This window comes from Narcine bancroftii, chromosome 8 (genome assembly GCF_036971445.1).
Source record: "Narcine bancroftii isolate sNarBan1 chromosome 8, sNarBan1.hap1, whole genome shotgun sequence".
NCBI lineage: Eukaryota > Metazoa > Chordata > Chondrichthyes > Torpediniformes > Narcinidae > Narcine > Narcine bancroftii.
This window is the reverse complement of record NC_091476.1, coordinates 3,060,847-3,200,455: the sequence shown is the minus strand read 5'-3', so window position 1 is coordinate 3,200,455 and position 139,609 is coordinate 3,060,847. Positions and strand designations below refer to the sequence as shown.

Genomic DNA, 139,609 nt, shown 5'->3' with positions numbered 1-139,609 from the left:
CTCATTTTTGATTGATTTTTTGTACTGATTCCCACATATCAGGCTGGTGTTTTAATAACATGTCTATTTCACAGTTATTTGGCACATTTTTACAGAGGATCTTTCATATCCCTTTACAGTTTTGGTAGGCATTTCATTCAATTAGTAATAGGCTATTGTTATTATTCCATGTATGCAATTCCATTTTATACCACAAATGTCACTATTTATTATTGTCTAACTGTTTCCATCACAGTCATTTTCCTGGTATTATGCTTGCTCTTTTGAGACATTTCAATGCTGGTTCTTTGCTTGTTGAGAAATTCTGCACTCCTTGAAATGAAAAGTTGTACACTTTCCTTTTGGTATCGACTTATAACCATCAAGCATCAGGAAAAAAATGTTTTATTTTGCAATTGACTATTTTATTCCTTTCCTACCCCTTTACTTCATTGCCCCTTGTGTCTAGGAGGTCCTAGACACGGACAGCCCAGTAAGCAGACTTCTTGTGTGAGTGAAACACAAAAGTCTGCAGACATATGATTGTAGTTGTTCTATAGCTAGGATAATGTGAACTATTTTGTAACTGCTCAAGAATACACCCTTCTCACTGTAGTGCACTACTGTGGGGGCGTTTGTATATCGATGTGTGTGCGTGTGAACAGTTTCCTGAGATGGTAGAAGGCATCAGTCAGTAAAGTCTCTTCTGTTATTTGAATCTTGTATCTCTAAGTTATTTAAGAAGCCTCCCAAGTAACACAGAGACATAACAGTAGTCAAAGCACAGAATTCTGGAGGAACTCAGTTGGTTTTGCTGTGTCCATAGGAGGTAAAGATACCTTGAAAAAGGACTCAGGCCGAAATGTTGGTAATATATCTTTATCTCCTATGGAGAATGGCTGAGCTCCTCCAGCATTTCTGTGTTCTTGTGTGAGTATGAACAGAGAATGTTGGTAGACTGCATTGACCTTACCCACAGATCACTGCATTGGATTAAAATAACCCACAATTAATTCTAAAATATGTCACAATTTATATTACACTGTTACATGTGCCCCAGTGCTCACTTATTTCATTTGATGTGAGACAACTTTAAAACATGATGAATGATGTGAATGTCACTTGACATTATTTTCAGCAAATAAATGTAGACAAGACTCTTGGTCTTTCTAAGGTATTTAAACTTTCTGGCATTCTGATTGAGCAAACTATTATTTAGCAGCCAAAAGTTTGTTTGTTTCCCTGGTGTCCAGCAGCCTTGACTTTCCATTTGTTCTTTAATGAAGACATAAATTCACTTTTATGTGATGGAGCCAATTTTGTTCTGTATACCTTGACTGCCAATACCCTTGGTATTGTGCTGTTATAAAGAGTCGGTATGTTTCATTTGGAATAGGGCAGGAAATGGTGGGTGGATGGGTGATAAACACCCTTGTATTGTTAAATAAAAACAGAAAATGATGGAAAATTGCAGCAGGTCAGGCAGTATCTGTGAATGAAAGAAAAAGACTTAAAATGTCAGGTCAATGACCTTCCAATGAAATTGTTGACTTATGCATGACCAAACAGGGATGTCATCTTACTGGAGGAGTACAGCATTTATTGTGTACAGAGCATTCTGCATAAGTGTAATTAAACTGCCTTCCTGTCTGTGTCAGTGAAGTTTGGTGGCATACAGACCCATTATTTCAAAGTACACAGTTATATTGAATTTTAATGCATGGTGTTGAAACCAAAAATGAAGGATTAATTGGTTATGAGTTTTAGCCACATGGAGGACATGACAAGTGGTTATTCTGAAAGGTAAGTCAATCACACAATATTTCAAAGACAAACAAGTGAACAAATAAATGTAAAAAGACCAAAAAAACTTAGGCTTACAGTAGATAAGGTTCCTGCTGACACAAGTACAAAAATGTTTATTATTTGTAAATATCTCATCAGAATGCAGCTGCAAACATATGTTAAGGTGACATTATGCTTCACCTTCTGGACTTGAGATGTGTGTTCAAATCTCACCTAAACAGATGTCAAATTGAAGCGATTAATTAAATGGTGACTTCAAAATCCATCTGATTCATTGATGTCTTTCAGGAAAGGGCAAAATCCAGTCTCTGCTTTGTGGAGTGGAGTTCCATGCATGCAACTCCACAGTCCCCATCTTTTGTGATCAAGAACGGCACTCATTTTAGAAATTAATCAGGGATGGACAATAAATGTGGGATTTGACAGCAATCCCCATATTTCTTGAATTATTTAAAGGACAATCGCTCAATTGGTTCTCAGGCCTGTTGTTTATCGCCAGAATTGGGAACAGCCACATGAGCATTTTCCTTTGGGACACAAAATAAGATGTTCAGTATGAGTAGGCTTTTGTTATGCCCACGATTTTCAAGCATAATTATTTTACATATATGCCAAATAGAACATTGTTGTAGTGCACAGGTCTACTAGAGCAATGATAGCTACTTCAAATGACACAACAAGATCAGGGTATAGGAAGATGCGTTAAATCTACCAGGCTGATCAAGAACACTGAATCATATACCAGAGCAGTGAAGATCAAGATGTCTCCGCAAGCCTCACAAATGTTTAATATTAAATCATATACAATTATGGAAGATGATCATTTAAAAAATTTTTCAATTCAATGGTGACTGCAAAAATCCATCTGGTTCATTGATGCCAGAGCATCAAAGGTTATGGGGAGAAGGCTGGGCAATGGGGCTGAGTGGGAAAATGGATCAGCTCATGGTTGATTGGCAGGGTAGACTCGATGGGCTGAATAACCTATTCCCGCTCATGGTCTTCCATTGTCCTTTTACCAAGTTAATTTCAGGTCATTTAATGTACCCTGGTGAAAGGAATATTCACACCTGCCCTTTGCTTCTATTTGCCAGTGATCTTGAATCCACACCCTCTTGTTCGAGACCGAATTGCCAATGCAAACACCTTTTCCTGAACTACTCCAGATGTCTCCACAGAAGGAATTAAATTTATCAAGGCACTTCTGGACCCCTCCTGCTGATCCCCTTCCCTCCCTTTATTGTCCTCTAGGTTTTGGAAGGAATTCCGATGTTGGTTCAGTTAACTTCGGGTCTGCACAAGAAGTCAGATTTAGGGGAACACATATCTTGGAGAGCAAGAGAGATCTCACAATGTAGCACATTGGATCTTGCTGTCCAGATGATGGTTATTGTGTTTCTAATGTTGCCTGACTTGTAAACATGATCAAAACCCTTTTTAAAGTGTGACATGTTTTTATCCTGGGTTCACTGAACTCCTTGACTATGGAACACATTATGCAAAAGCATTCAAGTTTTCCCTTTTTATGATTTGTCCATTCACTTTCAGATGTGATGACTTTTTATACAGAATATGGTAAAATATAGGGAGGCAATAAAGAGTACATCAGTGAACTGGTATCTGGAAGAAAATTAAGAGTTACCATTGTGCAGGTAGACCTTGACTTACGATGGGATTTGGTTCCAGGACTTGCACCATAAGTCGAAAATATCATGTTGGGTACAGATCAAAAATAAACACACTGTGCCAGTCTTATGCATTCCTGGAATAAGCCACAAAAAATAATTGAAAAGAGAGTTAATATTCTCCAGGCAAAAGAAAATAAGTAGTGGAAATAACAAGAGCTACTCAAAAAGACTCGACTTGACATTTTCTACATGCTGGGCAATGAACTGGAATGGAATTTTATGGCTCTCTAAATTGCTGCATAGTTTCGGTGCCACATATTTCATTTGACTTTTCTCAGATACTGTATGTGATATGGTATTAGCTTCTCTCCAGCTTTATTTCCAGTTTCATTTTTCCTGTTCATACTTTATTCTACTGTATTTTGCTCAGCTTGTGGAATAGGATGGGAAGTTTTTAATAACATTATCTTCCATTCACCACCATATCAGATTTCAGATTTATTGTCAGAGTACATACAACCCTGAGATTCCTTTTTCCTGCGGGAGCGGCAGAATTACCACTATTTGGTAGTGCAAAAAAAAGAACTGTACACAGTGTAAATGTAAATATGCAAACAAATAAAAAAACTATAAACAGATAACAAATGTAAACAAACTGTCTGTGCAATACAGAGAGAACAAAGTAAATCAATAAAGTGTATGAGTGCTTAAATGAATCTCTAATTGAGTTTGTCATTGAGGAGTCTGATGGTGGAGGGGTAGCAGCTGTTACTGAAACTGGTGGTGCGAGTCTTGTGGCCCCTATACTTCTTTTCTGATGGCAGCAGTGAGAACAGAGTGTGTGCTGGGTGGTGTGGGTCTTTGATGATTGCTGCTGCTCTCTGACGGCAGCATTCCATAGTGGGGAAGGTTTTAACCTGTGATGTCCTGGGCTCTGTCCACTACCTTTTGCAGGGCTTTACACTCAGTGGTATTGGGGTCCCCAAACCAGACTGTGATGCAGCCGGTCAGAACACTTTCCACCACACATCTGTAGAAATTTGTCAGGGTTTCTGGTGTCATACCAAGCCTCCACAAACCCTTCAGGACGTAGAGGTGCTGATGTGCTCTCTTCACGATGCCATTAGTGTGTTGGGACCAGGAAAGATCCTCCGAGATAGTGACTCCAAAGAACCTAAATTTGCTCACCCTCTCCACCTCTGATCCCCCAATGATCACTGGATTGTACACCTCTGGCTTTCCCTTCCTGAAGTCAACCATCAGATCCTTAGTTTTGGTGACATTGAGTGTGAGGTTGTTGTTGCTGCATCATTCGGCCAAGGTTTCAATCTCCCTCCTGTACGCTGACTCATCCCCTTCCTTTATACAACCCATTACCATCGTATTGTCGGCACATTTGTAGATGATGTTATTGTCGTACTGAGCTACAGGGTTGTAGGTGTAAAGTGAGTACTGCCCCTGTGGGGCCCCGGTACTGATGGAGATTATGGAGGAGATTTCTTACCAATCCTCACTGATTATGGTCTGGAGGTGAGGAAATCCAGGATCCAATTACACAGGGGGATGTTGGTTCCAGGTCTTGGAGTTTTCTGATCAGTTTTGAGGGGATGACAGTTTAAATACCAAACTGTAGTCGATAAAGAGCATCCTGATGAATGCATCTTTGGTGTTCTGGTGTTCCAGGGCTTTGTGTAGAGCCAGTGAGATGGCATCTGCTATAGACCTGTTGCTGCAATGGGCAAACTGGAGTGTATCCATGTCACCGCTCAGACAGGAGCTAATTTGCTTCAACACCAGCCTTTCAAAGCACTTCCTCACTGTTGATGTAAGTGCTACTGGTCGATATCATCAGGGGTATATCATCAGGGGTCACTACACTCTTCTTGGGCACCGGTATGATTGAAGCTTATTTGAAACAGGTGGGGACCACACCCTGCTGGAGTGAGATATTGAAGATATCTGTGAATACTTTGATAACTTGATCAGTGCAGATCTTAAATACTTGACCAGGTTCTCCATCTGGGCCGGATGCTTTCCTCGGATTCATTCCCCTGAAGACAGCACACACACCATCCTCAGATGCAGACAGGATGGGATTGTCAGGGGATATGGGGATGTGGAGGGGTGGTTCTTCCCTGTACTGTTGTCAAATCGGGCGTAGAAGGCACTGAGTTCTCTGGGAGAGGAACCACATCAACTGCGACCCTCTTCTCCTAATAGCACCATGTGCCCAGAAATATAATTTACTTTGTTAAAGATCCTCACTTTCCCTTTAATTACATTTTCCTTTCTCCTTGTTTAATTTTGTGTAATCCCTTCCTTTTACTTTGTCAGTGTGGAATAAGCTTATTTATGTTCCTCTTGTTCCACTAGTTTCTGTCTGAATGGAATTTCATCTGGGGTTTACTGATCCCTTTAATTAGGCATTTTTTTTATTGGAAACAAATTCTTTATTCTTCAATAATTTCTGCAAATACAATCAAGTTTGTCTCTTTTCTATTATCAGGCAGCCTTGTATTGATTTGAATCACCTGCTTTCATGTCACCTCCCTTATCAAATTGACATTGTGTGAGGCCATATGATGCGGAGAACATTAATACTGTAATTGTTTGGAGCCCGTGAAAACCTAATCTCAGGAAACAGTTGCCATGAGATTGGAGGACGACTGATTTTACTATTTTAATTCTGTTTTTTGGCGAGTCGAAATCCAATACGATGCACACGTTTAGGTGGACATATGACAAAGCTGTGGCACTGACTTTAATTTCCATGACTCTTATCACAACTTTACTCTCTTTAGAGTCAGAATTGTAGACCAATAGAACAGAAAGCCTGTTTTCTGAGCCATCCAGTTAATCTCCCTGTTCTTTTTTCCTGAATCCTGTTAAGTTTAATTTCATATAATTGACTTTTTAAAAGGCCAATTGAATCTGCTTCCACCACCTTGTTGAGCAGAGAATTCTACATACTGATCATTTATTTGAACTTGGTTCTTTTGTCATTCATTTTAAGTTTGCAACCTTTGGTTTTGCCCATCAGATACAGTAATTTATTTGACCAACTAAACATATTTGGATTTTAAACAACTGTCTTAACAAACTTCTGTGTTCTTAAAAGAAACTTAAATGCAATCTGTTAGAGGAACTCAGTGGGTTAAGTAGCATCAGTGGGAGAGATGAATGGACCACGTTTTAGGCCAAAAGCATTGATCAAATCTGGGATGTGGAGAAAAGAAGCTAATGCAGAAGACAGCATGCGACAGCGGCCTGACGTGGGAGAGGAGAAACATGACGGGTAAAGGCAATAGATTGGCAGATGTCAGTCAAAGAGAGAGAGGCAAGAGAAACAAAGGGGTCATGTGGACAAGTTGAGTGGAATGGGTGAATACATACCGGTGGCTGCATCTGGACACTGGACTTGGAAAATCTGACAATAAACTGTCAGTCAGTCACCAACTCAAATAAACTGGCAGTGAGAAATAAAACCCGCATCCATGTTCAATCACAAATGACCTACCCCCTCCACCACACCATTAGCTATTCATTGCAAGCATTAAAGGCCATAGCAAGCTCCATCTCAATGCCTGATGAAAAGGCCTGGAACATTGACTGCCATGGATACTTGATAATCTGCTGAGTTCCTCCAGTAAACTTGTATATTGTTCTAGTTTTCCAGCATTTGCAAACTCACTTGTTTATAGCTTACTTTTATAATGAAAAAAAAATTAATAGTGTCCCACCTCTTTGTGAAAATTTAATGTGGATTTCCTTTCAAGGTGCATGGGTTTCCTTAATTTAAGATTCCCAACAGTGGCATTTGAAAGAGGTTGAATGTTATAAATTGCTTGCTAAAGTTTCAGGATGATCCCTGATCAAAGCGTCCTGTGTCATCTTCTCACTGCTAATTTCCATGTTCATTAGGCACCATCTAAAAGTGGATCACTGTGATTGTAATAAATACACAGAGAAACCCAGCAGGACCCGCAGCGTCCAACATTTCAGCCCCTCCTCCCTCTGCCCTTGTTATTCAGGCACCTGCCTGTTTTTTGCTCGTACTTGATGAAGGGCTCAGGCCCGAAACATCCTTGCCTCCTATGGACACTGCAGGACCTGCTGAGTTTCTCCAGCACTTTAAGGCAATTCAAAAGTTCTCTCAATTCAAGAATATATTAACACAATTTTTCTAAAAAAAAATTGTTGATGAATTAATTTGCTCTTTATTTAAGCAAGGCAAGGGATTATATATTCCCGAACACCACCAATTCCACGATGAAGCGTTCTTTACTGTGTTAGTTTTAAAGGAGTCTCCTTATGACATTATCTTCCTGGAATCTGGTTTTGTTCCATTAGAATAGATCATAGCCACGTCAAAATCCATTTAACTTTTCTCTGAAATTGATCAGGAACTATAAATGTCATTATATGGTGAAACGGCACATGAAGAACATTTGAGACATAAATTTGTTTATTTTAAACAAAACTTTTTATTTGCTAGGTTCTGTAATTACTTTACATGTGAATAACAAAGACCAACACAAAAGAAAATCAGTTAAATTTATCAAATAAAAACATATTTAGGGCATTCGAGCCCAGAGCTTTGATATGTTCTTCCTCTGTTCCCAGTTCAGTGCCACTCTCTGCCAGTGGTAATTATGGGATTAATTCATCAGGGATATCCACCACCCAAACATCTTTGTGTCCTCTGGCAGGGATTGGTTCATGCAGCCACCTTGGATTGGTAAAGGTGGTGAGGTATTTCTGTTCCAGGCCATGTAGAATAGCTTTTTTCTCCAACTCCTTCATATCCTCTGGGTCCAAATCATTTGGACACTGCCAGGTGTCTCCAACATCGACTAATCCTGTAGCACACACAGAGGAGTCATGCTATACAGAACAGTTAAGATCATCTGATGTGTTCCTCATTATAGAGAACCTGCAGTGAGCTTATGTGAGGGAGGAGGCATCGTGTACAAGGAGAGGTACCTCAGCTGGGGAACACATGAGAGACTGCAGATGCTGGAACAAAAAAAGACCATCTGCTGGAGGACTCAGCAGGTCAAGAACCACCAGTGGAAGAGAACGAATAGTCAATGGTTCAGGTGGAACCCTTTGTCAAGTCTTGATGAAGGGTTTGGGCCCAAAACCATGACCGTTCTTTTTCTCCTCCAGATGCTGCCCTGACCTGCTTAGTTTCTCCGCAGATTGTATTTTTTTTTGCTCCAGGCCTCTAAGCAATATCTTTTCAACCCTATCAAATACCAAGCAATTGTGTGATCGATTCTTTGAATTGGAGCTCAGCTAAGCTCCAATGAAATAATTCAGCTCACCTGCCCTGACATCTGATATAGTTCCCAATTCTTTACTGCCTCCTTTAGCCATGTGACCTTACTCTGCTCATAGCAGCCTTCTAGCAGAGTTGACGAGAAGACTTACCCTAGCACTAAAGACAGACAGAAAGTGCAGGCATGTGGCCCACCTCCACACAATCCTTGCCTATCTTGCACTATTAATAGCTTCACAGTCCAACACAGGGTGGCATGGTCACAATAATGGAGCGATTAGTGCAATGCTACTAATGCAATTTGCTGTCCGTAGGGGTTTGTATGCTCTCCCTGTGACCTGTGTGGTTTTCCTCTGGGTGCTCCGGTTTCTTCCCACATTCCAAAGATGTATGGGGTCAGGAGATGAATTGGTCACGTGGGTGTATTTGGGCAGGATGGGCAGGAAGGGCCTGTTATTGTGCAATATCTCTAAATTAATTTTTTGGTAACTTTATTTATTGCACGATGAACCATATCAACAACAATACATACAAATGTTCTTCATTAAATATACACAGTGACATTTTTTAAATCTCTGCATCAGCCACTATTAGGTGACAAACTTTGTGGATCTGCTGGAAGATTTTGTACTCCTCTAAATATCAGTACCAGACCAAACAGTTCATTATGTTCTTTTCAACAACCAATTCAAAAGCCCTTAATGTACGTACATTAATGTCACTTTACAATGACACTAAAGTGTGGCCCAGACCTACTGAGATCAGAATCATCTCACCGCTTCTTTATTTCTCTGTTCACCTTCATTTCATCGAGCCTTGACTCTTACATATACTCAAAGCTTCACTCAGCAGAAATTTGGACTACAGGGAAATTAATGCTTATAGGGGTCTAGGAGGAAAATCTTTTGAAGACTGAAGCAGACTCAGGGCCCAGCTGACTTCCTCCTGATCTCATGTTCTTAAAATTTGTGTCTAAGTATTTGATCATTTGTTCTAACACCTGCTTCTGTAGTTCAATGTCTGAATTTAATTTGATAATACTCTGTGAGGTCCCTTGTAAAATTGCTTTGTAGATGTTGTTGGCTAATTGCAGGGAGAATGAAAGTAGTTCCAGAAAGACGCAGGGGCAGAGCCACGAAATACAAGGATAGGAATTTTACACTGGGAGATGGAAGACAATTTAGAACCATTAAAGGTAGGAATGGGGGAGCAGCTCTTGCCATGGTAAGCAGCACTTTAGACCTCTAGCCAAAACCTACAATTGCAATACACAAAAGTCAGCAGGCCTCAAAGCATTCATAGTACCCTTTACTTCCAATGGATGCTGCGTTATCCAGCACATTTGTGTATCACACTTGACCCCAACAATTACAGGTTTTCTTGTTTAACTCCAAGGCCTGCAAATAGTGGGTTGCCAGGTGTACTGGGGTGGGGGGAGGCAAGGAGGATACCACAAGTTCGAAATAACATGGAAAATAGTAAATTGGAATACAACTGCCAGCAGCGCCTCTGAACAAGAAGATGAAATTACTTGGCATAAGTTGCAACCTGTTTGAGGTGGACACTGCAAATGGCTGCCAGCAGCTACAAAAGTAGGGTTCTAATATCTCGTATTCAGGAATGGGGCAAATACTGTGACCCCAGCCCTTCTTGGTTCATTGGTTCACATGCAGAACTGGATGAGACAGCTGTGTGTTGACCTCCTGCAAAATATAGGCTGATACTCTGGTACTGCTCTTGGAGATGTTATCTTTCCAAAGAAATGCCAGCACCAGGTCCTATCACTTCCTCTTGGGTTATTATATAAGCAGTGTCTCAGTGATTCCACAACTTTCCCAATGGCCAGGTTCATTGATTTCCTTGCTGTGATTTGGGTTTTTAAAATGTTTGTAGCATCTTGACTTGGTACAGGAACATTGTAACAGGCTATTAGTACAATGCATTTAAAGTTATGGCTTTATTTCTCATCTAGAGCACTATTATGAAGAGAATTAGGATCTCCTCAATGCGCTGGTTAACACTTTCTATCAAAGTATATTGAGTAAAAAAAACCAGACTTCTTGGTCATTATTTCCATTGCTGTGTTTTGGAGTTGGACGGACAACTGGAGCATCAAATATCTTACAATTAATAATAATTATAAGATGTTTGGAGAGGATCTGAGACCACAAAATGTGACTGTGATAGTACAGACCTATCGCCAATGTATATAGTTCCAGTATCTAGAGTGTAATGACTGTGCTTACAGCGATTGGCTGAGAGCTTAGCCACGCCTACTGTCTGGGCCTTAAAGGGTTGTGTCCCTAGCCAGGTCGGATCATTCCGGACTGGTCGGCCACCTGTGAAGAGCTCCTGTCTTTTGCTAATAAAAGCCTTGGTTTGGATCAACAAGTCTTTGGTTCTTTCGACGAGCTCTACAGTAATTAAAAAATAAAATGTTGGAAATACTCAGAAGGAAAAGTTCCATCCGTGGAGAGGGAAACAAGATTGTTGTTTCAGGTTGATGAGCTTTCATCAGGACTGGGGTAAGTTAGAAATAAAACGTTTAATTTGCAGAGAAAAGGAGGAGGGTCAAGGGGAACCACATGGATGGGCTGCAATAGAGTGGAGACCAAGAGAAATATGTGGGTGTTGTGATGGCTAAAAGATGCTGGTTCAGGCATGTCAATAACAAAAGGTAAGTCTGAGGAAGGTGCAAGTAGGAGGGATGAATTAAATCTGAAGCAGCAGATAAAGGAAGATGAATGAGGTTGGTTGATTAATTTGTCTCATGGGTGTATTTGGGCAGCGCTGGCTCGTGGGCTGGAAGGGCTGTTACCCTGCTGCATCTCTAAATTAAAAAAATAATAAAACTGGAAAGTGAGATAAAAAAAGCTGGAACAGCTGATTATCTGAAACTTTTGAATTCACGATTGAGTTCCATAAGGCTGTATCATGCCTAGTTAGAAGTTAAGGTGCTCTTCCTTGCACTTAATTTAAAAAAAATAATTTATCGATAATCTCAGTTACAGGCCCTTCTGGCCCATGAGCCCACACCACCCAAATACACTCATGTGACCAATTAACCTAACAACTCTGTACGTTAGTTTATCTTGGGAGGGAACTGGAGCACCTGAAGGAAACAAACTCCTTACAGAGATTGCCAGATTTGAATCTGGGTCGCTGGTGCTGTAATAGCATTCTGCTAAACCACTACACTAACCGTGTCACCCTTTGCAAATGTTTCTGCAAATAAGTGAAAAATCTTCCTTTTCCACTGGTGTCAAGTCGTATGTAAATGAAACCTTTTCAATATATGATGTAAAAATAGTTGACCACATGAAAAATCAGTAAATAGTAAAGAAAATGAGAGCTGTTGTGAAATTGGATTGAAACATTGATGATTAATCAACTGAAACCAATGTTGAGCGTGAAAACTAAAGTCTGAAGTCGCAGTGATTGAGGTAAAAAATGCTGGAGAAACTCCACAGATCAACCAGGGTACTTTAGAAAGCAAAGATAAAGATACACACTAATATTTTTTAGTTTAATTGATGAGAAGGTTGGTGTTTTGGTGGAGTGATACTTAAAGTGCAGTCAGAGGCCAAGTGGGAAATCTTACTGGGTACGCTTTGCAGCCCATTTAATACAGCTCCATATCCCCCAGGTTTGCATGCATGTTATCTTAATTTTAAAGCCATCTTACCTACAATCACTCCTCTGCCAAACTTCTCCCCCTCAAGCAGCAACCTCTGTATCTGATGCTGGCTCATTCCCACTGTGTGTGTAAGGATGTCTTTCCAATCCGAGCCTTCCCAGTCCTTGTGGGCAACATGAATGGCCAGGGTGCAGTCCCGCAGCTCAGCCAGCAGAGGTCTCCAACGTGTCTCCAGTGTCTTAACACTGTTCAATATCAGACCTGCATAAGGTTGGCGGAAGGAGAGACAGTCCACTCTCATTGGAGGTCTCGTTAACCCCTTCCAAACCAAGGGAGCAGCTATAGCAAGCCTACTTCCAGTCTCAATCTGCAAACAAAAAAAGAGTAAGATGAAGAAGAGAAGCAGGAAAGTTACTAAACCTTTATAAAACATTATAAAACCAGACAGTTATAGTCACCACATTATAGGAAGGATGTCAAGTGATAGGGCAGAAGGCAATGAGAACACCTGACAGAAGTGCACTCCAGACAGCCCACCATATCTCATGAGGCTTGGCACAGCTAACGCAAGGGGGTTGTGGGGAAGGACCACAGTCTAGAGTCCTCTGTCACTGGGCATTGTGGGGCTGAGACCTATGGAAGCCTCTCAAACTAGAGGTGGGGGGAAGTAATGTCAAGGTGCCAAGTGGAGGCAATGGTGTAAATAGGGAGAGTGATTAGACTGTATGGATGTGGCACTAAGGATGTGAAGAGAGTTTGGACTATATTCTTTTTGAAAGTAATTTATTTGGAATAAAATCTAATTTGGGGGGAAAAAAAATCTCATTCTTTCACTTTTCATCCAAGTTGTCAGAGCAACCTCATCACTCCATTTCCTGCCTAATGTTAATTTGGAGATACAGCAAGGCAACAGGCCCTTCAGGCCCACAAGCCCATGTACAACCACATGACCAATTAACCTACTAACTCTGTATGTCTTTGCAATGTAGGAGGGAACAGAGCACCTGGAATTCCTTTTAATCTGTTCTCTCTCTCCATCCTGATTCTTCTTTCACCCTCCCAGGCCAGTAAAGCAACTCATCTCCCAACATGTCCCCGGAATGTAGGAGGAAACTGGCTCAGACCTCAGGTTAACATATCCTTGGAAAAACAGCACCTTCCAACACTGCAGCACCCATCAGTGCTTGAGGGGGAGAAATTTTTAATGTAATCAGAAGTACGGAAGAACTTCTCTGTACTTGACTGCTTCACAGGGAAGGGGCTCATAAACTCTGAGCTGAGTCCTGGGGTGGACAGCCATAAAAAATGTTGAGACTAGCTGGCCTTGACTTCTGGAATTGAGGATTGAAGCTACAGACTCTGAGGTGAGAGTGTGACTGATTGGGCTCTGTGTGACCGATTGGGCTCACACAGGCAGGGCACCTTGAACCAAGAGCTGGAGCAAAGAGCAAAGCAAAGGTATGGTCTGTAGATAGGTGCTTTTAAACTGCAGCCCTCCTGGGACCCAGGTGTGATTAGTGGGGCAAAGCACCTTTTAAGCTGAGGGAGGATCAACTCAGTAAATCACCAACCCAGACATTTAAGGAGGATCTCGCCCCCACGATGATGCATCATGCAAACTAGTCTTCTCGCCCCCCCTGCCAGCTGTCAGTCTTCCCCCCCACCGCCAGCTGCGTCTTCCCCAGCCGCCTGTCAGTCTCCTCCCACTGTCAATCGCGCTCCCCCAACCTGCGACAGCCGACCCCTCTCCTTTCTCCCCCGCGGCAACGACCCCTCTGCCCCCCCGCGACATCGACCTCTTCCCCCCATGGCAGTGTCCTCTCAACCCCCCTGATCACTGCAAACACTTCAGCTGGGGTTTCTCTGTGATGCCAGTACATAAAGCACTGTCATCACAGGAGTAACCGGGTCGGCCATTTTGCTGTTCAAGCCACCGGTGGATGCCTCCTGGGTAAGTTTAACTGGGTTCCCGGACAACCTCCAAGGTTGGGCAGGGACCTGGTTGACTTTGGATGACGCTGATCGGGTCAGACCCTTTTAAGCTGCCTTGTGAGTGGGGCGCTAACTGGGCAAATTGCCTGGTTAACCCCATTTTCCAAGGCAGTTTGAAAGTACCTGGTGACTGAGCTGCTGCCATCTGATCTCTTGATTGTGAGGAGAAATGTTGCTTCGTACAACATCACCACCAGTGTGTGCATTTACATAGCATCTTCTTGCATAGTAAAACATGATAACAAGCCTTATCAGGTAAGATTTAGCACAGAGGCTCCATTCAAGTGAAAAGTTTATTTACAATTTCTCATTTTGTCTGAACCCCGTAGGCCAACATTGGATTAGGTGGTTGAAAGGTTCGTTAAAGGAGATGTTCAAGAATGAACTCAGGGATGTTTTCTAAAGCACGGTACCCAAAAAAACTGTGCACTGGAATGACTAAATGTGGCCAGGAGGTTGCGAGATAGAGGAGCACAGTGGTCAGAGTTCTGTATGACTGCAGGAGATGACAGAGATTTGGAGGTTGGTGCCACTGGGGGATTTGGAGGCAGGAGAACAGCTCTAATTTCAAGGTACTGCCAGATCAGGAGTGAGTGTCAGTGAACACAGGCTGGATTTGGCATGTGGTAATAATTGGGCAGATGACTTTCGGAAAAAGAGCCAAGAAAGAAGAGGAATAACCCAGACGAGTGGTCTGCACACTTCATATCCTTGAAGCTGAACAGCTTCTGGTAGTGTTACCCAAAAAATAGAATTGAGGTGAAATTCTAATCATGATACGATATGAAAAAGGTTTAAAGAAAGTATTAGTTGAATACACAAAAGTGATGGGGAAACTCAGCAGGTCACTAGACATTCTTTATGGAGCAAAGATACATAACCGACGTTTCAGGCCTGAGCCATTTGTCAAGCAAAAGGTTAGCAGGCCCTTGAAAAAATGGGGTAGCGGCAGGTAAAGGCCAACACGTTATGGGTGGATATGGGTGGGAGGGCAGAAGAAAACTGAGAAGTGATAGGGGGAGGGGATAGCTGTGAATGGAGAGGGAAAGGGCTGGAGGAAAGGAGACGGGGATGGGGGGGGGGGGGGGAGTTGAAACCAGGAATCTGGAGCAATTGATGTTAATACCATCTGGTTGGAGAACCCCAGACGGATGATGAGGTGGTGGTGGCCTTGGTTTGGCCGTTGACAGGCATGTGGGAATAGTGCACAGAACTGACATGGTTAGGGGAGCTTTGCAGCTTAGTCTAATTCTCACTCACGACACAGGACGCCCGAGTTCAACTCTTGGTCGATGCGGAGCGCGGGCTAAGTTTATCCTTCGGATTATTTGCAACAGCAACGCCCCTTCGGGGTAACGGCGGGCACGGGCTTGGGTGCAGTCCGACCCTCTTCAGTCACCCCACACGGGCTTGGGTGCAGTCCGACCCTCTTCAGTCACCCCACACGGGCTTGGGTGCAGTCCGACCCTCTTCAGTCACCCCACACGGGCTTGGGTGCAGTCCGACCCTCTTCAGTCACCCCACACGGGCTTGGGTGCAGTCCGACCCTCTTCAGTCACCCCACACGGGCTTGGGTGCAGTCCGACCCTCTTCAGTCACCCCACACGGGCTTGGGTGCAGTCCGACCCTCTTCAGTCACCCCACACGGGCTTGGGTGCAGTCCGACCCTCTTCAGTCACCCCACACGGGCTTGGGTGCAGTCCGACCCTCTTCAGTCACCCCACACGGGCTTGGGTGCAGTCCGACCCTCTTCAGTCACCCCACACGGGCTTGGGTGCAGTCCGACCCTCTTCAGTCACCCCACACGGGCTTGGGTGCAGTCCGACCCCCTTCAGTCACCCCACACGGGCTTGGGCGCAGTCCGACCCCCTTCAGTCAGGCTTGGGCGCAGTCCCATCCTCTCCGCACAGGCTGCATCGCAAGGCAGCCCCAGCCTGACGCTGCCCTGAAAGTTACGCGGAATCTTCTCTCTCACGCAGGGAAGAAGCCTCTTCAGCAGGAAGTGCCAGCCCAAACCAATCCATCACGCTGGCTTCAATGATTTGACCTTCACAGGCTGAACCAATCAAAAACTGGACTCGACGAATGGCCGCCTTGTGATCCCTGTGGGATCTGGATCAAGGCATTTTAATCCAGGTGTCACTCGGAAATACCCGTGGTTGGTTACTCCACCTTGGATCTCCAAGGCAGCGCCTTGGAAAAGGAATGGAATTGTTTCTTGTTTCGGGCACTGAGATACAGTGAAACTTTCTCTTTTGCGTGCAATCCAGGCAAGTCATCCCATGCTTTAGAACAGCAAACCGTTCCAAAAAATCCCAGAGGAAAAGAACAATAAAAATGGAAAGGGCTCCATTGTGGTCGGGTTTTGTCAGATCACGAGACGTCTCCTAAAAGAATGAAAGAAACTTGTCGTCAAACTTGTAAAACTCGTGTAATTGGAACAGTCACCAGGACACCAAGGTTGGAGGGTGAGTGATGGCAGTTTGGCCAGAAGAAACGGTTCCCAAATCACCGCCGAACAATCGGGGACACGGAATAGAAAGTTGCTCGGTGGTCAATCTTTGTGTAAGGTCGCGGACGGAACTCGGTGGGCTTTGGTTTTATTTTTAGGCCCTTTGGCGGGATCTGCGCCAAAGCCAGAAAGAGCAGTGGTCAATACCTTTAAACCAAGTGATCGATCCCATTTTCGTGATCTTTCTCATGTCCACACAGCAACTCCGCTTTGCCTGCTGCTATTTTACTGCTTTAAAAATGCAGATGGGTCTCACTGCAGCGGAATCAATTCCAACGAGCTCACGTGCCACTCCTGACCAGGACCCCACCCCCCCAGTCTAAGAGAAGAGATCCTGAGAACTGCTCCTCCCAGATAGTAGTGAATCTGCTCATTAAATGTGTTAAGTGTTCGTGTGGTGGAAGCTGGAACACGATGGACATTTAAACAACTTAGAGTGCCCTATGGATGGATGAAAAATAGAGGGTTATGAGGTAAGAAGGTTTAAATATTTAAGTAGTTTATATAGGTCAGAATAACATCATGGTCTGCAGGGAAATTAAGGGTTCTGGGAACAAATGGGTAAGTGGAACTGAGTCCATGGCCAGGTGAACCACAAATTTATTGAATGCTAGAACAGGCTTGACAGGCTAGAGACCAACTCCTGCTCCGATTTCCTATGTTCTAAATTCACAAGATCACAAGACAAAGGAACAGAACCAGGCCACTAGGACCATCGAGTTTGTTCTGTAAATCTACACTAAGTTACTCTACACTAGTTCCAATTTCCGGCCTTTTTCCCATATCCTTTCATGCCCTCATTAATGAGATACTTGTCTATTTCTTGTTTAAATACTCCCAGCGATCTGGCTTCCACTGCAGTATGTGGCAGTGAGTTCCACAGATCCATGGCCCTCTGGCTAAAGAAGTTCTTCCTAATCTCTGTTTTATATGGATAACCTCTAATTTTCAGGCTATGACCCCATGTCCTTGATTCACCCACCAAGGGAAACATCTTACCCACATCCACCCTCTCTAAAACTTTCAAAATACAAAATGTTTCTTTGAGATCTCCTCTCATTCTCCTATACTCTAATGAATACAACCCAAGAGCTGCCAAATGCTCCTCGTACGTAAGCCTCTGCATTCCGGGAACCATCCTCGTAAATCTCCTCTGCACCCTCTCCAACAACATCACATCCTTTCTAAGACAGGGGGCCCAAAACTGCACACAATACTCCAATTGAGGTCTCACCAGTGCCTCCTAGAGCCTCATCAACACCTCTTTACTCTTATACACTATTCCTCTTGAAATAAATGTTTCATTTAGAGATATAACATGGTAACAGGCCCTTTCAATCCTTGAGTCCATGTCCCCAAAATATAATAGGGTGAGAGGAAACCAATGCAGGTCATGGACAAACTCCTTACAGAGAGTGGTGCATTTGAATCTAGGTCACTGGTGCTGTAAGAGCATTGACTAACTGCTACACTAACCCTGCTACCCATATCCTTATGTGAATCCTGTTCTCTATGTGATTGTGCTGGATCTCTGTCGCTGAACTTGCATTACCCCATTCTGAACGATCATGTAGTTGTCTGTTGGAGTTCAGCATTGCTCGTAATTAATAGTAGCTGAGCTATCATCCTTCATCAAACACAATACACTTGCAATTAACCCTGGCAGTTAGTAATGTAACAAGTCAGAGTCACACGCGGTACACTGAGTTCTTAAAGGTGTTCTTACACTCAGAAGCAGTTCCACCATGAGGAGAGGAAGACGAAGGATGAATTTGAAAGAAAAGGAAATTGTTCGATTGTCTACTCAGTCCTTTACTCATATCTGGGCATTGCCTGGAATTCCAGGCAGTGACAGCTTTACTGAACTTCACTGTTTATCTTGGTACAATTGAGTACCAAGACATGATTTTTCGGTTGAAATGGAATTCAGTAAATTGAGGGGACTGGCATCAGCAGTCTCTGACATGTGAAGGAGGAAAGTTGAACATGGAGAATGTAGGTACAATTCAATCCGTTGGCAGGGAAAAGATGGACAAGGATTCCAGTCCAGGAGAAGCAAGGAGGCTGGAGTACTCATCATGCCCCCTGGTTGGAACATGATGGCAACACCGCAGCCTCATCAATAGAGATGTACTTGACATCAGCTAAGATTGATGGCCTCTTCCTGTTGCCTCAACGGAATTCAGGGGAGTGCTTGTTGCTGTTAATTGTCATTCATTTCTTTTTAAACAGTATTTTGGCATTTCATCAGGTTCTCCCTCATCACTGTCCTGGTATGGAGGTGCCAATGTACAGAACAGGAAAAGACTCCAGAAAACCGTGAATTCAGCCAGCACCATCATGGGTATCAGATTTCACTCCATTGAAGGCTTCTCTAGGAGGTAGTGTCTGAAGAAAGCTGCACACCACCAGGCCATGCTACCATTGGGAAGGAGGTAAGGAGCCTGAAGAGGAACACCCAGTAGCTTCTTCCCCTCCGCCATCAGATTTCTGAACGGACAATGAACCCCAGACACCACCTCCCCTTCTCTTTTGCACCAATTTATTTATATTTTAAATATAAATTTATAGCAATATTTGGACCTGTGAAGCTGCCACAAAACCACAAATTTTGTGACATGTTCGTGACGATAAATTCTGATTCCTATTATGAGAACCTGAAAAAAATCAGACATTCAGCTAAAACCAGTCAATAAAAACCAACCACCCACCAACCACCTACCAACAATGAGCTCATCTTCCACAACTCCCTGAACCGGAGAAGTTCTCCACCTCGCCCCAGTTTTAATGATGCCCTCCCCACTTAGCACTTGCAAACCCTAGAAAGTGAGTGCAGGAGGAGACCACTCAGTGCTTCCAGCCTGCTCCCCCATTCAACAGATCATGGCTGACCATGTGACAGTCCTCTATTCCTGCTTTCTCTCCACACCCCTTGACCTCTTTAGCCTTAAGGGCCACCTCCGAGTCCTTTTCAAATGTATCTAATGAACTGGGCTTGACAACTTTCTGTGGTAGGGAGTCTTAAATGGCTTCCCTCTTATCCTAAGAACCTTGTTCTGCACCTCCCCTCCATCAGAACTATTCTTCCTGCACTATTGGGCACAGTTCTGGTTCCCACTTGGACTATCCTTCACACTGATCATCAACACGGGCCTGCCAAGGCTGTGTGCTTAGACCCCTGCTCATTCCTTTCAGTCATGACTAAGTTCAGCTCTAACTTCATCCACAAATTTGCTGATGACACCACTGATGTTGGGAGAATAACTGCACTATTTTTGCACCAGTATGACTGAATTTTTATTATTTATCAATCTGCCGTATTTATTGTCTCTTTTAATCCAATCACGTAAACTATTTTCTTTTACAAAGTAACTGTGTTTCTGCAGCATTGGAATTTTAATGCATCACTACATTGTACAATGTATATAACATAGTACGACAGGAAGAATGTGGTAACCATTGAGAAAGAGCATAGAAAAGATGTTGCCTGGACTGGAGGACTGCATTTATAAAGTGAGATTGGACAGGCTGGAACGCAGGATGCTGAACCTTGAAGAGGTTTATAAAATTACAGAGGGTGGGATTTCAGGATTCCTGATGAAGGACTTTTGCCCCAAAATAGTGATCGTCAGTTGAGTTCTGTGGATGGTAACTGGCCTGCTGAATTCCTCCAGCATTCTCTTGGTGTGTTCCTCAGCTTTCCAGCAACTGCAAACTTCTTGTTCCCCTCTGTGACCAAGGTTGGTGTTTTACAGCTCTCTTCATCAAGAGTTGTGGCTCAGTGCCTCACATTTGCCATTGAATCAAGTTATGGATTTGTTCCCCTCAAGAGATGTAGGAGGGGAGAAAAAAACGAAGCTGCTAAAACACTCAGCAGGTCAGGCAGCACCTGTGGAGAGAGAAAAGGAGTGAATATTTCAGCTTCTGTTTTCATCAGCTGCTTCACTGAAGAGCTAGTGAGGTTGTGAAAAAAATGATATAAATGCAGGTTTTTAAAAAATAATCCAGACCTTATGTTTGAAGTTCCATCTTTAGAGTTATAGTCATGGGTATTGTATGGAAATAGGCCTCAGCCCACTGAGTCCACGTTGGCCATTACTTGCTCATTTAAAGTAATTCTACAGCAATCCCATTTTTAAATTCTCACAGTATTGCCCCATTCACTTCCCAAATTCTATCCCATTCTATACGTGAGCGGTAATTTATATTGCAATTAACCTGCCAACCAGTATGTCTTTAGAAGCATGTCATTTGACAGCGGAGATTACATTATAATGTCAGCCCAGAGAATGGAACAGATCTCACAGCATTTTTATAATTCCACATTTACCAGTTGAAGTAGAGGAAATTTAATATAATGGAAAGTAAAATATTGATTTTTAAATTTTTTTCCCTATAAATATATAAAGTAAGCTCTCCAATTCCAAAGTGTGTGTGTGTGTGTATATATATATATATATATATATAATATAACCATTTACGAGCGGAAACAGGCCATGTTGGCCTTTCGAGTCCGCACCGGTTCACTGATTTTGTGCGCCCTCTTCAGGCAATGGTCCCGGTAGATCACTTCGATGGGGGAGGGGGCGAAAGGATGATCCTCTCTGCCACTCTTTTTGCAAACAAAGTGTTAGCCTTCTCCCCAGAAACTTTGATGCTGTTACTAATCAAGAATCTATCAACCTCTGCTTTAATTATATCCAGTGATTTGGACTCAACAGCCATCAGTGCAAACAAATTCCACAGATTCATCATCCTCTGGCTGAAGAAATATCATCTCATCTCTGTTCTGAAGGGATATCGTTTTATTCTGAAGCTGTGCCCTTTGGTTCTAGACTTCCCACAGCCCTTTCAATATTCAGTAGATTGTAATAAGATACCTCCAGCAGGTACAACCCAGAGCCATCAAATGCTTTCATCTATGGGATCATTCTTGTAAACCTCCTCTGGACCCTTCCCAATGCCAGCACATCCTTCATTAAATATGGAGCCCAAAACTGCTGAAAATACATATATAAACTTTTCCCTTCAAAAAACTAATCAGCCCTCCCCTCCTTTACACTGTATAGATCCACACATCGTCGGGGTTCACATCTATGTTGATCATAAAAATTCTATATGGGGAAGTCACTTGCATTTATACTACAGCAGAAGTTATTATTATCCTTTTTACTGTAGTAGTTAGAATTATAATTTTGCCCCTATATGATCCAAATATGGCTGCCATATCTTGATAAATGTGCCATATTTATTCTTTAAGTTGTATGTAATTTTTTTTCATAGGTATGCAACTATTCATCTCAGCAGTCCATCGTGCTGTATGTAGAGGGGAGTCGGATTTCCAAGTAATCACAATACATTTCTTAGCCGCTGCTAAGGCTATTTTAACAAATTAAACTTGGAATTTAGTTGGTTTGTTGCTTATTTCAATGAAGTTGCCCAAAAGATAAAGCTCCAGGTCGCCCATGAAGGGCACCCCTGTTATTTTTGTTAATATTTCAGTAATATCCTGCCAGAAAGGTCTCACCTTCACATACAACCACGAAGCATGGAAGAATGTTCCTATTTTGGTCCCACACCTAAAACACATCTCGATATTTCAGATTTTGATTTATGTAACTTTTGTGGTGTAGGAAATTATATTGCACTAATCTATATCTTGCATTTATAACCGATGCCATGCTATCTAAACACCAATCAGGCCAACATCTTTCCATTATTGCACATCTAGATCTGACTCCCTGCTCTCTCTTGATCTCTGTAAACCTGGTTTCACGCTTTCATTCTGGAGAGCATAGTACGTCTTAGTTATAAATTTAGATGTATTCCCAGCCAAATTGTTCGTTCCATTTCACTAATTTCAGGTGGGGAAAACTTGGCCCCGTCTTTCTCTTAGGAATGATCTTAGCTGGAGAAAACAAAAGAAAGTCCCATTAGCTACTCTTTTTATTTCTTGATTGATGAAAGGACACGAGATCCCTCCACATAACAATCATCAATATATCGTATTCCTTTATCATACCATGAATTCAATATTTTGTTACCCAGATTCATAGGAAGCAATACATTTTTACACAATCGTGTTCTTAACGAAATACCTGCTTTTTTCCCCATACACTCATTTATTTCTTGCCATATTCTAATCATATGTATTAATATAAGGTTATCACCTTTTTTGTTATTAACAGCATTCCACTTGTAAATAAAGTCCTTTGCTGTCTCCCCTTTTATTCAATACAATCCTATTTGGGTCCAAGAAGGGAGATTGTCCTCTTCAAAAAAGCATGATAAAAATCTTCCTTGTGCTGATAAATAATACTTCTTAAAATCTGGAAGCCCAAATCTTCCCAGTTTATCATCCCAGGTTAGCTTTTCCAATGACATTCCTGACACTTTGTTATTCTATAGGAATTGCCTTATGTAATTATTCAATAATTTAAATCCATTTTTAGGTCATGCAATAGGCAACGATTGAAAAAGGTACTGTAATCTCAGCATCACCTTCATTTTAATACAATTTACTCTTCCCACGAGAGTAATCAGCAGGTCTTTCCATTTCTGTAAATCCTTCTCTATTTTTTCTAAAAGAGAAGTATAATTAAATTTATACAAGTTCTGTAAATTATTATGTCATTATTCCTAAATATTTGATTCCATCTATCTTCCGTTTAAATCTACTACCTTTTTGATATCTTTCATTAACAAATTTTGTCAATGGCTTATCTCACTCTTGTCCATATTTATTTTATAACCTGATACTCTTCCATACTTTTCTAATATTGATTGTAATTTGATCAAGGATTCAGCTGGGTCAGACATATATAATAGCACATCAGCAGCAAATAAACTAATTTTATGTTCTTCCTGTCCACCTTTAAAGCCCTTAATGTCCAGATCTCTCCTTATAATCTCTGCCAGTAGCTCAATAGCTCAGATAAAAAGCACTGGGGACAGAGGACACTACTGTCTACTCAACCTACTCAAAAGAAAAACCGCTGACACCTGATATTAGTTTTGGCTTATGGTTTATGATAAAGAGTTCTTATCTAGTTTATACATTTTCTGCCTATACCAAATTTTTCCAGTGTCAAATAGAAAAGACCATTCTAAATGGTTGAATACCTTTTCTGCATCTCGGGAGATGCTTATACTCGGATTCAACTTTGATTTTTCCATATGTATTCTATTAAATAGCCTACTTAGACTATTTGATGAATGTCTTCCTTTGTCAAATCCCACCTGGTCTGTAGGTATTATTTTTGGTAGATATTGTATCAATCTATTAGCTTGTCTTTGCCAATATTTTATAATCAGGATTAAGGAGTGATATAGGTCTATATGAAGTTTTTAATGGGTCTCTACTTTTCTTCAGTAGCACTGTAATTATAGCACTTGGGAAAAATTCCAGGAGGGTCTGGGTCCACACTGCCCAGTCCAATACATCCACCATAAGAGCCATCAGCAAGGTTTTAAATTGTCTAGAACTTGGGAGGAAACCCATCCTCTCCTGGAGATTTGTTAGCTTGTAAAGACCCAAAGCTTTCTCAATTTCTTCGTTTGTGAAAGGGGCATCTAAATAAACTTGCTCTCTATCTTCTAATTTTGGAAATTCAACATTTGTTAAAAATATGTCCATCTCATTTTCATCTCCTAATAATTCTGATTTATATAATTTTTTATAGTATTATCTAAAATATTATTTCTTTTTGATTATATGTTATAATCCACTGTTTTTATCACATTTATCATTCTAGATGATTTTTCTACCAAGATAAAACTTAATGGTCCGTTCTCCTAATTCATCATATTTTTGTTTACTTTTTATAGTTTTTCTGTTCTATATGTTTGTAATGTGTTATATTTTCAGTTTTTTATTCTCTAATAATCTATATTTTTCTTATCACCCTGTTCTCTGATATTCTTTTTTCAGTTTTGTTATATCTTTCTCCATACCATCCAACTCTGTAGCATATTCTCTCTTAAGATTTTTTGTATAAGAAATAATTTGTCCTTTTAGATAAGCTTAAAGTATATCCCACTTTAAAAAGCTATTATCAGTAGAAGAAAGATTAGTATCTAAAAATAATTCCATCTGTCTCCTAATAAACTCACAAAAGTCCTTCCTTTTCAAGTGTGGCATTGAGACACCATCTATACACACTTTCATTTGTCCGTTATTGTAATAGTTAAAGTTAATGGTGAATGATCTGATAGAAGTCTCGCCAGATAATTTGTTTTTACCACTCTACTTTTTAACCGGGCAGACATTAAAAACAAATCAGTCCTTGTATGTGAAACATGTAACCTTGAGTAGAATGAATAGTTTCTTTCTATGAGGTTAAGTTGTCTCCATATATCAATCAAATATAAATCTTTCATAAATGATAGTGTGGTCACTGTTCCAGCTGATTTATCCAATATTAGATTTCAATAGAATATTTGTCTTCCTTCAGCTGTTTTAAAAAAGATATCCTTCATAAAGGCTTCATCGTCATAATTTGGGGCATAGATATTCATAAAAGTCCATGATTCTGCATAAATTTTACAATGTCCCATTATAAATCTTCTGGTTTTTGTCGGTCAGTGTCTCTTCTATTATTATTGGTATATTTTTATTCATTAAAATCGCTACTCTTCTTGCTTTTGAACTAAATGAAGATGATATTATTTGTCCCACCCATCCTCTTTTTAGTTTAGCATGTTCTGATTTAGTAAGATGTGTTTCTTGTAGAAAGACTATGTCTGCCTTTAATTTTTTTAGGTGTGCCCAGACCCGCTTCCTTTTCATTGTTCAGTTTATCACATTAACATTAATAAATTTTAGTGTTCTATCCATATCAAATTTTAAACAAATATTGTTCAACAATAAAACATGTTTGATTGTTTAAATAATACAATGATTTTTCCCCTTTAAAAAAAACACACACACAATGTCTCTGCCCTGTCAGTGACATAAGCAGGAAACCCCAAAAGCCCATGAGAGAAGCCCATGTGGAATTCTTTGAGGAAGAAGAACCCCTCCCTTTTGCACCATCTTTTATAGATACTCCTCTCTGGGGGCCATTCTCCCCCTTAGACCGGAGTCTCCACCCTTCTACTACTTTTCTCAGGTGTTTACTCTTTTCTGAGCTTTCCGTTAAACATTTCAATAAAATTTACTTTACACCAATAAATACAAGATGGTTTTAAAAAAAATACAAATTTTACTTAGTCCCATTGTAAACATTATTCACAGTCTTCTTCTTTGGTAACTTTAGACTTTTCATAATCTGCTCAAGAAATCATCCACCTCGTTCTTTTTCTTGAAAATTTGCTGATTACCTTCTGCTATTTCGATCCTTAGAATCGCGGGATATATCACCAAGTATTTCAAGTTTTTGGAACGCATTTGTCTTTTTACATCATCAAACTCCTTTCTTTGTTTAATCAAAGTTGGACTAAAATTTTAGAAAAATAGCACTTTTTCAAGGTCAATATCAGATGGGCTTTTATATCCTGCTCCCAGAATTGTTTCCTGTTCCCAGAAACTCAAAAGTCTTACCAGGACCGGTCGTAGTTGCTGATCCAAGGGTCTGGTGAGCCCTTTTCATAGTAACTTTTCTCTGAATTTCTCTTCCCCCAGCACGAATGAGATCCATATTTCAAAGAAGTTCACCGGATCTCTCCCCTTCATTCTTTCTTTCAGTCCAATAATTCGGAAATCGTTTAATCTGTTAAAATTCTCCATGTGGTTGATCTTGTCCAACAGACCTTGTCTGTCCGCCTCCCACTTCTTTGCATCTTTTTACCAAGTCCATTTCTACTTCAGTCATTCTTTGCATTGTCTTCAACAATTTCTTTAATTTCATTCATCCTCTCAGACATGTCTCTCATTACAGTTTTGACGCCTGCAAATCAATTACTCAAATTATCCATTTTCTCCAGGATAATGTTTAGTTCTTGTCCTGACCAGGTTCTGCCGGTCCTGAGGCCACTTTTACGCCACTCCCTTTTGGGCTTTCACTCGATGTTCCTGGCTGAATAGAAACTTCTTCAGCTTTTGTTTTTTGCTGCCTTGGTCTCTTGGATTTGTTTTATCCATTTTTGATTGAAAAAAATTCTTGATTTTTAGATTTTAACCATCTTTTTAAAACTTTTCATGGAGTGTTCAACCAAAGCACATCTGTCTAAGTCCTTCGCTTGTCCAAGCCCCTCTAAAATATTGATGATTTATGAGAATCAACAGCACTGTGCTTAACTGCTGGTCTTGTTATTGGGTAGGTAGTTAGAGCAATGCTATTACAGCACTAGTCACTCAAGTTCAAATACCGCGCTGTCTGTAAGGACCTTGTACCCTGTATCTGTGTGAGTTTCTTTGGCTGCTCTGCTTTTCTCCTACCCTTCAAAATATAAGAGGTTGCTGGTAAATTTTGGTGTAATTGTGCAGGTCAGGTGTAAATGGTCGGAATCTGCTTCAACTGTGCTGTAATTTTTTTTTAAATTTGCAATTCCTTCTGGTTTAGAAGCTCCTACCCTTTCTAAGGGCAGCCTTCTGCTTCTGGAATTGTGTGTTGAAGTGGAGCTGGATAGGTCCATGCAAAGCTAGCGAGAGTGTTCTTCTATCGTGTGCCCATCCAAAATGTCACAGGTTTTAGAACTGTGAATGTCTAGTCTTTTACACACACAGAAACAGTCCTGCAGCCCAAATTATCTCCAAACCAAGGGCTGTTTGCTTGCTTTTGACCAATTTCCCTTTAAACCTTCAAAGGACTCTTGGATGGGCATGATTGAACAAAAGGATTAAGAGGTAGGAAGGGTTTTTTTTTCTGGTAGATGGGTCAGCACAACATCAAGGGCCAAAGGGCCTGTACTGTGCTGTAGTGTTCTATGAAACAACAAGCTGCTTGACCTAGACAGGATGAATTGAATTGTTTATTGTCGTAAATGCTGCAATACGGTGAAAAATGTTGTTTTATGTGCTCTCTAGGCAAATGATTCAATAGTTCTGCAGGTAGTGTAAGAATAAGCCCAGATGTGCAGGAGTTAAACAAGGAAGTCTGCAGATGCTGTGCTTTTAATTTAATACACAAAAGTGCTGGAGAAACTTAGCAGGTCACTCAACATTCTTTATGTATCAAAGATACCAAACCAACATTTCGGGCCTGAGCCCTTCATCAAGGTTTGAGCAAAAAGTGCAGGGGATAATGCAGCAATAAAACCAAAGTGCAGCTAAATAGAGCAAAGCCTCGTATTTCACTCATGACAAATCCGTCCAAGAGTCAGATAACAGTGGGAAAGAAACTGTCCTTGAAGCTGGAAGTTTGTGTTTTCAAACACATATCTTTTCCTGGCTGCAGGCGGGTGAAGAGGGTGTGACTGTGGTAAACGACTGGTCAGGTACACCTATTGGCCAGTTGTACCTGTGGCCCCCCTCCACAGGCTCCTGTATAAAGGTGACTCTTCCACAGATCCCCTGCAACTCAGTGCAGGACAGCCAAACAGTTGGGATATACTATGTTCTCAAGTTAACTAAAGCCTATTGGTTTCTTCCTAATAGTCTCCTGAGTGATTGATGGTGCATCAGACTGCAGTGGAATGGTTCTTTTAACAGGTTGGCTGCCTTTCCGAGACATCGACACCGAGTTGAAGGAGGGGAATTTGGCTTGTGCGATGGCCAGAGCTGCGTTCACAACTCTTCACGTTTCTTATGATATGGGACCCTGCAGTCCCATTCTGTAACTGTGAAGCATCTGGACAGGATACTTTACGGGCCCTTTCATCGTATCCTGATCGGACTGCGTCCTTCACCGAGTGAATTTTCATGCAACTTCAGTTGACATTGCACAGTGCTGATGTCACTCTATAAACACTCAGTAGACTCTGTTAGTTAATTTGTCCCATGTTTGGAGGATTGTAAAAGCATTCCTTCAAGTCCATTGCACCTGCTGAAAATTAATCTCACTCTTGATGAAGGGTTCCAGCCCGAAAAGTTGACAATTCTTTTTCTCTCACTGATGTTGCTCGACCCTGAGCTGCTCCAGCAGATTGCTTTATTTTGCTCCAAACTGGTGGAAATAGTTCCTCGATATCTATCCAATAAATCCCTTCTGTATCCTGAAAACTTTGAGTGAAATATGTCTTAATTATATGAATTCAAATCAGAAATTTGAATCCCCATTCTAAGATTGCCTCTAAGAAATCATAATGATTTCTTTATTCAGAGTTTGCAGAACTGTCGAAAGTGATGAAGGAAACAGTAAAGGTGGATTTAGGTGGATGTTGGATAGTGAAGGAAGGAGAGAATAGGAAAATCTTCAAATGAATAGGGGAGCAGCTGCTCCCCCTCCACCATCACATTCCTCAACAATAAACTCAACCAGGCATGCATTTAAGGACTCATACTTGTACACTTTGTTTCTTTTTTCACTCTGTATTGCATAGTCAGTTTGTTTACATTTCTTTATTAGTTTACATGTACAGTATATATATATCTATCTATCGTGCTATATGGCGAGCTCTCCACTGGCCACCGAGACAGAGGTGCACCAAAGAAGAGGTACAAGCACTGCCTAAAGAAAGCTCTTGGTGCCTGCCACATTGACCATCACCAGTGGGCTGATCTTGCCTCAAACTGTGCATCTTGGTGCCTCACAGTTTGGCGGGCAGCAACCACCTTTGAAGAAGACCGCAGAGCCCACCTCACTGTCAAAAGGCAAAGGAGGAAAATCCCAACACCCAACCCCAACCCACCAATTTTCCCTTGCAACCGCTGCAACCGTGTCTGCCTGTCCCGCATCGGACTGGTCAGCCACAAACGAGCCTGCAGCTGACGTGGACATTATCCCTCCATAAATCTTTGTCCGTGAAGCCAAGCCAAAGATGTATATATCTTCTTGAGTCCAGTTTTTTTGCACCACCATTAAGCAGTAATTCTGTCTCCCCCGCAGGGAAAAATAATCTCAAGTTTGTATGTGATGTCCATGTATGTTTACTCTGACAATAAATCACATTTAAGGAAAGACTGGATAATTACATGGAGGGGAGAGGATTGGAGGGGTATGGACCAGGTGCTGCTCAGTGGGACAAGGAGGGTGGGAATTTGTTCCGGCATGGACTAGTGGGGCCAAACTGGCTGTTCTGTGCTGTATATGGTGATATGGAGTGTTGTCAGGGTCTTAAACACCAGCCATGACAAGTTTGGATCAAGCAGACTGTTTTGTATGATAAATTCTACAAGATCTCTCTATTGTGTATTCATTATTTTGCACAATGTATGTAAAAACCTAATAGAGGCAAAAATGCTGTTCAGAGTAATGGGCGAGTCAAGATGGGCCTTCAATTAACTGTGGCCTTCCCTTTCCTGCTTATCCAACTTGTAATACCGATTGCAACCAGCTGGCGGTGGCACGGAGAGCAATAACCTCTTTAAGCCCCGGAGTCCAACCAAGAGGCAGCTCCTGGCACTGAACCTGTTTGCAATGCAGAATTCGGAGAATGTTATGTGTTAACGTATTCAGAGGGCTGCATCTTTATCATCGGGGAGTTTACTGTTATGCTTCATTCCTGAACCAGTCATCTGCTGCAGAGGCCTATGATATCTGGTTGCCATGGCAAGGTCATTTTGGGAGCATCTACTAAACGTGCTGAGGTGTAAACATTCATATCGCTGACCCAGTAACGTCTTGTGTCACTAATTACCCATTGTGGACTTTGCACTTATGCCTGTGAGAATGCCCCTTTAAATATCGTCCTCTCTCGTTACGGCAGCTCTCAGAAGAATACACAGAATATTCTACACAATAGAACAGTGCCATGCAAAGGCTTAAGGCGAGCTCCAGCACACTGCCAACAGAAATAGCAAAAGAGGTCAGGTCATTCTAAAAACATGAGATGATGTGTGGCACATTCATGATAAAAAGATAGGACAATAGGAACAGTGAAAGGCTATTCATTTCTGTAACTTGTTCTGTTATTTGGCTTCATAGATAGAAGCCACCAGGAACAGAACATTATGGCCTCTCTCCTGCTGTTGTACTTGGCCCTTCCCTTTGAATCAGGACTCTGCCATCTTTTAATGTTCCAACTTTGAGTTAACATTCACTGCACTAGGTGGCAGTCTATTCCATGATCCACCACACACTGGAGGTGTGCTACCTTTTTAGCCATTGTTTAATCCAGCAGATTCATTTCAGGAATCTGGTTGCTGTGCCGGGGATTGTTAGGAAACCCTGCACATCAATCCCAGGACTCTGTCCTCTCTGCATTCTTTCTATCCACGCCTGGCCGTGGTTCATGTACCTGGTCCCTCTCCTAAGTGTTACTGACCTTGGGTCGAACAATAGAGGAGAGAAAGAAGCCTTCAGCCCATTGGCCAATGGTTTGTAAAATTAACCAGTCAATCTATAGGACAGTCAAAGCTGCTCTACAGGTTGAGAAGGTAAACAGTGTGTTGGCCTTCATTAACTGTGGGATCGGGTTCAAGAGCCTTGTCGTGATGATGCAGCTATATAACACCCGGTTTAGACCCCACTCATTGAGTTCTGGTCACCTCATTTCAGGGAAGATATGAATGCTATAGAGAGAATGCCTGGGTTGGAGGGTGCACCTTGTGAGGAGAGGTGGAGTGAACTTAATCTTGGAGTGACAGAGAATGAGGGCTGACCTGATAGATGATGAGAGGCATTGATCGTGTGGATGGCCAGAGGCTTTTCCCCAGGGCTGAAATGGCCAACATGAGGCAACATATTAAGATGTTTGGGAGCAAGAGAGGGGGATGTAAGGGTAAGATTTTCACACCGAGAGTGGTGGGTGCATGGAACACACTGCTGGCAATAGTGGTGGAAGCAGGTGCAATAGGATCTTTCAAGAGACCATTAGCTAGGTCCGTGGAACTGAGAAAAATGGAGGGAAATTCGAGGCAATTGTTAGAGTAAGTTATTAAGTCAGCAAAACAGTGAGGGGCTGTGGGGCTGAGGGGCTGTAAACTTCTATCTTCTAATCCTATTTCCTTTTCCTGTATTGCCTTGCACTTTATCTTTGCTAAGTGAAGTTCCAGTTCCCTCTGGGAAAACGATCTGAAATTTCTTAGTTTACTTCCCCAGTTCTATTAATTACTTCATAAATCCCAGCCAGAGTCTCTCTTTCGACCAGCGGTCACTTTATCAACTTTTGGTGGGTGTCCGATTTCTGGCATCTTGAAGAAGGGCCCAAGCCCGAAACATCGACTGTCTTCTGCTTTCCATGGATGCTGCGTGACCTGTGACACTGTGTGTGTTGCACTTGACCACAGAGTCTGCAGATTTCTTTGTTTAAGGTCGCTTTATTTGATTGCTATTTCAGCTGATGTCAGTCTTGAATATAAAATGTTCTATGTTCCTAGCAGCGACACACTATTCCTTTCTATGGAAAATTGCTCAAACACCATTTTGCAAAATCCATGTCATTGGCTATACCAACAAAAAGAAAATGACCCATAGGAATGAGAGTAACCAGCTGCTGTAACATTTAATGCAGCCCATCCTCAAAGCAGGGTTCCTCAAAAGATAACATCTGCATTTCACTTTGATTTGTGGCTCCTGGTTTAGAACCTGCAACATTATCTAAATGGTCTCCAAGTAGCAAGAATAGCAACAGTAACAGCTTATTTTATTGTAGCTGAAGCCAACATAAGAAGTTGCTTCATTGGAGTGTTACGAGTTAAAGAAAAAAGTGGACACTGAACGAAAGAGAAATTAGGACCATTAATCAAAGAGGTGGATGGCTAAGGAGAATCTTTAAGGAAGGGACATAAGACATAGGATCAGAATTAGGCCATTCAGCCCATCAAGTTAACTCTGCTATTTGAATCATGGCTGACGTATTTTTCATCTCAACCCCATTCTCCTGCCTTCTCCCCATAAACTTTGCCACCATTACTAATCAAGAACCTATCAACCTTCACTTTAAATCTGCCTAATGACTTGGTCTCCACAGCCATCTGTGGCAGAGAATCCCACAGATTCATCACCCCCTTGCTGAAGAAATTTCTCCTCATCTCTGCTCTAAAGCTGTGCCTAGACTCTCCCACTACTGGAAACATCCTCTCCCCATCCACCCTTTCCAGCCCTTTCAATATTCGGTAGGTGTTAATGAGATCCACCCTCATCTTTCTCAATTCCAGTGAGCAACAGATGCAGTGCCATCAAACATTCCTCATACGTTAACCCTCGTCCCTGGGATCATTCTCATAAGCCTCCTCTGGACTTTCTCCAATGCTAGCACATCCATTCTTAGATACGGGACAGGCATGGAGGTTTTGCAGAGGGATTCCTGACTGAGGGTGGAGGAGCTGCAAGAGGTGAGACAATAAATGTGAGTGGATGCTCAGAATGCTAGCCATGCCTGTGGGATAACTGGTCATCAAGAAGTGGGCATTGGACCTCAAGGTGTAAAGGTATAAGCTGCTCCTGTCACATCAGGATGTGTGAAGTTCATCCAATGGAGTAGTGTTGGCTGACTGCAGGAATCTCTGTCCCTCCTTCCTTGGTGGTGGACATCCTCTGTGGGTACCAGTGGGGAATGTGACATGAAGTATTTGTTCTCCTGAAACAAGTGTCACATCAGTGCTTGGCTGGATTCAGAATGGGCTGGTTAATTCCAGCTTGTGTCTTATCGAATTGACCATCTACGATGTACCTAATTTTCCTTTTAGTTTCTTATGGATTTTATCAGAATGTGCCCAGACTAGTGATTCAGATCGAAGAAATACTTCAACCCCGCACCACAGCAGCTAAGGAATTTAAACTTAATTCAGTAAATATAGAATAAAATTAATACTGACCATGGTGATCCTCAAACAATAGCTGTAAAAACAACTTAATCTACTGCATTCAGCATATTTGGCCTCTTCTGTATCGGTGAGAGTAAATGTGGGATGGGTGATCACTTCAGTGAGTACCTGTGCTTCATCTGTAGGTTTGAGCTGGAACTCCCCTCACCATTCCCACACAGACATGTATGTCTTTGTTCTCGCCAAAGACCGGATGAGCCCAGACGTAAATTTGAAGAGCAACGCATCATCTTCCTCTTGGAATTAATGAACGTTGGATTCTCCATGAAGGCTTTAAGGAATGGTACAGATTAGGGATTCATCTCTCCTTTGCCCACTTCCGTATTTCTTTTTTCCCTTACATGTTCTTCATCTCTCTCTTATTCATTTGTCCATATCCTACCCCCTACTGGCTCCACCCTAGCTCCACTGCCTTTTAATTCTTGCTGTCTCTCTTTCTACTTTTGTCTTGTAAAAGGACCCCAACCTGAAATGTTGACTGATCATTTCCCTTCATGGATGCTGCCTGATCTCCTGAGTCTCTCCAGCTTCCCTTTGTTCATTTTTCAACTGTAAAATTTGGTTCAGGCTTTCAGCAATGAGAATCTTAAAAGTCTGACATCCATGCGATTATAGACCCACAGACAAATGGAGCTGAGAGTAAGAGACAACAGCAGACCAGTGCAGGGCTCAGTGGCTGTGGGCTCTGGCGACCTGCTTCTAGGGACCAGGTATCTGGTCCAGGATCTGTGAAGGGCTAATGACGAGTAGAGCTCCCAAAGGGGCCTCAGTCAGTGACAGCTCCCTGATCATTTTAGTTGTTCGGAAAAAGGCTGAGATGGGAGACTTGAAAGTCTGGAGCCTGGGTTCATCGTTGGTCCAGACAGGAAGCTCTGGAGGTTACGGGAGTGCAGGAAATGGTTGCACTGGAGGAAGTAGCGGATCCATGGACACTCACTGTCTCTAGAGGGACTCTCTTTTGCTTCTCTTTCTCATCTTGATAGTATTGCTGGACTAGATGTTCCCTTTTGTGTGCCTATACAGGGCCAAGAGAGGAAAACAAATTGTGTCCCTTTTGTGTACCATGACAATAAAGGAACCTTGAACGTGAACTATTGTTCATTGACTGTGGAGCTTGGGATATCCTGAGATTGAAGGAACCTATATAAATAGCATCTTACTTTCTTCCTCCTAAACCCATGACTTCTTCCCTAGAAGGTCAAGGATAGATGGAAATGCCACCAACTGCAGTTTCCTTTCAATTGGCATCCCATCCTCCTCCATCACTGGTTCAAAATCCTACCTAGTTACATAGCGGGAGAACCATTCCAGGAGGGCAGCAGAACTCACCAGCATTTCTCAAGGATATTGAAGGGCTAGCATTCAATGCCAGCCCTCGAATAGTGAACACAGTCATTTTGTTCCACTGGCTTTCCTTGCACCAGTACACTTTCATATGTGAACTGGCCCATAGCCTTTCTTCCTCAGCTGGCATGGGTGTTCAAATCTGCAGGGTTCTTATATCATCGTAAGGTGTATAGTATCAGGCTCTGTCATTGGTTAACCCTTTTATGAAAGCTAGAAGGCAATAGGCTGGCTTTTGTAAAGACCATCTACATATGCACAGTAGTGATTCCAGGCATGCACCCCGATAAGCCCCTGACCTTTACCAACTCGCACCTTGCAAATGACTCTCCAGCATCGCCCACAGTTCACAACCTGGAGTGGAGCTTGGGTTCAATCCCAGGAGAACTCCACATGGTGGGCTTTACTCTGTAGTCAGCTTGGGGGGGGGGGGGGAACTGCTCAGGTATGCCCAAATGGGGTTTATCGAGGTGCGTGTGTTGCGATTATCGCTGTAAATACTTTTCCTCACTAATTGAGGTGCAGTGACTGTACAATTATTGAGGGAGTTCAGTGCAGAAACCAGATATATATATAGATTTAAGACAAGGATGGATAGAGTTTTATATAGTGTGGGAATTAAGAGATATGGAGAAAAGGCAGGTGGGTGGAGATGAGACTACCGTCAGATCAACCACGATTACATTGAATGGCAGAACAGGCTTGATGAGCTGAATGGCCGACTCTTGCTCCTAAACATCTGGTTCTTCCTGTCTATGGTTCCACTGCTAAACAAAATTCTTTTTTCTGGGCTTGGTTGGATCCTTAACCAGAAACCAAATGCTCAAGGCACACCGAACTATAACACCTAATGAGGGTGTTATATTACCTATTCTTCAATGGTTGTACCCAGGACACTCATCCCTCAAGCCTGTTCTGGCATTCAACCCAACAGGTACAAGTTGAAGTTCAAGTTTATTGTCAGATGTATCAAGATGCAGAGATAGAAATTGTTTTATGAGCAGTCTAGTTAGAATCTCATACATAGCATGGCTATTTAAAGCACAAATGCAGGTGATGGGAGAGAAAGAGAGAGAGCAAATCTCATCTCTGACCTGACTTTGTACATTTCTTATTGTATCTTAAAGCATGAAACATCAATATTCTCTTCTGTTCTATTTCAATAATACCTTGGAGTGGATACAACGTGTAGAGAAGTTGCCAAAGCATGCGTTTCAACTTGCTGCCAGTTTGTTTACATGAGCAGAAGGAAAAGCTTCTCCTTGCGCCAAGGAGTTGATTGGAATAAACTCATGCATTAGCTACCTCGGCAGCAGTTAAACATTGCAGTCATCTCCGCACAAGGTTCTATTTAACCCAATGCATCAACAATCAAATTTCTTTCCATTCCTTCTAGTGTTGCCCTGATCATCTTTCGTACTTTGATCCTGGTAAATGCGAAAGCTCCAGATGCTGAGGTCCAATGCAGTCCACAAAAGTGTTGGAGAAACTCAGCAGGTCATGCAGCGCCTGTGGAAAGACAATCGACCTTTTGGGCTTTTTGCTTCCAGTGAATGCTACCTGACCTGCTGACTTTCTCTAGCACTTTTGGTATTGCTTTGATCTTGATTGTTTTTTCTGGACAATAGAAACCCCTATGACAAATTTATGACTGATACTAATCAAGGCATTTGATGCCTGGCTGCAGAGATGGGAGGGGAGAGATTCCAGCAATATTATACAAGAATTAATCCCTTCAAAATAAAACTACAGCACTGCGCCATGTCAGCAGAAGAGCTAAGTTCAGAGCTCAGTCAAAAGAAGCCAACAAGAGCCTGGTAATGCTGATTGAAGCTCAATTTTGCTCCATATTTTTCTTTGTTCCATTTGCAACTATTGTCAGTGAAATTTTGATTCTTTAAACCCTAATACTCTTGGTATTAGGGTAAAATACAGTGTGCTGGAAAGCTTTCAGTCCATTCCTGCTTTGACAAGTTGAAAGACTTGTGTCTCTAGTCTGTTCAAGTTTATTGTCATGTGTACTGAAATATAGTGAGAAAATTCATTTTGGAAGCAGTCCAGCTTGCCAACCCATTTGCAGTACAGCAATAAAAACAGGATGCAGTGCCGAGTCAGAGTGTTACAAAGAGTGATCAGATAGAAAAGAGTGAAGGCTGGATAATTTTATTGATGTGAGATTGTTCAGGGGTCTTATAATGGCAGGAAGGAAACTGTCCTTGAACCTATAATGCATTTTATGACCTCTTCACATCCCCAAAAGCCTAGCAAGTGAATGAACTATTTTGAAGTTGCTGTGGTGTTGTAATGGTGTCTGCCAATTTGCACAAGGCAAAGTGTCCCCCGATAGTAAAGAGATAATGACCTGATGAACAGCTCCATGTGACATCGGTCGAAGATGTGATGTGGAATAGGACATCAGGGAAGCTGCCCTTAGATCTTTTACTTCCGACCCAGAGGCCAGAGGGGGCCTCCAACACTGCAATACTTCCTGGAGTACTGGAAGGACATGTCTACATTTTATGGTTTCTCAAGGGTAAGACAGCGAATCCATCCACATCTCTTGTGAAAATGACACTGAATAATCCATAACTCAGATCGAGATCATGAGAGAAACTTGGTTTGGAATGGGTAATTCTTGAATATTGGGACAAAAGATATTCCCTATAGTCACAGAGTCTTAGCGTGATACAGTTTGAAAACAGGCTCTTCATTTTGGAATGCCCATGTTGGAATGCCCATTGCCTACCTATCCATTACTAATCCCATTTACCAGCACCTGGTCTTGCCTTCTATCCCTTGTCATCCAGACACTTTTTAAATGTAGTGAGGTTTCCTGCCTTCTCCACCCACCCAGACACTGCGTTCCAGATTCCAATCATCCTCTGGGAGAAAAAGTTCAGAAAACTTCCAAACATCTCACCCAATGTCCTCCAGTTTTAGGTACCTCCACCATGGGGAGGTATCTACCCCATCTATGCCTCTCATAAATATGCATTTAGATAATATTTGGATAACCTGAATGATAAGCACCTTCAATGTAAGAGGATTGGACCATCAAGAACATCAGACACATTGACTGACTTAGATTTGGAATAAATTATTAAATTTTGAAAATGTGTTAAGAGAGACAGTGACGCGACTTATCCAGTGGCCTTTACAGAGACAAACTGGGTTAAATTAGATGGGGCAGATTTACAAATTGAATTTGCATTTCATAGCAACTACAAGGAATTGTCAACTATGTGGTCACAGAATTCTCAGGAATTGTAAATTACTGCAAATGGACCCTTTAATCTCCCACCCCCCCCCCCCCCCCCCATAACAGGTAAATAATTGACCTATTAGTAAAATTGACTCAAACAACCCAAGTGTTTCTATTTATTTATGGGCCACATGTTCATGGTCTGTTTTTTTTAGCGACTGATTTCCTCTCAGGAACTGTGGGTACCTATTTTTCTGTCAAACTAGGCACCTTGTGGTTTGCACTGTTCACATTACATTATTACAAGAAGTGTGGAAGAAAACTGAAGGGACCCGTTCTGAATAACTACTGAATCCAACAGCATTAACCTTGAAGGAAATGGAGATTTGGATTGAACATTCTAACTCCCAGTGTGTGACAAACAATGGAGGGTGTCATGTATGGGCCAGGATGTAAAAGTCTGTGCTGTCAGAATCAGAATTTATTGCCATGAACAACATGAAATTTGTTGTTTTGCGGCAGTGTTGCAGCTGCAAACATAGCTATAAATTACACTTTTAAAAATAAATAAATTAGTGCAAAAGAAGAGTAAGTGAGACCGTGTCTGGGGTTCATTGTCTGTTCAGAAATCTGATGGCGGAGGGGAAGAAGCTGCTTTTGTAATGTTGAATGTTCATCTTCACCTTCCTGATGGTAGCAGAGTGAAGAGGTCATGGCTTGGGTGGTGAGGGTCCTTGATGATACAGGCTGCTTTCTTGAGACATCACCTCTTGTTGATGTCCTTAATAGAGTGAAGACTAATGGCTATGATGGCCCTGGGCGAGTTCACAACTCTCTGTAGTATTTTTTCCTGTCTTGTGCATTGGCACCTCCACACCAGACAGTGATGTAACCAGTTAGAATGCTGGTGGTTGGCTTTGTAAATTACCCCTCATGCAGATGAATGGCAGAAAAATCAAGGAAACAAAAAACATGTGAGAAGCAGTTAATAGGATTGCCTTTAAGTGTTGGCATGGATGCAATAGACTGAATAGCCTTGACCAGCGTGAGAAGTATCAGAAGTGACTGTTGTGAACTAAAAGTTTGTAGATGCTGTGATTGTAGTAAATACACAAAAGTGCTGGAGAAACTCCGCAAGTCCCACAGCACCCAGAGAAGGTAAAGATATAACCAGCATTGTCAAAGTCTCAGGCCTGAAATATTGGTTATCTATCTTTGCCTCCTCTGGGTGCTGTGGGACCCGCTGAGTTTCAAAAGTCCTTTGGTGTATTTGCTCAGAAATGCCTGTATCAGGTCTGTCCTGTCACTGGAGGTGAACTGTATTTCCATTGTAGCTTCAATGGCAGAAGGGACTCCTGCATGCTGATGCTTCTGTTCTGGTGTGAGATGAAATTATGGGGGTGGGGGGGGGGGCGGGGGATCAGGGTGTCCTCATCTTGAACTAGGTGACTATATTTCCTGATCTGTGTTGCTGTGCATGTAGTACAAGTGCAATGAAATACAAAAGTCTGCAAATGCTGTGACTATAGTCAAAGCACAGAAGATGCTGGAGGAACTAAGCCAGTCTCACACATCCATAGGAGGTAAAGATATATCACTAATGTTTCAGGCCTGAGCCTTTCCTTAAAGTATAAGTGAAAAAAGACAGATACGAGTGCATAGAGTGTAAATCCTGGGCATTCTTAAACCTTCTCCCTGCATGATGGTTCCCAAGTGAGGGCTTTCAATCATTAACTTTGCAAGAAATGTTTAACTGCGTTAGCCTGATTGCTTCTGAGTTTCTGATGTGGGGGTCTGAGTGGACCAGCCTGTGACAAATTACCACTGAGATTAGAGAGTTTGACTTCAAAGACCCGGGCTGGGAGATCCATTGAGCAGGGGGCCTGGACATTTCAGAATTCAGGAAGGTGGCAAGGTCATTTCTATAAAAATGACAACTTTGTGAAGTTAAAGTGTTGCACAGGATCTTTAAGGTGACTCAATTGTTCAAGTTTAAAGGAAAGTCCTGCTTTTCAAATTCAACAATAGTAAAACTACAATCATCCACTATCTTGTTCAGAAATCCTGATGGTTCACCTCTGTCTCATCAGGGGATGTTTCCTGTACTACCTGCTAATACTGGGCTCTCGTCCCCATGCCCCCCCTCCCACTCACTGGGGTCTGGTTCCCATGCCTCCCCACTCACTGGGGACTGGTTCCCATTCCCTCAAGGGTCTGGACCCCCATGCTCCCCCCACTCACTGGGGTCTGGTCCCCATAATCCTTCCCCAATTCTCAGTCTCCTTTCTGTCTCACTCGGGCTCTGGTTCTCATGCTCACTTCCAATTCACTGGAGCCTTGCTTCCTGCATGCTCTTTAACCTTACAAGGTTAAATGGAAAGTTTATTATAATTTTCTAATATCTTAAAGAATGTATTACGAGCACACTCAAGTATTAGAAGCAATAACATACAATGGTCCAGAAAATTTGCTAGTCAAACATTTTAAAATTCAAGTTTTCCTCGAAATAAACTTTACTTTATCACTGGAGTACACAGGCCACACAGAACTGAAGTTGTTCTAATAGAGATATAGCACACCTCAAGTACTTACCCAAGGCTGACATTGAGGTATTATTAAGTTATATCATGGAAAAGAGAATAAATACAGGGGCTCCTAGATTATAAAAGACCTGACTGATGGAAATCTGTCCCGACAAAAATGCCCTCATACATTTTTAAAGCATTTTTCAAGACAGGAAAGATAGTTACAGAAATGCAAACATCTCCAGGAGTTATGGAATATGAGCAGGAGCTAGTTAATTCAAAAGACAAAACTTTATGTGTAACCTCCCCATGGTGATCATGGTGCTACATGAATGCAGCTGCTAGGTCACAGCTGGAAACCTCTGAGAGATTTGCGTTCAGAATCAAAATCGTCCAGGTGTAGCAACATCGACAAGATGGTTATAAATGAGGCCTTCAAAGCCCACAATTATCATCAAACAAAATCAAAACTTCAGTTGAGCTCACCAAATATTCTCCATGTAGCATTTTGACTAATGTTAGTCGTGTTAAGGATAACTGAATATTAAGCACAAATTACATTTAATGAATTTAAACTTTCAGCAATATTTTGAAATATTTAAAAAACATTACACTAGAAGCCAGTACTCCCCACAAATTGGACTATGCTCCCAGCAGGAATTAATCAGTACAGGTAGTGTCCGCTAATTCGTGAGCCTTTGAGGAGGATCCGCATATTAAACTAGATCTTCTGAGTTAAATATGAATATTTTCAAAGATTTTAAAGGAATATTTTTAAAAAGAGATTACTCAGGAAATGATGAATGTCCCACCCCCAACTCTTAAGTATAGTTTTATTATTTTTAATGTGATTATTGGTAATTTAAAATTGGGAAATTTCAGCCACTCACAATTGGTGGAATGACATGCTTTTAACATGCTTTTTTTCCGGGGATATTTACAGTAGGTATTAATCAAACTGCAACAAATTAGCATTCTTAGGTTTTTCAATTTTTTTTAAAGCAACGTTTAAAAATAAATTAGATTTTAAAATGATGTCTGATTGCAATGATTCAATTGTGAAATGCAAATAAGATTGTACAGAAGCTTGGAGACAGAAACAGTTTTCAAAAGTGGAGAAATTTTCTTCAAAATCACTGACTGAGGAAACTGCAGACTTCTGTCAGCTCCTGAGTTGGTTACTTCTTGTTGAATGACCTAGGAGTTTACAGGACCAAACACCGGCCATTTGACCTTATGGATCTCTGCTGGTGCTTTTGCTCCCCCAAGCAATTCTAGATTCGTGTCTGTGCAAAAGAGAAAAAAATTAAGCTGACATCAAATTCAACTGTAGAGTCACATTATATGTTGGATGGCTCAGTTGGCATAGCAATTAGCACAATGTTGTTCAAGGCCAGTGACTGGGGTTTGAATCCAGCGCTGTCTATAAGGAGTTTGTACATTTTCCCTGTGTCTGTGTGGGTGTCCTCTGGGTGCTCCGGAGGAACCCTTCAAAATGTACCCGGGGTTGTGGGTCAATTGGGGGAATTGGACTGCATGGGGTTGGGGGCCACAAGGTCCTATTACCATGCTGTATATCTAAAAATTTAAACAAATACCTGGTACAGTGAGAAGGGTTCTTCCGCAAGCTGATTGGCAAATCACCTCTAACATGCAGACGGCTGTACAAAGTAACTGGGCAAGAGTACAATTGCAAAGGATAAAATTACAAAGAAAAACTCATTTTGTACACAGGAAGTGAAACATCAGACAACTGTTATGGGATTCATCCAGGAATCTGATGGCTGTGGGAAGAAACTTTGAGTCTGTTAGTGTGCAATTTCCCTGAGGCGAGGAGGGAGAAGAGAGTGGGATGGGTCTTTCAGTGTGCTTGCTGCCTTCGAAAAGCAATGGGAGGTATCGATGGAGTCAGAATAGAGGAGGAGGTTTGAGTGATGTTCTGAGCAGCACCACCACCCTCTACGGCTCCTTTTGGTCTTGAAACTCACTGCTAGGATTACCTCAATGGTGCATGTGCAGAAGTTATTGAGGGGCATGCGAGACATGATGAACTCAGTGGATTAAGGCCCTTGGGCCTTAAGCTGAGTTTTAGTAAGGTCTCTCCGTCCCCTGAAAGATTCCCCTCTATCCCTTCTCTCGCATGAGCCACCCTGATGCGACTTCAGACGTACCAGTCGGCTTCTTCCAACCGGTCCCAGCTCAAAATCTCGTGCCCAATTCCGTTCTTCACCCCCTCCCCCACCCTTTTCTCCCAAAGGATTGACAATGCTGGAAAAGACTATCTCCCAGCAGTTGCGGGTGAAGGTGTAAGTGAGCATGAGTTGCCATTTGTGTGGGAGCTACAGACACACTAGTGTTATTACTATGAAATGCACCAAAAATGCATTTCTAAAAATCTTAAACACTCAATGCAAGCAGACAAAGACAAGCCATTGACAGTGTTGCCACTAGCTCAGGTGCAGTTTGGGGGGTGGGGTGGGGTCTCTCACAATCTGGCAGGTTTAACAAATAAATATTGGAGAAATCCTGGTGGAGCCCCTGGGGAAATCTCATGCAGACACGGGGAGAGGAGAACGTACAAACTCCATACAGACAGTGCGGGAATCAAACCCCGGACCCGATCGCTGGCGCTGTAGTCTGCCTGGGCTTAATGGACATTCTTTTAATAAAATGGCACAATTACAAGAAGTGGATTAGGCTGAGTAATGAACCTCATTATTTTTGTTAAGTCAGTTTAATCAGACTATAATGCGCTGGGCCCCTTTACCTTCCAACACCCAAGGCTTCAACCTACTGAGCCTAATGGTTAATCCGCCACTGGCTGAACTTCCTTAATCTTCTAATAAAGAAAGCAGAGGTGCAGGAGCTCACATTGTTCAAAGTACTTAAATGTTTCTTTTATTAAATTTAAATTCAGGCCTCTTTGGACCACAAGCCCATGCTACCCAAATGCACCAATTAACCTCTAACCCCCATATGTTTTGAAGTACAGTAAAACCCCTGGTATCCAGCACCTACGGGAATTGTTAGATGCCAGATAAGTGAGTTTTCCAGTTGCTTGAGATGGCATGTTGCATGAATGGAGAACTAAAGTTGAGGTGGGCCAATTTTAAACCCGTATTTTTTTACCCATTTATTTTCTGCAATTTTTTTGCTGGTTGCTTAAATTCTGGATAACAGGGATTTCACTGTACTTATATTTAATAAATTTATTTATTACCTCTCGTGGATGTAAGACATCTCGGAACAGTTTCAAAGAGCAAAGGGGTTTCTGATGTGCTGGGACATCTTTATCCCCAAATATTATCGTGAAAAGATAGTCCATTCATTATTGTATCTGGGATCTTGCTGTGCACATCCTCTCCAAATCTACAACAGTGACCGTGTTTCCAACATTCACTGTCGGTGTTTGGGAGTTTCTGGTTGCAAAGTCAAAGTTGCTACTGAAATGAAAAAAATATTTTTTCTTCCATTTCACTTCCTATTCACATAATCTACTTTTTCCATTTCCCTGTGATTGTTTGTCTCATCGCCTCCTTGTGCATCCTTTGTCATCCAGTGAAGAGGTAACACTGTCAACTTTCTTTCTCGTCATCCTTCAAGTGAAGAGCCCTTCAGGAACCCCAGACTTAACTGTTGAAAGTCTGCTTTCTGTTGAGGGAGAGCTGCGCTATTGCAAAGCCTTGCTTTATATTTCGTGCTCTCCTGATCTCAGAGCACCTCAGAGCAGTCTTTTAAAGTCTAGACATGTTACAGTGCTAGAAACACAGTCATCATTAGATGCATGGTTAGAACTTAACAGGTTGAGTAGCAAAAGAATGGTCAACATTTTGGGCTAGAAGCCTGAGTCCTGATGTCAACCATTCCTTTTCTCCTTCTGATGCAGCTTGACCTGCTGAGTTCTTCCAGCAGATTTAGATTGTTTTCTGCTCCAGATTCCAATCTCTTGTGTGTCCCCTTATGCATAGTGAGACTCTGCAGGTAGTAATGTCATTATCTCCGTTAGTTTATTTTTTAATTAATGATGCAGTACAGTAGAAAGTCCATGAAATCCGTGCTTCTCAATTACAATCAATTAACCTACAAACCACATAAGTTTTGGAGGGTGGGAGGAAATGGAGAACCTGAAAGAAACCCACGCAGACATGGTGAATGCACAAACTCCTTTAAGACAACGCCGGATTCGAACCCGGATCGCTGGTGCTGTCATAGTGTTGCACTAACCCCACACTAACCAATAGGTTTTGGCTAATAGGCAAATAGTTATCTCTTCATGAGTTTGATTTTCCTTGCTTTGGAATAGTGTTGTGGGATCTTTCACATCCGTGTCAGAGGGCAGTGACTACGCTGAAGTACTGGCCAGGATTACACGCTTGAAGCTTTGTGGAGCAGCACATAAATGACCCCATGTCTTTGTGTCTTACCAGTTAAGTCAGATCTTTCCATTGATGGGGACAAACCAAAGATCATGAGTTTTCTTTGGCCAGGGTTTTCAGTCCAAAATGTTGACTGTCTATTTATTTATTTAGACATACAGTATGGTAACAGGCTCTTTCAGCCCACAAGCCCATGCCGCTCAATTATACCCGATTGATCTACAACCCCCGGTACGTATTGAAGGGTGGGTGGAAACTGGAACACCCAGGGGAAGCCCACGGAGGCACGGGGAGAACATACAAATTCCTTCCATGGATGTTACTGGACCTGCTTAAATTTAATTTCTTTAAAATTGGAGATACAACATGGTAATGGGCTCTTTCAACCCATGAGCACCCAAATATACCTGTGCGACCAATGAACCCCATATGTCTTTGAAACATTGGGGGAAACTGGAAAGAACCCGCACAGTCACCTGGAGAACGCAGAAACTCTTTACAGATAGCGCTGGATTTGAACCTGAGTTGCTGATGCAACTTACACCACCAATCGTTCCTCCAGTATTTTGTGTGTTGCTCCAGTTTTCCAGCATCTGCAGTCTCTCTTGATAACCGAACAAGCCATTATTGAACTGTAAGCAGGTCAAAAAGGTGTTGGATGTAGTCAAAGGTATCAGGTTGCACAACACAGCGGCATTTCATTGTTTCAGCTGTTTGGTGGTGTTATGTGTAGAGGAAACATGGCCTGTCTGTCTGTCTGTCTGGAATGTGTGTATTTCAGGTGGTCACATGTCCTCCCCATCTGAAACTTATTCAGAAGTCAGATCACCTGTTAATGAAGGTTGGACTCTGGCTACCCATTAGTGCACACCTTGCCATGGGCTAATTTAAATCACCTGGGGTCATTATTGGCAAGAAACACAGATTAGCACTGTATATAACACTAATGCACAGCACATTCTTTTTCTCTGCCTCATGGTGCAAGACCTAGATATCACTCCATGCCAGGTTGCTACTGTGGACATCACTGGAAGTATTGCGGATAAGGCATGCACTCTGCTGAAGCTGAGCTGTAATATTGTGATAAATCAATATTACAGTCCCTAATTTATGACTGTAATTGGGACTGATGGATCAGTTATATCTCGGAATGGATTTAAATCAGAATTTTGCCTGCGCCATGGAGTACCCGAGTCTTAAAGCAAACTTTTTAATCAAATGTTGTATTTGTCGAACTATAACAGGGATACAGGGCATATAAGAGCCAGAATGTGTATGCTTACTTGGTTAGTCGGCGCCCTGGGGTCTGTAGGCTGGGCACGGCCAACTTGATTCTTGTGCATATGTGCGAGTCTTCACAGTGGGTTAGTGTATTGGAGTTTGGTTGGCACGTGCACAAGTTAAGCACCCTGACGATATTGAATTTGCACCCTTAACTCGTGCATTTGTGCCTTCTGAACTCTAATACATGAATCCACCACGCATGCTCTAATTGAAGACTCGTGCATGCGCACAGGAATCAAGATGGCTCTTCATGTTTGCAGAACCTTTTACAGTCTCATGTATTTTCTCTTTCTCCTTTAAAATTGTTGAAACGGTGGAATGAGCCAATCTATCGCCAAAGGATAGATTTTTCCTCTTGCTGCATGCCAGTCACTGTATTGCACATGGACATACATGTAGTTAAAAAAAAAATTTGGTTGTATGTGCAGATGGATGTAAGCCCAGTAGATCGTAAGTCAGGGAGTTCCTGTAATTGTAGAGTCAGGGAATTGGGTGTGTGTAAGAGTCACTGTTTGTAATGTGTGTACTCAAGTGTGTTAGTGTGTTATTGTTGTTGGAGTCCAACCTAGTCTACATCGTTGTTTAAGTCAGATAGTGATCGAGTACTGTTTAACGTTCTCTCGTTTGTCTCCTGTGTGTTAATTAAAGTTGTGTGTGTGATTATAACGCTTGTGTCCTGACTTGCCTCTCTATAAACCCACCGAACCTGATACTTTTCCCAACGCAACTAGTGTATGGAGGAAATTGTGAGCTTTCGCCTCCTCCCTTGCCAAAAGTTGCCCAGTCACCCTTATACCCACAATAACACCACTGTCTTAACCTGCAACTCAGAGAACACTGTAGCACAGAAACAGGACTTTCAGCCCTTCTAATCCATTCCAAACTATTATTCTGCCTGGTCCCACTGACTTGCAACCAGAGCATATACCTTCATACCCTCCCATCCATGTACCTGTCCAAATTTTTCTTAAATGTAAACATTGAGCCCACATTTATCACTTCAGCTGGCAGCTTGTTCCACACCCACCACTCTCTGTGTGAAGAAGTTCCCGCTAATGTTCCCTTTCAACTTTTCCCCTTTCACCCTTAACCCATGCCCCCTAGTTCTTCTAACCCTTTTTGCCAGTGTTTACCAGTGCATTCACTGGATCCTTGCTGATGGCACCATCAGCTGAGTACAAGCCGAGGTTGGTGCTGTATGAGTTGGTCACCAACAACAGGCCATTTCGTGCGGATTATGCACATCTGAATTTGTTTCATTTCTCATGTGAAGCAAACCTAGTGAACTGTGGCGCCAGATCTCAGCGGTAATGGATTTCTATTCCAGCGACTGGATGTTCAAGTCATCTTAGTCATTTCCAGTAATCTGTTAAGTCTTACCGGAGTTTATGCTCTGTGATCACAGTGTAAGTAATTGATAGAATTAATAATGCTGGGAGCAAATTATGGTAAAACTATTTAATGTTGTGGTTCCCCAGTTTCATTAATATTAATTTTCATCCCTTTTAAAGTTTGAATTTCCTTGATTGCCGAGGAATATCACATCAAAGCATGAAAACCTTACATTAATTTTATGCATCTTAATTGCAAATAGAGGCAAGATGCCAAAAGTGAAAACAAGGAGCGTTATTATCTTTTCACAGCTATTTTTCTTCAGCTGGTATATCTCATTTTCCAGGAGGGGTATGAAAGGGAAAGGATCAGATAAAGGAACCCAGTTTTACCAGACTGGAGTAAAATACAAAACCAACGTTTTGTGCTTCAGCCCTTCATCACGATATGAGCAAAATGTAGGCTGGCCCCCTAGCTGAAATAATGCTGATAGCTTCTTTATTGGCTGCAGTGATCTTAGCACCATGGTCCAATTTCAGGAACCAGTCTACATTTTGCTCATTCCTTGATGAAGGACTCAACGTTAGTTATGTAACTTTATCTTTGCTATACAAAGTGCACTGTTTGACCTGCTGAGTTCGTCCAGCACTGTGCCATGTACCAGACTGGATTAGCTAATCCAGTCGCATTGCAAAGCATTATACTGCTTAAACCCAGGAAAACAAACGCCTTGGCTTAGTGCAAAAAGGGGATCAGCTACTCTTAAAACAGCCAAAAAGCCATACCTTCATGTTGAATGATAATTATGTATGTTGTCGACATTTACTGGACCAGAATGATTCCTAATGTGAACATCTCTCCTCTGTATTACCCTTGTAAAATTTCACTAATCAATAGCCTGAGTTGCCACCAGACTGAGTTACTTGGTTGAAATACAAAGAGTTACTGCTGGAAATTCACAGCAGGTTAGGTAGTGTTCATGGAAGAGTTTTTAAAAAAATCAGCTTGAGATGTTTTCTCTGTTTCTCTCTCCTACGGATGTTGCATGGTCGATTTTTATTGAAATCTCAAGGCGCTCAATCCAATTCAGAAATACCAATGCTTTACGTTAAACAGGAATGTCTGCAGATGGTGTGATTGTATTAGAATACATAAAAGTGCTGGAGAAACTCAGTAGGTCATGCAGCATCAAAAGGAAGTTAAGGGTACACAATGTTTCGGGCTTGAGCCTTCATTAAGGTAATTTACGTTAACATATTGTGCTGTTAAAAACATAGTACAGAGGAACAGAGAGAGATCAGTTAGAACAGAGGAAAAGCACCATAATTTTACTCATATGAGGTTTGTTCAGGATTCTGATTACAGTGGGAAGGAAACTGTCCTTGAATCTGATGTCATGATCTTGCACTCATGAATTTGCTTCCAAGCGGAAGGAGGAAGGGAGTGTGGCCAGGATGGGATGAGTCTTTGAGTCTGCTTTTCTGAAGCAGTTGGAAGAGTAGATGGAGTGGAGGGGATATTGTGTGCAACTTTTAAGGGCTCGTTTGAAAGGTAAATAGCCCTCTTCCAACCTATTAGTGCAATTTAAGAATTTAAATGTTTTAAAATATCTGTGCTTTCTTAGTTGCTGATTAGTTTTTAAATACTCAGTGGCTGAGAATTTTGGATAATTCTATTTGTTGGAACTGGATCAAGAATTGTTGATTGGTTTGGATCAAGTCACCTCAATGCAGGTCTCTCATTTAACTGCAATATCATGTCAGTCTTTTTGGGAGTTTCCACTTGTGAGACTGATGTCTTACAAAATAAATGCGTGAGACTGCAAGTTTATTGCCACAGATATGAATTCAATATACAGATGCACTGAGGTTCTGACTTGCTACAGCCACACAGATACATTGGAGTTGGAGAAAGTTCAGGAGAAAAGATGGAAAATTGCCACAAAGTTATCGTGAAGCCAGGCTTCTGATCCAAGTGACTTTTTTTTGAATCAGCTGAGGGATGTTTACAGCATTTTGATCTGTCATTGTAGTTTCTTGTGATCGTTGAGTGTTATGGCTGAAGTTGGACGTCCTCTGTGATTTATTCATTTTAACTGTCCTTAAAATCTATGACTTTGACAGCATTTTAGCTGGTCATGGTGTATCTTAAAAAAAAAGGTATCCAACTCTGATAATGTGCCTCTGAGGTGCCATGGAGTTGGTAGTTGTCATTTAAGGATTTGGAATTTAAAAATGAAGTCAGTGAAACATTAATCCACATATTTTCTGTGGCAATTTCTTGGTTCCATAATCTAACTTGGCAATTTCTTGGTTCCATAATCTAACTTGGCAGGATAATGCCAAAGATAGAAGCAGCAAGTAAAATGTTTTCTTCACCATTTCTCACAGGCTATCCACCCAGAGTTTGATGTGACAGAATATAGATATATTTTTGGGAGATAAATTGGGGCAGGGTTTGTTAGAGTAGGTCACATACAAACATTTAAAAACAGATCTTATTTGAAATACTGGAGCTCTGCTAATGCTAGACATATCGGCCCCACAGCCTTTGCAAGAGCTTTGGAGAGTGCCCAAAATATTTCACTAATGGATTGTTGTTTACAAAATGGCAACAGATGAAAGAGCTTGTCGGAGCCACATTCTGTCTGGAAGGGAACTTGCTGTTCTTGGAGGGTCATGTGGTTTTGCAAGCAGAGAGAGTCAAGCAGGCTTTCTCTCTCTCACACACACACACACACACACACACACACACACATATATCAGTTCTACAGTTTTACAGTCAGCAGCAACAACTGGGACTGGAACAGAACAAGCTGGCAAGCTTGTGGAAAACCCCATTTAGTAGACGGGTTGTGAGTGCTTAGTTCAGCCTGGTCAAAGCCCTTGTGATTCATGCAAGAGGAAAGGACTGGTTGTCTAATGTTTCACTTGGAATAAGAGAAACAAAAATGCACTCTGTGGTGACCTGAAAGAAAGAGGTTATCGTCTGGAGAACCCTGAGGGGGAAAGTTTTGTCAGCAAGACACTGAAATGGCTGATGGAAGTAAATCAGTTGTGGTTGTCCTGGAACAACCAATCTCTCTCTGGAAATTGACAAGAACCTTCCTGAGCGGTAACCATTTACCTTTCAAGCACCAAAGCCTGGTGAACTTTATAAATGTTAAATTCTATGCACAGTATAAGAATTATCTGCAACCAGTGAACTTGGAGGAGTGAGATTGGACTGTGAATCAAAGAACTTTTCTGAACTTACACAGACATACACATGCGCTTAGAATTAGAAGGGGGTTAAGTTAGGTTAGTTAAGTTAATAGTGATAAGTTAGAGTGTGATTCTGTTTTCATGTTTAAAGATAATTATAAAGCAACTTTTGTTTAAGTAACCATTTGTCTTGGTGAATATCTATGGCCGCTGGATTTATGGGTCCTCTGGGCTCATAACATTTGAAACACATGCCCATTCATCCTTTCACTGGAAGTGTTCCCTTGGTCTTGCTGGAATTCATCCTACTATACATTGAAAGAAATGGCAGATGTTATAACAGATGCATTTGTGGTAATTTAGCATGTGATAAAACAACTAGGGGATGTTGCTTCAAACCCAGGGGTGGGGGAATGGGGGTTTTTATAGATTTAAGATGATGTGGAGGAATTGCTTCTCCAAGAGAGTAAATCTGTGGAATTTTCTGCCCAAAGAAGCGACAGACTGTAATTATGACTGAGATTTTTGCATAGTAGAGGAATGGACAGCAACTGGAGCTGAGTCTATGGCTAGATCAGCTGTGAAATGACTGAGCACGCTTGATGGGTCTTGGGCTCCTGCTCCTATTTCTTACATTCTTATATTGAACTCCCCCTGTTGAATGTGGGTGTTTTATTTATATTTATTCAAGACTATGAATGCCTGATATCATTTGACAGGAGAGCTATATATGTTTGCCTTTTGACTTTCCCCTTGCAAAGAGTGGTGGATCAGCTGTAAGCTGCGGAGAGCTTCCTCCACCAATAGCTTTTATTTATATTCCTGTGGGGTTCTGTTTTGTTGTTCAATTCTGCGTTGAAAGAAAAGCCTTCCAATAAATCCTCACGAGCACTAATGTACACAGAGGTTGGCTCCAATCAGACTTGCAAGACCAAAGGTTTCTGAAGGCTCCACAAATACTTTGAAGAATCTTCTTTTGCTCCAAAATAAAATAGTGAGTGTGTCTGTATGTTAATTATGATTTATATGTAAACAGAAAAATATAAGAATATGCAAATATTTGATTGGCAAACAGAGCCAAATAAATCTTGGTGAACTGATAATGAAGTGGTGCCCAGGACGATGGGAAGTGCCCAGCACATAATTGCCAGTAACTCAATTATAGCTCAAGTGGATCTGATCCACATCCAGCTGTAAAATGTCATCTTATAAGTTCCTGAAAGAGTGCACTACTGAGAAGCTCAGAGATCAGCTTATACAGTTACAGACAGATTACAGTCAAATCCAGTATCATTTGAATTTGCAGCAGTTTAGTTTGGCACAGTGACTTCCAAAAAAAATCTATCACTCCACACATGCATGCAGGTTCATTCTTTGTTATTTGCATTGATTTTGTTTCTCTAAGGGGTCTTTTCTTTGTGGTGTTTGAAAGCAAAGGTAAGAAGTCATGTTTGTGGATTGGTCATCAGAAGGGCATTATCCCCAGGAACTGTGATGATATCTGGAGACGTGAGAGATTGTGGAGGCTGGAACCTGGAGCAACAAACTGGAGGAACCCAGTAGCTCGAGCAGCATCAGTGGGGGAAAAAGAAGTGTTGACATTTTGGGTCAGAACCTGTCATCAGGTTATAAGATCTGCTTGGGGCTGCACCTCACACCTTCACCCCTTACTACTTCTATCATTTGCTACATCCCTACTTTCCTCTGTAAACCATTCACCCCTTCCAGACTGCCTCTTGATCACTACTGATTATAATCGCTGCACCATTGCTGGCAGGAACTAAGTGTTGAAATTCCCTCCTAAAAAGATCTCTCTTCCTCCTTCCTTTGTCCCTCAACACTGATCTATCTGACTAAGGTTTGGTCAACTTCTCCTGTGATCGATATCAAACTTTATTTTTATCTACATAGCCAATGCAGAGGATGAGACCCAACTAAGTCCATGCCAATCATCCATCCACTTTTACACTATCCTATCCTAACCCATTTTATTTTCCATACATTTCCTTCTTGCCAGACTCTATCCACCTATTTCTTGTTTGCTTGTGTTCCTACCCTTTCCCCTTTGCCCTACCTTTTTAATCAGGAGTCTACCTGACTTTCGGCCCTCCTGAAGAAGAGTTCGTGCTTTTTGCTTTCTCTGAATGCTGTTTGACTGAGGTACTCCAGCACTTCTGCATACTGTCCTGGACACCGCATCTGCAAATTTCTGTTTACCGAGATCTAGAGTGACCTAGATTGATGCCTCTGTGAATTATTGAGAGGATGCTACATTGTTGGAGGTGCTATCTTTGGAATGAACTGTTATACTGATGCCCTATCTACCCTCACAGACAAATGCAAAAGATTCCACGGTATATCTTGAACAACATTCAGCAAATGAGACCAACATGGATAGATGAATTGGGCAGAAGGCCTTGCTTCGTGCTGTAAAACCGTGACTTTTAGCAGACTAAAATATATAATTTGATATCCTGGCTGATATTTACTCCTTAAATTAAAAAAAAAAATTATACACCCAAACCCTGGCCTCAGCATCTGGCTCCATGGTCTCACCTTTTACTGTGCTTGCATCGGTTTCTATTTGCCAAGTCAAGTCACCTTTATTTATTGTTCAAACCTTGCTTGCACGATAAAGATGAGATCACTAATGGCAGGTTTTCTGGTGGTTAGCTCGTTGCTCCTTGTAAAGGCCTTGCCATGTACAATTTGGGATCGATGTCTCTATTGCAACATGGCCAGTCATCTGTAAAATACTTCTCTGGCTTTTAAACACATAAAAACTTCTTTGGAACTGAAAGGCTCCATCGTTCTTCTGGTTAAGCTGTTTCATAGTAGCTGCTTGAGATGGAGGCTGCATGGATATTACAATATGAACTTTAATTGTGTTAATAAAGACATGACACCATTCTGAGATGAATGAGCCTGCCGTCACTGGTAGCATGGCTTTCCACCCAGCGGCGAGGATAAGAGAATAAGATAGGTTAGCACAATGCTATTACAGTGCCAAAGACCCCCTGTCTGGAAGGAGTTTGTACATTCTCCCTGTGCCTTTGTGGGTTTCCTCTGGGTGTTCATTTCTTTCCAGATGAACAGGGTCATAGGTTAATGAGTCACATGGGTGTATTTGGCCATTGCAGGCTTGTGGGCCCGAAGGGCCTGTTACTGCGCTGCATCTCATTTTTTTTGAACTAAAAATACTTTCTAAATCATTGAGTCAAAATGCAATATTTACCCAAGCCCCAGAGCTTCCCGTTAATGCTGGAGAACACCAGCATTGCCATCTAAAACTAGAAGCCATAAGTTTAAGGTGAGGGGTGGGGGAGGGGGGGAATGATTTAAAGCGAACTTGAGGGACAAATTTTTCACACAAAGGGTGGTGAGTTTGTGGATTGAACTGCCAGAGGAAGTGGTAGAGATGATATAATTTACAATGTTTAAAAGGAAAGAGTTTGAGGGATAATGAATTTTAATAAAATAATGTTGTCCAACAAATAAATACAATGTATATATGAACCAAACTTCTTACTTGCTGCAATCAGACAGACTGATAAAACAACTCCAATTGTACACATTACATGATCCCAGTATGGAACAATAATATATATTCATATTTACAGTTAGTACAAGAAAAACGATGTTTCATTTATAAATATTTGGGCAAATGGGATTCGTTCAGTTGATGTAGATGAGTTGGCCCCAAGAGCCTGTTTTTGAGCTGTATAACTATAATGCTATAACTGCACACCTTTCCCGTTAATATCTCCACAAAGCATAATGCCAATAATGTTACTGGTGTATGTAAGCCAGGAAAAGAAGGATACGCTGCTAGGGTGAAATGAAATGGACCAATTGGAATGATTGGCCTGCTTCTTAGCATAAATTCCATCCAACCCCGCTCTATGTCTGTGTCTGTTACTGTGTGCGTATGTGGGTGGGTAAGCGTTTACTGTGTGTGTGCTCATGCGCAGGGTGTGTTTGTATGTGCCTTTGTTTCGGGTGTATGTGCAGTATTTGTGTCTGTGTAGGGTGTGTGCATTTGTGTCCAGGTGTGTGTTTTCTGTGTTTATGGTGTGTGTGTAGGATGAATAGATGGGTGTATGTGTGTGTGTGTGTGTGTGTTTAGTGCGAGTGGATGAGTGTGCATTATTATTTGTGTTGGATGTGTGTATGCATGTCTGATGTGGGTGTGGATCTTTGGCGTGTGTGTGTCTGTGTGTCTGTTTGGCATGTGTAAGACCAGACTTGGCTGAGGTGCTTGTTTTGTTTTGCTAGGCTTCAGTATCTCGACTTGCACATGAAGTATTTTGCTTGAGTGAGGTACCAGTCGCCATCTGTCAAGTTTTACAGCTAACCACCCATAAATGTTTAGAATGTAAATTAGATGCCAAATTGAAAGTTTAAAAGAAAGTCTCCATTCTCAAACTTTTGACTGTAGAGCTGAAGCCATCGGCTGGGTTGGTATTTTCTCTTCAGAGGGGCTGCATTTTGGGAAATCACGCCTGGGTTATCGTTAGGGAGATTTCCATCAACAGGCGAAATTACAATCACCACAAAGAAAAGAAACAGCTTGCAGTTACACAGATAAACTGGTATGACATTATATATCAATTGAAGTATTTGTACTTGAATGATGGTCATCTTTTGGCAGAAATGCATGAGCTTCTTGTCTTGATGTCCAGTTCTACATATCAGAAGAATGTTTCGTTGCTGCACACTGCTTCAAAATCCAGAATCCTTTTATTATTTTAATCATCTTCCCTACCCCAATTATCTCTCCCACTAATTGCATGGTTCTGCAAGGTGTCCATGACAATTTATCTAGGTTGTCACTGGCAGGTATGAACCTAGGCAGTACCATTTTTGCAGGCCATTCAACTGCATGTTCTGGGCAAGTAACATCTTCTTTGTGAATTCTCCCACTTGCCCTTTGATTCATTGGACCAGAGCCCTAATCCTTAAAATTGTTTAACATTTCCATGGTACCGAGGGGCAGTAATTATGCCCTGAGCTGCCAACTGAACTTTTACCAGGTGAGTTAGGACAGACCACTTGATCTTGGCTCCAAAAGTGGCTGCAGACATTGAGCTGCCTGGGCCCTAAGTTCTGGAAATCCCTCCCTGAACATCTCCCCCTCTCTGCCTCTTGTTTCTCTAAGCACATCTGATCATGTGTCTTTTTTTGGTTGCACGCATATGAAGTGCCAAGAGGATACTTGTAACACCATTAAAGGCACGATATAAATACTAGTTGTGAATCAGTGAAAAGTGCATTTATCACTGAAAAAAGCTGTTGCTTTTCTGTTGTGCATGTAGTTGTATCCCTTAAGCAGTGAATACAAATTGGAGGGTATAACTGAAAACTGTAAGAAACTGTCAAATCTGTGCTTTTGCTCTGAGATTGAAGCTGGCAGTGTGCAGTTCCGAAGTTTGCATTGCCTTCCTAATGTTCAGTTGTGAACATCAGTGAGATGTCCTTGTCGAGTGGGCATGCTGCAGAGGACTAGGGAGGTGGGAGTTGACAAAACAAAATGATTACCTTTGATCTTCAGAGGTGAAATACAATGATTCATTGAGGTTGAGCTGAACTAATAGAGCAGCAACGTGGCAAGAGGCAGGCAATGGGACCAGTGTGATGTTACCTTGGGAGGGAGGGAGGGAGGGAACCTGAAGAGCTTGTTTTCTCATTCATACGGCAAGCTGCCCAGGCGACTTTGGCGGAGGTTGGATGTGTACTGACGGGAGTGTGTCTAAAAGGAAATTGTTCTTTCAGAAACACTGAAATGAGAAGCTGTTCTGTCGAGTGGACCAGAATAAAGTAGCAGTGTTCAGCAATGGAAACAATGCTGGTCTTTCGTTCTTTTCTGTTCCAGTGTCATTTCAAAGTGGTAAGTGTTGCTTCACTAATAATGCATGCTTTATTTTCTGCGAATGTTAACATTTAAATGCACTATTGTATTGGGTTTAAAACCAGACAAGGATAGACTTTGTAACTGTATTTAACATGTCTATTCACTATCAATGTTAACCATTTTTCACAGAATACTATTGTATTTTTAATTTTTGTGTGGTGAGGACACACAATTAACTAGAATACACAAATGACTATACATGTTGATAGCCAAGCACATTTTGTTACAGTTCATCAGTTTAGTAGGTTAAAATGCACTTTGGTTTATTAAATATTTAATCTGATAATACTTTAATTTGCAGGGATTGCACTTTTCTTTGTAAGTGAATGTAAAGCATTTTAAAGTGTTGTTTGAGATTGGTAGAAAGAGCCCTATTCATTTTGGTGCTTTATCTGTTAAAGGTCAGCCTCTTATAAATGCATGAAATTATGAAATATAGGAGCAGAAATAATAGGCCATTTGGCCCATTGAGTCTGCTCTGTCATTCCATCATGAGCTGATCCATTCTCCCACTAAGCCCCACTCACTTGCCTTCTCCCCATAACCTTTGACACCCTGACTGTTCAGATACCTATCAATCTCTACCTTAAATACACCCAACAACTTGGCCTCCCACAGCAATCTTCAGCAGAAAATTTCAGATGATCACCACTCTCTGGCTAAAGAAATTCCTCCACATCTCTGTTTAAAATGGGCAGCCTTTAATCCTGAAGTTGTGCCCTCTTGTCCTGGATTCCCCCACCATGGGAAACACTTTGCCACAATCTACTCTGTCCAAGCCTTTCAACATTCAATCTTCTGAACTCCAAGGAGTCCAGTCCAAGAACCGTCAAATGTTCTTCATATGCCCATCCTTTTCCAAGAATCATTCTTGTGAATCTTTTCTTGACATTCTTTCCAATGCCAGCACATCCTTTCTTAAATAAGGAGACCCACACTCCGTGAGCCTCACTGTATTTTAAGCTACTCTATTCAAAAACTAGTTTCACTCTGAAAGGCATATCTCCACCAACCATACTCCATCCCAAATTCTCACCGATCCGCCCATCCCAACCAGCAGCCAGATCATCGGAGTCTGAGGCTGTGCTGAAATTCACCAGCCATAATGACCCTGTGTTCACTGCGGGGCTTGCTCATAACTTTGTCCCAGAGACATCCGCCCAAGCTCTGACACTTGCTGCCTGAAGGGGCTGGTGATCTGGCAACAGAGCAGCAAGGAAGGTTCCATTGTTAATTTTATAGTCAGGGAGCAAAAGTGCAAAGTGGCTGAAGCTAGAGAAGACCGGGGCAGTGTGGATTCATGTTTGGGGCTGGGCCCAAAATGTGACTGGACTGGCAGTGGGACCGGAATGGGGATTAGAATGGACTGAGAGGGTACTAAACTGAGGGACACAGGACGGAGGGGGGGGGGACTGGACTGAAGGAAGGGACAGGATTGGGGGGGGGAAATGGACTGAGGGAGTCTGAGGGGTGACTGGACAGGGGTGACTGGACAGGGGTGACTGGACAGGGGTGACTGGACAGGGGTGACTGGACAGGGGTGACTGGACAGGGGTGACTGGACAGGGGTGACTGGACAGGGGTGACTGGACAGGGGTGACTGGACAGGGGTGACTGGACAGGGGTGACTGGACAGGGGTGACTGGACAGGGGTGACTGGACAGGGGTGACTGGACAGGGGTGACTGGACAGGGGTGACTGGACAGGGGTGACTGGACAGGGGTGACTGGACAGGGGTGACTGGACAGGGGTGACTGGACAGGGGTGACTGGACAGGGGTGACTGGACAGGGGTGACTGGACAGGGGTGACTGGACAGGGGTGACTGGACAGGGGTGACTGGACAGGGGTGACTGGACAGGGGTGACTGGACAGGGGTGACTGGACAGGGGTGACTGGACAGGGGTGACTGGACAGGGGTGACTGGACAGGGGTGACTGGACAGGGGTGACTGGACAGGGGTGACTGGACAGGGGTGACTGGACAGGGGTGACTGGACAGGGGTGACTGGACAGGGGTGACTGGACAGGGGTGACTGGACAGGGGTGACTGGACAGGGGTGACTGGACAGGGGTGACTGGACAGGGGTGACTGGACAGGGGTGACTGGACAGGGGTGACTGGACAGGGGTGACTGGACAGGGGTGACTGGACAGGGGTGACTGGACAGGGGTGACTGGACAGGGGTGACTGGACAGGGGTGACTGGACAGGGGTGACTGGACAGGGGTGACTGGACAGGGGTGACTGGACAGGGGGTCTGAGGGGGTCAAGACTGAGGAGTCTGGAACACGTGGCTGGTTTTGGGGTGAGAGACAAATAAGTAAAGGTCACCTGTGGGCATAACTGTGAAGGAGAGTGGATTTGGATTCAGGGTGGGTGTGGATCAGGGGAGGCGAATGACTGTATTGGAATTGTTAGTGAGGGTCAAACTGAGCAGTACCTCTTCCTTAATCTCCACATTGTCCAGCACACAGGCCCGTTATATTCCGACCTCACCCTGACGAAGGTCCTTTTCTCCTGTCGAAAAGTATTCATTTAGTACCTCCCCAACCTCCTCGGCCTCCAGGCATTTGTGGCCCCATCTTCATTCTCATCATTCTTCTGTTCTTCACATACGCATAGAACACTATGGGGTTCTCCTAAAGCCTCCTCATACCCCCTTTGAGCTCTCCTAAGTCCTTTCTTAAGCTCCTTCCTGGCTACCATATATTGGAACAAAGTGAAATGTGTGTTCGTGATCTGTTTACATATGTCAGACATAGTTGTATGCATCACAGGAAGTACCACAATGTATTTGGTCATGCACTGATTAGGTACCTGTGTATTTTGCGGGCATCCAACGAGGGCAGAAACACCTGGATAGGAGTTTTCGTACATGTGCTGGTAATTTTTCGAATGTCATTAGATATGGGGATAGTGCCGGAGGATTGGCGCATTGCGCATGTGGTTCCGTTATTTAAAAAGGGTTCAAGGAGGAAGCCTGGCAACTATCGGCCTGTAAGTTTGACGTCTGTGGTAGGTAAATTAATGGAGAAAATTCTTAGAGATAGTACTTATAAACATCTGGATAGACAGGGTCTGATCAGGAGCACTCAACATGGATTTGTGGGAGGAAGGTCATGTTTGACCAATCTGATTGAATTTTTTGAAGAGGTGACTAGGAATGTGGATGAGGGTAGCGCAGTGGACGTTGTCTATATGGACTTCAGTAAGGCCTTCGATAAGGTACCACATGGAACGTTAGTTAGGAAGGTGCAGTCTTTAGGTATAAATTTTGAGATAGTCAAATGGATTGAACATTGGCTGAAAGGGAGAGGCCAGAGAGTGGTAGTGGATAATTGTCTGTCAGGTTGGAGGCCGGTGACCAGTGGTGTGCCTCAAGGATCTGTATTGGGCCCATTGTTGTTCGTTATATACATTAATGATCTAGATGATGGGGTGGTGAATTGGATTAGTAAATATGCAGACGATACTAAGATAGGTGGAATAGTGGATAATGAAGAAGGTTTTCTAGGATTGCAGAGGGATTTGGGCTGCTTAGAAAAGTGGACTGAAAAATGGCAGATGGAATTTAATGCTGATAAGTGTGAGGTGCTTCATTTTGGTAAGAAGAATCAGAACAGGACATACATGGTAAATGGGAGAGCATTGAGGAATACAGAAGAGCAGAAAGATTTAGGAGTGACGGTACATCGTTCCCTGAAGGTAGAAACTCACGTGAATAGGGTGGTGACGAAGACTTTTAGTATGCTGGCCTTTATCAATCATTGCATGGAATATAGGAGTTGGGAGGTGATGTTGAGATTGTATAAGACGTTGGTGTGGCCTAATTTGGAGTTCTGTGTGCAGTTCTGGTCGCCTAATTATAGGAAGGATATAAACAGAGTGGAGAGAGTGCAGAGAAGGTTTACCAGAATGTTGCCTGGGTTTAAGCATCTGGAGTATGGGGAGAGATTGGACAGATTGGGTCTTTATTCTTTGGAGCGTAGAAGGTTGAGAGGGGATTTGATAGAAGTATTTAAGATTATGAAAGGGATAGACAGAGTGGATGTGGATAGACTATTTCCGTTAAGAGGAGGAAAGATTAAAACAAGAGGACATGAGTTAAGAATTAAGGGGCAGAGGTTTAGAGGTAACATGAGGGGGAACTTCTTTACTCAGAGAGTGGTAGCTGTGTGGAATGATCTTCCGGGAGAAATAGTGGCGGCGGAGTCAATTGTATTATTTAAGAAAAGGTTGGACAGGTATATGGATGAGAGGAAGATGGAGGGTTATGGGCATTGTGCAGGGAGGTGGGATTAGAAAGGGGTGTTTGGTTCGGTGCGGACTAGAAGGGCCTAATGGCCTGTTTCCGTGCTGTAATTGTTATGTTATGTTATGTTAAGATTGCAGGATGCCCTATGATTATAAGTTTAATCTATATCTGGCATTGCCCAAGTAAATGATACCCAAGACAGTTTGATCAGCTACCTAAACTGATTTTGTTTCCGTCATTTTGGCTTTGCATTGATCTAAAGGAATTTCTGCTTCTGGGATTCATTGCTGTGTGTATAGTGCAAATTCAAGTCAGTGGGAAGATTTTCATGACAAGACTGCAACTCACATCTGCTTTGTCAGCCTTTTTCAGCAATATGCTCATTGCAAGGTAAGAATAATGACAAGGCCCTTGCTCACTAGCCATTCCAGTGCCTATCTTTATGGAAGGGTTCGCCACAGGTGAAACTTCAAGTGCTGCTTTGTATAGGCAAAAGCATTTGGCAAAGGTAATGGTTTTCTCAGGAGAAACATTTCAGTCAGCAAGACTCCCAGAGTTTATCTTATCCCCACAGAAGCCACAATGAGATGCAAGTTAAACACAACCTGCTGGAGGAACTCAGTGAGTCCTAACCCTAATGTGGATCGACCTTTCAATTCAAAGCCCTTTATCGGGACTGACAATTCGTTCTCTCCCACTGACGCTGGTTGACCTGCTGAGTTCCTCCAGCAAAGTGTGTTTAGCATCAGTTTCCAGCATCTGCAGTCTTCTGTTTGTCTGTAAGTGATTTTAGATTGAGTTTTACGAAATAAATACTTGACCCTGGACCCAGGTAGGAAGAAAAAAAATCTCCTCCTCTCCCTACCCCATTAAATAAACGCATAAATAATACCCGATTTCATCTGTGGTATTTTTGTGAGAATACATATTCATGTACATGATTATTTTAAATGATAATTCTTGTTGCATTGTTGCTAATCCCTGTAGTAATATCTATCAAAGCACTGGATCATGAAAATTTGTCACAGTCAGTTAATCAGCCTGAATGATTTTAGCTTGTAGCATTCCCAACTAAAGCTAGTTTTTATCCTCCCTTGCCAACATTAGCTCTTTTAAAGAAACAGTTCAGTGATTGTGTGCTTTAAATGTGATACCACTCTGCTGCATTCTATTTATTATTTTGTAAATTCGTTCAAATAAACCCAATCCCGAACCACTGGCATCAACACATGCGCGCTCTGATGACCCCTGCATGTCTTTGTCTGCACACTGTCTCGATCCTATCTAACCCTCAGGCATGTGTGCATTTTCTGAGCTTTAATAATTACATAGTCTAAAGGCTTGAGGATAGCCATGGTCCCTTGATCTTTCTGCTAAACCTGAAGAGTGAATCAAGGATGTCAGTAAAACATGGATCAAACAAGTGTCTAGTTTGTTAGTTTTGCAGTCAGTGTGGAGAGCTCTCTTTAGCATTAGAATAATTTATCTTTAGTTTGCATACCTTATTTTATAACTGGGGAAGGTTTGAAATTTAAATTTAAATTTAGACATTCAGCACGGTAATGGGCCATTTTGACCCATGAATCCGTCTCCCAATTTACACCCCATTAACCTACACTCCTGGTACACTCTGAATGGTGGAAGGAAACCGGAGTCCCTGGGGAAAACCCATGTAGACATGGGGAGAACATACAAACTCCTTACAGACAGTGTGGGATTCAAAACCCGGTCCGGTCCTGATCGCTAGCGCCGTAAAGGCGATCGCTAACTGCTACACTAACCATGCTGTTAAAAAAAGGTTTGCTTTAAATGTTTAATTTTTTTTAGGGAGATTGGCAGTTTTGACAACTTGTGCCAATATAAATCAATCACAGTTATGGACTTGCCATACCTGAAGGAACTGCTGTACCTCGGAGTTTTCTGCATAAACATACACATACAGTTTGGGGCCAAACAGACTTGCCACAGTTGAGAACATATGCTAGATGGTTGGCTGGGTACGTGGAGAACAAGGTTTCCTGCTGATACAATGACTATTTTGTGGTATTTCTGGGCCAAAGATCTTTACTGTTCTTATTAATACAACAAATAGTGTGTCTTTTTTTCTAAGAACGTTGATTTGACTACAGCCTGGAGCCTATGAGTTGGAGTGCAGGGTAGGAGCAGCAGAATAAATTCATTGACAACTTTCACCGGATTGGAATTGGATAGTATACTTGAAAAAGAAATATCTAACATGCAAAAGAGCAAGGGGTTGTATCCAGCTAGGGTCATCTTTCAAAGAGCTGGAGCAGATGAATAGCCTCTATTATTCCATCACTTCTGAAGAGAAGCATGTGTCTTGAACAGTACAAGGTACAGCAAGGACACAGAATGTCGGTAGGAGGTAAGTAATTTGATAATCGGACAGGTCCTGCTGGATTGTCTGATGTAAAAGGACACATGCGACCCCCAGTAAGATACATCATTCCTGTTCAGGCTGACAGATGCCCTCACAAAATGAAATCTTAACGTCCTCCCATGGGATATAACGAGACATGGAACACTGAGCTGCTTTGGCTGATCTTACTATGAATTCCAATGGCTTGGAGCCCATCATCAATCACAGCTCTTTGGAAACAAACTATGTACCCTCCTTCCAGCTCTGAGGTGTTGGGGAGGAATTGGGTGGAGTTAAGGGATGGGATAACATAAAAGGAAGGTGAAAAGAGAGCACTTAACCTCACAACTAAGTGCAACGAACAAAATAATGATTGTGCTATTAGATCTTACTGTGTAGTTAATATATTTGTCATTACTTGGTGTGTTTCAGAAACCATTAGCTCCTCCGAATAATTGGATTTGGGTGATAAATATAGTATTGGCTTATAATTAACTCTTTGGAAATTAAATAGCAGGTAGATGATTGTTTGATTCTTGAGGACATTCATGGGTTTTAATTAAATGCTGAGAAGAATATAATGGAATAATGAAAATTAAATAAATATATTTACACAGCGATAATGTCATTCATTAACTACATTAATTCCTTTAAATTCTGTTTGAGAAGATTGATAGTATTCTTGTCCATTCCTTTCTATTTTATTTTTAATTTTGAAATACAGTGCAGTAACAGGCCCCGCTGGCCCATGAGCCCGCACCACCCAATGAACCCATTAACCCATTTAGGTTTATATCTTTGGAATGTGGGAAGAAACCAGAGCAAACCCACACAAAGACTCCTTAAAGACAGCAGTGGACTTGACCCTGGGTCGCTGGTGCTGTAATAGTCTCATCCTAATGGTGCTGCACTTAACCAACATTTTGTGGGCTCAATTTTAATACTTAAGAAAAATTTGGACGGATACATGGATGGGAGAGGTATGGAGGGCTATGGACTGGGAGCAAGTCAGTAGGTCAAGGCAGAAAAATGGTTTGGCACAGACTAGAGGGGCCCTGTTTCTGGGCTGTAATATTCTATGGTTGTATAGATGCAGTGGTAAAGAGAGAGGACATATCCTGAAAAGATTCATAGTTTGTTACGGCTCTTTGCTTTGGCAAAGCATCAGGCAGGTGTGGGATAACTTATGCCACATTAGCTGCATCCGTTCTTAATGAAGGGTGCATTGGTTTACTGTATAACCTTCTGTAACCTGTAGGCTAACACATTAAATTACTGAGGCACATTACTGGACGGCTGACGTCGATGAAAAACATCTGCACAACCACACAGTCAATTCAATGCAATGCTTTGCAATACAGCAATGCCATGAATGCAAACAAAAGCAGCAGTATGTGGCAATGCATTATCATATCGTGTTGTCAATAATTCAGAATCCTTAGCATGAGAGATTTCTAATAGATTTACTCAATATATATTTGTGTAATGTTTTGTTAAAAGCTAAGATTTTCTGTTGTTTATAATGTTGACATACAGACATTCTAAAATAAAGTCCATGCAATTTAAATTCAAATTACCTACATGTAAGCATTTTGAAGTGCTAAATTAATGTGCCAGAATAATCCACTAAATCTATTTGGATTATCCTAGTGAAGGGCACTCATCCATGTCTGATTATATTTGATCCACTGTAACGATAAGCCAACATCAATTCAAATTGACATATCTAGCACATGTAAACACAGCCATTTAAAATGTATTCATCAATTTGAACAAAATTTTGCTGCAACATTAATGTAATGCATGAATTCTAAACCAGGCACACTGTTAATCAGAACTCTCTTCATTGCAAAAGAGATTCTAATTATACAATTTGTTTACCTGTGCTCACAATTTTACTGCCTCATTCAAACTTTTTGACTGATAAATATAATAAAATAGTAGAGAGAGATCCCTGCCTTTGATAGGCAGTTTAGCTCCTTGTTGTTTTGCATCTGCAATGGAGGAACATTTACTCAGAATATTTTTGAAAGTTTAGACTCCTGTAAGTTCTTCATCTCCTAGAACCTGTCAGTGAATAATACGTCTGTAATTGCCCTTGGATGATAAATATTAACACTTATCACCCAAACCAATTAAAGGTAACGGTTCCATTATTGTCACATAATTGCTACATTTAGAATGTAACATACATGAAATTCTTTAGCAGCTAATGATTTCCAAGGCTTGTCACCTTGGCTGAAAATTTAGGAAATTTTGATGAGGTGACAGATTCCTAGGGAGTACTATGTGGTAATCGCTCATTTTGTTTTAACTCCAGTTTTACTCCTAATTGCTGCCTGATACTGGGAGCACAGCAGTGGAAAGCCGACAGTCATTTTGAAAATTCAATGTTATTCCATATTCTGTGGTCCACCTCCTGTTTCAGGCCAGTGCCTGGAAGGGAAAAGGCTATTTTAGCACAGGAAGGGTGCGGAAAGGTCAGCATGTGGAGAAAACCATTAGTAAAAACGGGTGCTCCTGAGTCACGTCACTTTGGAAATGAGGCCCACATGATATACAGCAGAAAACTGCCCGCATCACATCTGATTTTACCAGGGAAGTTGCTGAAGTGAGATTTGAGCTAATGGGGTCTCCTGGGGAGTTTTCAGCAAATGTTTGCAGCAATCATGTAAATAAAGAAAATGGTGGTACTTAAATCTACCCATTTGATGCTGCTGTAGCCTCCTCTGTATCAACACAGTCAGTCAAAGATACAGGGCCCTCCATAATGTTTGACACAAAGGCACATTTTTCCTTTATTTTCCCTTGTGATCCACAGTTTAAAATTTGTAACCAAACAATTCAAGTGATTAAAGTGCACATTCTTGATTTTATTCCAAGGTATTTGTATACATTATGGTTTGACAATGTAGAAATTACAGCACCTTTTTGCATTGTCTCCTCATTTGGGACAGAGCAATGGTATGTATAGAAAAGTAGTCATAACCATATAACAATTACAGCTTAGAAACAGGCCATTACGGCTCTTAGTCTGTGGTGAAACTCTTACACTCTCCTAGTCCCACTGACCTGCCCTCTGCCTCCATATTCTTTCCATCCATAGAGCTATCCAATTTTTTCTTAAAAGATAATATTGTACCTGCCTCCACTACTTCCACTGGAAGCTCGTTCCACACAGACACTGCTCTCTGAGTAAAGAAACTCCCTCTTATGTTACACCGAAACTTTTGCCCCCTAACACTCAGCTCGTGTCCTCCAGTTTGTTGCATGTCCCTTGCAGGTGCTGAGCATCTCCTCTGGTGATCCTCTGTCAGCCTCTACTGCAGCCATCTTCAGCTCCTGCTGGTTTCGGCAGTTGGTCCTCTGAAGATTTCTCTTCAGGATATGGAAGGCCTGCTCAGTTGGATTTAGATTAGATGACTGACTTGGCCCTTCAAGAATAATGCTGTTTTTAGCTTTGAAAATCACCTTTGTTGCTTTAGCAGAATGTTTGGGATCATTTTTCTTGCTGTAGGATGAAGCACCATCCAATGAGTTTGGAAGCATTTGCTTGAACTTGACCAGATATTTCTGTACATCACAGAGTTAATTTTGCTACTGCCATTAAATTGCATTATCAGTGAAAAGATAAGTGCGTCAGTACGTGTGGCAGCCGTACATGCCCAGGCCACAACACCCCCACTACCATGTTTCACAGATGAGGTGGTATGCTTTGAGTCTTGAGCAGTTCCTTTACGCCTCCAGACTTTGCTCTTGTCATCACTCTGATACAGGTTAATCTTCTCCAGAATTCTGCAGGCTCTTTTAAATACTTCTTGGCAAAATGTAATCTGGCCATCCTGTTTCTGTGGCTAACTAGTGGTTTGGATCTTGCAGTGTAGCCTCTGTATTTCTGTTCATGGAATCTTCTGTAGACAGTAGTCATTGACACATCCACACCTGCCTCCTGAATAGTGTTCCTGATCTGTCGGACAGATGTCTGGAGATTTTTCTTCATTATGATGAGAATTCTTCTGTCATCAGTAGTGGAGTCTTCCTTGACCTAATGATGTCCCAAACAATTGATTTTGATAATCCTAAGGTTTGGATGATGTCTGTTATTATTTTATTCTTGATTTTCACCTCCTAATGGGTTATTTGATTTTTATTGGCACAGCTCTGATCGTCATATTGAAAAATGGCAACACAGATTCCAAAGGTGATCACAAGCTTAGAAGCAAGCCTAGCTCTCTTATAAAGCAATTTAACATACCCGAGTACTCACAAATACCAGTGACACCAAATATCCCAAACATTATGGTGCCCTGAAATGGGCGAACTATGTATAAAAGGTGCAGTAATTTCTACAAGGCCAAACAATAGGTATACAAATAACATTGAATAAAATCTCAAATGTGTACTTTAGTCACATGTGAATTGTTTGATTACAAATTTAAAACTGTGGAGCACAGGGGCAAATAAAGGAAAAAAAGTGTCTGTCACAAATATTATGGAGACCACTGTATCTGCAGAACAAATATTCTAAAGCTGCACACTTGAACTAATGTTTAATTTTCTTGTCTGAAAACACTAAATAAATATTTTTATTGCAAATATTCTAAGTTATTTGAAAATATACATATTGTCCTACTGCCATACAGATCTTAAACACAAAGGGCTTGCATTTTACAGATCGTACATTGCACATGGAACATTACAGCACAATACTGGCCCGTCAGCCCACAGCATTGGCCCAACCTATGTACACCTACCCCCAAAAAATGAAACCCTCCTCTCCTTGTATCCCTCTATTTTTTTTCATCCATGTGCCTCAGAGTCTCTTAAGTGCCATTAATGTTTCAGCCTCCCCCATTACTCCTGGCAAGGCATTCCAGGCACCATCAGCTTGTGTGTGTTTATATTAAAAAAACACTTATTCATGATGTCTCCCTAAACTTTCTTCCCTTCACTTTGTACAGTTGTCCTCTGGTGTTTGCTGCTCCCACCTCCGAAAAAGGTGCTGTCTATCTACCTTAACTATGCCTCTCAGAACCTTGTCTACCTCTATCAAGTCTCCTCTCATCCTTCTTCATTCCAAAGTGAAAAATCCCAGCTCTATTAACCTTGTCTCATAAGACTTGTTTCCCAATCCAGGCAACCTCTTGGTAAATCTCCTCTGTATCCTATTCATAGCTTCCACATACTTCCAGTAATGAGGTGACCAGAACTGAACACAATACTCAAAGTGTGGTCTCACCAGAGATTTGTAGAGTTGCAACATGACTTTTTGACTCTTGAACTCAATCCCCTGACTAATGAAACCCAACATCCTATTGGCCTTCTTAACTTCCGATCAACCTGGTGGCAACCTTGAGAGATGTATAGATTTAGACCCCAAGGATCCTCCGTTCTTCCACATGGTTAAGAATCTTGCCATTAACCATGTTTGACCTTCCAAAATGCATCACTTCCCATTTTGTTGATGGTTCATATCAACTTCCCATCTCCTTATTTCACACAATAGCAACAATTTGAGGTTCTAATTAAGGATGCTGAAGGAAGTAAAACTTTTACTTCTCATTTTACATCTCCCATGGTTGATAAATATTGTTCATGTTTATTGTTATGATCTACTGGTGTGTTGGAACAAGGGGCTTCCTGATGGTCCATATATGACAAACCTGGTGACTCTAGATGGAGAACCTCTCATCTAGAGGTTCTCTGGTGTTTGTGATGCATGCAAAGGATTTGGTCAAAAATGTAGATGGGCTGATTAGTAAGTTGGCAAATTATCTAAAACATAATGGAGAGGTGCAGTTAGTAAATGTCAAAAATACCAAGGATACAGAAGTATATAGATCAACAGGAAATATGGGCAGAGAAATGGAAAACACAATTTAATCTTTGGGATGCCCAAATGCAAGGATTTGAGGTAGATGGCAGGTTGGTAATTACTGATGTAAAGAGGGAGCTTGGGGTACAAGTCCATAACTCCCTGAATGTAACAACACAAGTTGATTGGGGAGTGATGGTGTGGGACAAGCTTGCCATCATTGTTTAAAAGTTGGGAAGTCATGTTAGAGCTGTATAAAATTTTTGTTGGATCATATTTGGAGTATTTTGTGGTGTTCTGGTTGCCGCATTACAGGAAGGATGTGGGAACTTTGTGGGAGATAGTGCAGAAGAGGTGCACGAGGACATTGCCTAGATTGGAGAGGATCAGCTAAAGGAATGGTTGGACACACATTGCATTGTTTTTCTCTGGAGTGCTGCAGGTTGAGGGGTGACCATGAGAGGTAGAGGAAGAGTAGGTAGGCAGAGTCTTTTTCCCAGCATGAAAATGTCAAATTCTAGAGGACAGGTTTAAGGTGGGGCAGAATTTAAAGGAGATATGCATGGGAAGAGAGTGTTGTGTCTGGATTATGCTGCCTGGGGTAGTGGCAGAAACAGACATGAGCGTTTACGTAAGGAATGCAGGAATATAGATCATGTGCAAGTAGATTGGCTTGGTTTAATTTGGTGTCATGGTTGGCATAGACACTGTGGGCCAAAGGGCCTGTTCTCGTGCTGTGCTGATTGATATTGCATGCTCTATGAAGAGGTAAGACGGAGTTCTCTGGCTAAGCTTTCAATCAACGTGTTTCAATTTTCCTGCGGTGTTTCATTCATCTAGAAGACTGAACAATAACACCTTGCTTTTAATGTGGTAGTGTCCAAGATGCATGATCCTGAAGCCATGTGTTCCAGGTCTCCCAGTCAGGCAATACAAAGAAATTGCTTTTGTGATTGGGGCATCAGAAGATCTATTAGCATTTTGTCTGTGGATGTTGACAGAAGGCCTCTTCATCTCATCTGTAGCATTATACTACAAAACCAATGATTCTAGCTGGCGCACTGCATTTCCTCAGCCTCATTGCAAGCAGCAAATTTGAATACCCCAAGTGGGTAAATCTGGGCCACATCAGACTTCAACCTTGCCAACTTTCCCCCCAGACTTCAACTCATCCAAAGGACATTCATTTCATTGCCATCCATCCCCTCCAACCTTCAATCACTCTCTTGCTCAAAAAGGACTGTCGTTGCTTTCTGCCCAGACCGGCTTGAAGTTATCATCTTGTCACTTATCCCTCTGTTTCTCAGGCACTGATCATTTAGCCTGATAATTTATTCTATCATAATCAACCAATCATTTATCCCCTCCACTCCTGCCTTTCCAATCTAGTTTCTGTCAATTTGTTAACATTCTCAGGCCACCCCCCCACGCCCCCTCCCGCCCCCCCCCCTCCCCACACACACACACACACACACACCATTTTAATGTCTTTTCTGGACTTCCTCCTTGTTACCCTTTCCTTCCTCTGGATGCTTCTACCCTCCCACCTACATCTACCTAGGACCTCCTTCCTGTGAGTCTGTGCTCCTGCCCTTTCCTCCCCCCTTTACTCTCCCCCACCCTTCTCCCCACTGTTTTATTCAGGCATCTGCCTGCTTTTGCTTATACCTGACCTGAGAAGATGGTCACCCTTTCCTTCCTCTGGATGCTGTGTGACCTGCTGAGTTTTTCCAGCATGTTTGGGCATTGCACTCTCCTTGCGCTGGATGCGAAGTCCACCAGTCACCTGCAAAGGTTTTGTCCAAATGTAAGTAATGGTAAAAGAAACGAGCCTTGAATGCTTGGAGCAAATTTATGAACACCGAATGACCAGGAATAGAAGCTGAGAAAACTGCATTATTCTCACAACTTCTTCATTGCTTCACACTTCATAAATCATACTGCTGAAATATTAATTATGCAGTGCCTGACACTGCCGTGCCTGCTTTAGCCAATAACTGGCTAATATGTAAGCTGACTAAAGATATTAAACTAGACTGGGACTTGCAGTAATCATCTGGATACCTATTATTTTGTTTTGCAGTAAAACTAATGAGCATTCTCCACCTCCAGGCAGTTCGTCACTTTGTAGGCAGACTTAACCCAGAAGCTGCGGTCTGTAGATCAGCCTCACACTGACCTCTGGGCACTAACTGTTTGAACAGAAACCCCACCAGAGGCACCATCAAACCCTCAAGTTCAGCCAACACACTCTGCTTAATATATTTGTGGTTCTGAAGACATTAAGTGAAATGCATGTCCTTTTTAATCTTGCAAATTGTTTGAACAACATATGGATTTCTTTCATGTCACCTACTTAAATCAAAGATGATAGGATGGAATTTGTGCCATCGTATGGTCAGAGATAGAAAATATTCATTGCCCCCAACTATTTCCAAAATAATTTTTAAAATGATGGAAACAATTAGAGGCCATGGTCACAGAGGTACTTAAAATTCAACAGGAATGTGAATAATTTTGTTCTGAATCCTGATGTGGAACACTGGAATTCGGGGAGCTGCAAGATTTTGTCCAAATTTAGTATCCACATCTCAACAGCTGGCTTTGGTATCCCGAAACTTGGACATTGCATTCAAAGCAAATTAATCTTTAAGGCTGAAATTTAAAGATAAACTAATTGCTGGGGACTTACTGTTTTAAAGTAAGCAGTGAAGGTCTCATAATCGTGGTTTATGAGGTAAAGCACGATGTTTATTTAATGATAATGAGCACTGTTTATTAACAGTTTTGTTACCTCAGGTACCAGGTCAGACATTACCACAAGAACACAGCCAAAGTGAACTGAGTTACAGGGAAAGGTTAAAGAGGTTAGGACTTTATCAGAATCAGAATCATTAATATTGTCGTGAACAAGTCACGAAATTCAGTGGTTTTGCAGCAGCCTCAAAGTGTAAATTTTTATATTATAACCACCTTACAACATGACTATATTAAAAATAAAAATAATAGTGGATGAAAAGTCTTTGGTTCATTGATCATTCAGGAATCTGATGGCAGTGGGGGAGAAGCTGTCTTTGTGCCGTTGAGTGCCTGTCTTTAGGCTCCTGTACCTTTTCCCCCACTGGGAGCAGAGTGAAGAGGGCATGGCCTGGGGGTCCTTGAAGATAGAGGCTGCTTTTTTAAGACACCGCCTCATATAGATGTCCTTAAAGGAGTGAGGTCTGGTGCCTGTGATGTTGGAGGCTGAGTTAACAACCCTCTGAAGATTATTCTTGTCCTGAGAGTTGGCGCCTCCATACCAGGCAGTGAAGCAACCAGCCAGAATGCTCTCCACGGTGTTGCTGATGTTGAGTGTAAGGTTGTTGTCGTTACACCATTCAACGAGCTGATCGATCTCCCTCCTGTACGCTTCCTTATTGCCATTTGTGATTCTGCCGACAACTGTGGTGTCATTGGCAAACTTGTAGATGGCATTGGAATTGTGTCTGGCCACACAATTGTGGGTGTATAACGAGTAGAGCAGTAGGGTAAGCATGCATCATTGAGCTGCATCAACATCTGGAGATGTTACCGATCCTTACTGACTGTGGTCTTCCAATGAGAAAATCAAGATCTAGTTGCAGAGGCGGTATAGAGGTCTTGAGTTTGTAGCTTCTTGATCAACACTGCTCTGGACCCAATTGTAACTGAAATATTTTGCTTGAGCAAAATTGCCATTGGCCCATTTCCTTTGGAGTTATAAAACCATGCACATAATGAGTCAATGAGGTACAATTAAAACAGTGATTTTCAAACTTTTTCTTCCCACCCACATACCACCTTAAGCAATCCCTTACTAATAACAGAGCACCTATGGTATAGGGATTACTTAAAGTGATATGTGGGTGGAAAGAAAAAGTTCTAAAACCACTGGTTTAGAGGGATATAGGAAAATGCAGACTGGTGGGACTAGTGTGGGTTGGACATTTTGGTTAGTATAGGAAAGTTGGGCTGAAGGACCTATTTCCACACTTTGAGTCTGAATGTGAAAGTGGAAGCTATCTTCAGGGGTGAGCAGGTTGCCAAAGTTTCTGACAGCTTGAGAAGACAGTCAAGTAAGCTGATGGAAATCAGGCCAATGCATAAAAATTGCTTTCAACGGGTCCTGTGTTCTTGCCAGTTGTTGCTGGTGGGGTCTCTGAGTTATGTCCTCTGAGGAGAGAAGGTGGAGAGATTTGACATATAAGTGAATGAGCTCATTAAGCAAAGGGAACAACTCTAATAATTTGGGCAAATTAAAAGTAGGGAAAAGCCTGATCATTTAGACTGTAATGATCTGGTCTACAGGTTACAGAGTCAATCAAGACAGATTGTATGGGCATCTGAGAGAGAATGAGACAGGGAAGAGAGCAAGGAATTGGCTGACTAGATTGTTCTATAAGTGTTGGGATTGACTTGATTGGCTGAATGGCCAGCTAAGGTGCTGTGACAATTTTATGATTATTTGAGCCCATCTTTTATTAATGGGTGTTTATAGATATGATGGTCTTGGATTGTCAGAGGAGAAAGTCTAAAGCATTCAGGTGATATCACAAAGGAGCAAGAGGCAGTTGGTGGGAAGGAAAGGGTCAATGACTCTGCCTGTGTGTGCAGGGCCATTGCTACTATTATGTCTTCTGTCTGGTCAGAATCAGGTCAGAGCAGGGGCTTGAAATTTGGCAACAGTGGAGTGACTATGAGGGAAGATGGAGAGTAACCAACAGAGTAACTCAAGCAAACCAGGCATACAGGGTGATATCAGACCCACACAATACCTTTTGGGGCTCTAACTAATGTCACTTCAGAACCATAGTCTGGGCACAAGCCACACTAGGCAGATAGATATAAAGGTGGATGGATTCTTTTAAATGTGTTTCTGCCTGTGTTGCAAGAATACCGAGTACTGAGTACAAATGTGAGTATGCAGGGGGAAGGATTTCCTAGGTGCTGGGCAACTGAGATGTTGTCTCTGAGCCTGCAGTGCCTGAGGCAATGGTCATGTGACAGGTCGAGTTGGCCAAAGGACCTACCCAGGTAGGAGGCAGAGAGAAGTGACCAGCTCATTGGTGGTGCGACCTTTTGGATTTGCGCTCACCAGAGGTGAGTTCCTGACTGTGGACAAATTGGAATGGGGTGCTACAGTTAAGTGGGGTCAGGAGTACTTCCAAGCTAAGTCCCACTTGTAATTTATCAATAGTGTGTTGTGAACAGCGTGTACAAAGCATATTTCTATCCGACCTGCCAACAGTCCTGCTAAACTTTGGCACAACAATGTCTCAAATTAGTAACCCTGAAGCCACTTAGAATTGAAAAACACATCACTGAGAGCCATTCACACAGAGCTGGTAAATTCAGACAAAATCATTGATACTTTGCCAAGAAATGTTCTGCTCAGATGGAGGAGCCCTATAAACTGCTAATAAAGCAATTAATTTGCTAATCATTTCTTTAACCTCAGTCCATTAAATCCGCTGATTTAACATTTTCCATACAAACTGGAAACAATGAACAAAACCATATATTTGACACAGTAGTGAATGGGGCACAGTGTGACCATGGAAAATGATGCCTCAGTTTGACTGATTATTGTACTATTGAGGTTCGAATGGTTTTATGGACAGTAGGAAGTTGACCGAGGATCTCGTGTCCTTTTTGTTGCTGTGATACTTTTCTGTCCCTGTGCATTTTTTTCACAATGTATTATGCTCGGACGAGAAATTTGCACAGAGCCGATAAACCAATTACACAATGATATGTTTTCATTTCTTTAATCCACAATTTTTCTTTCTCCAGTGGCTTCAAGTCTGTTTCCTATCGGGTGTAGGACATGCATACAACATTCGCAAACAGTGGACATGCACGATGTATTATGAAATGAAACATAAAGGGGCCTCTTTGAGACTATGCCAGTATGCATTCTATAGATGACACACGCTGTTGCCTAACGAAGCTGTTGGTGAGAGAGAATTAATGTTTTGGGCAGTGATTGCTATTGCACTGTTTTGTCTGGGAATGTGAAGGGAATATTGGAATAGCAAGGATGGAGTGGTGTTCCTGCTTTGTGCCCTTCACATAGTGGAAAGAATGTCAGGAGGTGAGTCCTTTGCTGCAGGATACCCAATCTCTGACCTGTTCTTTTGTTGCAACATTTGGTCCAGGATGTTGATGGAGGAGATATGGTGAAGGAACCTCAAAGACACATGTTTCTGGACAGCACACCATGACTGACAGTGCAGTTTCCATCCATTTTTTAAGTGGTCTCTCTGGCTCAAGGACCACCTGCTTCCTTGCCAAGTTTGTGGGCTCTGTGAGGTGGATGATGAAGTTTGTGTGGGAACTGCAAACTCTTCCACAGATGGAGCATGAGGTGCTTGTTGGAATGGGAAGGTGGGTAGTTTATGAGGTGGTCTACTTTTCTATCTTACATAGGCCTCCCAATGCACAGCCATGTTGCTCAAAACTACTTGAATGCTCCATATAAGAAAGTCTGCAGTCACTAGGGTCCAGTACAATACACAAATCTGCTGGGGAAACTCAGTAAGTCAAGCAAGGTGAAGAGCTTTCAATAGATGCTGATGGCCTGCTGAGTTTCTTTAACACCTTTGTGTATTGCACCTGAATGGTCCCTCTCCACCAAGGTACAGTGAAAAGGTTTGTTTTGCTTACCATTCATTAAAGCACTGTACATATGTCTAAAGTTAAATTGTCTCATTTTTATTTAGATATAAATCCTCTGTGACAAATGTAAAAATCGGTGATGCTTCTTTAGTTCACATGTTCCAGACTTGCCCTAGTTTAGAAAAAAGTTGGAACAATATCTTTCAAACATTATTGGTGATTCTCAAGTTCAAATTAGAACCTTTCCCTTTAATTGCTCTTTTCCGATCATTTCAAGATAATGATGTTTTACTCACTCCAACTCAAACCATATTTTATCTTTTACTTCACTGTTAGCCAGACGTGCAATTTTGATTAAATGGAAAGACCATACTCCCCCTACACATACACAATGGTTAAGTGATCTATGTCTTGTTCAAGTTTAGAAAGAGAAAAAGGTCAAATATTAACTTTCAAAAGATGTAGGGCCCATTTACAGACTATTATCATAACCAAAAGAATTTGGGTTGTTCTGAAGGTTTGGTGCAACACTGTCCAAATCCAGGTTGTTGTCACTTGATTCCTATGTGTCAACTTTTAACCTTGCTTAGTGGTAGGGGGTCTGAATTTTAAGGTTTTTTTCTTATCTTTTGAGTTGTACATTACCATATATAACTGTACTGTTCAATTTTGCATCAATAAAATATTTAAAAAAGAAAGCCCAGAAAGGGCAGAGCGAGTAGGTCAAAATCAATCTTGCTAATGAAGAGCTCATACAAGGATGATGGACTGAATCACATCCATCTATGTATCATTCCCAGATTTCATGATTCTATAACCAATTGATTAATCCAAAATGTAATGAGAGTTGGACCCCAAGGAATCAATTGAACTCTCTGAGTCCTTGGAGCGCAAAGTACTTAGGCAGTATTCCCAAGACAATGGCTTTTCTTTTCTCTCCCAATCTTGTTGTACCTATAAGAACCTTTGTGTTGATGGTAACGGGTGAGCAAACAATATAATAATGCACATGCTTTCCTTGATGACAGCAGCACAGTGGAGAGGTCTGTATTACCGGCACCATCCAGGTGTGCAACACCCAAAAGAAGCATTAGCATTCCAGGAGATCTGGAATGATACACCATCCCTGACCCCATAGGCTGTCAGCAGTTAAAAGAGGCAAAGGAGAGAAGAATCAAATGATTACTCACCTGTTGAATTTGTGTGATGACATCATTTATCACTGGAATTAATTGTGGTTCTTTCATTGGACGATGGTAAACCAGTATGATTGGCTCATGTTTAAGATCTAAGGGAAACAGGGATATTAACTTAGACTGGGGGTCTCCAAAGTGGTTGATATCGACCCCAGGGGATCGATAAATGCCAGATTGAAAATGGGGGGGGGGGTTCAATTTAAAATAGCACCTCCACACCACACCACCCCTCTCTCATCTGGGGGGGGGGGGGGAGAGAAGGTTTACCTGTCATGAAGCTTCATGCGTGACCATCAGGCTTCCCCCTCATCACAGTTGCGCCAGCTGGTTGCCATTGCCTGCGGATCTTGGGGTGCTGCATTGAACAGGTAAGTGCCCTTTCTGTCCCTTAATTTGTCCTTCATTTGGGGGGTGGAGGGCTATATGGAGGACATTAACATCCAGCTCGAGGCACTGGACAGAGGGCGCAAAAGCTGGACTGTCCAACGTAAAACTGGACATTTGGCCACATTTTTTCCACTCTCTTCCCCTGTCCAGCCCCCCAGCACCAGAATTCCATGCCTGAAGGTCAAGGAAGGAGCATGTAATCCCTGAAGGGGTCAATGGTCTAAATAAGCCATTGCTTTTAACACCTCACATTATACAAGTCCAGCCTGGCTTCAATGTTCTCCGCTCCAAGCCCTGAGAAACAGCCATGAGATACAGTTTGGGCTTCTGGAACAACGTGCACGATGGCATTTTCACTGTTGACCTGAATAGTAGTTTATTGTGAAATCTTGTTTGGCGCAAATTAGCAAATGCATTTGCTTGCAGATTGAAAGTGACCATTCTTCATGGCAAGTCACTGGCTGTGTCGTGGATTTGTGATGTCCCCAATGTAAGAAAGATGCTCAATAAAGGCAACCATGTTCTCTTCTTTCTTCCTAGGCCTGTTCTTGGTCGCCAGTTTTGATATCCAAGGTATCAACTTAGCCAATCATGAAACACACAGCAGGCTGCGACATTTCTCAAGTGCTGATCCCTTCCCACCGCAAAGACCAGTGTGAGGACATGAACCTTCCTTTCGCCTCCCAGTGACTCGTTCAGTTCTAATCCCTGTGGTGGTGCCACAGAACTTGCTGGCGATGGAACTTGCACCCAGCAGGGTCCATGGAGCAATGAGGTGCAGAAATAGTTGGCTCCCAATTGTCTGGTAGAAGCTGCGCAGAGACCCCAACAACGGGTTTTGTTCACCAATTCAGCGCAAATAACGCGGTTTGCCCCGCACGGCCTTTCCCTCACTCGTGTCGAGTGGGCCAGCAGGAGAAGCGTTCGGAGAGCTCGGGCCCCCGTGCTCTGGCCCCTCAGACATGGCGTGAAGCGCGGACCCTGCGGCGCTCACCCCGTCAACGCCTCCCCGACTGGCTCTTGCGGGTGCGCGGGCTTCTTGCACTGGAAGGACCTCTCGTTTGGAACGGCCGATCCAGAATGTTCTTCCCTTCGCCCACGTTGACCAGAGTGAACCTCTGACATTGCGCTGTCGGGGCCAAGTCCTCCGTTCCCGGCCTGACCCCGCCGTCTCCGCCACGTTCAGGTAAGCGAGACCACGGCCCCTTCCCCCCCGAACCACTGACACGATCTCGTTTCACACCTTTTAGAAGGATTCACTTCTCAGACCCCAACACTGTCAGCTCACCTACAATTTCCTGCCCTGCCCCCAAAACTTGGAAAATTAAACTAAAGCAATTCAAGTGACAGCCAGAACAATGGGAAAGAAAAGCTCAGCCTCCCGCCAGTCTCTCCAATCGCCTTCCACTCCATGAGGTGCCTTCATGTCTTTTGGTAGCTTTTGGGCTCCACACCAAAGTGCTCCACATGGGTTGTCATATTTGGGCAAAGGCATTGTACTTATTTCATAAATGCTCTGTCAGGGTCTCCATGTGCACACAGTTGTGCATCTCCGGGGTCCTTGGAGGGATGAGCAGGGGGGGGGGGGGGGGGGGGGAGCTGGGCTTCCAGGTGATCGCAATGCATTTTTTGGCTACGGACAGGCCAATATCTACCAATTTAATTTGGAATTTCGTTAATGTTCTGCCCACATCCTCTAGGTTTCCCAATAAATACAGCTCCGGATCCAACAGGAATGAGGAAGTCTGTTCCCCTCATCCTCGTTAACTTCGCTCAGGTCCATGTGGAGTGTACAAAGGTACCCATTTCTAAACCACACCTGAAGCACATTTCTGATATCTCTGATTTTCCTTATGTCATTTTTGTGGTGTGAGATATAATTGGTGTAAGAATTTTATTGTACCAACGTTACACTTTCTCGACGTAAATCTGACCAACACTCTTCATAGATCATTGTTCCCAAGTCCGACTCCCACCTCTCCCTCGATCTTTGTAGACCCAGTTTTGGGCTCTCAATTTGAAGTACAAAGTACATTCTGGATATCAATTTGGGAGTACCTCCCAGTCAAAGTCGTTCTTCCACCTCGTACTCCTCAGGTGGGGTCACGGTCGGGCCCATTTTAACCTCAGGAAGGATCTTAACTGGAGAAAGTAGTGAAAGGTTCCATTAGGCAAATCATATTTATCCTTCATTTGTTTGAAGGACATGAGCTGTCTATTCTCATAACAGTCCTCAATAGATCGGATCCCCTTTCGGTGCCAAATATTCAGAATTTTGTTCCCTAAATTTCATAGGCATCAGTTTGTTACGTATTAAGGGCGTTCTTGACAATATTACAATCTCTTTTCCCATACAATAAATCGAAGACAATTTAAACAGATCGAGAAGCTTGCCCATCACTTTGATGGGAAGGGTAAACTATCAAAATGTTGCTGAGATTACAATATTTATTTCAATCTATTCCTATTTATCTACCTTTTTTTATACTTTAACATTCTCATCTAAGATTAAATGATTTGAATGGAATTTTATTCTAATAGCATGCTTGGACTAAACTACCCAAATCATCCAGAATGAAGAAATTCTTTAAATCTGGTTGAAAAATGTTTTAGGTTTTTGTTCAATTTGTCCCAACACCAGGGCTGAATTTTCCATTTTCTTTTCTTGCAAGTAGTTATCTGGCTGTCGTGAAGAGGCACGTGTCATCCTAGTTTGCATGTATTTGAGAGACCTTAACCCTTTATTCTTTGGATTAAGGATATTAGCACAAATTCTTGTCCACAGGACAAATGCTTGCATTGCAGAAGGGAGAGAGTGGGTTGGAATTTCTTCAATCCCATCTGCATGGAAAATGCACCATGTTAGACAAAGGGAATCCTCGTGCCAATCCCCCGACAGCTCTGAACACAAATGCAGACATGATGGCATAAGCAGGGGAAATAAACCAGATGATCTCTTTGCGAGGACACTGAATTCACAGAAATACCTGCTAACCATTGATCCTGCTGTTGGGAAATCTGCTACATCCAAGTCACCTACCCTGGTAACATTCCACTTAGAACAGAATCCCAATCACTGGACAACAAATTTTTTTTCAGAAAGTTTGGTTCCTGAATAAAATTTGGGGATCATGAAAGACAACTTCAAGCTGAACACAAAGGTATTTTCAGATTTGCTGCATCACGTAGGAAATTGGAGAAACATTAAATTAGCTTTTATTGAATTTAGTATGTCTAATCACATAAGGGTGCTGACATATTGCATTAGTTCAACTAACCTAAAAATCTTTGCTGCTTATTTTCATTAGTACTCAGCATCTGATGCCTCTTGTGTCAGCGTCCAACAATAGTTGGCCAGCATTAATGGATTCCAGTTGCCCTGATACTGCTTTTCCACGGTCTCAATGTCCTGGTGAAACTTTTCACTACGTCTATTACTGACTGCACCAAGATCAACGGGGAAGATCGTCCAAGTGCAAATGCAGAAAATGAGTTTTCAATGACATGTTGCACTTCATGGTTTTTGAATGAGGTAGATTAAAATATGACAGGAAATCACAAAAATAAGTTTTTATCTAAAAACCAGTATGTGATAGGAAATTTTTCAGGTGATTTTCATGATCATCAGCCCAAAATCCATAAAATACATCTAAAAGTGTTCAGGAAGAAAAATCTTCCATTATCCAATGTCATCAGGGTCATAGTTGGGAATTACAAGTCACTAAATCAGTTCCCAATTTCCCGGACCGCAGTCTGTGTATAAAGATCAGAATGGGAATATGGACTCATTCCCATTCCGACAATTTACCTGCTCAACTCCTAGTAATTTTCACGGATTGTCTTCAGTCTAAACTGAACTGCATGTGATCCGTGAATAATGGGCTAATGAATAGGACGTCCAGCCTCCTTAAATACCGCACTTCAGGTATTCTGTCTAAACTTGTGGTGTGATACAGATATTTGGAGTTTTGAACGGTAAGATCTCGTAAACTCGATGTAAAAAATAAAAACAAGTTATAGCACAAGTAGTTATAGAGTGACGCTCTTCCCACTTCATTTAAATGGCTTGATCTTTACTGTGTCTTTGCATGTCCCATCCCTACTGTATCTTCTTGTATGAGGTCCATGAAGAACAGGGTGAAGAAAGCCAACAGAACTGATAGCACGCAAATCTAACATTTCATTTCTATTTATGAAATTAAGGTTGAAACCGTGTGTTTTCTGAATCTTTATTTTCAGTCCACATCAAAGTCTAATGACAATGCCATGGATTTGGAGAATGTCTTTTATTGATGTTGACATCTCTACATTCAGAACCAGAGGACAATTAAATGTCAACCACATAGTAAACCAGTTGAATTTTTGCCCTAAAGGCCAATGTGATGTAGATTATTTTAAACAAAAGTCTTGGAGTTCCATGGTCACCAATTCTATTATTATATTTTTGGTTATGGAAATGAAAATTCATTCCACCATGGAAGGGTGTCTCTTGACTTTAGCCTAGGCTTCTAAGTGACCAGTCAAAGCACATAACCAGAATAGTACAGGATCCCTATGACTGATGGCCGTGTAGCAAACTCTCTCCTCCATTTCACAGCAGCACTAAACTCTAAGTTTTAATAGGCTATTAAGGGACCACAAAGAGGAGTCTACTATTCTCTATATTCAATGGGCCAATGGTAAATTTTACCCTCTGATACTTTTCTGTTCAACCTTTTGTATTAGAAGTCATGAGTACACTAGAGTTATTTGTACAAAGAACATGTGCCATTGTGCTCTCGACAAAAAGAAAGTGAGAAGCAGCCCCTGAAGATCATGCCTGATTAATATCACATCCCCATTTACTCACTTTAGCTCCAATTCCCTTGACAGATGCTTAATTAAAAAAATACCAGTCCCATTCATGAAGATCTCACAATCCTTGATTTTCCCAACCAACTGGAGGAAGAGAGTTCCATTACAAATTTGTGCTCTCTGATTTCACTTCCAGCAGGTGTTTTTAAAATTTTCCTTATGGCTTCTTCAGGATTTTCTACCAAGGGAAATAGTTAGTCACAATCCACTCTAAAGAATCCTTTGTATTTTATTCCATGTACTGTTGAAATAAAACTCTCAGGCATGTACAGATAAGTGATAATAACCTTCATTCCATCAAGTACAAGGATTGGGAAAGTCTGGCCACCTTCACTTTGCATTCAATGGCAATACCATTGTCAGATCAACCTCCAACATGCTGGACTCCCAACCCAATCATAAACGTTGCTGCTATAATAGCAATTCAAAGATTGCAAATATTTAAAATATTCTGGAATAATTTACACATTTTCATTAATAAGAGACCCATGGTTTCGGGATACCATTCACCAATTTCATAGACTGTGGGAAGAAACCATCTCCCAGCCTGGCAGTCTTGATTTTGATGCTCTTGTACCTCCTTCCTGATGGTAGTAGGTCAAAGATACTGTGTATTGGGTGGTAGGGATTCTCAATAATTCTCTCCATTTCTTGCACTTGTACAACATTCCAGAAGCTTTACAACAGCCAGGTCACAGCAGATCTCTTGATTGGCATTATCTTGAATGACCTAAACAGCCACTCTCTCCATCACCACCACACCATGGCTACTACTCCAATAACACTTCCTAAGCCAAATTATTTAATTAAAAGGACAAGGGCTTTGTGTTCAAGGGAACACCTTAAATTCCCTCCAACTCACCCGTTAACCTGACTTGGAAATGTAGAACAACTCCTTCATTCTTGTATAATAATACAGGAGTTTGGTGGGATCAAAGAATAGCAGATCTGGACACAGGCTAAATGCAGAACTAATTTTTATTGAAACACATATAAGGGGATGGCAACAGGGATAACACTCGCAAGTATTTTCAATCACACAACACAATGCAACCAGTCACTACCGATACCAATAACTGCTTACACTCGCACCAGTACAGTACAACCCAGGCTCATTGGACTTAACACTATCGATACTAGCAACTATTTATATAGACTATCACAACCTAGGATTACAATACACTTCCTGCCATGTCTAACACTGACCATTGGCCCACTTCCTTTGGAGTTATAAAACCATGCACATAATGAGTCAATGAGGTACAATTAAAACAGTGATTTTCAAACTTTTTCTTCCCACCCACATACTACCTATCACTTCAGACGTCTTTTTTCTCATCCTTTCTGCTATTTCAGACTTCGTCAATGTTATCCTATTCACATCTCCTGAGATAAAAAATAATAATCTTGCAAGTGAGCATGCAAAATTTATGAAGCATTCTCATAATTAAACCATTTTAGCTCAGTCCATCTCCTGAAATAGATATCTCTACCTTAAAGAAGAGCTTAGGCCCAATGTTGGTTCTATGTCTTTACTTCCTATGGATGCTGTGAAATTGGCCGAGTTCCTCCAGCATTTCTGTGTTTTTACTACAATCACAGCTTCTGCAGATGTTCTTGTTTTACTCCATTCAGTTGCTTCACTGCGAAATCTCTTTGAGGAACATCTATCCTTTTTTTTCTAAATTTTTTATTTTTCACACCATAAACCACATTGACCAAGATACATACATTTTCCTTTTCAAATATATACAGTGTCATTTTCTCCCCCCCTCCCTCATCCCATCCCACCCTCCCTACATCCCCCCCCATTCATTTAAAGTACAAAATCTAAGATACATTAAACCAGTCAAACAATGTTGTCATTCAATAAAAATAAACAAGAAATTCCACTGAGTCAATTCTTTTCATTTCCTTCTCCTTTCGTTAATTTAGGTGGTAAATAGGTTTTCTCTATTGTGTTTCATGTATGGCTCCCATATTTGTTCAAATATTTCAATATTATTTCTTAAACTATATGTTATTTTTTCTAACGGAATACATTTATTCATTTCTATATACCATTGTTGTATTCTCAAATTATCTTCCAATTTCCAGGTTGACAATACATTTTTTTGCTACGGCTAGAGCTATCTTAACAAATCTTTTTTGTGCACCATCCAAATCAAGTCCAAATTCTTTGTTTTTTATGTTACTTAGGAGGAAGATCTCTGGGTATTTTGGTATATTGTTTTCTGTAATTTTATTTAATATCTGGTTTAGATCTTCCCAAAATTTTTCTACTTTCTCACATGTCCAGATTGCATGAATTGTTGTTCCCATTTCTTTTTTACAACGAAAACATCTGTCAGATACTGTTGGGTCCCATTTATTTAACTTTTGAGATGTAATGTATAGCCTGTGTATCCAGTTATATTGTATCATACGTAACCTCGTATTTATTGTATTTCTCATTGTTCCAGAGCATAACTTCTCCCATGTTTCCTTTTTTATCTTTATATTTAAATCTTGTTCCCATTTTTGTTTAGTTTTACCATTTGTTTCCTCATTCTCCTTTTCTTGCAGTTTAATATACATATTTGTTATAAATCTTTTGATTATCATTGTGTCTGTAATCACATATTCAAAGTTACTTCCCTCTGGTAACCTCAGACTGCTTCCTAATTTGTCCTTCAAGTAGGATCTCAGTTGGTAGTATGCCAACACTGTATCTTGAGTTATATTATATTTATCTTTAATTTGTTCAAAGGATAATAATCTATTTCCTGAAAAACAATTTTCTATTCTTTTGATCCCTTTTTTCTCCCATTCTCTAAAGGAAAGGTTATCTATTGTAAAAGGGAGTAACTGATTTTGCGTCATTATTAGTTTTGGTAATTGGTAATTTGTTTTATTCCTTTCTACATGAATCTTCTTCCAAATATTGAGCAGATGATGTAATACTGGAGAACTCCTACATTGTACCAATTTTTCATCCCATTTATATAATATGTGTTCAGGTATCCTTGTTTATACCATTCTGTTAATTTATCTAGTGCTATCCTCGGTTTCCCCCCTTTCCATAAAAATTTCCTTATTATTTTCAACTCCTTGAAGAATTTCTCTGTCAAGTGTATTGGCAATGCCTGAAATAGGTATAATATCCTTGGGAAAATGTTCATTTTAATACAGTTTATCCTTCCTATTAGTGTTAATGGTAAATCTTTCCAATGCTCTAAATCGCCCTGTAATTTTTTTCATTAGTGGATAATAATTGAGTTTGTATAGATGGCTGAGATTTTTATTTATTTGTATACCTAGGTATCTTATTGCTTGCATTTGCCACCTGAATGGTGATTCCTTCTAAATTTTGAGAAATCCGCATTATTCATTGGCATTGTTTCACTTTTATTTACGTTAATCTTGTAACCCGACACTTCTCCATATTCCTTCAATTTCTTATATAATTCTTTTATTGATAGTTCTGGTTCTGTTAAGTATACTATAACGTCATCTGCAAATAAACTGATTTTATATTCCTTGTCTTTTATTTTTATCCCTTTTATATTATTTTCTGTTCTTATCAATTCTGCTAGTGGTTCTATAGCTAACGCAAACAATAAGGGTGATAGTGGGCATCCCTGCCTTGTTGATCTGCTTAAGTTAAATTGCTTTGATATATATCCATTTACTGTCACTTTCGCCAATGGCCCCTTATATAATGCTTTAATCCAATGAATATACTTCTCTGGTAAACTGAAATTTTGCAATACTTTGAATAAATAATTCCATTCTACTCTGTCAAAGGCCTTCTCTGCGTCTAAAGCAACTGCTACTGTTGGCGCTTTACTCCCTTCTACTGCATGAATTAAGTTAATAAATTTACAAATATTGTCTGTTGTGCATCTTTTTTTAATAAATCCAGTTTGGTCTAGATTTACCATTTTAGGTACATAATCTGCTAATCTGTTTGCTAATAGTTTAGCTATTATCTTATAATCTGTGTTAAGTAATGATATTGGTCTATATGACACTGGTGCGAGTGGATCTTTCCCTGTCTTTGGTATTACTATAATTATTGCTGTTTTACATGAATCTGGTAAGCTTTGTGTTTTGTCAATCTGGTTGATTACTTCCAGGAGGGGAGGAATTAATAAATCTTTAAATGTTTTATAGAATTCTATTGGGAATCCATCCTCTCCTGGTGTTTTATTATTTGGTAGTTTTTTTTTAATCTCTTGTATTTCTACTATTTCAAATGGTTCTGTTAATTTATTTTGTTCCTCTATTTGTAATTTTGGTAGTTCAATTTTAGTTAAAAATTCATCTATTTTGCCTTCTTTCCCTTCGTTTTCAGTTTGGTATAATTGTTCATAGAATTCTCTAAAGTTTTCATTGATCTCCGTTGGATTATATGTGATTTGTTCGTCTTTTTTCCTTGATGCCAATACCATTTTCTTAGCTTGTTCTGTCTTAAGCTGCCATGCTTAACCTAGTTCATAATATTTCCGTTTTGTCTTCATTATGTTCTTCTCCACCTTGTATGTTTGTAGTGTTTCATATTTTATTTTTTTATCTGCCAATTCTCTTCTTTTAGTTGTATCTTTCTTCATTGCTAATTCTTTTTCTATATTTACTATTTCCCTTTCCAAATGCTCTGTTTCCTGATTGTAGTCCTTCTTCATCTTGGTTACATAACTTATTATTTGCCCTCTAATGAACGCTTTCATTGCATCCCATAGTATAAACTTATCTTTCACTGATTCCGTATTTATTTCAAAGTATATTTTAATTTGTCTTTCAATGAATTCTCTAAAATCCTGCCTTTAAAGTAGCATGGAGTTTAATCTCCATCTATACATTCTTGGAGGGATGTCCTCTAACTCTATTGTCAATATCAAGAGTGAATGGTCCAATAATATTCAAGCTTTATATTCTGTTTTTCTTACTCTATCTTGCATACGAGCTGATAACAGAAATAAGTCTATTCTTGAGTATGTTTTATGTCTACCCGAATAATATGAATATTCCTTTTCCTTTGGGTGTTGTTTCCTCCATATATCCAAAAGTTGCATTTCTTGCATCGATTTAATTATAAATTTGGTTACTTTGTTCTTTCTGTTAATTTTTTTCCCAGTTTTATCCATATTTGAATCCAAATTAAGGTTGAAATCCCCTCCTATTAATATGTTCCCTTGTGTATCTGCTATCTTCAAAAAATATCTTGCATAAACTTTTGATCTTCTTCGTTAGGTGAATATACATTGAGTAGATTCCAAAACTCCGAATATATCTGACATTTTATCATTACATATCTCCCTGCTGGATCTATTATTTCCTCTTCTATTTTAATTGGTACATTTTTACTGATTAATATAGCTACTCCTCTTGCTTTTGAATTATACGATGCTGCTGTTACATGTCCTGCCCAATCTCTCTTTAATTTCTTGTGCTCCAATTCAGTTAAATGTGTTTCTTGCACGAATGTTATATCAATTTTTAATTTTTTCAGTAAATTTAGCAGTTTCTTCCTTTTGATTTGGTTATGTATTCCATTAATATTTAAAGTCATATAGTTCAACGTAGCCATTTCATACTTTGTTTATCTTCCCTTTCCGTTTCTCCATCATCACCTTTCCTTCTTATCCATTTCTGCTTTCTTGTTTTGAACACTTTATAAGACAACATTTCTAAAACATCAAACATTTTCCTTATTCTCCAATTTAAAACTTCTTTAACCCCATTCTCCCCTCCCCCTCCTGAGTTGCCCTTTATCCCTTGTCGGACAACCACATCTCCCCTCTCCATTTGGATTTGCAAATTCACTCGCAAACGTCAACTGATTTTTTTAGTGACCGTAACTCCTCCCCACCCAGCCCCCCCCGGAAAAGATTTCAATTTTCATATATAACAAAGGTCACTCTTTTAATTCCCTCCTTATTCCCTCTATTCCCTTTCATTCCCTTATTAATTCTTATCTATACTCTATATATTTTCCTCTAAATATGGATACATTCATGTATACACATATATACATACACATCTATATATATATATACACACCCATATACACACATACATATAGTTCGTGGTCATTTTTACTCTCATTACATGTCTTCATCTCTCTGCTTGTTTTGTAGTTGTTCTGCAAATTTTCGTGCTTCCTCTGGATCCGAGAATAGTCTGTTTTGTTGCCCTGGAATAACTATTTTAAGTACCGCTGGGTACTTTAACATAAATTTATATCCTTTTTTCCATAAGATCGTTTTTGCTGCATTGAACTCCTTCCTCTTCTTCAGGAGTTCAAAACTTATGTCTGGATAGAAAAAAATTTTTTGACCTTTGTATTCCAGTGGCTTTTTGTCTTCTCTTACTTTCTTCATTGCTTTCTCCAATATATTTTCTCTTGTTGTATATCTTAAGAATTTTACTAAAATGGATCTTGGTTTTTGCTGCGGTTGTGGTTTCGGGGCTAATGTTCTATGTGCCCTCTCTATTTCCATTTCTTCCTGTAATTCTGGTCTTCCCAGGACCCTGGCGATCCAATCTTTTATAAATTCTCTCATATTCTTGCCTTCTTCATCTTCCTTAAGGCCCACTATCTTTATATTATTTCTTCTATTATAGTTTTCCATTATATCTATCTTCTGAGCTAACAGCTCATGTGCCTCTTTAACTTTTTTATTGGATTCTTCTAATTTCTCTTTTAAGTCCTCTACTTCCATTTCTACGATTATTTCTCGTTCTTCCACATTATTCACTCTTTTTCCCATCTCTGATATGACCATTTCTATTTTATTCATTTTTTCTTCTGCACTCTTAATTCTTCTTTTTATCTCATTAAATTCTTGTAATTGCCATTCTTTCACTGATTCCATATATTCTTTAAAAAAAGATATATACATTGTCCTGCCTTTCCCTTCTTCTTCCATTTCTCTATGTTCTTTTTCTTCTTCTTCCTCTGGGTTGACCATCTGTTGTTTCCTTGTTTTCTTTTTACCCTCTTCTTTCTTGTTCTCGTTATTGTCTGTGTTCTGCACCTGCTGCTGTGCTGCAGGTGTCTCTCTCAGCTGTGGAGATCGACTCTGCAGCTGTTCCTCCCTCCCGTCAGTGTGTTTTTTTTCATGCGCGGTTGCGCACTTTTACTCGGCTCCTCGAGCCATTTTTGTAGTCCCGAGCTCGGGACCTCCACTGACCTGAGGGAGCGGGCTTCTCTCTCCGCGGCGGGCCTCCTCGGACAGGTAAGGCCTTCACCTTCTTCTTCCGACGTTCTTTCTTCTCTTCTTCCCGTTGTTTTCGACTTTTCTCTCTTCGCTGCCATTTTCTTCTCACCTTTATTTTTACTTTGTTTTAATTTTTACCCTTGTACCTTTGTGTTTTGTGCGTTTTTTTTTAACTTTTCCGGAGAGGGCTAGAATTCCCTGACCGGCCACTACTCCATCACGTGACTCCTCAGGAACATCTATCCTGAAGAGTTTCTCCTCTCTTTGAAGGAATTCTCTGAAAGTCTCCCTCCCTGCTCCCTCCTGCTCTCAAGCTCTATGATGATGTACTCACCCAGACTTGCCTTAGCAGCTGCATGTCCTTCCTGGTTTTTGTGGCTTATCTGGTGTCACGTGGCTTCCAGCTCTGGTGAATCCTTGAGAAAGGACTCAGGCCCAAAATGTCAGTAATATATCTTTACCTCCTATGGACTCTGCGAGACCTGCTGATTTTTCCAGCATTTCTGTGTTTTCACATCTCTACACGATGACTGTAATGATGCCCAGATGAATCTATAGGTTGATGGGTCTGTGTAGTAACTCCAGCTTGTGACAAGAAACCAAGGTATTCTTTCCTTCTGACAAGATTTTAAAACATAGTCCCATTGCTCTCTTAGACATAAAAGTACCACTGGCTCTTTTTTACCAACCATGATTATTATCTCCAGTGCCTTGTTGTTAATATTTATCCCACAGCTTGGATCCAGAACACAGAGGGATTATCATACTTTTATTTGCGGGAGTTTGCTGTGCACAAGTTGGATGCCACATTTCCTATGGCCCAACAGCAAAACTTCAAATTAACACCTTTGGCATTAAAATACTTTGGGAAAGGGATCTAAATAAAGCGGACTTTCTTTTTGAGAAGATCAAAAGTGAAAGAGAGATTGCAGTTGCTATAAATACCAGAGAGGCAATATGGAACCTGCAGAGATTTTAACTGCCGTAGCCGGCTTTCCCAGGATTGTTCTTAGGGTGCCCACAATTTACTGGATATTTTAGTGTATAATTCAAGTCATGAAACCCTAAAATTTTCTCAAAAGGGAGGGGGGGGGTGGTCAACATATACACCAGATATACTTTTGAGACCTTAAATTCACTGAAAAAACTAGATTGACAACAATTTGACATTCAAGTCGTTGCTGGAAGCAGCTCCCCACTGCTGTGTGCCACCATAACCACTACTATCTGGGATCCCGAGGTCGCTGTCACTACTCCTGCCTGGTAGACCAAGGTTTCTGCTCCAACCTGGAGCACGATGTCGCCGTTCTAGCTCCATGGGCCGTTGCCACTGCTTAGTTTACAGCTTTGTTACTTGCGTTTGGGGTGCTTTAAAAAAAATGTTGGGTTGTTCCTGGGAGGCCCACACAGCCAGAAAAATGGGGGTTGATTTATACACAATATACCATAAAACTCTTAAAATTAGGCTGAAAAATGGGGGTCGACTAATATGCCAAAATATGTGGTAGCACTTATTCTCTCAAACTGTGATGGACAAAGATTATCTGAAAACTCTCATGGGCATTGCATGAAAATATTGAAGTACAAATTGGAGATAGCAGAGAAACACAGTTTCATTGGGTGTGGCTGATAGAATTGGGCATGTGATCAAATCTCCAGGAATGTACCCAACCATATTCATAACCCTATCCAGATGAATTCATGTCTTGGGTATGAATCCTATATCAACACTATTCTAAAATGTTGCTGTCCATTAGAATGGTGCTTCTGTTAAATCTAACATCTACCTCATTCCAAAAATGTCAAATATGATGCTTGTGGTATCAATAGTATGTTTTATGTTCCTGTTGAGACTAGTTTGACAGCTTAACTGCAGGCATCCTGCTTCCCCACGAAAAGAAGAATTTTACATTGAGAGGCCAACTAAGAGCACAGTTGCAAACCTCTGTGGGTTCATAGGCTCAGCTGCAGTTCCTTGCTGGGTTGGCTGATAAGGTTAAAAATACCCCACAGCTCTTCACAGGATTCCACACAAAAACTCACAGGAGCATTTAAGCCAGGTGGCCAAAGTCACAGCCAAAGAGGCAGGCTGTAACAATTAGTTACCTCACAAATAAAATAATTCACATCAGCCAATGCAGAGACACGTTAGCAGAAAAGAAGAATTAAAATCAAATCAGAAAAGATTAATACGCTCTTTTCAAAATTGCACAATACTCTCTTTGGCTTCTTTTCATGCTTTTCGAAATGAAACGATTCTTAAGTGAAATAAATGATCTTGTTTCTTGATAAACAATATGCCTATTGAAAGTTTATTTGGTCTCAGATGTTACGTTGAATACATAAACTTTTTCCTGTTGCATCCTTGTCAGAACTGAGATCTGTGTCTTCAGCTAGGATCATTATTCCCCCTGAACCTCTCGAGATGCAGCCATTTCTTTGACGGAGCCAATGGAACAGTGATTGGTAATCACTAATTTATCTGCCTCATTCTTTGGTGCATTTTAATTTGATTAAAACGACATTCCAAATTTACCGATTAATCTACTGTAGCCACAAACCCATTAAGCCTGCTCATCCACTTGAGAACATATTGGTTAAGTTGTGATCAACATTCATGGATGGAGTGGCTTTAGAATGAATAGCTTCAATATGAGAGGAGGCATAGATAGGAGGAACAGCCAGAACCTTTTACCCAGGGTGAGAGCAGCAAATACCAGAGGATATCTATTTAAGGCGAGGGGAGGAAAGTTTAGGGGAGATGACAGGTATGTTTTTTTAAAGAGAGTAGAATGCATTTCCGGGGTGGTGCTGGAGGCTGGTACAATAGGGACATTTAAGAGACTCTTATACAGGCACACAGATACAAGAATAGCGGGTTATGGTGTGAGGTAGGGAAAGTTGAGATTGTTGAATAAGTTTATATTGATCAGGACCACATCATGGGCCAAAGAGCCTGTACTGTGCTGTAATGTTCTCTGTTAACTCCACAGTTTTGAATGAAACAATGTTTTCCCTCCATCTTATGCCAGAGTCCAACCACAACACATAAAGGGTAAAACCAATATTGTCCTTAATATTTATCCATGGATTTCTGATCCACAAAGCTGCCTGCAGTTCATCAACTAAAATAAATATGGACCTACCTGTTTCTTGCTTAACAAATCTCACAACACAATTTTATGGAAGTCCACACACAATGTTGTGGTCAATATTTATTTCTTAATGGAGCCTCAGAAGAATAGAAATTCTGATAATTATTTCATTGATGTTGGTGAGAAGTTACTGTTCACACATTTGCTGCCCCAACTTCTGCAATATGAACAACTTTGCAATATTTAATTAGCTAAGAGCAGTTTGAGACATCTGATCACACATTTGCAAAGGCAATCAATGAGTTTTCTTTAATTATTTGTGAATTTCACCTTCTTTGCAATTATTTCAGAGGTGACATTTTCTCCACCTAGATCAAAACAGAGGCAAAATTTGGTGGAGATTATAGGTTAGAAAATAATAATATATGTGTTCTGAGAGCTTATTGTCCTCGAGTACAATAGACAGGACTCATTGGGGTCTGCGACAAGGAAATTGAGGATTCAGTGGAAAAGGCAAAAGCTTCCTGAGCTCGATTATTATTATTTTTTATCTCAGGAGATGTGAATAGGATAACATTGACGAAGTCTGAAATAGCAGAAAAGATGAGAAAAAAGACTTGTCTGAAGTGATAGGTAGTGTAAAATTTTTGAATCCAAAGTTGAGTTCTGGAGGCTGTAATATACCCAGTTGGAAGACAAGGTGCTGTTTCTTGGCTTGATATTGAGCTTCATTGGGATAGTGTTGAAATGCAAATATAAAGATCCTTATGTGAGAGTGGAAGGGAGAATTAAAATTACAAATAGCAAAACTCAGGATCACCTGAGACTGGGCAGTCATCCATTTTCCCTGAGGTGGACAAGACTATACAGTGAGAACCCAGTGCAGTTCACAAAATTGTCCAAAAGTGCATGTAAATGCAGTCTTGAAAGACTGCTTGGGCCCATCCAAAACACAATTGGGTAATAGGGTAACTGATGCAATTTTTGCAATTGCATGGAAAGCTGCCAAGGAAAGTGAAGTGAATACTGATAGGGATGGAACGCTGAATCAGAGTTTTCTCGAGGGAATGGTACCTTTAGAATCGAGAGTGTCCTGGTCGAATTCATCACAGTGTGGAGAATTGGATCAGCGATCAATCCACAGGACGATAAGAGTGGCAGAGAGGATCACTGGGGTCTCTCTCCCCACTATCTGGGATCACTGTCTGAAGAGGGTGAGCAAAATCGTTGAGGACCCCCTCCACCCTGCACACAGCATCTTTCAGCTATTCCTGTCAGGTAAGGGATTCAGGAGTATCTAGCACCACCAGGCTGAGAAACAGCTTTTTCCTGCAGGCAGTGAAAACGCTGATCGACCAAAGGAACTGCTCTCACTAACCATTCGAGTTTCTCATGTTCATGAAACAAGATTTATTTCTATGAATACTTGACCTGCATGTGTATCGTCTTTTTGTGTGTTATGTCTGGTTGTGCGTCTGCGTGTTTTGCATCGAGGACCGGAGAACATTGTTTTGTTGGGTTGTACTTGTGCAATCAGATGACAATGAACTTGAACTTGGAATACTGAAAATGAAGAGAGGGGTAAGAAAGGTTTGAAGTTGCCACCATTTGGAAGAAGTGAGGCCAGAGAGTGGTAGTGGATAATTGTCTGTCAGGTTGGAGGCCGGTGACCAGTGGTGTGCCTCAAGGATCTGTATTGAGCCCATTGTTGTTCGTTATATACATTAATGATCTAGATGATGGGGTGGTGAATTGGATTAGTAAATATGCAGACGATACTAAGATAGGTGGAATAGTGGATAATGAAGAAGGTTTTCTAGGATTGCAGAGGGATTTGGGCTGCTTAGAAAAGTGGGCTGAAAAATGGCAGATGGAATTTAATGCTGATAAGTGTGAGGTGCTTCATTTTGGTAAGAAGAATCAGAATAGGACATATGTGGTAAATGGGAGAGCATTGAGGAATACAGAAGAGCAGAAAGATTTAGGAGTGACGGTACATCGTTCCCTGAAGGTAGAAACTCACGTGAATAGGGTGGTGAAGAAGGCTTTTAGTATGCTGGCCTTTATCAATCATTGCATGGAATATAGGAGTTGGGAGGTGATGTTGAGATTGTATAAGACGTTGGTGCGGCCTAATTTGGAGTTCTGTGTGCAGTTCTGGTCGCCTAATTATAGGAAGGATATAAACAGAGTGGAGAGAGTGCAGAGAAGGTTTACCAGAATGTTGCCTGGGTTTAAGCATCTGGAGTATGGGGAGAGATTGGACAGATTGGGTCTTTATTCTTTGGAGCGTAGAAGGTTGAGAGGGGATTTGATAGAAGTATTTAAGATTATGAAAGGGATAGACAGAGTGGATGTGGATAGACTATTTCCGTTAAGAGGAGGAAAGATTAAAACAAGAGGACATGAGTTAAGAATTAAGGGGCAGAGGTTTAGAGGTAACATGAGGGGGAACTTCTTTACTCAGAGAGTGGTAGCTGTGTGGAATGATCTTCCGGGAGAAATAGTGGCGGCGGAGTCAATTGTATTATTTAAGAAAAGGTTGGACAGGTATATGGATGAGAGGAAGATGGAGGGTTATGGGCATTGTGCAGGGAGGTGGGATTAGAAAGGGGTGTTTGGTTCGGTGCGGACTAGAAGGGCCTAATGGCCTGTTTCCGTGCTGTAATTGTTATTATTATTATTATTATTAAGTTAATAAAATGAACTTGGTGATTGGTGGGAGAAAGGTGAGGATAAGGGGAATTCTATCCTTGTGTGGGTGAATGGGTGAAACGTGAAAATAGGACAGTAGGAAAAATTATTGGAATCAGTTCTGGCTTGAAACTTCTATTAAGGACTCAATTCTATTCTCAAAGTGTTCCTACCCTATCTTTACATCTGTTCTAATTTCTCCACCAGTCATTTTCCTTGAAGGTGATGTCCCTTCCAGTGTTCTTGGCATCGATCCAACTTGGGTCGATTCTGCATGTGTGCGCCTTGCTGAGGACATGCAGCATTGTCAGATTAGCTATGTTAGGAAGAAGTTAAGATGAGGCCCACCCTGCCTGCACGTTGCTTCACATCACGTTAGTTTAAGATCCTGGGCATGATTCACACAGAATAGGAAAACATAGCCATGGCTTCTTCATTCACAATATCAAAGGCCACTATTTCTATACCATTTATCAGATCTCTTGCAGAACATCCCAAAGCACCTGACTGACAATGGCAACACTCCACAATTGTAACAATAAGGCAGCCATTTTGTGTACAGCAAGTTCCCACAACTAATAATAATTAGATCATCTGTTTTCATTAACACTGAATGAGTGATAACTGTTGGTCAGAACACTTAGGATAACCTCTGCTTTTCTTTGAAATAGAGCCATATATCTACACTGCTTTGATGAATGAAAGGAAATGATTTTTATTTAAAGTGAAAGAAGATAATTCCTTGAAAATATGCGAAATTATCATTTTACAAACAGGTTTTGTTTGCTATTCTCTTCAAGACACAGTCAAAATTTAAAATGTTTTAAAGATTTCAGTTTTAACAATGCAGCAAGGTAGAAGCTGATTCTGGCCCAATTAACCTCCTGACCCCATCCGTTTTAAAAGGTGGGAGGAAACCAAAACTCACAGAAGAAACCCACATAGACACGGGGACAATGTGCAGAGAGTATGGGATTTGAACCAGGTTCATTGGTACTGTAATAGTGTGGAGCGAACCATTATCCCAACCGTGCAGGTAATTGTATTTGTGAGGTTGAGTAGATTCAGCCAGAAAAATAGCCATTCACGATTGGTAAATATGGTGTCAAAATCCACAGGCTTGTGTTGAATGTTCCCCATATTTGGCTCAGAGAATCCTCCAACACAGCTGGGCAGGTACAGGTCACAGAAGACTTTGCTATATTTTCATAGGAAACCAGCAGATCAAACCTCTCCCCACAGTTTCCTTAAAAATTGCTAAAACTTGTGAACTGTGGAGTGCATCTCCTTACAGATCCCTGCCACTTCCTTTGTAAGGGTTAATCAGTAAAAGGGTGGTGTGACCTGGGACTTTGATCTTGGATAGCAGTTTCACACCACATCAAATGTTTTTTTGGGGGGAATGCAGAAGTATAATCTTTGGTTAAAAGAGTCTGACTTGCTTTGTGACCATGAAGTGTTTAATCTCTTATGTCTTTTAGATAGAATTTGCGTGATTTTACCGGTCTGAAGAATGTCAGAGGTCTCAGAATTGGCCGTTCACACACGAACAGCCAAAACATGAAATCTCCATTTCCTTCTGTTGAGTTTAGACAGCATACTGGAAGCGTGGTCATTAAAGAGGCAGGACTTGTAATGTGTGGCATCGAAACGTGCTACTCATTAGCCCATTGTTCACGGAATGCCTGCAGTTAACTTTGGACTCCAGGCATTCTGGGAAATTTACTAGAGGTCTAGGAGGTAAAATATCAGAACAGGAATGGCCCCCTCATTCCCATTCCAACCTTTTTACACAGCTTGCATTCCGGGAAAATAGCAATAATTTCCTGGAATGCAGCGGCTATGTAAAAATCATGTCTGATGTGGCATTGCTCTCATTTTCTTACCTGTGCCCTTGTGTGGAAACAAATGGAGCAAAGATTCACTTTCTTTTGGTGAAAGGCTTTTCTAGTTTAGGGTTAGGGTGGAATACAAGCACAGGCCAACCTCTTTGTTTTCTTTCTGCGGTATTTTCTGGGGTTTGCTTTAAGATACAGGGTTCTGTCACTGTTATTTTTTCTCTTTCAGAGAATGATTGTGGTCTCTATGAACACAAAGAATAAGCCACATTGTACCTCCTGTCTCTACATGTTCTCAGCAACAGTACATAATAAGGATAATGGTCCAGTGTCTGACTGGCTCTCTCTCTCTCTCTCTCTCTCTCTCTCTCTCTCTCTGTCTCTTCCTTTCTCTCACTCTCTCTCTCTTCCTTTCTCTCACTCGCACTCTCTCTCTCTCTCTCTCTCCTTTCTCTCGCTCTTGCTCGTGGCCCTTTCCACATTCAAGTCGAATTTGCTTTTCCTTAACATCACTCACCATTTCTACTTCTCTGTCAATTGGGATTTTGGAGGGGGTGGGTGGTGGTGCTCTGAATACAATTTAATTCTGTTCCAGCTGCTCTGCCACACATTCAAACTATTAGTCCATTTCCTTCCTCGAGCTTTACATTCCATTTACGATTTACAGCACAACTTAATTTAATTCAGTCAACCTTATCTCTGCATTAATGTTACCGAAGAGTTTGGGGGCAGGCATTGCATTCCTCACTGATGTTTAAAAAAGACGTTAGTGTGATCATTTCCTTTCAACTGCAGCAGGTCAGCAGATTAATAATGAAAAGTTTACTTACAATGGCTTTCAGTGGGTGTAGTACAGGTGCCAGCAGCAGACTGCACTGCACCACCTCAACTCATTTGCTTCTCTTCTGTTTATGAATGCCTTATGGGTTCTCCCAACCCTCCAAAGCAGGGGCATCTTGTTCTATCTGTACAACAGGCACTTGTTACAAGCAGCTGTCAAGGCCTGTACCCTGGAGTAATGATCCAGAGTTTAACTCAGAATGATAGCTAATATTTTAAAAACAGCCTTAAATTGCAAATGAAGTAAAATTACCCTCCCTGTTGTTGAAGTAAAATAAATAATTTTTCTGCTTTTTATTAACTATGCTGCGTTTTCACATGAATGAATAAAGCAACAGTAGGAAATATTGAAAACAAACACCTGGCTTTGCAGAGGAGTGACATTTTAAACTCTTATCTCTGACCAGGAAATGAAAAATAAAACAGATGAGGTTTGCTTTCCTTCTTGTTTCCTTCTTTTCTCTGTTGATCTTTCAACTGAGCTGCACTGTAGTGTATTTCTCAGCAGCCAATCTGACACCACTGGAAAGTTTAGTGTACTCCTGGGATGTTGGGTTCCACAGCAAGCACTAACTGTTCTCCAAGAGCAGCTCCTGAAACATTCACAAACTTCCACTTAGTGCAGAGCAAGGCTTTATTCAGTGATACCCAATCCACAACCTGAACCACTGTCTTCCCCCCCATCTCAACGCACTGCATTATCTATAAAAGGCGTTGCAGAAACCCACCAAGGTCTTTTCAACAGCATCTCTCATGTCGGCAAGAACATGAGTTGGAGGTGAATTAAAGTGTCAGTACCTCAAAGGTTCGTCTCCAAGTCACACATCACCCACACTTGTGAACATATTTTTCATGCTTCATCAGTGCTAGATCTAAATTCCCTGTCCCTATCCAGTAGTAATTGTAGAGCACCTTTCCCTGAAGGGTTGCAGTAGCTCAAGAAAATGGCTTACAAGCACTTGTGTCTCAACAATGTACAAGGATGTGCAATAGCTGTTGGCCTTGACAGTGGTGATGCCAAAACTGTAAAATGAATAATTTTTTAAAATATTTCCTGTATTTAGTGGACATATCCTGACCTCTAATTCTCAGTCTCTTTACTTTTCCCTGGTTTTCTTCAGAAAAGAGTAAAACGGATCTTTTTCCTAAACATTGTTGGAGCACACCTTTGCCTCCCAGTCTGCATTCTTGGTTCTGTATTTCACAAGACCAATGATGTACAAGAATGTTTTGCCTCCTTATGTAGGCTGAAGATCTCTTTCAAACTAAAAGCATTGTCCTGTGGCTGGAGGTAAATGTCTCGCAAGCAATGATAATGTGAGGTTATTGTCATATATTTAAGTACAATGAACAGATGACAGAAATTCTTACTTGCTACAGCCATCTGTAATAAGATACACTATAGTATAGATTAAGTTTCCATAATATGCTAAAATGGAAAAAGTAAAGTATATTTAAAATTAAAAATTTTTAATTTAGAGGTACAGCAAGGTAACAGGCCCTTCTGGTCCACAAACCCACACTGTCTAAATACACTCATGTGATCAATCAACTAATTACCCTTGAAAGTCCTTGGAACATGGGAAGAAACCAGAGCATGTGGAGAAAACCCATGCGGGCATGAGAAGAACTTACAAACAGGGGCGGATAAAAGGATAGAGAGAGAAATATTCACAGTTGCAGTTAGTGCAAAAAAAAAAGTTTGTTTCAATGGTGCAAACAGAATGCAGTGGGGTCAGGGGAAAGGTGGTGGTCAAAGGTAGAAGCTGGAGCTTCTTAGGAGCATTTGTGACTGCACCAGCATGTTTCGCTATGCCATCTACATTTTATACTGTAATCCAATTAATAGCAGTTGCCAGTCATGCAAACGTACAATGAGGAACAGGAGGAGTTCACTTGGCTACTTGAGCCTGCTCCAGTGGTCAATATAATCACAACCAATCTGACTGTAAAAATCAAATCTTGTTCTTGTCGACTTCCTCTAGTCGCATTTATCAGAAATCTATCTACCTGGGCCATAAAAATATTCAAATACTTTGCAGCTACTGAGCTCCAAAGACTCTCAAAACCAAGACACCCAGCATCCAGTCTACAAATCATCCAATCTATCCTGGACCTAATATCAGGGAACAGGTCAGTTAGAGATAAAAAATGCCAGAAGAAATTTATTCTCATTCTTTTCTAAGTGTGCCAGAATTATGTCGGAATTCAAACAGACTATTTGACAGTGGGGAACATTAAAGATCAATGTAAACTTACTCCCACCTGATGCTTCTTGATGCATTTGCACATTCCCACCCATTCACTCCTGGTCATCAGGTATCAAGTTGGAAATGCAGAAATGCTGGTCATTTTTTTGTTATTTTGCCAAATCTTGAGCCTCTCGAGTCTGTTTCACTGTTCGTGACTGATCTAAAACCAAATATGCAGCTTTGAATTCCCTCCCCCCCCCCACCACCCCCGTAGCTAACAAGAATCTATCAGCCTCAGATCTAAAGTGACAATTGGCCCATAAAGATACTTCCAAAGTTTTAAAGCTCTCTGGATAATTTTGGAAAAATCTGTGTGAATTTTGAGGAGTATCATTAGAAGAAAATTAAAATGAACTCAAAGAAGTTCTCTTCTGAACTAATAGGTTTATTTTGAAGTGTGTACTATATTCATACAATTATACAAATGTACAAATTAGGAACAGAGGCAAGCATATAACAATTATATGGTACACCTCTAGAGATTTCCAAGTGTCTGACTCCTTACAAAATGTAGCTGATGGTGAATCTTCTTCATGACTGTATCAACATGAAAGCCCCAGGACAGATTTTCAGAGATGTTGACACCCAGGACTTTGATGTTTTGACTTCTGACTTCTCAATGAGGACTGGTTTGTGTCTCCTGATTTCCCCTTCCTGAAGTTCACAATCAACTCCTTGGTTTTGCTCATGTTAAGTGCAAGGTTGTTGTTGTGCCAACACTCAATGGACCCCGTGATGAAAACTGATTTGTGTTCTCCCGATTGCTTATCAATAATTGATTTACCTTCAAACTCTTCAAAGGTTCTGTTTCCATCTCCACTTTATTTCTCAGTGGGTGATGAGATTTTGGAATTCTTCCTTAGACCCTCTGAGAGCAAAAAAGTTCAACTCACCATTGCCTTAGATGGATAATCCCTTATACAATGGATTACTGTTTATTAAATAAGATTTTCCCAAAAGAGGAAACATCCTCTCCTATCCACCAATTCCACAAGGCCATAAAACATAAGAGCAGAAATAGGCCATTCAGCCCATCGAGTCTGCCCTGCCACTCAGCCCCACTGTCCGGTATTCTCCCCATAACCTTTGATGCACTATTGCTGTGCCTTAAATTCACTCAATGACTTGGTCTCAACAAACATCTGTGGCAACAAATTCCACAGATACACTATCCTCTGGCATTTCAGATCCCTCACAATCTTAGATGCTTCACTCAAGTCCCCTTTTTTTTACACTCTCATAGATACAAACTTAATTCGTCTGACCTTTCTTCCCTTTCCAGGTAACAATCAGTAACATTTCTCGATCTTGATACCAATGAATTAACAACAATCTGCTTTCAATAAAGAAGATGGCAAAGAACCAGGTGGTTACACAATTATTGCATAAAAACATGAGTAAGATGAGGAGGTTATATCCCTGGCCCCAGATAAGGATTTAATCTTGAACCAGAGAAGAGCGCGGTGTAAAAGATATTCAGAAGTAACTTCCAAAAGAAAACATTGCACTTTCTTCTGTGGACAATCTATAAGTGCAGAATGTATAACATTGCAACTCACAATCAAACTATAAACCTTACTGTGAAATGAAATGTACACTTTAATGATAATGAGTTTATTTTCATTTACATTGTACAAAGCTCATATGCACCAAAATTCTTACTAGTTGCAACCGAATGGTTAACATAGCAATTAGTGCTTTGCTATTGCAGCACCAGTAACTAGGGTTCGATTCCAGCGCTGTCTGTAAGGAGTTTGTATGTTCTCCCTGTGTCTGCGTGGTTTTCCTTCGGTGGCCCCGGTTTCCTTCCACCCTCTAAAATGTATGGGTTTGTAGGTTAATTTGGGTGCAATTGGGTGGATTGGGGTTAAATGTCCAGAATTGGCTTCTACATGCTGGAAAACAAATGAATATAAATAGGCAGATTAAAATCTACAAAACTACATTAATTCAATTAAAAATAGATAATAAATACAAATGGTGCAAGGTAGCACTGGAAAGAGCATAGTACAAGGGAAAGCCATTCAGCCCCTTAAACCTGCTCTGCCACTTGGATGGAGTAATCCAGGAGCAATGATAAGAACACAGGATAATTCACATCAGGGGCTGACAGAAACATAACAATGAAGTAAAATTTTGAGTGAAACATGAAAGTATGCAGATGCTGTGATTGAAATGCTAGAGAGAGAGAGAGAGAGAGAGGAAAGGAGAAATAGGGACAGGGGATGGGGAGAGACGAGGGGGGGAGGGGGCTAACAGAATCAGGATAAGTTGATGTCAATGCCATCTGGTTGGAGGGTGCCAGACGAAATATGAGGTGTTGAGGAGGTAAAAGGTTCATGTTGTTTTGAAGAGTTTGTAAAGTGTTAGTGAGGTGAAGAACCCAAGATCCAGGTAGGATGAACAACCCTGGGATACTGTGATACTGGATTGATGTAATAGATATTTAACTCACTGGACTGTGGTGAATGGTTGCAGAAGCACAGGTTTTCTCTCGGTTTACAGTCTGGCATCACGACCTCACAAATATTTATTCCGTACACCTTAGCAATTCGTGCAAAGGTTGCCAAACTCTCACATGAATCAGATTTGGTGGGTTATAAATGAGAATAGAACCTCCCCATTCCTGATTTTAAACCATGCTACAATCAAGAAATGTGTTTTCAGGTCTGAATGACTAATAGGTTTCTTCTCCTCTAGTTACAGCATCCTGCCCTTGAGCTTCACACACTATAGCCAATTAAATGTTCTCAATTCTGCTCACACAAAATGAATAAAAAGCAGAGTACCATGATAAGAGGCAAAATGTCTGTTGTGTCCACCTCACTCACCAATTTGGCTTAATTTTAAACAGTGTGTTCTTATCCTGCTTTTGTGTCTCAGCTCTGTTTTATTTGCTCTCCAATCAGCCTTAACATCATTTTCATGAACCAAAGGCTTTGGGCTGCACAGTAATGGATGTTTTTGTAATGAGGCCCAATGGTGATCACAGCCTTTGAGAATCCTGAAGTAGGAGAGCTTGCAGTTAATCTTGGGCTTTTTATGCACTGATTTGTCTGCTACATTCTTGTAACTTTGATCACTCACTGCTTGAGTAGCCACTAATGTCACAGCAATGGACAAATCCTAATTGAGATGCCATTCACTGGCTGGGCCGGGAAGTCATTTATGGCCACATTCCTTTCCTAATTACATATTTTATTATTTTTGACTATGTCTCCATCTGCAGTTTTACATGGCATTCTGTTCCTTTGAGCTTTCAATAGCTGTGGCGATAAGGGATTCTTTCAGTTCTAATGAAGGAAGAGTAAGATTTAATGGGAGAAATCAGTGGCATTCTCAACCCTTCCAGCTGTGGACACTGTACGCAGAGCTGAGGGTGCTAGGTGTATGGACCCTTAGATGGTATGTTGGAGGAAGATCGGGCATAGTTCTACACATGACAGAGTTGGAACAAGGAGGAGTATGTCTTGCTTGCTTTCCTATTTAAGTTGTTATCTGGGTGCCTCACAAGACTGCACTTTGTTGTCCTCATGACCAAGCCGTACACAAAAGGATAGAAATTATTTTTACCAAATCTTCTGTTCACTCTAAATGTTAAATTTACACAGAGCAAGCTTCCTCATACAATCTGATAAAGACCTAGGATGATTGCAGGCTACCAGGCAGAATTTCCTCCTACTCTTTCCCAAGATAGCTCTATGGAATTATTTTTACATCCATCATTCAGGATAAAGCAGTCCTCTTGATTGGCACGATGCGAAGTGTGCATTTCCTGGGGCTCAGACAGTGCAAGTGTGTACTCGTGTCAAAATACAGTGGCCCAGGCTACTTTGATCTGGTCAAGGACAGTAGGTGCATATGACCCACCTGAGGTTGTCCTTCAAGTCGTGTACCATCCTGACTTGGAAAGGTATCATCAATCCTTCAAGGTTAGCATAGTAGTTAGTGCAATACTTTTACAGGGGTTTGAATCCAGTGCTGTCTGTACTGAGTTTGTATGTTTCCCCTGGGTATGTGTGGGTTTCCTCTGAGAGCTTCAGTTTCGTCCTGCCCTTTAGAAGTCTTGTAGGTCAATTGGTGTAACTGTACGGCACAGGTTTGTAGCCGAAAGGGCCTGTTTTCGTGCTGAATGTCTAAATTTAAAATTAAATTAAAAAAAAAATTCTTTAGGTGTGAATCTTAGAACTCTACCCAGCAACATTATGGTTCAAGAAGGCAGCTCAGTACCACCTTCTCAAGGGTTTCAGTGCACCCGAAAAATGATCATAAAAATAAATCGTGGTGAGCTCCAGGTATCATGTCCATCTGGGAACCAACTAATTCAAGCTCATAGTACTGCAAGCTTGCATCAGCTTAGATCGTGTGTTGCTGTTCCAGAATCATGAATTCACAGCCCACAAACTGAGATGTGTGAATACAGATGGTTGCAGCACACTTATATTTTGTGGATCTCAACTGGAGCTTCCTGTAGCCAACCATTTTAACTTTCCCAACCATTCCCACCTGTTCTCAGCCTCATCTATTATGTAATGTAAATTTGAGGATAACACAATATATTTTCCCTGGACCAGCTTCGAACTAATAGCATGAACATTGTTTTCTTTTATCTGATTCCATTGTTCCTCTTTCTCTCTCTAACTCTCTTCCCTCCCCCAACTGTCTCTCCTACCTGTCCTTCACTCTATTACCACTGGGGACTTCTTTCACCCTACATATGTAATTTCACCTATCTTAGTCCAGATAAAAGGTTTTGACTCAAAATGTTGACAGGCCATTTTGACCCATGGATGCTGTCTGGTCTTTTGATTTTCTCAGGGTAAGGTGGAGCCAGCACACACCCAGAGACCACTCCCTGGCTCTTTTCCCAGCCCTCAGTAATTGCTGCAACAATGGATCTCACTAGGTTGAGCAGCATCTGTGGGAGACAAAGAATGGTCAACAGTTCAGGCTGGAACTGGGAGACAATAGCAAATACCAGAGGACATCTGCTTAAGGCGTGTGGAGGAATATTTGTATATCTATACAGAGCAAGTTAACAGGCCTTTCGGGCCCACAAGCCTGTGCTGCCAAATTATTCACAATTAACCTACTACACCCCTGTATATTTTGAAGGGTGGGAGGAAACCGGAGCATCTGAGGAAACCCATGCAGAAACAGGGAGTAGGTACAAACACCTTACAAACAGAGGATTCAACCCCAGGTTTCAAGATGGTTGTGCGTGAGGTTGCTGTAGTCTCTTCAGTGAAATCCCCAACTCACTACGTTGTATCTATGATCGGAAACTCATCAAAATACAAAACACGACCCAGACTTTCAATTTAGCATAAGATTCCATAAGGTTTAAACTTACCGAAGCAGGGAACACAGACTACTGCAAACTGTGGAGCGGATCACGGAGAATGTGTGGGAGGCCATCAGAAGTGCTGTTGGAGAAGGCAGAAGTGTGGAAAACAGGCTGGCATTGTGGTCAGACCCCGTTCCCAATGATTTTACTCCAAATGTAAAACAGCTGGAGAAAAAAAATGGATGACCTGAGTCTGCACCTGAACCAGAGAGAACTGCAGGGCTGCTATGCTCTGGTGATTACAGACACTATTCCAGTCTTAGCGATCCAGCTGGATGGACTTATCTCCGACAGGGCAGACAGAGACACTGCTGCTTCTGGAAAGACTCGAGGAGGGGGACTGTGTATTTACATCAATAAGAATTGCTGCACCAATGTCTCTGTTGTGAAGACCTTTTGCTCAGCAGGGATAGAGTACCTTCTGGTGAAATGCAGACCTTTCTACCTGCCAAGGGAATTCACAGCCACACTGAAGTCTATGTTCCACCTTCGGCTAATGAGGGTGAAGCCATGAAGGAGCTTAGGTGCCATCTGCGAAGCCCAAACTTCCTAGTCTGATGGTGCCATGATCGTCTGCCAACCTGAAAAGGGTTTCAACAGCATGTGAACTTCACCAGAGGAGAGTACACCCTGGACTTGGTGTACACCAACGTCCCTGGTGGGTACAAGGCTGCACCTCGCCCCCCACCTTGGTTACTCAGATCATATATTTGTCCTGCTAATTCTGGTGTACAGACTGCTGGTAAAGCAAACTAGATCAATTCATAGGGAGATCAGAACATGGCTGGTGGGGGGTTGTGGGGGGAGCCATAGCAGCGCTGCAAGACTCGTGGTCCCAGTGGTGGATTACTCATTAGGCTGAGTAGGCTGAAGCCTATGGACCTGGAAGGTAAGGGGGCCTGTCTGTGATTTGATTGATAGCTTGATAGACCAATGAAACACTGGCATCTGTGTGGAGGGCATGATGTACGGACAATGAAAGTAGACATTGGGGGCCATTGCTGGCCCGCTCTGCATTTACCATATCTGCTGTAAAATGGCAGATGATTCTGGCTGGGGCTCATTGGCCCAGTTGGAAGCTGTGGATTGGAGTGCAGGGGTGGTGTGTAACAACGGGAGAGAGGGTGTGGGGAACCGGCCTGCCCTGCCACCATGTTGATTGCATCTGAACCTGGTGGCTAACTACTTCCAGAGCAGAGAACTAAGCCAGCTCAGTGGCAGAGGGACTTGAAATGCTTTGGGTTGAGACCCTCAACCAGAGCATCTGAATTCTCCTCCTTATCCTCAATGAAAGGTTGGGTCCCTTCTAAAGTTCAGCCTAGGGCCTGGGTGGCAGTCAATCCGCCACTGCAGGGACTAGAGCTGTTTCAGGGAGGTGGCCTCCTACAATGGTCATGTAAACATTGAGCAGTACATGAGCTCAGTGACTGGCTACATCAGCAAGTGCATTGAGGATGTCACTGAGATCAAATGCTTCACAACCAGAGCTAACCAGAAATCATGGTTTGTTGCAGAGGTCTGAGCCCTTCTCAGAGCTCATGATGTTGCCTTCAAGACAGGGTAGGATGGAACTAAGATCAGCCAGGGCTGAATTCTTCCATGCAGTCTGGAAGGCAAAGCGAGGGAATGCACAGAAGTTCCACAGACAGCTGTGCGACACTGGCGACACGAGGCGCATTTGGTAAAGGATTCAGACTATTATAGATCACAAGTTAAGCTTGTGAATTAAGGACAATGATGCCTCCCTTTTGGACAGACTGAACACCTTCTGAGCATGGTTTGATGAGAAGAACAGGATGACGCCAAAGAAAGCTTCATATTCCCCTGATGAACTGGCCCCCGTATAGCTGTGGCCGAGGAGAGGAGATCCCTACTCAAGGTGAATCCACACAAGGTGATGGGATCAGATAACAAACGTGGTTGGGTACTGAAGGTCTGGACAGACCAATTGACGGAGGTCTTCATGGATATCTTCAACACCTCATTGCAGCAGTCAATTGTTCCCGTAGGGTTCAAGACTGCCACCATCATCTCAGTACCCAAGAGGGCAACAATAACAGGCCTCAGTGACTAACGCCATATGGCACTGACCTCCACCATTATGAAATGCTTTGAGAGTCTGATGATGGATTGCATCAAAGCATACTTCCCAGAGATGCTGAATCCATTTCAATTCGCCTATAGAAGAAACCGTTCCACAGATGATGCAATAGCCTTGTTGTTTCACTCTGTCCTGGCCCACCTGAGAATTACACCTTGTACACCAGGTTGTTGTTCATTGACTTCAGCTTGGCAGTTAATATGATCATTCCTCAGAAGCTGGTAGAGAAGCTGTCCTTGCTGGGACTCAACAGTCTATTTGGGTTGGTAGCAGAATATCGAACACCATCACGCTGAGTACTGGCGCACCTCAGGGTTGTGTGGTCAGCTCGCTCCTATTCACACGACTGCATCACCAGATCCAGATCCAACAGTGTCATCAACTTTACAGATGACACCACTGTAGTTGGCACTACAGAGAAGAGGTGGGAAATCTCGTGAAATGTCATGAAAGTAACACCCTGAGTCTCAACCTGTTCAAGACGAAGATGATGATCGTGGACTTCCAAAAGATCAGGAACGACTACCTTCCACTACACACCGACAACTCTGTAGTAGAGAGAGTGGAGAGCACCAAGTTCCTTGGAGTTCACTTAACTAGTAGTGACTTACCATGGACAATCAACATCTCTTCACTTGTCAGGAAGGTGCAACAGTGACTGCGCTTCCTGAGAAATTGAAGTGGGCAAGGCTCCCGACCACTTTATGGCATCCTTCTACAGGATCTCTATTGAGAGCATCCTGGACGGATGCATCACACTGGTACAGTTGCTGCAGAAAAATGGATCGGAGGTCAATCCACAGGACCATAAGAGTCTCCCTCCCCCCCTCCCCCCCGATATGATCTATCAATTGTCTGAAGAGGGCGCGCAAAATCATTGAGGACCCCTTCCACCTTGCACACGACATCTTCCAGCTGCTCCCGTCGGGGAAGAGAAACAGGAGTATTAGAGCCAGCACCACCAGGCTGAGGAGCAGCTTCTTTCCATGAACTTCTCACATTAAATGTCCAAAACTCTCATATGTGCAAAACAAATTCTATTCATCTATCTATTTATTTATTTTTATAGATATAATACTTGTTGTCCTGCATGTGTATAATTTGTCTGTAGGCATGTAATGTCTGGTTGTGTCTGCATGTTTTTGCATCGCAATTTCGTTGGGTTGTACTTGTAAAATCAGATGACGATAAACTTGACCTAAGGTTGCTGGTGGTGTAACAGCATTGTTACTAAACACTATGCTAACTGTCCGACCCAACACTAACTGTGCCACTCATGCTACGTCAGAGTAAGTTTTTTAACAGAGTTGTGGGTGCCTGCAACTCATTGCTGGGGGTGACAGTGGAGGCTGGTATAATAAGGCTCTTAGATAGGTAAATGAATGTAAGACAAATAGAGAGATATGGGTGTGAGGTCGCTCCCTTTTTTGTGATGTCAGTGAACCAGAGCTAAGATATCCGAGCGGGGGAGTGCCATACAGGATGCTGTTGACAGTTTTTCTACGGGACTTGTGCATTATAAAATCTCAGTAACAAAGGCACGAGGACCAGTAGGTGTGCAGATATATATGCCCTTTGTTATTCCCTTTATAATGCTTAGCATGAGGTATAAAAGCCCATTGGCTGACAAACAAGTAAAGTGAGGAGCTTAGTACATGCGCCTCACACTGTGTGGACTTCGGCAATGATGCAGAAATGTCTCCACTCTGTCATCTGATGGCATGGCGGCAGCAATGTATTTTTTTACGTTAATAGCCGCTCTGGGCTCTTCGGATTTGGTTGTCTGCAGCTAGTGTTTGTAGCTGACTTCATATCAGTGATCAGCAGCTGTGGCTTTACCCACTGTGCCACGGCTGATTCCCTTTCTAGTGGAGTCAGCAACAAGTCGGCCTCATGCCAGGAGTTAAATTACAATGATAGTAAAAGTCGGCCCCCAAGCTTCATGAAAAATCGACGTGACCCACTCAACAATTCTTCTTGGCAGAGAGTTGCAGCAGGTCCTTTGCCACATTAGCTGTTTCAGTGGGCAGAGAGGTCATTTCCTCCTCGTGATCAGTGTACAAAGTGCTGCAATCTAAATACTGGTGACTTCTTTATTGGTAAACATGGCTGCAGTGATCACTCTCAAGCACCATCCTCCAAGCTCTAATTTCTGCATTTTGCTCCTACCTTGATGAAGGGTTCAAGGCTATGTATTTTATCTTTGCACTGTTTGACGTGCTGAGTTTCTCCAGCTTTGTGTTCTTACTTCAGTCACTTCATCTGCAACTTCTTTGTTTTAGACATCCTCCAACTATTGGAATTGTACATTTTCCTTTGGAATAATTAATTTCCTTTTAAATGAATGACCTACTTAGCGCAGAATTTAACTTCCTTTTACAGTAACATTCACTTAACTGCTTTAAGTTATTTCCTCCTACATCTGGGTCACTTTGAGGGCATGTTAAACTACTGGGAAAACTTTTATATCCTCTTTATTTTTCCTCTGGTTTCCATAGTGACTGGAATTATGACAGACGACCAGGAAAACACCAATGGAATTTCATGGCCAGCGTCAGTAAATCAAGAACTAACATGTTTTCAAGGCAGAAAGTAGGAGAGGCCATAAAACTGTGTGGCATATTTTCACTTCTCTTGCAAAGGTTCATTAGTGCTTCACATGTGATGAATTAACTTGTGCAGTTATTCCATGTTAGAACTCACCGCAGCCATTTTGTGCAGAGGCAGGGCCCTTCATCAAGTTATGAGACTAATGGTCTCTTAAAATATTTTCGTGGTTTTTGATGAGGGTCAGATATTGACACAGGTGCCTTGCAGTATTCCCTGCACTACTTAGCTTGTGCTAGAGAATCGTTACTGGCTACAGAACACTGGTTTAATATCTTGCTTTAAAGGCGGTAATTCTGACAGTACAATAGTGAGGCGGGACATAGAGCATCTGCCGAAACCCACTGAAAGAAGCCCCAGAGTGTGAGCAACTGAACCAGACTAGGCCCTTTCAGATGCCTTCTCCACCAAGAATGCGCCTGCAGAAGTGGAATCAGACCTGTGGAATTGTCATTCAGGTGGTAGTGCTAAAAGCGCAGTGCTGGCACCTGAAAGGGACAGTTACACGGGAGGCGCCTCGGAGCACACTCCGGCTCCTGTCCTTTTGGGCCCCAGGACTGACATCACGCGCCGGCTGCCCCTGCCCTGACGCCCTGAACCGGGGCGGGGGGGGGGGGGCAGGGGCAGCGGGGAGGTGGGCTGTCAGGCGCTTGCCAGCTGATGGTAATCCCCTTAGCAGCCACTTTCAGGCGGCTGCATTTAAGTGCCTGGGGGGACTTGAGTGCTCCGGCAATTATCCCTCCCGGAGGAGGGTGACAAAGTGCACCTCACAGGCGCCTCCCGCTCTTTCACGTGGCCTCCCGACAGCCGCATAGGGGTAGAATATGTGGGTTTACATCGGGGTATTTTGGCCACCTGAAAGTGCCTACTGATGTATGGGCATGTCCAGCATCTTGCACTGTACTTGGAGGGAGAAGCTCGAGATGCAGCTATTGAGACTTCTGAATATTAATGAGTTTGGGAAAGGCACTCATGAGGGGTCAATGCCAAGCTTCTGTGGCCACTTTGGAAATGGTTAAAAAGCAATAAGAATGGGCCCCTCTTTCTCTTAACGACCATATACTGATCTTCTCCTGTGGTAGCTTTGCGGCACAAGAGCCCAATGAAGCCTGGTGAACTGATGCAAAACATGCAACTGTTTTTGTTGGAATAATAGCATCCAGGCAACAGAGGGTTAACTTAATAATAATAATAATAATAATAATAAAAATAATAATAAAATTAGCTGCCATTAGTTTGTGCATGTTGTCCTAATTCACAGTTAACCAGGACATGTTGTTTCTACCAGCATTTGGTACAATTTCTCTTTGCACTAATTACAACTGAGAATTGGGATTAAGAACTTTGGGTGTGAACATCTCTGAAGATCTATTCTGGGGCCTCTATGTTGATGGAATCACAAAGAAATGTTTGCCAGTGGTTATACTTTGTGAGGACTTTGAGAAGATTTGGTATGTCACCAAAGAATCTTGCATAGAGAGCATCTGAACTGGTTGCATCACTGACCAGTATGGAGGTGCCAATGCACAGAACAGGAAAAATCTACAAAGAGTTGTGAACTCGGCCAGTGCAAATATGCACCTCAGTCTTCACTCCATCGAGGGCATCTACAAGAGGTGTTGTCTCAAGAAAACAGCCTCTACCCTCAAGGACCCTTCCACCCAGGCCATGCTGCCTTCAGGCTGCTTCCCTCAGGAAGGAGGTACAGAAGCCTGAACCTGAATAGCTTCTTCCCCTCTGCCATCAGGTTTCTGAATGGACAATGAACCACAGACACTGCCTCACTTTCTCTTTTTTACACTAATTTATTTATTTTTAAAATGGAATTTATAGCAGTATTTGCACTGAAATGCTGCCACAAAACAACAACATTGTGAAGTTCTGATTCTAAAACTCCTGTGGTCACAATCAATTGGCCTTTGGAGTTCTGAAAACTAGTGACCATTGTAATATTCCTTAATGTTGTTCACTCTTCTTGCGAGTGAGGGGAAGTTGTTGACCTGCTTATCGTGTGCTGTTATAACAAACCTGTTAAGGTGTATATGAAGCTTTCAGCTGAGGGTGCTAAGGACAAGAAGGGCTCCAGAGGGCCTTAGGCATTGAGGGCTTCCTGATCCTGTCGGAGGTTTGGATCTAAAGCTCAGGCTGCGTTTTTGAATAGGAGTCTGTGTGGCTGGAGAGACTGCGGGGCGCAGGAGAGGAATCCATGGGAGATTCAGTGTCTCTGAAGGACTCTTTTTTGCTTCATTTTCACCTTATTGTTATGGGCGGCAGACAATGCCCATGATGACTCATTATCTGCCTTACAACAGCCGGAAGCAGAAGTATATCATGTATATCACATTTTTATATATTGTTACGTGACATAAAGGAATCTTGAACCTTAAAATAGCTCCCGTTGATCAGTGGTCTTGCATTACAGGCCATGGTGGCTAGAATTGGTCATTTAGATTTCTTTATTGGTGCTGTGGCCTGAATGTGTACAAAGAAAGGAATTCTACTGCATTGCAAATGACATTCCAGGAGTGAAAGAGGTCATCAATTTTGTCTGTGTGCTGAGATGATTAAGGTGCTTACTCCAGTATGAACAAAGACACTTGTAGAGTTGGTTAAAGTGGTTGAACAGCAGGAGATCCCCAATCCAATCTTGTTGCTATCTGGGTCAAATTTTACATCAGGAATCTGATCCAGGGGCAAAGCAGTTTCAGATTTGTCACAGATTAGCAACAGATTGCTAAACACTGCAAGTGCTTTCTAGGTCTGGGGAAGTTATTATGGGATCACTATGACATGATGACTCAAGAGAGGCTACTCTGTTAGACTTGAACTTGAAGGAGTTACTTGATCTTGTTCAGTCAAACAGGCACAGCATCTGAAATGATTCAGGACACAAACAAACGGAGACTCAACCCTTTTGCGTCCTCTGAGAAAGGGGAGAGGTATCTGAAGGGATATTGCTATCACTGTAACAGCATCCAGCATCAGGAAAATGAGTGCACTGAGACTGTCAGACAGCTGACCGTTGACCTTGTAATTTTGTCGACATGCTTTTTGATCTATTTGTGCTTCCTAAGTTCTTGAGTAGAAAGAGTAGTGTTAATCATGGGAATTCCAAGACCCCGTGAATGCATTTATACTGACATTAGGGGTATTATTTTGTTTTGAGTGGAGTGATTCCAGTTAATAGTCACATTGGACCATCTTACGATGAGCTGGGACTCTGTACTGTTTTAACATATACTTGCATGAGTTAAATGATGCCATTATAATTGTGACAGTTTCCAAACCTCTACTGCCACCACCAAGCCTGTTCACCCACCAGAAAGTCCTCACTGATTTATGTCCTCAAATTCTCTGAATTTAAAACTCTCCTCATTTTCAAGTTCTCTATAACTTCATTCTACTCATCTCTGTAATCATCTCCTGACCAGCACTCCCGGCTCTTTACCATCCCAGTTTCCACAATCCACCTTTATCTTCAGCGGCCAACAGCCTTGGATCTGAATTCCCTTTCTGAACATCTTTGCTTTACTATTAAAGTCTCAATTTTTAAGAGAGTCCTTAAAACCTAATTCTTGGAGCAAACTTCTGCTCACATATCCCAACAGCTCATGATGAATGTAACTTGGAACCTTATACTGTGAACAGTGGCCGAAGATAATTGCAGTTTGTTGCTGTGACAGTAAATGAAGGGGCAGTATTTCAGGGACTGATCTGTTGGAAATGATTCCATTTCCTTTCACTTCATCAAGGAAATAAACAGATAGGCTAGAGGGACAAATTCTGCACCCCCATTTCCCCCCCCCCCCCCCCCACCCATCCCTGCTTCTTTCTAGCCAGCTAATGTCAAATCACTCCATCTAAACAAGTGGTTCTCAACCTTTTTCTTTCCACTCACATATCACTTTAAGTATACCCTATGCTAGAGGTGCTCTGTGATGAGTAAGGGATTGCTTCAGGTGGTACATGTGTGGAAAGAAAATGGTTGAAAACCACTGACCTAAATGTCAAATATATGAACATTCTTAAACAATGTCTTGGGCCTTGCCCCATTTATTCAGAATTGGTTTTGGGTCCCATCTCTGTCGGTGCAGCTTAAGTTGGATCTGTTTTCTTTGGTGTTGACTGGAGAATAAAGATAATGATGTAAGGTCTTTAGGACTAAAATCTTTCTCCTAGTTTCGAGCAATGGAGTAGTACTGGAGGATCAGGGGGAGTCATTTAAATGTAGTTGTGTAGGAATTTCTTCTTGGACTGGTGAATCTCTGGAATTCTCTACCCAAGAAACTTGAGGATGCGAGATAATTGGGAGGAATTTAAGGGGAAATAGATTTTTTTGAATGAGTATGGAATTAAAGGCTAGTGCACAGAAGAGGAGATGAGACCGTGGACAGATCCATAATGATGAAATTGAACAGAAGGATAGATGAAGGGTTCTGGCTTGAAACATCTACCGTTCTTTCTCTCCCACTGATGTTGCTTGACCTGCTGAGTTGCTCTCGCATAGATTTTGTTTTTTATTTATTGACTGGTAATGATACATGAACTAACTTAAGCTTGGGTAGGTTTCGCTTGACCTTCTGAAATGTTAAAATGTGTTCTTCAGCGCCACTGCTGATCCACATTCCAGTGCTCGGAGATTCTGGTCTGACACAGAAGCCAGCACAGCCTCTCCCATTCAAACCTTTAACTACACTGGAAGACTGAGGCCCAATAGTGCACCAGGATGTGATATTGAATGTTAGAGACAGACTAGAAATAAGTTCAAGTGAAATAGAGTCCAAGATTGTTGAAGGCATTCTGAAGCAAATTATTTGCAGGGTTAAGAACAGGGATATTAATTTCCTATTTGCCAAATCGTTACCCCTAATCTGAGACAGAGATTCAGCCACATGTCACCATCCTTCCATAAAAGCTACCTTAAATAATAAGTTTGAACAGGGATCTGTGTGTCTGCAGAAGCTGCGGGAGTGCTGGAGACAAATCCACAGACACTCCATGTCTCTGAAGGGTCTCTCTCTTTTACTTCTTTTTCTCTTACTATTAAGGGAGCTGGTCAATGCTCATGGTGACTTTGTGTTTGCCTTATGACAGACAAAAGTTGAAGTATATCATGTATATTAAATTCTTTATGCATTATTACATGACAATAAAAGGAATCTTTGGCCTTAATAATCAGCTCCAGTAGAGGTTTCATGGATCAGTGTTCATTCCCTTTCCTTGTACCTTCACACGATGGCAGTCCGGAATGCCCATATATGCCTTGCACCTCCTCCAAACTGACCTCTTCCTCCCTGACCTGTTATAATCTGACTGACAGGAACCACAATCATCAAACTAGTTAACCCAAAAAACTCAACAAGAGGGAAGAGGGAATCATCTCCCCTACCCCTCTCCCCACCCCTCCCCTCAACCAAAGTGGTTGAGGCTATTGATCATATGAAAATTTCAGAACTGGAAGATAAAGATTTTGGTTATGCAAAATTACTAAGGGTAATAAATCATGATAGATAAAGGTGCAGATTTAGTCACCAGCCGATGGAATTACAGGACAGGTTCAAGGAAGTGATACTGATTTTCCATGAAAGAGCTGAGCAGTTCTTCCACAGTATTAATCCCACCTGGTCTGAGTTGGGTCTGCTCAGATTTATTTAGAAAAGATTCTGCCTGAAGTAAAATTCATTGCTCACACTGTGAAGGATAGTTTGACTCTTCACGTTTGGCAGTCCTTTGGCATACCAGATGTAGAATTTACGATAAGATGGGTGTTGACTGGAGAGATCTCAGAAACAGATGTTGGTGATTTTAATTCTTTCCTGCCAATTTGGTGATGTGTGCTCTTTACTGTAATCCACTGATTTCTATGTGGGAGGTTTCACTGCCAAGGTTAAACTTGTTCTTGCATGTGCAGCTATTAGCTCATTGCAAATGTCAAGTACATTGCTGGGACTGGAGATTTTGAATCTAGGTAGTCTGGGACTTTTCCCTCAGGGACTTCGGAGGATAAGGACCCACCTAAGAGAGGTTTACAGAATTATGAGGAGCATTGATAAGGCAAATAGTTATAGGCATTTTACCCAGAGTAGGTGAATTTAAACCTAGAGGCTTAGATATAGTGTGAGAGGGGAAAGATTTAAAAGGGACCTGAGGGTCATGTTTCCTACACAGAGGATGGTGGTACATGGAATGAGCTGTAAGTGGCATCTATTGTTACATTTAGACAGGTGCATAGATAGGAAAGGCTAAGAGAGATATAGGCTGAACACTGTCAAATGGAACTAGCTTGGATGTTTTCATGTTGTAGACTCTATGACTGTAACCAGGGAACCTCTGCATATATTGACCTGTTTCCTTGGCCTATTGCCCCAACCTCTGTTTGATGCTGACACTCACTCTAAGAAAAGAACAGAATGGACACAATTGCTTTGTGGAGATTTACCAGGATATGGCCTTGATTGGACAACATGTCATATGAAGCAAGATTGACAGAGCTGGGGCTTTTTGCAGCGATGAAAGATGAGTGGTGACGTTATAGAATTATTTATGATCATGAGGGTCTTAGATAGGGTGGTCAGTCAACTCCTTTTTCCTGGGACAATAATAGGACATCCATTGTAGGTGAGTGGAGGAAAGTGTAGGAGAGATGCCAAAGGTAAGTTTTTTTACAGAGAGGGTTGGGTACTTCAAGTGCATCGTCAGGGGTGGTGGTGGGTGCTGGGGCATTCAAAAGTCTCTGATAGATGTAAGAAAAATAAAGGGTTATGGTTGTGAGGTGGGGAAAAATAGATTATTGTGGAGTATAGGTTGGCACAAGATTGTGGGCTGAAGGGCCTGCATGGTGCCAGCGTGTTCCATGTTCTGAAAGCTGGATTGGCATTACAAAAATGATCTTTAATTATACATAATGGAAATGCTATTTTCTGAAAATAAAGAAAAGATTTCTTTAATCTTCTTTCATTCGGTTAAGTCCCAAGAGCCAGGTGTTGTCGATCTCTGCTCCCACTTCACCATGCTACCTTGGAATGCAAACAAGTCAAAGTTTCAGATTTCAGATTTATACTCAGAGCACCGACATGACATCACGTACAACCCTGAGATTCTTTTTCCTTCAGTGACCTGAGCAGTGAAAAGTGGAAGTGTTATCTCTCCAAAGGCACATCCCCAGTCATAAGACCATAAGATATGGCAGCAGAAATAGGCTATTTAGCCTATCCATCGAGTCTGCCCCACCATTTAATCAATAGACAATAGACAATAGGAGCTGGAGTAGGCTCTTCGGCCCGTCGAGCCAGCACCGCCATTTTACATATCATGGCTGATCACTACCATCAGTACCCCTTTCCAGCCTTATCCCCATAACCCTTAACTCCTTTGCCCACTAGAGTCTTATCTAACTCTCTTTTGAACATAGCATGTCGTGAACATGTCGTGGGCTGCACTGATCCACAAGTGATGCAGGCTTGCACTGGGTTGTCATCACAATGGTCCTGGTGGGAAGAGCCGAAAAAGATCATGGGGGTCATGCTGATAAGCTCTCAGAAGGTTCCAGTAAAATCAGTTGGTTGGTTCAACTCACAGCTTCTATGTGGTTTTTCTTTCATTCGCTGCACACCACACCGACCACAAGGGATCCATTTTCCCACTCAGTCCCACTGCCCAGCAGAGAAGTCTCAATAATCATGTCTCGTGTGGTCACAATAATTGAGCTGCACAAGATTAAACACTGTCACGTTTAGTCTTGGCAATGAAACCTCCCACATAGAAATCAGTGGATTACAGTAAAGATTATAGAATAAAATTAAAATTTAATTTTAAAATTTTAAATAAATTTAGATATGCAGCACACAAACATGCCATTTCAGCCCACGAGTCTATGCCATCCAATTTACACACAATTACCTTACAACCCCTGGTATGTTTTGAATGGTGGGAGTAAACCGGAGCTCCAGGGGAAAACCAACGCAGACACAGGAAGAACGTACAAACTCTTTACAGACAGTGAAGGATTCGAACCCCAGTCCTGATTGCTGATGATGTATCAGTGTTGCCCTCATTAGAAATAAAGTTAAGAAAATGATGAATTGATGAAGGGTCATTCTCTTCCCTAAATGTAAGAGTGTTATACGCATTTTCTATTTTTTATTTTCAGATTTTCAGTATCTGCAGTGTTTTGATTTTCATTTACAAATTCATTTACTGTGAAAGGAAGGGTTAGAAATAGCTCCCTGACATCCTGATATATATGATGACACACTTTTAAAATGTAGTTGTTTTTATAATGAAAGAAACCCAGCAGTCAAGTTGACATCACCAAGCTCTCCAAGAACCAATTTGATTGCTGCTCTTCTTTGAGCTTCTGCCATGGGTTCTTAACACGCCAGAGAAATCATGGAGGGACTTGGGTTAGTATCTTGCCTGAGCAAAACCTGCAGAAATAGCAGAGCAGACCTGCAGTCCATTGTTGGAGTGTTCATCTGAATAGTACTGGAGCACTAGATCAAGTTTCTTGAAAGCCCTCCTGAGCCAGAGGGTAGACTTACATCATGAGTTACAGCAGATATACCACGTTACATATCTATTGCATCTCTATGCACTGGAAAAACCTCCGTGAATGGAGCTCAGTGCAAAATTAGCTGGGTAATGTTTGCTGGTGAATCTTGAATCACAGAAGCAACTTTCCTGATTGGTTGAAATATGTTTAAGGAGTCCGCTTTAACATTGATGTTTTCTCCAGACTCTCTGGTCTCTGCAGTGGCTTTTTTGTGAAGAAATTTGTCAGGTACCATCATTTTATCAGGCTGCTACCAGTACCCACACCGTTTGGTTGATGAGGACAGGGGCATAATATTAGGGCATAATTCAAATTCCATCATCATGGAAATAATTTGGATTATAAAGTGAGTGTGTGGGAGGTATTGATATTCCTTTATTTCCAAGTAGAATTAGAGCAGCCATAATGAATCCAGTGGAATAGTAGACAATAATCTAACAGATTTACTGCCCCATTCATGTGCAGCAATGGGACTGGATGCAATCTAAATGATTTACTTGTTTGCTAACACAGCACTGTGCTGTCACTCTAACCATCACTCATTAGAACAGTTGATGTAGTACAATGAAACTGGTGTGGTGAAAAGTACGTGCTCTGCACAGTGATTCCAGCAAGCTGGACACACGCACAGCAGGCTCTTCCGGTTAACTCTTCAGCACCGAAGAACGGCTTTATTCTCTGTTTAACAACGTTTCCTGACTCCTCAACTTTGCTGCTTTATAGACAAGCACTAAAAAACAAATAGCTGTTAGAAAATGCCGCCGTTAGCTCAAGCAGCCAGCAACAATTTAATTGGTGAATTTGTCGTGTTTACTTGGGGTGAAACCACCGTTCCCTTTGGAGACATCTTTCATTTATAGAGCTCTGACTCTTGACTAAAACAATTCCAGTAGGACTGGCCTCCTTTCAAAGTGCAATGCTGAATGCCAACATTCCACTGCTAAGCAAGGGGAGACCTAAGTGCCCTGTTTATCTGCTATTGAAAGGCTGTGTGGGTGAAGTAATGTAGAAATCTTGGACAGCGTCTGAAGTAATCAGTTCATGGTATGGGTTCATCGGCATGGTGCTGGAGAAGTAATGAGTTAAAATCCTCGACATCACAATCATTTATAGCATCCAGTAAAATAATTCCGGGGAAGGAAGAGAAGGGGGTTGTCTGCTTCCTGCACCTCCTTCACAATGATACTTGGGGGTCAGTGACGACTGACCTTATGAGCACAGATGTTGATAGTCTTCACTGTCACTGGATTGTCTTGCCTTTTTATGAAGAGAAGTATTAATGGGAGTGAGGGGGTGAGAGATACAATTGATGTGAACCTGGAATTAATGTGATCTTTTCACTTTCTTTATAATTAGGAAATCTGTCCATGTGTTTGCCTATGAGTTACACAGGTCTTTCAGTTTACTCATTGTCTATTCCTGCAAAGACAGGCAGAGGATTAGATCATTAGTTCTCAGCCTCCACTCAGACCCAGCTAAGTATCTTGGACCCTGTCACTACGATAAGACATTGGATAAATGAAAGCTCCTTTAAACCATTCTTTACTAGAACACACAACATAGAGGTTAGTGCAGCAGTTGAGCGCAATGCTGTTACAATTCCTGCGACCCAGGTTTGAATCTGGCACTATCTGTGAGGGGTTTGTGCATTATCCCTGTGTCTGAGTAGATTTCCTTTGAGTGCTCTGGTTTACTCCCACCCTTCCAAATGTTTGTAGAATAATTGGGTAAAATTGGGTAGCACTGGCCCATGGGCTGCAAGGGCCTGTTACCATGCTGTATATCTAATTTTTAAAAAATATTTGAGAACATTACAGCGCGGTACAGGCCCTTTGGCATAAGTAGCTCTGCTGACTACACAACAATCTCTTTTTTTTTTTCTTTTCCTTTGGCTTGGCTTCGCGGACGAAGATTTATGGAGGGGGTAAAAAGTCCACGTCAGCTGCAGGCTCGTTTGTGGCTGACCAGTCCGATGCGGGACAGGCAGACACGATTGCAGCGGTTGCAAGGGAAAATTGGTTGGTTGGGGTTGGGTGTTGGGTTTTTCCTCCTTTGCCTTTTGTCAGTGAGGTGGGCCTTCACTATTTCACATGTGCCTGCCTAAGGGTTTTTTAATTGTCCCAGCCTCCATCACCCCCCCCCCCAACCCCGGCAATGCATTCCAGGCCCCCACTACTCTCAGTGTAAAAAAAAATCATAGCCTGGCGTCTCCCTGAACTTTCCTCCGCTCACTCATACAGATGTCCTCTGCTGTTTGCTACTGTCATTCTGGGAAAAAGGTACTAGCTGTTCCCCTACTTGTGCCTCTTATAATCTTCCAGAGATTAAAGACTGCTTATTAACCCCAACGATCATAGAGAAAACATCTCAAGTTCATTTAGGAACACAATTAAGGCTGGGATCACGGTGGCTTGAAAAAATGTGCCTGCATTCCACCATTGTTAAAGGAGGTGAATAATATCCTGTGTTGCCAGGCCATCTCAAAGTTCTTCAAAGTTCTTTGGCAATAAACGCACATTTTACTGTCTGTCCTGGTCTCCTTGGAGGTTAAAAAATTCTTATTTTCATTTCTAGGATTATTGGTGACAATACTCTTTCAAAGGTCTCTCAAATATTGAAGAATGTTAAATGGAAAATACTTGTGTTTTCACATTTGGGAAGAACCTGATCCCAGTTATATAACGACTGGAGGAGATGGGGCTCTGACTGCAGCCCTGATCGAAGGACTGGGATGGGTGACCTAATGGGGGTAATGAAAGGAATAGCTGGTACTTGGGATTGGTGGAGCAGGTAGTAGTTGGTAGGAATGGATAGTTGTCAAGTCTCAATTGGAATTTGTGGAAGAGAATTTCAGTAAATGGGAGAGGAGTGGATTTAATGGATTCATTACTGGGTTTGGACAAAACACTGGTGTTTCTGAAGATCATAGATTGCACTGTCCATGGACTTACTTCCTGGGTTCATTCCATGGAGAGATAGAGCGTGGAAACAGGTCCTTTCACCCACTGAGACTAAATTGACCCAGTTTTATACTAATCTGACATTCACCCACTTTATTCTCCCCACAAGATCATCAAATGTCCCAGATTCTATCATCCACCTGTTTTAGAGTCAATTTACAATAGACAGTTAACCTCCCAACCCTCACATATTTGGGATAGAACATCCAACTATACAGCACAGGAACAGGCCCTCCAGCTCACAATGTCTGGACCAAACATAATTTCAAAATCAAACAAAATCTCTTTTTCCTGCACATAATCCAAACCCTCCGTTCCTGCCACATTCATGTTTGTTCGTCTATCTACGATCATATCTGCTTCCAATATGGCCCCGCGCAGCCAGTTCCGGCATTTACCACTCTGTGGTTTTAAAGAAAATTGCCCTACACATCTCCTTTAAATTTTCCCCCTCTCACATTTAATAGTATGAGATATTTTTTCCATAGGGACATGATTCAAAGCCTGTCTTAGTTATATGAACTTCCATCAGGTTGCTTCTTAAGAAAGAAGTAAATCACAGATGTCTGCAGACTGTCTTTCTTCTTCTTTCCTCCAGCTCTCCACACCCTTATCTCTCCATTCACAGAGTCATCCCCCTCCTCCTGTATATTGGTATGCCCTCCCTCCCCTATTACCTCCTGCCTGTGGGTCTGTGCTCCTCTTCCTGCCCCTCCAGCATTGAGTTTTTGCCTCTTAAGAAACCAATCCAAGTTTGTCCAACCTCTCCTCAGCTAATATCCTCTAATCCAGACAACATCCTGGTAAACTGCTTCTGTAGCCTTTCTAAAGCCTTCACATCCTTCCTGTAATGGGGTAATCTGAGTTGTACACAATACAGCCAATATGGCCTTTCCAGCATTTTATATAACTGCCACACAATTTCCTTACTCTTGTTCACAATGCCCCATAGAACACTACAGCACAGAAACTAGCCCTTTGGCCCATTTACTGCAGGCTGAACTGTTATCCCCCCAACCCCCCGACCAATGAAGGCAAGCATAACCAAACATAGAATGTGGTTGGAAACGGGAGCATTTGCGGTCACAGGTAGTTCATGTAAATGCCATACAGACTGCAGCACAAATTGGGATTGAACCAGTGCCACCAGTGCCATGAGGCAACAGCACTACCTGCTACTCTGCCTTCTCACTCTTTTTAAATTAAAAAAAAATGTAGACATACAGCTAGTAACAGACCCTGTTGACCCACAAACTCGGGCTGGTAACAGGCCCTTCTGGCCCATAAACCCGGGCCAGTAACAAGCCCTTCCAGCCCATGAGCCTGTGCTAGTAACAGACCCTTCTGATCCATAAACCTGGGCCAGTAACAGGCCCTTCTGGCCCATGAGTCTGGGCCAGTAACAGGCTCTTCTGGCCCACAAACCCAGGCCGGTAACAGGCCCTTCTGGCCCACAAATCTGTGCTGCCCAAACCAATTAACCTACAATCCTTGTACGTTTTTGAAATGTGAGAGGAACCGGAACACTTGGAGGAAACCCACACAGACATGAAACGAAGGTACAAACTCCTTAAGACAGTGCTGGATTTGTACCTGGGTCGCTGCTGCTGTTACAATGTTGGTCAGTTGAGTTTCTATTCTGAATCCTTTTTTACCCAAACCAAGTTGTTTATGGAAGATAATATTTGACCTTAAGAATGCTGGGTTAAGAATCATGAGGAAAATCCTTTGCAAAAGTCTGTAAGCTGAAGCAAATCCTGTCTCCTGGCAGATTAGAGAGGTGTGGGAAGGCGGAGATGTGCAACCACTAAAATCAATGCTCTCTTTGCATTTAGTTATTAAGAGAATCCTTGAAGTCGGCAGGAATTGATGAGCAGGGAGCACTGAGGAGAAAGGACTGTGGCGAGGCCGTGAGCTTAGTGAGCTGTGCTTAGGGCTCATGTTCCTGAGAAGGGGATTTTCTTGCTGCTTGTTCGTTTAAAACTGAGATTAATATTACACAGCCTGGAGAAAGTGTGATGGCTATGGATTCATCACCTGCCTCCACTGTGAGGCATCTCATCTTCCTAGCATGACTGGAAAAAGGCTAGCACCGGACCACACCAGGAACACCATAATGAGCATCAATCCCCACTCCTCCCTCATCCAGAAGAAAGTCATGTAGCAGGTCCAATGTCACTGGCTGGTTTGAACCTGTGACTCTTTGGGTATTCTGCCTTTTGAAGTCCTATGATAAGTTGCACTGCTATTGGACCGATTCGATTTGTAGTGTCGTCTGACTTTGGGAATGATCCTAGAATTTTAAAATTTAAATTTAAGCATACAGCATAATAACAGATCCTTCCATCCCACAAGCCCGTCTCATCCAAATACCCCAATTAACCTACAGCTCCTGCCCGCTTTGAAGGGTGGGAGAAAACTTGAGCACCGAAGGAAATCCATGCAGACAAGTGGAGAATGTACAAACTCCTTTTTTTTAAAAATATCTTTATTGAGTTTAATAAAAAAAAGCATTTACACATATTGATCGAATACATGGGTAGAAATATAAGACAGATGATCTGTACTTCTCAAATAACAATCTCATATCATACATCGAATGAATTGTGTGTAGCATTCTCAATCAAACCCATTTTATCAAAATATCTCAAATAAAAGAACAAAAAAGGAAAAGCGGACCTCTCCCTCTAGACAAGGTTAACGTGCAGATCTAATATACATAGGAAACAAAGGAAGAGATTCAGAAACCAGACAACACTGCTCAGAAGCATCCAAACACCCAAATACTTTAAATGATGGTGATACTCCATGAACGGGCCCCATTTCTTGTAAAAATTCACCTTTACATCTTTAACATTATATCTGATTTTTTCTAAACATAGGAAGGATATGACCTCCTGTAACTATTGGAGTATGAGTAGATGCAGTGCTGTCTTTCAATTTCATCAAGATTGCCCATCTTGATCTTCACCTATCAATGAGGTAAAGGCTAAAATTTCCTTTTGAGAAGGAGTGAACAAACTCCTCATGGACAACGGTGGATTCCAACTGGGTCACTGGCGCTGTATTAGCATGGTACTAACCTCTATGCTAACCGTGGCGCCCCCAAATTTGTTGAAAGTTGATTATCTTTCCATTGTTCACTTTAAGTTTTTTTTTTGCAAGGAATTGTCACATTCATTTTGTGTTCTATTCCAGGCCTGGTGTTTCCCCTTTCAGAATGGTTGTGTGTTGCTCAGATTATGGTGTCTTTGGTGGGGAAGCATCTTTGCTACCCTGACTTAAATATTGAAGGGATTCCATTTGTACTTTTTAGAATAGAGTCCAATAACAATTGAAAGCATTTTCCTCCCACACTTTGGTCCATTAATGGGGCTCACAATGTCTAATCAGAGGAAAGGTCCACAGGCCAATTCTACCCTATTGTACTGCTGCCCATGTGGGTGAAAATGCAGGATTCCTACCTTATATATCTACTGCTTTACATATGGATTTACAAGGGATAATCTAACACATTAAAAACATCAATATACTTCCAATCTTTTCTGCACCCCAAGTTAGTTCAAAAACTCTGCCTTTGGTATCTGAAATAAAACCAGAAAATGCCAGAATTACTTGGCAGGTCAGGCAGCAGAGAAAAGGGATAATCTACAAATGAATATCTGGATTATAATCACTCCATTTTCCTGCAGAGGCAGCTCTGTTCCTCCTGTTTCCAGGGTTTGTTTTCAAGCTCAGAAAATCTCCCTAAAGTATGGGATAGTTTTTCTTTTAAAAGGGGAATTACAGTTTCCAATCACTTTTCTTTCTTTGGTAAGAGAGCTTTTCACTTAAATTGTGAAATATGAGATGTTTAAAGTAAACACTGGGGGGAACTTCTTCATGTAGAGAGTGGTGAGAATGTGGTACAAGCTGCCACACTCTCATCATTTAAAATCGTGAATGTGGGCTCAATTTTGACACTTAAGAAAAATCTGGACAAGTACATGGATGCAAGGGGTATGGTCCTTGTGCAGGTCACTGGGACTAGGCAAAATAATAGTTTGGCACAGACTAGAAAGACCGAAAGGCCTGTTTCTGTGTTGTAGTATTCTATGGTTCTAAATACTTTCCTAATATCCAATGAAAGGGAATGCCTACCAACTGGAATCTTGTATAGACTACAGGAAATAGCTGTTGTAATAAGTCAGTGGTTCTGGCTCTGAAGTGTAAAGAAGTTCCTCCAATCTTCGTGAATGCAAATTTTCAAACCACATTTCCACATGCCCGAGACAACACATCAAGTGCAAACAAATGTATTGAAACCCACAACCACATAAAATTTCTATCTCTACTTTGCTGCTTTAAACACATTGGTTTCCTCACTCAAATCAATTAGTTCCCAGAACCTTGTAAAGTGAAACTTCACACCTAATTTCTATGTCCCATTTTCTTTAATTACTTCCCAAAAAATCTTTCCAGTTATTTCATATACAAAAAAAATGGTAGAGGGTTTTGTTGGTGACGACCTCCAAGAGCAGGGAACGGAGACACAGCAATGCTCCACAGGGTCCTACTGTCTGGTCCTGATGCCAACAGCTTCATTTCTTTAAACAGCCCATTAATGGAGCTTATGGTATTTTTAAAAAAAACCTGCAACTACAGGGTCTGTACCCAATATGGTGGTATCTATGCTGGGGAGCAAACCATGAGGGTTTGCAAACTCCAGAGAGCAGTGGATCAGTGCATGGCATCAGAAACAGTGAGAAAACCCCCTGTTGAGAAGGAGAAGCTTAGGAGATAACCCTTGAGGATGGTGACTACGGCAGTGGACCAGCGAGGGGCTCAGTGGCTGAAGGACCCACACAGGTTGCGGGCTGCTGGAGACTGGCTCATGGGAGCCAGGTATTGGAACCGGAGTACGAGAAAGTGCTGAGGGCAAAGAGGGCTTTGGGCACTGCATTGTGCTGGAAGTTTGGATCTGGAGCTCAGGTTGCTGATGTTTGAACTGGAGTCTATGTGGCTGCAGATGCTGTGGGAGCGCTGGGGGCGAATCCACGGACACTTTGTGACTCTGAAGGGACACTCTTTTGCTTCTCTTTCTCCTATTGCTGGATAATATTGCATGGCGACTTATGGACAACAGAAGAACATTTGAGCCACTGAAGCACAATATATTTCAACATTCCTGATCAACACAATAAGCTGATCAAAAGATCAGAGCAATCTCCATAACTTATTAATTTAACTATTGTAAGTTTTATGTTTGAAGTGAATCAGTAAGAAACTAGAATATAATTTGTCAATCAAAAATGCATTTGGCCCTGTTTGTCTGTCCCCGAAGCCTGGGAAACATTAATTCCTCAAACACTACTGATTCCTTTGAGAGCCTATGGCCATCATGTTTCTCCTGAATCTCTGGCAGTAAAGTGGGGGTATTTCCACCCCCTCTTTTTGGGGTTTGTTAAGGCATATCATTTTCAGCTGGAAGTCCCAAGAAGAGGCATCATTTATTAAATAGTGAATGGACAAAATCAGGCATGCTTCGAATCTTAGAAAGCAAAAAGACCATCCATAGCAATGGACCTTCAAAAAATAACCCTGGATCTTAAAACATTTTATTTCTCTTCATGAGGTTCTTAGCATTTGCTTGAATCTACTTATTGATTAAAATATTCATTCAAATTGGTAACTCACTGTCCCTTCCAACTCTGGCTCCCAAGCCTGGTGAGGTTTGAGGGATGATGGCTTTTGCCTTGATGTAGACGATCCAGGCTTGTTTTTGAGGGTAAGTAATGAGTACTGGCCACCACTGGTCTGTAGTTGTTGAGCCTGATGTGTGGATACTTGGAGAGGCATATCTTCAGAATTTAAATTTAATATAATTTGAGATACAGCACAGTAACAGTCCCTTCTGGCCCATGAGCCCACATCACCCGATTACACCCATATGACCAATTTACAGACTAACCTGGTATATCTTTGGAAATGAGGGAGGAAACTCACACAGACAAGGGAGAATGTACAAACTCCTTACACACTGACAGCTTCGAACCCAGGTCATTGGTGCTGTGATAGCTTTTTATTAAACCACTATGCTAATTTCTGTTTGTTTTCAATAGACAATAAACAATAGGTGCTGGAGTAGGCCAATTAACCCATCGAGCCAGCACCGCCATTTCCCACCCATCCTCTTCTAGATGCCAAAGTAATTTGGATCTTACCCACCCAACCCAAACCCCCCCTGCGGCACATGGCATCTCCACCCCTTGACCTGATCCTCAAGGTCACACCTCCACTTCAACTCATCGGGCTGTATCAGTTGTAACCTGCAATCGACAATCTACTTAAATCCATGTGGCAACAGTTCTATCGTGGAGTTGGTCGAGGAAAGGTCGTTTACAATGTAAACCCTGTCCTATTGTCCATAATTTCTTGGACCTTATCAGTAATGGAAGGGAAAGCACAGCTGGCAGAGCTGCTGGCTCTCCACTCCAGTAACCCACAATCCACCTTCACCTCTGATCTCATCACTATGGACCTTGTACGTTCTCCTTGTGACCACTTAGATTTCCTTTGGGTGCTTCAGTTCCCCCCCCCACAAATGTGGATGTTGCAGATTAACCCACCATTGTAAATTGCCTCCTGTTAGCAGGTGGTAAAATACGCGGAGAATAAGATGGGATAGGGTAGGAATAGTGTAAAAATGGATGCTTGAAGGTCAACATGAACTCAGTGGCCTGATTAACTTGGTTCTGTGTGCTATTTCTGTTTGTCTCTTGCCAGGCTTGGATATGGAGAGTGGGCCACAAAATACATGTGGCCCCACCATCCATCCTCTTCACTGTATCAAACTAATCTCCCTCTCTGAGTGTAAATAGTACGAATGGTGGATGCAAGCAAGTTCAATGCACGCACAATGTTTTTGCTTAATTTACCATGATCAAAATGCTTAATTACGTCCAGTTTTACGCTAAGTGCAACACCCTTATGAGCTCTCTTAGGCTTCTCTGATACCTTAGGACACATCCTGCTAATGAATGCACAAAATAAATCAAGATAAAGCATAGATGCTCAGACACAGTCAAAACTATGGCGGGTTGAAGCTGAGTGGAGTTCCCAGGGAAGGATCTTGGTGGAGCCACTCTCGCTGCTCGGGGTGCGCAATGCCTCTATAACGGCTCGCTCCAAAACAAACACTGAATCCTATTTTGCTTTTCACCTTTTTTCGTAAAAGCGAAAATCCTCTTTGGATTTCTTTCGAAGTAAGGTACTAATGAAGGTCTTTCGTAAAAGTGAAGTGGCGAAAGCAAACTTCCGAAAAGCGGAGAATACCTGTCCAACGTGGGCACGGCTCTAGTGCTATCTGCGACACTAATAAACAACAGCTCGATTGGTCTGTCATGCACACCTTAATATACAAAACAGCCCGATTGGTCTGTAGTGCAGACCTTAATATACAACAGCCCGATTGATCTGTAATGCAGATCTGAAGAGAATCAGAATTTATTGTCATGAGCAAATCATATTATAAAAATCTTGCAACATTACTGTAAAAACAGTAAAAGTAACAGTACACGAAGAGTAAGGCAGTGTCGTTGGTTCATTAATTATTCAGGAATCTGATGGCAGCGGGGAAGAGGCTGTCCTTGTGGCCCTGAGTGCTCGTCTTTAGGCTCCTGTTTCTTTTCCCTGATGGTAGCAGAGTGAAGAGGGCATGGCCTGAGTGGTGGGGTCTTTGAGGATAGAGGCTACTTTTTAAAGACATTGCCTCATGTAAATGCCCTCGATGGAGTGAAGTCTGGTGCCTGTGATGTTGCAGGCTGAGTTAACAACCCTCTGGAGTTTATTCTTGTCTTGAGAGTTGGCGCCTCCACACCAGAAAGTGATGCAACCAGCCAGAATGCTCTTCACAGTACACCTGTAGAGGTTTACAAGAATCTTCAGTGACATACCGAATCTCATCAGACTCCTCACAAAGTAAAGCTGCTGGCAAACCTTCTTTGTGATTGCATCAATGTGGAGACTTCAGGACAGATCCTCAGAGATGTTGACACCCAGGAATTTGAGGTTCTTGACCCTCTCCACTCCTGAGGGAGGACTGGATTGTGTTCTCCTGACTTCCTCCTGAAGTGGAGCACATTAGGGTTTGGGTTAGGGTTAGGATATTGCCTTGTTGAAAGTGTTTAAGACACAGTTGTCATTATGTCATTCAATGAGCTGATGTATATACCTCCTCAATGACTCCTCCAGTGTTGTTCACACTTTGCGACCTGAAGTGGAGCAAGTTTTGTCTCAAGACTGAAGAGCAAAAGAGATAGAGCTACTGCACCTGATGGACTTCGTAGTACAGTAAGCTGGAGGGTCTGGCCCAGGTAATCATTAGGTAATTAAAGGGGCCAATGGTCAGATGTACACTAATGGATGGGCAGAGTCCAACCTTGACTGGCAGGAGATGTGACATCTGACTAGGTTGCAGATGGAGAGGTCACATAGCACTCCATAATCCACATTCTCACCAGGTTCCAGACAGAGGTCACATGACCCTCTATATTCTGCACTGCATCATTCAACAGTGTTTCATTGGTTCACAGAATTTGTAAGTTTCCTAAATAGAGGCAATTGTTTTTGGTCTGTAAATTGAGGACATATTGACTGAATGAACCCAGGGTTAATTTCCAACACAAAAGTCTTCATGTTTTCTTCCTTTTAAAACTCTGGTAGTCCTAGAGTCATACAATCTAGAAACAGACCCTTCAGCCCAACTTGCCCACGATGACCAAAATATCCCACCCGTACAAGTCCCATCTGCCTGCATTAGGCCCATATCCCTCTAAACTCATCCTATCCCTATACCTGAGCAATATTTTCTTAAACATTGCAATAGTAGAAGGAGGAGTCACATGATGGAGTCGTGGCTGGTCAGGTGGAACCAGCCCTCTCCAGAGAAAAGAAAAAAAAAGTGTGAAAAAACAGAGCTCAATAAACATAAAATACAGGAAGAGAAAGATAAAATTACAGAGAAGAGACAGAAGATAGCACCTAAAAGAGAAATAGTAAGAATAACAGAGAAAAGGGAAGAAGGAAAAATCACTGAAGAAGAAAGAAGAAGGCCTTACTTGCACATCAGAGCAGAGAGCCACCATGGAGAGGAGCGGCCGATCTCCGACGTTGGTGAGTCCCCAGAGGAGTGGTGTCCTCCCGACCGGCGGACTTCAAAAATGGCTCTCAGAGCCAAGAAGAGGTGCGCAAGTAAAAGAAAAGGTCAATGCCAACGAGAGGGGGACTCAGCTGAGGAGCGGCCAGCTGAGAGAATCCCAGTATCGGGGCATTTGGCTGGGGGAAGTAAAGAAGAAAGAAAAAAGAATAGTGAGAAAGAGAACGAAGGGCGGGAAGAGGATGAGCGGCAACGGGGTGACTGACAGGGGGAATACCTGCGGCAGGAGACCCAGCAGTGGGTCGACCTGCAGCGGGAGGCCCAACAATGGGTCGACCTGCAGCAGGAGGCCCAACAACAGGAGACACAGCAGCTGGAGGCCCAGCAAGGATACAGAAGAAGCTCACCAGAGAAGGATGAAGATACAAAGATACAAAGAAGAGAAGTAGATGACACAGATATAGATACAGACACAGAAGAAGAGGAGGAAGAAGACCAAGAATTTTAAAGGAAAAAAGAAGGTAAAATAGAAGGACAAAATTTAAATAAAGCCTTTTTTGAAGAACAAATGAGGTCATTAAAAGAATGGGTATCATTAGAATTTAGTTCAATCAAAAGAAAAATGAAAAGAGCTGAAGACAGAATTCAAAGCTTAGAGTTGATAGGGAAAAGAGTAGAAAATATGGAGGAACGAGAAACTGCTGTAGAAATGGAGATAAATGATTTAAGAGGGAAGTTGGAAGAGAGTGAAAAAAAGTTAAAGAGGCAGAAGATTTATTGTCACAAAAAATTGACGTATTGGAAAACTACAGAGGGCGAAACAACATAAAAATAGTGGGCCTGAAAGAAGGGAAAGAAGAGTCAGATATGAAGGAATTTATAAAAGGATGGATCCCGAAGGTGCTGGGAATAACAGACTCACATGAAGAAATAGAAATCGAAAGGGCGCATAGAGCGCTAGTACTGAAACTGCCACCATATTAAAAACCGAGATCCATAGTGGTAAAATTTCTAAGGTATATGACAAGAGAAAACATACTGGATCAGGCAAGAAAGAAGGTGAGAGAAGACAATAAGCTGTTGGAATATAAGGGACAAAAAATATTTTTTTACCCGGACATAAGCTTCGAACTTTTAAAGAAGAGGAAGGAGTTCAACATGGTGAAAACAATCTTATGGAAGAAAGGGTATTAAGACATCCAGCAGTACTCAAAGTATTCATTCCTGGGTAATGGAATAGACTGTTCTCGGACCCAAAAAAAGCACAAGAATTTGCTGAACATTTGCAGGACAGGAGAAGAGAGGAGGAGGAGTGACAAGAAAGATGACCGGCAAGAAAATATACAAAAATATGTAAAAATATAAAGTAAAGATAATGTATATATAAAGATTTGAAGATGGATAAGAGAAGGGGAAGAAAGAAAAAAGAGAGAGAACTTTGTTATAAATATAGGAAAATAGTGTTCTCTGGGGAGGACTGGGGGGGTGGAGAATAAGGGTCACTGTGAAATCGGTTGACATTTGTGAGTAAGTTTGCAAACTGAATGGAAAGGGGAGTTGTGGGTGCCGTCAAGGGACAAGGGGCAGTCCAAGGAGGGGAGGTTCATTTTAGGTTAAAGGGTGGGGATTGTTGGGGTATTTCATGTCTTAAGTGCATTGTCATATACTGAGATTAAAAAAGAAAACTTAAAAAACAGTAATGGAAAAAAGGGATGGAGGTGGTGAAGAGGCAGGAAAGAGTGAAAATAAATATATAAGATGGCCACGTTGGACTATATGACTATAAACATTAATGGAATATATAACCAAGTTTAAGTGTATCCTATTGGGAAAAAAAATCACATATAATTTAAAAGACAAAGTTACAAAGTTTGACAAATCCTGGGAACCATATATGGAATGTAACAGAAAGAGCAGGCCTTGGACCACCACCACCTAAAATGATAAGAAGATAAACACGATCAGATTTAATGTGAATAAGTAGATGATAACGTCTTTTTTGTTTGTATTCCTTTTGTATAAAGATTGTATTTTATATGTCCAATATTTACTGTTTTTGGAGGGGGGTGGGAAGGGGGAAGGGAAGGATGGGGAAAAAAAGAGAAAATGTCACTGTGAATATTTAAAGAGATGCATCTGTAAATATGTTGGTTGATATGGTTGATAGAGTGATAAATAAAGAATTACAAAAAAAAACATTGCAATAGTACCTGCCTCAACCACCTTCTCCATCAGCCTGTTCCATGCACCCACCACCTTCTGTGTAAAAAAAGTCATCCCTCAAGTTTCTGCTGATCCTCCTCACTTTAAACCCATGTGCTCTGGTTATCAATTCTGGGCAAAAGACTCTGCATTCACTTCATCAACTCCTCTCATGATTTTATCGACTTCTGAGGTTTCACCCCTCATCTTCCAAGGTTATATTGAATTTTTTTAACTTGCCTGATTTAATCCCCATCCTTCCAAATCTTCACACCCCACAATCTGAACTGCCAGATATTTCTCCTGGTGATGTGGCCACAGGGCTGTAAAGAAACATTGCAGCATTATCATCTTGGGAGATTGGCCCCCAGTTTGACATTGCTGTTGACAAAATCTCATTTACAGGAAGAAGATGTTTTGAAACTGCATATACCTGTGATTTTGTGAATGAATTACATATTACTGTTAAAACATGGCCACTTCTGTGTTACTCCTCTGGCCTTGTGTTTTAATTATTGGAATGATATATCTTTCCTGCCACAGGTCAGAGAGTGTCAACACATCTGGCTTCTGACTTGTGTAGCCAGGGCAACAGCAAAGTCTACTTGAGGAATATATTAAGGACAAATTTAAAAAGAATAATTGGAATCATGGAAACACTTACAGGAGGGTTTTGGCCCTTTACTGTTTGAAAAGGGCCTTGCTAGCCTGATCCTGGAGCAAAGTCTGTGGCATTCAATTACATGCCCAAGACTTTAGAAATATATCATTTTAATTTAACGAGCCCATGCTGCCCCAAATACCCAAATTAACCTACAACCCCCATACGTTTTGAAGGGTGGGAGGAAACCCATGCATACAAAGGTAGAACGTCCAAACTACACTGGATTCAAACCTGGGTTGCTGGCGCTGTAACAATGTTGTGCTAATGTTGTGAAGGTTCCTGCCTCTATCACACTCATATTCAAACCTCAAGCACCCTTTTGGCTAAAAAACCTTTGTGACAGAATATGTGGTGTTTTATATTGTATGATTTTGGGAGATTAAGCATGGCAAGTTTTTTTTTTAGTGTAGATCACATACAAACACTTCAAAACAGATCTCATTTAAAATACTGGAGCTCTGCTCAAGCCAGACAGGCCGGCTCCAAGAGCCTTTGCAAAAATTTTGAAGAGTGTCCAAGGGCACTAATGGATTGTTTTTTTGAAAAGTAACAAATGAAAGAACTTAGAGAATTAGGTTCGGAGCCACAGTCTGTCTGAGTGGAGGTTGCTGTTCTAGAGGGTCAAGCAGAGAGGGAGTCAAACAGGTTTTTCTGTGTGTGTGTGTGTGTGTGTGTGTGTGTGTGTGTGTGTGTGTGTGTGTGTGTGTGTGTGTGTGTGTGTGTGTGTGTGTGTGTGTGTGTGAGAAAGAGAGAGAGAGGAGAGAGAGCGAGAGAATTCAGTTCTATAGTTCAGCAGCAGCTGGGACTGGAACAGGACAAGCTGGCAAACTTGTGGAAAAACCCCATATTGAAAATGGGTTGTGAGTGCTTAGTTCTGCCTGGTCAAAGCCCTTGTGGTCCTTACAAGAGGAGAGGACTGTATAATGTTTCACTTGAAATAAAGGAAACAAAAAGGAACTCTATGTTGACCTGAAAGAAAGAGGTTATCATCTAGAAAACACTGATGGGGCAAGTTTCTTTGGCAAGACACTGATGTGGAAGATTATAAGGGATCAGTTTGTGTCCAGGAACAACAAATCTCTCTCTGAAAATCGACAAGATCCTTCCTGAGCGGTAACCATTTACCTTTCAAGCACCAAAGCCTGGTGAACTTCATAAATGTTAAATTCTTTGCACAAATAAGAATTTCCTGTAACCAGTGAACTTGGAGGAATAAGAAGTGAAATTGGATTGTTAACCAAAGAACTTTTCTGAACTTACACACATATTACATACACGTGCGCTTAGAATTAGAAGGGGGTTAAGTTAGGTTAAATTAAGTGAATAGTAATAAGATAAAGTTTGATCCTATTTTCATGTTTAAAGATAATTAAAAGCAATCTTTGTTGAAGTCACCATTTGTCTTGGTGAATATCAACTGCTGCTGGGTTTTGGGGTCCTCTGGGCTCATAATTACCTTCATATCCCTGCTAATTCTTCAACCTATTCGAATCGATGGCTTCTGTTTTTCTTTGTGGAAAAATGGCATTTTCTTATGACATGAGGCCCTACATTTTCTTATGACATGCTGCATGAGGCCCTACATTTGGTCCTTCCCATTCACCCCATTTAAAGCCCCTTGAGATCTGACAAAACTCCATCACATATCCCCTCAGCTGCCTCTATGCTGAAGAAAATAGAGCCAGCCCACTTGACCTTGCGCTACAGCAGTGGCTCTCAAACTTTCTCTTTCCACTCACATCCCACTTGAAGTAATCCCGATGCCATCAGTGCTTAAGGTGGGATACGAGTGGGAAGGGAAGTTTGAGAATCACTGATCTAGACCTAGTTTTTCGTGAAATATTTTGCTTGAGAAAAATTGTCATTTTAATAACTCCTTTGGAGTTATGAAACCGTGCACATAACGAGTCAATTGGGTACAATTAAAACAGTGGTTTTCAAACTTTTTCTTTCCACCCACATCCCACCTTAAGCAACCCCTTACTAATCACAGAGCTCCTATAGCATAGGGATTGCTTAAAGTGATATGTGAGTGGAAAGAAAATGATTGAGAACCACTGCGCTACAGGGACAACAGCTCCCTTCATTGCCATCGCACCTTTCCTCCTACATTTTGTGGATGTGATCATTTACTTGCGTTGAATTTAAACAACATAGAAAGAAGCCAGTGAATCTTACATTAATGATTGGTAAGATGATGGAGAAGATCCTGAGAGGCAGGATTTGTGAACATTTGAAGAGGGATAATATCATTAAGAATAGTTAACATGGCTTTGTAAAGGGCAGGTTGTGCCTTACGACTGAATTTTTTGAGGATGTGACTAAACATGTTGATGAAGGAAGAGCAGCAGATGTCTTGTGTATGGATTTCAGCAAGGCATTTGATAAGCTACCCCATGCCAAATTTATTGAGAAAGTATGGAGGCAGAGGATCCAAGGGGACATTGCTTTGTGGATCCTAGAACTGGCTGCCCACTGAAGTGCAATTAATAACTCAAAAGACTGGAATTATGGAACTATAGGCTTTTATTTACAATAAACTTGAAGATCATCCTGTGCTGTGACCCAGACTTTCTGGGGAAGAGTTATGGTGTTGGAGCCTTTATACAGGGTCAAGAGGGAGGAGCCACGGGTCCAGTCAGAGTAGAGTGGAGCAGATTAATGAGTGCATAGCAGTTCACCACGTTCACCCCTTGTTTTTTGTTCATTTGTCCAGCGGGGTGATGTTGGGTACAAAATCTTGCAGATTAACTCTGTCTGGTGGCCTGATCTTCCGTGGCGACCAGCGGAGAGGCAGTTGCTGTGCTGTAGTTGGGGAAATTGTTGAGTCCTGTTCCTCCAATGTTGTGTTGACCTGCTGGGTTGTGGCGATTTGATTGGAGTGACTGGGGAGGGGGCAGGGCTAGGGTGCCATGGTAGGTAGTGTGTGTCCATGGGAGGAGAGGGTGCCGTTTGATGGGTAAGCTCTTTAAGTGTCCCCACACAAAACATGGTCCTGGAAGGAGACAGTTTCCTTGTGCCCATCCGGGTAGGCCACGCACGTATATTGGGGGTTTGCATGGAGGAGCTGGAGCCTTTCGACCAGAGGGCTGGATTTATGACCCCTCATGCTTCCGTAGCAGGACCGGCCCTGGGGATGTCAACCAGGAGGGTGGGGTGGTCCCCGACATGAACTTCCTGGGGAGGGATAAAATTCATTTGTGAGGGGTAGTATTGGTGGCAGTATATAACAGTGACTTGGTTGCGTGAAGTGCTTTGAGAAGGACCTCCTGACTGTGAGACTCTGGCAGCCCCTCTGGATTTGAGAGCAAGGAGAATGGCTTTCCACGCGGTGGTGTTCTCCCTCTCCTTTGGCCATTCCCTAGAACTGGTGGTCCTGCTGGTGGCGATACCTCTGGCCAGCAGGTATTGGCGCAGCTCATCACTCATGAACAAGGATCCCCCGGTCGCTGTGGATGTATGACAAGTACCCGAATACGGTGAACATGTTGTGCAGTGCCCTGATGACTGTGGTGGTGGTCATGTCTGTGCAGGGGATCCAAGGTGGTAACATGAATACTCATCGATGACCGTGAAGAAATACACGTTGCAGTTGGTGGAGGAAAGGGGGCCCTTGAAATTCATACTCAGATGTGCAAAAGGCTGTGTGGCGTTTACCTGCTGTGCCCTATCTGGTTGGTAGAAGTGCGGTTTGCACTCCGCACGGACCTGGCAGTCTCCAGTCTCTGACATCCCTGATGGAGTACGGCAGATTATGAGATTTGATGAAGTGGAGGAATCTTGTGACACCAAGGTAGCAGAGGTCATTGTGGAAGGTTTTGAGGCGATCTATCTGGGCTTTAGCACATGTTCCTTGGGGCTCGTTGAGCTTCCCCGGCCAATACAGGATATCATAATTTTAGAAGGAGTGTTTGATCCTTCACTTCAAAATTTTTATCATTCTTTATCTTCCCCGCTGTTTGGTCCATGAGCAGGGTAAAATGTCTGCTGGCTAGGTAAGGCCTCCAGTGCTGTACTGCCTCAACTATTGCCTGAGCTTCCTTCTCAATGGAAAAATGTCAGAATTCAGGGCTGACTCTCTTTCAAGTCAAGTCAAGTTTATTATCGTCCAGTTGTACAAGTATAACCCGATGATACAGCGTTTTCTGGTCCTCAGTGCAAAACATGCAGACACACAACCAGACATAACACACATACAGACAAACAGTACATGTGCAGGACAATTGTTCATATACACACATAAATAAATAAATATTGTTTAATCAATATGCTTAGTGCAATCAGTTCCTTTGGTCGTTCACCATTCTCACTGCCCGTGGGAAGAAGCTGTTCCGTAGCCTGGTGGTGGTGGCTCTGATCCTCCTGTATCTCTTCCCCGACAGGAGCAGCTGAAAGATGCTGTGTGTGGAGTGGAAAGGCATCTTCAGTGATTTTGCACTGACTCTTCAGACAATGATCCCGGTAGATCACGTCGATAGGGGTGAGGGAGATTCCAGAGATCCTCTCTGCCACTCTTATGGCCCTGTGGACTCACCTGCAATCCATTTCTCTGAAATAACCATACCACACTGTGAAGCAGCTGGCCAGAATGCTCTCAATAGAGCTCTTATAGAAGGTTGACATGATGGTGGCCAGTAGCCTTGCCCCTTTCGCGTTCTCAGGAAGTGCAGTCACTGTTGTGCCTTCCTGACAAGTGAGGAGATGTGCTTCCACCTAATCTCATCTGCAACCACATTTATACTCACACCATGAATATTTATCTCTTTGTCACCTTCCAGAAGCTTCTCTGCTCTCAGGGTGCAATAAACCTCAGTTTTCACCTCACAAAATTCTGATTGTGGGCTCATACAGTGAGCTATCTCTGTTTGTCTTCCCAGTGATTCCCTTTCGCTGAGTCCTCCAGAAATTGTACTTCACCTGGAATAAGCTTCCCGTCCATCACCAAAACCATATTTCATTTCATCTGTGCAGTTAATCCTTCGATTTCACACATGTTGCTACTAATTAAATTTCCACCCAAATTCACTCATCTCTCCCCTGTCTGCCTTTAAAGATTTCCTCTCAGCTTCTCACGGGGTTTCATATAGAACTTTCAGCAGCCAGTTTAGTCACCATTGGGCATGCGCGACACATTAGGACACAGGAAGTGGCCCTTTGCGTCCCCTCCCCCTCCCATGTTTGCAGAGATCATAATCCCAATCTAACTAATGCCATCTGTCTGCATGTAGTCTATATCTATGTATTCCCTGTCTCTTTGTGTACCCGTCTAAATGTCTCTTTAGCATTACTATTGAATCCCCAGGAAGTGTGTTCTAGGCACCTACCACTCTCTGTGTAAAAATCTTGCTCAACACATCTCCTTCAAACTCTCTCCTTCTCAGCTTAAACCTATGGCCTGAAGTATTTGACATTTCCACCCTATCTAAATCACACAGTGGCTGCAAACGTAATTAATTGGCTCGAAGATACTCCAGGCTCTCCAAAGGTTGCAAAACTCAATTTTTAACTCTTAATTATTTCTTTTTGCTTGTTGTGTGGTTTGGAGAATAAATGCCAGAGAAGGAAAAGTGAACATTATGAAGACATTATGACCACACTTCCTATTTAACAAAGGAGAGAATGCAGAAGGCAAATGCTTAACAGACTTCAGCTAAAGTAAAATGTCTGACCTGAAGTCACAGTTTCCTTGAATCTACAATAAACAATGTTTGAAGAGACAGAATAACATCTGGTAGGTTACCTGGAAAACCAACAAGTCCACGGGCACTTGTCTGCCTG

General features: G+C 41.8%; 1 protein-coding gene and 2 long non-coding RNA genes across 5 annotated transcripts; all 3 read right to left on the bottom strand.

The window, feature by feature from the left end:
* Positions 1–7,882: 7,882 nt before the first annotated feature.
* LOC138740251 (protein EOLA1) lies at positions 7,883–16,327 on the bottom strand. 2 transcript variants are annotated; one of them, XM_069892612.1, is made up of 3 exons: positions 15,584–16,327; positions 12,380–12,698; positions 7,883–8,272 (listed from the first exon to the last, which is right to left on the bottom strand). In XM_069892612.1, the coding sequence occupies exons 2-3, from the start codon at positions 12,630–12,632 to the stop codon at positions 8,064–8,066; spliced, it is 462 nt and encodes a 153-aa protein (XP_069748713.1). In that variant the 5' UTR covers positions 12,633–12,698; positions 15,584–16,327; the 3' UTR covers positions 7,883–8,063. The 2 variants fall into 2 exon arrangements, with proteins under 2 accessions (XP_069748713.1, XP_069748712.1); XM_069892611.1 differs by lacking the exon at positions 15,584–16,327 and adding an exon at positions 14,447–14,542.
* Positions 16,328–20,215: 3,888 nt separating this feature from the next.
* LOC138740250 (uncharacterized) lies at positions 20,216–98,070 on the bottom strand. Of its 2 annotated transcripts, none has more exons than XR_011342772.1 (3): positions 98,002–98,070; positions 70,943–71,055; positions 20,216–20,724 (listed from the first exon to the last, which is right to left on the bottom strand). It is a non-coding gene; the product is annotated as an uncharacterized lncRNA (long non-coding RNA). The 2 variants fall into 2 exon arrangements; XR_011342773.1 differs by lacking the exon at positions 20,216–20,724 and adding an exon at positions 41,784–41,999.
* LOC138741644 (uncharacterized) lies at positions 71,956–77,444 on the bottom strand. Its single transcript, XR_011343629.1, has 3 exons — positions 77,369–77,444; positions 77,096–77,193; positions 71,956–73,460 (listed from the first exon to the last, which is right to left on the bottom strand). It is a non-coding gene; the product is annotated as an uncharacterized lncRNA (long non-coding RNA).
* Positions 98,071–139,609: the final 41,539 nt, after the last annotated feature.

What these genes read in the sequence shown, in the direction of transcription:
- LOC138740251 (XM_069892612.1), bottom strand. Translation starts at nt 12,632, where the DNA reads ATGAGAGTGGACTGTCTCTCCTTCCGCCAACCTTATGCAGGTCTGATA. An exon ending in TGGCAGAGGAGTGATTGTAG is followed by an intron (nt 8,273 to 12,379) that starts GTAAGATGGCTT and finishes TGTGTGCTACAG; the next exon opens with GATTAGTCGATGTTGGAGAC.